The sequence below is a fragment of the Peromyscus leucopus genome, chromosome 4, assembly GCF_004664715.2.
Source record: "Peromyscus leucopus breed LL Stock chromosome 4, UCI_PerLeu_2.1, whole genome shotgun sequence".
Lineage (NCBI taxonomy): Eukaryota > Metazoa > Chordata > Mammalia > Rodentia > Cricetidae > Peromyscus > Peromyscus leucopus.
Genome location: NC_051066.1, coordinates 14,206,405 through 14,322,895, shown reverse-complemented (window position 1 = coordinate 14,322,895; position 116,491 = coordinate 14,206,405). Strand labels below are relative to the sequence as shown.

The following is a 116,491-nucleotide window of genomic DNA, read 5'->3' as shown; positions in this document are numbered from 1 at the left end:
TGGTGTGTGGGCTGACAGCGACCCTAGTGGACATGTAGCAGAGAGATGTGAATGCTGCACCCACGCAGGGGGCTCTGCGTAGATGCTCTCAGCAGCTTCATTCATGACCACGGCCTGCAACAGGTGACAGATGCAGCAAGTCGGGTCTCGGGTCAGCCTAAGAACAGTGGCAAAGCAGGAGCAAAGGGGGCAGGTGAGAGGAGGAAGTGTGGCTACGAGGGGCGGCAAGATGGTCCCAGCTGTGCTGAGCGGTCACCGAAGGGCAGAGGTGGTGGATACACAGCCCTACACAACTGATAAAACGCTCAGCATCACACACACACACACACACACACACGCACGCACACACGCACACACGCTCTCACAAGCACACACACTCACACATGCACATACACTCACACACACATGCACACACACTCACACACACTCTCACATGAACACACACTCACACATGCACATACACTCACACACACATGCACACATGCTCTCACATGCACACACGCTCTCACATGCACACACACTCACACATGCACACACACTCTCACATGCACACACGCTCTCACATGCACACACACTCACACATGCACACACACTCTCACATGCACACACACTCAATGCACACACTCACATACATACTCACACAGGCACACACACTCTCATATGTATACACACACACATGCATACACACTCACACACACACGAACGTGCACATGCTCATGTGCTCACACATACACTTGCTCACTCATATGCACATGTGTGCAATGCGTGCATATATACAGGATCACTCACATATACACACATATACATGCTCATATGCTCACATATGTATACTCACATACACATATGCCGGTATGCACATGTGCATACATACAGACACATGCACACATAGTCATACATATTCACACAGGCAAAAATGCTCATATATATGTACACACATGCTCACTCATGTATATACATACATGTGCACATGAACACACACAGTATACATACTCACTCACATGTGCACAACATGTTTGTGCATGCACACACATTCACATACTCTTACTCGTTGCACACACTCACCCCTCAGTCACAGGAAACAGGAAAAACCTCTCAGGGCAGGATTGACCGACCTGTGTCTTGTGGGACTTGATCTTGGTGTTGACAAGGGTTACCATAGGGGTGGCTGGGCAATCCTGGGAACCACTCCGATTTCCCCAATCCTCTCCAAATAAAAAGTTAAAACGAAAATATATTTGTCCTCTGACTCAACTAACATCCCCTCATCTGTGGTGCTCCTTAGCCTGGCTGCCCACCGCCTGGCCCAGACTTTATCATCAGCCTCAGTTTTGCCTCTTTGCTGGTAGCCCAGGCTCCTCCCAGGCCCCCAAGGCCCCCGGGGTCAAGGACCACACTTCATGGCACATTCTGCTGAATGAGCAGCAGGCTCCGGCCTCTCCCCAGCCCTGTCTGGTGTTAGCTTTCATGGTGCTCTGTGGCGTAGGACTGCCCTGGAGCCACACTGCTGAGTCCTCCACATTAGTGATTGCTGGGATAGGAGCCCCCAAGGCTACTTCAAGTTATAGCTTGGCCGTCAGTCTGTCCCTGGAGCACTCCAGCTGTGGGGCAGGCGGGCAGGCAGAGCTGGATGGCCTTCTGAAGGACTGCCAGCAGGCACAATGGCTCTGTGGGCTGAGTGGAAGGTACCTGGCACTCCCAGGCAGCCCAGCTTCCGGATCCTTCAGCGCAGCGTGCTGAACCACAGCTGGGACAGATGTGCAGGAAGCCACCCGCATGATCGGGGGCTGTTAAGGAGGAGAGCGGCCTTGGTGCCTTTGTTACTTTTCTCGTACCTGCAGCAAAATCAGCCGAAGAAAGGAAGGGTTGATCGAATCAGCCGAAGAAAGGAAGGGTTGATCGGGGCTCACAAGAGCATGGCTCCTTGTGGTGGGGAAGGAGTGACAGCGGGGACGTCCCTGTCACACTGCACCCACACTCAGGAAGCAGAGAGCTGTGAACTGGGGTGCTCGTCGCCCTTGCTCTTTTTTATTCGGTCTGGGACCCAGCCCATGGAACGGTGCCATGGATATGTAGGGTGAGTCTTCCATCTCAAGGAACTCAATCGAGAAACTCCCTCACAGGCATGTTCAAGTGCTGTTTCCCAGATTATAGATCCTGTAAATTGACAATATTGACCATGACAATTGGAGATCCGAATAATGGCTGTCCTGAAGAATGGTAGAAAGTAGAGGACTTGCAGACCACTGAGACACCTGTGTCCCCTCCTAGAGGGCAGCATGGAGGAGATGAGCCCATAGCCAAGTGTCTCCAGGTCCCCACGTTGTCTCTGCACATCCTAGGACTGCTCCTGCCCTATGGGTTCTCACCCCACAGCCTTCCAGTGGGTAAGGAAACAGAACAAGAATATCTCTGCATGCCCACACCACTGGCCTCCTAAGAAGGCCCTTGAATTTTAGTTGGATTTATTTCCCATCCTCTGATGAGCATATATGTTACCAACAAGTCCAAGTGGTTGCTACCTCCTGCTCACTTGGTCCAATCAGCATACATTGTCATCAATACAGGGGAACAATGTGATATTCTGTGGAAAAGACAGACCATCAAAATTCTTTCTAACTAAGTTATGTCACAGGGCTGGGGAGTCAATATATCCTTGAGGTAAAACTGTAAAGGTATACTACTGGCCTTGCTAACTGAAAGCAAATTGCTTCTGGTGGTCCTTATGGACTGGTACTGAGAAAAAGGCATTTGCTAGATCAATAGCTGCATACCATGTACCAGGAGATGTGTTAATTTGCTGAAGTAAGGACACCACATCTGGTACAGCAGCTGCAATTGGAGTCACTATTTGATTGAGTTTTCCATAGTCACCTGTCATTCTTCACGATCCATCTGTCCTCTGCACTGGCCAGATGGGAGAGTTAAAGGGAGATGTAGTGGGGACCACCACCCTGCATCTGTCAAGTCCTTGATGGTGGCACTAATTCTGCAGTTCCTCCAGGGATGTGATACTGTTTTTGATTCACTATTTTCCCTACAAGAGGCGACTCTAAAGGCTTCTATATAGTCTTTCTAACCATAACAGCCCTCACTCTACAGGTCAGGGAACCAATGTGAGAATTCTGCCAGCTTCTAAGTATATCTATCCCAGTTACACATTCCGGGACTAGAGAAATAACCACAGGATGAGTTTGGGGACCCACTGGAGCTACTGTGAGTTAGACTTCATCCAGAACTCCATTAGTCAATGACCTGGCCTCCATAAGCCCCCACTTTAACTTGAGGGCCACAGTGTTTCTTGGGATCTACTAGGGTCAGTGTCAATTCAGAACCAGTATCCAATAGACCCTGGAAAATCTGATTGTTTCCTTTCCTATAGTGTACAGTTACCCTTGTAAAGTCTGTAGGTCCCTCTGCGGAAGGACTGGGGAAAGGCTGACAGTAGGTGTTTTATCAAGGTCCTTCCTCAGGGGAACCTGGCTGACCCTTCACTCAAGGGGCTCTGGGTCTGCAAACTGGCTCAAGTCTGGAAATCGGTTTCACAGGCTGAGTTCTATCTTTTGCCATGATCTGAAGTGGTCTTTCTTTCATTTGTTTGAGAATTTTTCTGCTTAGATATATCAGATAAAAACACTGTAGGCTTCTTATCTGTTCCATGCCTGGAAACACCATGAGTGATTAGCCAGTACCAAAGGTCCCCATGAATCATGCCACCACAAAACTCACTTTGCCTGTGCTGCCCATTGTGGGTCAGGCCACTGTGGACATTGCTTTGTCTATGCTGCCCATCATGATAATCACCTTGCCTTTGGCAATTCGCCATTGCCACCTGGCCCCTGCGATTTCAAGGTCCAGCTAAACCCACTGCATTAATTCATCCACCTGAGCAGCAGCATCTCCGGCTCTGAGGTTGATGTAAGGAAAAGGAAGACAACAAAGCTCTTCCGGTATGTGGGTGCCTATCTCACCATTGTGCATCTTATCGGATTTGTGGTGGGCATGTCTTCCGGGCCTTCCCACTGTGGAGGATGTGGTTTTACACAGTGTACCCATCCAGCATTGCAGTATCTCTGAGTCTAAAACTCCTTCATCAACACTAAGCCAAAGGAGTATCAGGCATCTCCATCTCATTTTCAGTGGACCTTCTTTTGACAAATGCTTTAGACAACCATTCAAACAAACTTCTGACACTTTTGTGTTTTTTAACTGTGAGAGCTTCCACACTAAACCTAGACTCTCTACTCAGAGGGCCCATGTCAATAAACTCTGCCCAGTCCAGTTTATGTTCCTTCCACTGCGACACAGGCTGCAAGCTGACTATGGTGACTCCATTTTAGCACCTTGGACAAACTTTGTCTTGCTGAGTAAAGTGCCAGTAACTAACTGTAAGGGAGCACAAGAAAAACAATTCCGGGAAGGAAAACAACTCGGGGATGATGTGGGCTCCCTGCAACAGTCATCCTGACCTCATTATTTTTGCTAATCTCACACTTTGGCTTTTGTAACTATTTGCTCAGCTTGCAGCCGTGGAAAGGGAACCTTAGGGACTCTCCACCCAGGATATGATTTTTCTTGCTTTAAATATGGACCCTGAGGAAGGCTCACTACTGTACTTGGGTCCTGAGTATCCAGATGCAGTCACCAACTGGCTGGAATAAAGACTTTCTATAGGTTCATAAACTGTTTCTGAGCGATATTCTCTGTGGAGCCCTGCAACATCATCAGTATCCCACACCCTTAAAATCCATCCCCACACATATTCCCCAGACTTCTGCTGGAATGAATTAGCAAACCCATTAAGTTTAGTGCATTAAGTATAGTGCACCTCATGGACCACACTTCCCATCTCCCCTCCAGGAGCCTGCTTTGCCTTAAGTCTGGTATTAAGTCTGCAGGCAGACAAGGAAGGTTTAATTCCTTCAGTCAAAGGCAGAAAAGGCAAGGGTGTGGGAGTGAGTACATCTTCTACTGAGGGTGGAGGGATTACTTCCTCAGGTGAGATAAACCCTTGAGAATCTGAGGGTTCAAAGTTTTCAGCTTCCATAGGGTCCCCCACCCCACACACACATCCCCATCCCAAGGTACACGATGCCATTCTTTACCAATTAATGCCCTTCCTTTAACCGCTGACACCCTCTGAGGTGGGTCTTGAATTTTCACTGTCATCCAGACAACCTTATAATGAGGACGTCAGTTTGATTTTCCACAACTTGAGCTTTGTGGCTGCTGGAGAGAAGACTCCCTTTCCAGGCACACTTAGAAACCTTTAGATGCTTATGTGGATCTAGAGTCGGTCAGTTTTATCACTGAGCTCATTGTTATCTTTCACTGTAGTCTGAGATGTTAGAAGTTGGTCGGTTTTATCATGCTAGGAGCAACCAATCAGTGTCATCATTTTCCTTATTTTTCCACAAACTGTTTTATATCCAGGGTCATCAAATCCATTGTCCCTTCGAGCTCCGGGAATCCTGTTGAAGAGAGGGAAGAATTTGTATGAGCCGGGGTGGTAGTGGTGGTGGTGGTGGTGATGGTGATGGTGGTGGTGGTGGTGGTGGTAGGGGTGGTGGTGATGGTGGTGGTGGGGGTGGGGAGGTGATGGTCAAGGTCATCACAAGGGAACCCACAGAAACAACTAACCTGGGCTCACAGGAGCTCACAGACTCTGGACCAACAGTGAGAGAGCCTGCATGGGAGCGAGCTAGGCCCTCTACACACATGTGACAGTTGTGTAGCTTGATCTACTTGTGAGACTCCTTGCGGTGGAGTCCCTAATGCTTTGGTTGGCTTCCAGGAACCCATGCCTCATACTGGGCTGCCTTGCCCAACCTCAATACAAAGGGAGGTACAAGTCCTACCTCAACTTGATGTGCCATGCTTTGTTGACACCCATGGGAGGCCTGTCCCTTTCTGAACAGAAACAGAGGTGGAGTGGATGGGGGGGGGGCATGCAGAAGGAAAGCAGGTGGGGGGGACTGCGGTAGGGATGTAAAATAAAGGAAAAGATTTAATTAATAAAAAAAAAATCCAGTGTGCTCACAATTGGTGAGTCAGGATAATCAAATGCATTTATCTCCTTAAGTTTGTAAAACAGTTCCCACCAGGGGCTTTCCGTACTCTCCCAGCTTCCAGGAGAGGCTTCAGTGACTGTAGGTGTCCGGTTGGAAAGCCTAGTCCAGACACGTGAAAAATTTATCCGTATACTTCTGTTGCTCTAAAACCACGCCTAGTATCAGAATCTGCACTAGTCAGGGTTCTCTAGAGGAACGTGTATACAGAATTTATTAGAATGCCTCGCAGGCTGTGGTCCAGCTAGTTCAGTACTGGCTGTCTACCCAGTGCTCACTCAGTTCATGAGGCTGGATGTCACAGCTGGTCTTCAGTATATGCTGAAATCCCAAAGAAGCAGGTGCCAATGCCAGTGAAGGGATGGACTTTCGAGTGAGAGCAAGCAGACAGAGAGCAAGCTTCCTTCTTCCACGTCTTTTACACAGGCTGCCTGCAGAAGGTGGGGCCCAGATTAAAGGTGGATCTTCCCACTTCAAAAGAGCTGGACTGAAAATGGGTCTTCCCACCAGGTGGTGGTGGCGCCTGACTTTAACCCCAATACTCAGGAGAAAGAAGCAGGTGAGTTTCTGTGAGTTCAATACCAGCCTGGTTTACATAGCGAGTTCCAGGACAGCCAGGGCTACACAGAGAAACAGAAAGAAAAAAAAGTGGGTCTTCCCACTTCTAATGATCTAATTTGGAAAAAATCCCTCATAGGTGTTTTGGTTAATTCCAGATGTAGTCAAGTTGACGACCAAGAAAAGCCATCACAGGCAGCAGCCCGGGGTCAGTAAGCCCCAACTGTCTGCAGAACCAGGAACACTGATGATGCCTCCCCTTCTGCTGATGGTGGGCCTGGCATTGTTCCATGGCCACTGAGCAGAGGAAAGGCCCCCCAAGGAGCTGGAGATAGAGTGTCAGAAGCAAGAAGGCAGAGGGTTTAGCAGGGCTCCCAACGTCAGAAGGATGCAAAGCTAGGACCAGGGCTGGAAGGGCAGGTCCACCATCCCAGTGGCTTACCCAGTGATAATCATGACAGGACGGAAGTAAGGATGTAGGACACTTCGGTATTCTCAGCCCGCAGGTCCCCTGGGGTGGAGCTGTCTCAGCCAGGGGCTGTGGCAGCTGTGTACACTTATCTGGTTTATGTCCAGCAGGCAGGGATGAATCTCTGATTGGTATCATGATCTCTGGTTGGCCATGTTAGGTAGTGATAGACACCCCAGCTCCAGGCACCCCAGGCCAGGCCATAGGGCTTGAGCCGTGAACACAGTCTTCACATAGGCTGTAGGAGGAACTCCAAATGCAGCCAGCAGACATGGAGTGCAGCATTTGCTCTGTTCTTGGAAAGAACTGCATGCTCTTCATGATTAGTTACAAAGTTTGGTGACCTGTGCAATGGACTCAGGAGTGCTTGGGACTCAGATCCTATTTCCTCTCCTGTGTACTCACATTGGCCATCCAAGGGGCCAAGGATGGACAACCAGATTTTCAGCCAGTGAATAGCCCAGCCTGAAACCCAGGAACCACCAGTCTGCCAGCACCTTGGGTGCCCCTGGTCACAGTCTAGGCAGCATCGGAAGCCAGATGGGTATAGGAAGAGACTTGGAGCAGGGCTTGACCCGCAGCTCTGGGAGCTGCCACAAGGTGGCACTGGCCTCCAACAGGAGGAGATGTGGAGCAGGGCTTGACCTGCAGCTCTGGGAGCTGCCACAAGGTGGCACTGGCCTCCAACAGCTTACTTAGCCTCACCAGGCCTAGTGGACACTTCTGAGTTTTGTCTAGTCCATTGAGTGCGAAGCCTGGCAACCTGCTTCCGTGTGGCCTGAGTCCACTGTGAGGAGCTATGTGCTCAGGGTTAGCAGAGAATCTGGGTAGCCCAACCCATGCCCCATCATCTCTCAGCCACACCGTCCCCTGTGCAGTTACTGTAGCTGGCCCCACCGGGCTGAGGAGCTACACCCAGGAGGTGAGGGCATAAAAACCTGTGAATTCAGCACTGGTGGGATCTATCTTGACTTTGAGTTCGAGGAACTTCCCCCTCTCCCCCCATGAGCCAAGGCCAAAGCCAGGCCAGAAGAGATCTGAATAACCAGTGATCAGATAAACTCAAATCCCAAATTCCAAGAGCATTTAAAAAGAGCAGGGACATGGGAAGCATCTTTATGTGACTCTCCTCCCTGCAATGGCCTGAGAGATGGAAGTCAGGAGGGTTGTCCAGATGACAGGAACCCAGATGGATGAAGGAGGCAGGTGTCGGCACAACAGGCGGACCACCCCAGCAGGCACGGGCTCACATACCGAGACAGGCTCCGTCTGAGAGGTTCACCCAGTTAGAGCCAGTATGGTATTCCTCGTCTCCGAGTAGTTAACTGGGTGGGAGGGCCTCCTATGGGTCCCTTGAGAGGACCTGGCAGATGCCATTGAAAGGACAGCTGAGCCCAGGTCCAGGACGGACAGATGACTGACCAGCCATAGGCACCCTCAGGTCTCACTGAGTCTTGTGTCTATATGCCCATCTACCAATGACAGCACTCTCCCTTCTTGGATGCTGACACCATGGTCCTCTGAGGAACTTTTCTTGCAGCCCACCACCCACCCAAGACCCCAGCAATGCTCTATGGGGCAGGCAAGAGGAACAGAGGAGTCCTCTGCCTCTGTTCCCAACACTGGTATCAGGCACGGGCCAGGGCTGCCAGCTCAAGTACCACAGTGGCCGCAATGGTGTTCCCGGCCTTCAGAGAGCAAAGATCACTGGATTTGGTATCTTTGACAAGCCTAGCCTAGCAAGCCAGTACAGGGATTGGAACACCAGCTGTGATTCCCTGAGGGGAATCCACTTGCTGGCGGTACTGGGGAGCCTGCAGGATGCTGGACCTGACCTGAAATTGTGGAGACCCTGGTAAGTTGCAGGGTTAAAAGGTGCTGCTGGATAGGCCAAGGAGAAGGCTAGCTGCTTCCTCCACACAAAGGGCCTGGCAGAGAGACTCCCAGGAATGGAGGTGTGCAACTATGACACCCTCCTCATCTCAAGATCCTACACTGTCATATTTTCCACACTCCTCTACCATGTAAGAGTTTTCACAGGCTCCAGGGTCTAAGATGTGGGTATCTGTGGGGGTCATTACCAGCTGGCCACATTAGGCAAAATGGTAAGAAGTGGGGCAGCCATGAAAACAGCCTTTCAGACAGGACTTGCCAAGGTGGACAGGCCTGATGGAAGTCAGAGACGTTGCCACCGTGTGTGCCTTTAAATGAGCGTCAGGTGGAGAAGAAACCAATGGTCCCAAGAGAGGACCAGAGCAGTTCACCGTTACTCCAAGACTAACCTCTCTCTTGGTAAATGCCTTCTCATCTTGGTTAAAGTTGTTCCTCATCATTTCTGCTGCTGTTGTCTCTTATGTTCTAACTTCTGTTTGGGGTTCTATTTTCTGTTAGTGCTCAGTGAGTTCCGAGTGTTGTATGTCTGCAGTGGTCCTCTCCTAGTCAGCTTCAGCAGTTCCCTTGACCAGAGTTATATGAGGGAGTCTCAGGCTGGCCTCAATCAGATGGGCCTGTAGGACGACTGTGGGTCATTTTCTTGATTGCTAATTGATGTAGGAGGGCACAGCTTACTGTGGACAGTGACATCTCTGGACAGGTGGACCTGGGTTGTATACAAATGCTGGCTAAGCAGGAGTCACCATGAGCCAGTGTGCAGTGTTCCTCCACGGTTTCTGCTTCAAGCTCATGTGCTGAATTCCTGACTTCCCTCAGCGATGGACAATGATGTTGCAGGCACTGGAGAGATGCTGGGACACATGCTCGCTCTCAGTTGGGCTGGGACAGCAAATGACCGCAAACAGGCATCTGAAAACAATGGTAATGTGTTCTAGCGCAGCTCTAGAGGGGCACCCTGGTCAGTCACCCTGGGGAAATTCAGGTGTAGGCAAGGCTGCCTTCCTCTGCCAGTTCCTGCAGACTAGGCATCCCTTGGGTGGTAGCTGCATCATGTCCCAAGCCTTTAAGACAAGATGTCTAACTCTGTCAGAACACGTCCCCAGAGCTGCTTCTCTGGATGCCAAATCTCCTCTGCCCCCAACTGTGGAGACAGGGAAAGATGTGGTTGCCATGGGCTGGGGAGAGGGAGGGACAAACAAGCGGACCACAGGTGACCTCTGCAGCAGTAACACTGCCCTACCTGATACCAGAGTGGCAGGCATGTCATCATTACATTATATCATTACATCATCACATCATCACAGACCTACAGGGGGTTCCGGACTGACAGCAGCCATGGGCGACAAGGACATGTCAGTGTGGGCTCATAGACTGTCACAAATGGGCCATCCTAGAGGGGTGTTGATAGCAGAGGAGGCTTCCAAGGTGGCTCTCTGCACATGCTCCTCAGTCTTACTATGAGCCTCCGATGCTGGAAATTAACACACACACACACACACACACACACACACACGCACACGCACACGCACACGCACACCTCCTCCTGCCTCTTCCTGCAAGCACTCCTCAGATCACATCTAGGACCCATCCAGGCCATCCGAGGTCATCTCAAGGCCCTGATTTAATCAACTTCAGATGTTTTTTGCATACAAAGTCACATTTTTTTTTTCAGAGTACTATCCATCAAGACTTGGTGTCTTCAGCTCCATTATTTAGACAATTATAGAGTGATTAGCTAAAAAGTCAGTAAATGTAACATGAACATTTAATGTGCAGGAGCTCCACACGTCTAAACCCATCCAGCTGAGAGAGAACACACACCCTGGGCAGCTCCCAGAATCCCATTCAGACCTGGAGTACTCCACAGATCTCTGTGGCCACCTGAGAGCGAGCATGCATCCCAGCATCTCTCCAGTGTAACCCTTGTCAGACATGATTTGCAAATAGTCTCTCCTATTCTGTGGGTTGTCTTTTAATTAGTTAACATGTGTGCGTGCGTGCGTGCGTGCGTGCGTGCTCACGCAGATGTCTGTGACACCCACATGTAGAGGTCAGAAGAACTCATAGAAGCTGGTTCTCTCTTTCCGCTCATGGGTCCCAGGGATGGAACTCAAGTCGTCAGGCTTGGCAGCAGCTCCTTTACCCACTGAGCCATCTGTGGCTCCAGCCTCCTTACTCGGTCTTCGGGATCCTTTGAGAAGCTCTCAGTTGTGTGACATCCAATTTGTCTTTCCTGTTGCCTGTGCTTTTGATGTCCATTCGAAACCTCTTACAAACCCAGCATCACAAGCTTTCCCTCCGTTGTTGTCTAAGGATTTGATAGTGTTGGCTTTTGTGTTTAGGCCTGACTCATTCTGAGTTTGGGGTGAGGTGGGGAAAAGTGTCCCCTTCATGCCTATGTAATGGGGTTTGGGTTCCCCTAGTGTTTGTAGATTTACCAGTTGGCTTATCTCAGCACCTGTGTTGGTTTATTCTGTGTGGAAGGCCAGCTCCACCTCTTACAGGGTTCCTATGAGAAGAGAGGCATAAGGAATTTGTAGATAGAAAGACAGCAGAGAGGAGACAGACAGAAACACAGGATAGCTTCCAGAGGACCCAGATCAAAATCTACCAGCCCCTTCTGGCTCTTCAAAAGGGCTTTTTTTTTTTTTATAACAATTCCAAGGGATGGTGCAAAAGACCTCCCCCTTGCTAGATCAAAGCACACCGCACAGCCAAATGCAGACCCTTCCAAACACCTGGTAACCATGCCTGTGGTCAAGTCATCCCCTTATGCAGCCCTGCTGGGTAAAGCAAGCTAAGATCTCATTAGGAAACCCCTGTGGGCCCCCACAATTCTGGGCTCGCGGCTCTGTTCCAAGGGTCCAGGCATTTGTCTCACCAGCACCATACTGTTTTGATCACTGTAGCTTTGTAATATGCTCTGTTTACATGGTTTTTGGTTTTTGTTTTGAGACAGGGTCTCTGTACCAGACTGGCTTGGAACTCACAGAGGTGTGTCTGCCTCTACCCACATGGCAGCTCACTACCACCCCTAACTCCAGTTCCAGGAGATCTGTCCCCTTCTTCTGGCCTCTGTGGCCACTGCATGCATGTGGTGCACAGGCATACATACACACATGCAAAACACTCATACACATATAGTAAAATAAATAAATCTAAAAAACAAAACACACAATTCTGACACATGCTTCAACATAAAAAGCCCAAAGACATTACTACACCAATCACAAAACACAAATTCAGAAAAAGTAAAAGTTAAAAGTGTGGGTTGGACCAAGTGGTGGTGGTGGCGGTGGCGGCGGCGGCGGCGGCGGCGGCGGCGGCGGCGGCGGCGGCGACAGAGGCCGCACACGCCTTTAATCCCAGCACTCAGGGGGCAAAGGTCAGTGAATTTGAGGCCAGCCTGGTCTACAGGGCAAGTTCTAGGACAGCCAGGACACACAGAAATTTTTGTCTCTGAGAAAAAAAAAAAAAAAAAGCAAAGAGTGTGGCTTAGCCGGGGATATAGCTCAGTTGGCAAACTGCTCAATTAGCATTCTCGAGGCCCTGGTTTGATCCCCAGTATTGCACAGACTGGGTGTGGTGCAGGTACCTATAAGCTCAGCACTGGAGAGAAGGGTGCAGAAAGGTCAGCAAAGGTCACCCTCAGCTACAGAGTGAGCGTGAGGTCACCCGAGGATAATAACATACTCTCAAAAAGAAAAAAAACAAGCATGCAGGCAAAAGGAAGAGAAAAGGAGGGTGGGAGGGAGGGAGGGAGGGAGGGAGGGGGAATCTGACAAACAAGAAAATGCACTGGAAACCTGGTGTCAGAATTTGCCCTATATGATGTTTATATAAACTCCAAAACCAGAACAAAAGTAAAGCGTTATGTAAATTATGTAAAATTGTAAGGAGCAGCGAGGTGACTTTTACAGGGGTTCCGCTGGGGAAGAGGGGTGTGATCAGGAGGGTGGAAGAAACTGCTGGGCTGCACTTGGCAGCAGACAGCTTCAGCAAGTGCCCAGTGAGTGGCCGAGCTGTGGATGCTGAGGGCCTGGGCAAGCGGAAGTCTCTGCCCTTGTATAGCAGCTGCGATGTCAAGTGATGTGACCACCAGGCACTCCGCGGCAGGTCACACTGCTCTCTGTTGAGCAGTTGTCTAGGACACATGCACCAGAGTGACACACACACACACACACACACACACACACACACACACGGGAGGGAGGGAGGGGCAGAGAGAGGGAGAATACTCCTGGAGTTATTCAGAATAAAACAAGAGCCACCCGCAGGCCCAAGTCAGTCCAGAAGACGGTCTCACAGGTAATATGAGGCTGACACTCCTGCTTCTGATCAGAGTGTGCTGCAGGGTGGCACGAGCCGAGGTCATGTCCAGAAGAGCCCAGGTTGGAGCCTGGGGGCCTCAGCTTTAAGGCGAGACTGCAGGGCCATTGGAACAATCACTTGCCTTGAGTATGAGCTAGTGAGGAAGTGGACTAGACTCCAGCTGACCTCCTGCCTCAGGTGTGGGTGGCCATAGCTGACCACCTACCTCAGTGGCACACACCCATGGATGACCTCCTGCTTCAGGAGCGGGTACCCCTGGCTGACCAGGTGCCTCAGGGGCGGGTACCCCTGGCTGACCACCTGCCTCAGGGGCGGGTACCCCTGGCTGACCACCTGCCTCAGGGGCGGGTACCCCTGGCTGACCACCTGCCTCAGGGGCGGGTACCCCCTGCTGACCACCTGCCTCTAGCAACCACCTGCTATGGTCAGGCACTCCCTAACTGTGGCAAAATCAAGTTTGCCATCCTGAAAGCTCCTGAGGCCTGACATCCTGTCTCCTGCCCTTTGATTTCCACAAAGCATGGGGGTGAGTGAAATGAAGTAAACCCTGCGTGGGCGGCCAAGCACAATGGTCCACACACTGGGGCTCTCAAGGTGCTGGCCGGCTAGTTCTAGACAGACTGTCCACCCCAGCAGCGGTTACAGTCTGTTCCTGGGAGCTGGAGGTACAGAAACTTCTTTTGGTAGGTGCCAGGGTGCTAATTACTGTCATCCATGGTGGGTGGTGGCAGTCATGCTGAGGGAGGGGACCTTCTCAGGTGCAGCCCTTGCCAGAGAGTTGCTGACGAGATGACCACGGAGAGATCAGGGCCTGTGGCATCGGTCAGGATAAAGCATCAGCCCCTGCCTCCCCTTAGACTGTGGTCATTCACCATCCAGAGCCCGACTGAAGAGTCCTGCATGGAGGAGGCAGGCCAGCTGGGCTCCAGGGCATCGCTGTCACTGCCAACATAGAGCCGCCTCCCTTGGCTGAGAGGGCTAAACCAGGGCCACATATCAGGAAAGGGCCAAAAGAATACAGGGGCAACAGGCAGCGATGTGGAGAGCCCAGCCCGTCAAGGCAAAAGCTTCCAAAGAACCACAGACTTCCTGGTGGCTGGCCACATCACCTGACTACCACATCTGTAAAAACCAGAAAGAACCCAGGGAGCTACCACCCTGGAAGCCACACTGCAGCCACTCTGGAGTGTCATTCCCTGAGCCTCTGTGACCACTGACCACTGGAGGCCATCCTGCAGCCAAGACTGCCACTGGAGCCCCCTGGAAAGTGCTGGGAATGCCACAGGCCCACAGACCATTGTTCAAGCAACCTCAGGGACCCATCTGCTGGCTCAAGGCTGTGGGAAGATCTGCAAACAGAGCAGGGGCCACTGGGGCAAGGACACTGGAGGATGACCCCCAGGGGTGACCTGAAGGCAGGGACAGCTGGGGCCCAGGAACCAGGATGCAGCATTTAGCTCCATCTGTGGTACCAGATGCTTGCATCCAATACAGCATCCAAGAGAAGAGGACCTACATGAAGGGAAAGCATTGCTCAGAATGCACACATGCACACACACATGCATACATACACGGTGTGCCCCACAACAGACACATACACATGCCTCCACAATGCACACACATTTCTGTACACTCACTCCTGCCAAAGGACACACCCCGAGCCTCCAAAGGTTCAGATGTCTGTTCCTGTGGGGATCTCCCAATTGCGTGAGGAACATAGGCAAACCAGGGTCTTACCTCACCCCTCCTTTCTGAGCTCCAGAAATGTATGCACAAGGAGGACGTGGGCCTCACAAAAGCAGGGGTGTATAGTTTCAAAGAACTGTGTGAAGCTGTCGGAGAGGTATGGAGATGAGACACACTTCTAAGTGCCCTAAATCCCCTTCCCACAACCAGCCTTGAAGCCCATGACTGCCAAGACCCTACACAGAAGGTCCTCAGATACTCTGAGTGCTGTCACATGACCCAGCTCCCCTCATCTGACACAAAGCACACAGGCTCTCTTCAAAACAGTTTTGAGGCCCCATGGACAGAGAAGTGCCAGCCCCTCCCCAGGCCTCTGTCATGGAGTCTCTAGGCATTAATAAGTTCACCCAAATAGACTGAAAACACACACAGGCTCTGCTGTTCAAACCACAGCCTGAGCACTGGGGGTTCCAAAAGAATCCAGCAGCTTGAAAGGTTTGAAAAAGTCTCATGCGGGGTCTGAGGGTGATCATAACCAGCACCTGCTGATGACACCTGGCTCCCCTGTGAAGTATGATTCTAGTGCTGGCCCCCTGCCCACCCCAGGATTCCCACTGAGACATCACTCTGAGGAAAACCCAGAGTAGGCAGCCCTGCTGTGTGTCCTTCATGCCACCAGACTGCACGCCCCCAACCTTTAGGGGCGCCGTAGTTGCAGGGCATTGGGAGATAATGGTGGTAGGAGTGAACCCGGGCTGTAATGCACCAGAATCCAGCTTTCAGGCAGGTGGGCCCTTTGCCCCAGGCAAGGCGGTCATTGCACAGAGCGGGGGCACTGGGGCCTGGGATGCTCTGAGCAAGAGTTGCAGGGTCTCTGCAGGAGGAAATGGAGCAGTGTTGGAGCAGCCTACGTGGGCTGGGGCCCAGAACCACCAGCAAAAGTTCTGGGGTGGCTGTTCACAGCCTCCTAAAACCAGCTGGATGGGGACCTACTGCAATCTCCGCTAGCCAGAGCAATAATTTGGACCAAAAAAAAAAAAAAAAAAAGATGAGGTGCGGCTGCACAGGGAACCACACCTGCACCCACAGAGCCTTGCAGGAGTAGACACCATGGCCAGGCCCCGAGCCAGGCAGCCCTTTTCCTATGCTGTGTGGGGTGAGATCTGATGTCCTCAACTCTCCTGGATTGAAGTACTACTGAGAGAAGACTGCCCTCAGTCCCAGGACCCTGCAGTCCCAAGCCCTGTGGTCTCCCACCACCTGAGCAGGGGCTGTGTCCTGTTACTGTTCTTGCCCACAAGCCAGGCTGGGCCTCGGGCTCATTCTTAGCACTGGTTCAGAAGAGACCACCTCTCTCTCAGGTGCCACGGGTAAGGCCACACACCTGACCACAGTGGCACCCAGGGTTTGAGGTCCAAGAGAGGATTGGCTGTAGAGACGGCTGAACACATCCAGTCTATCTACTGGGAGGGGGCGAGTAGGACCCAGACAGCTAATTCTTCCATGACCTTCCTTGAGGCTGACAAAATCACAAAGAGCAGCAGGTCAGAAGCCTGGCCCAGTCTAAGGCCACATGCTTGTGATTGGTGGGCCAGGTCCAAGGACAGGGGAGCAGTCGCACAGCAGGGCAGACATGGACCTTGAGCCTCCAAAGACTTTCATCCCACGGCTGCGATGTGCACACATTGTGTCCCATACATGGGCATACGCATACATGCATATCCTAACAAATGCAAACACACATACCAACATTCATGGACGCGCGCGCGCGCACACACACACACACACACATGCCACAGACACAAATGCATACACACCTATATAGGCACACACACACACACGCCTGTCTGCCTTAGCATACACAGTATGCACACAAGCACACCCATGGAGACACACACATACAGATGACATGTGAATTCAGACACTTGGAGTTGACTGATAAGCTCAAACAGTAGACAACCAAAGCGAGGCCACAATCCCTGTGCTTGAGAGACCTGATGTGGTTTTGGCACACTGGCAGCCAGGAACCTGGAAGTCACTCTTTTCTGACCAAGGCCTTCAGCCCTGTAAACCATGGGAGCTGGTGGAGGCGAGGTCCTGGGGGTGGCGGTGGACAGCTCTGCTCAGCACCCACCTGGACCACAGTGGTGCGGCACTCAGGCCCTCCTGGACTACCACGTGCCCCTGAGCTCCTGGGATGTGTGATGATCTCAGCGCTCACAGTCCCCAACCCACGCCACCTGCTCCTGAGCTTTTGTCTGCAGTGACTCATGACAATGAATGGAACATTCCACTGACTGTGGGGGCAGCCTGGTGGGAGCTCTCATCTCACTCTCGAGGTTCTTGGAAGAATCAGGCTGGGCTGTTCTGGCCCCAGAACAGGGACTGAGAAGGGGGAGGGAGTCCCCGGGCCCTGGGAGCTGTCTCCAGATGCAGAGAGCTGGACAAGCCCCTAGCCTGAGCAGAACAGGAGACCGGTGCTCGTTTCCAGTCTACCCAGAGCAGCCCAGTGTGCGGGGTGTGGGCAGACAAGGAGGGTCCCCAAGAGCCCATGTACAGTGGTGACCGGCAGTAAAGGGGGACCAGCCCTTCCCCCAGGACATGGTGCACTGGGAGAAAAGACACCAGGGTCCCCTTGAAAGGCCCCACCCAATCCAAACACCCGACCCCGAGGAGGAGGAGGAGGAGGAGGAGGAGGAGGAGGAGGAGGAGGAGGAGGAGGAGGAGGAGGAGGAGGAGAATGGCACCTAGTTTCTAGCACAGAACTAGGTTATTTAGGGATCCCACCAAGCTGAGAATCTCTCAGGCAGCTGCCTATGCTCTGAATGGAGTGGGGGCAATATGCCCAATGAATTGGATTAATTACTCAAAAGCCAGAGAAATTCTGCTTCTGCCAGGAAAACCACTTTCCTCTTTAATACAACTCACAGCCCTCCCTGCCAGCCTCCCTCAAATTAGACCGCAGCTGCAAACGAAACCCAAAATACAACACCCAGGCAAGGGACAGGGGCACAGTCCTGCCCCTGTGCTGCCCTGTTCCCCCACCAAGCTGACAACTAAACTCTCAGGGGAAAAAGTCAGGGAAGAGGCTGTCTGCTTCATCCTGCACAGCCAGGCCAGGGCTGCCAAAATCCAAGCCCCACAGCTCTAGGGGGCCAGGCTGGAGCTCCGGGGAGATGGGCTCAGGGTCCCCCATGAAGCTTGACTCTGCCCTGTCCATAGGGCTGCTCGTGGCCAGGGCTGGACCTCCTCTGCCCTCCACCGACCCTGGAAGAAAAGGGAACGTCAGAACGGCAGGCATGCACCCCACACACTAGCAGCAGGCTGGTCCCGGCACAGGGGCTCCCAGGCTGCCACCACCTGGTCCGTTCTGCAAGCCCTCTGCCCTCTGTGAGAAGGGAGTGTGAGCCTGTCTCTCCTCTCAGGGAGGTGGGATGAGCCCAACCCTGGTGATCCTACTCTCACGGCTTAGGAGATCTACTCATGGCAGAACCACTCAAGGCTGTGTTCCCTCAACACTGGACCCTAAAGGCAGTGAGGACATATAACATGTGCCTTGTCTACCAGATAGACGTCCTGGTGGCCCAGTGAAGCTGACCTAGGAACATTCCTGAAAACATCCAGGACTCCACACAGCCATTTCCACATGTGCGCATGCAGTCACACATGTCACACTTTACCTCTGCCCCTGCCAGTCATCCTGACCAGCACCAGACAAGGAGGGGGAGACGACCTGGGGACCTTGAGTCAGAGAGCAAGCTGGGTCTGGGCACAGCCTCCCTGGTCCTGCCAGGTTGGACACAGGCCCCAGAGCCAGGACTGGTGTGGGGAAAGGCAGCCTGGGCTCAGAGCCCCACTCACCCAGCCACCAGTCAGGATTGGTGGTCAGCAGAAAGGATGTTCCATCCACCACGTCGGACCCTGGCCCTGTGGTGTACCTGGAGATGAGAAGAGCCCTTAGTGGCCACAAGTGCACCCAGGCAACAGAACCTCAACAGACACCAATCCCAGTCTTGCAAAGGCACCTGAGACTCACGGAGGCTCAGCCCGCCCGGACCAAGTGTAGAAATCAGCTTCAGGGTGCAGGCCCTAGCCACAGGGCTCTGCTGAACAGAGATCTGTGCTGGCTTCTCCAGCCACGGCCTCATCCCTCCTCCCTCTGCCTCCCACACCCCAGCTGGTGTGTGCTCCCCACACACAAATTTATTTCACCATCAGCCCAAACAAAAGACAATTAGGAGACAAAAATGTTTTCGAAACACATTATCAGAAAGCCACATGGCGAGTCTGGCTTGGGCCTGTTGCCTGGGCCTCCTCTCCATGTGGGGTAGAAGTCAGGACCAGAATTTTCCAGAAGTGGAGAAAGGCACAGACTAGTGCTGGGCTGAAGGCGGGCAAGTGACGGCTGCCACAGACAGACACACAGACATAGACAGACAGACAGACAGACACACGCAAGCACCCACCTGGCATCAGGCACAGATGTCAGGACCAAGTTGGCCTCCTCAGCCAGCATGCCCGGAGATTCAGTGTCCCTGGCCAGGGATCCCACGGGGTGCAACCCACCAGAAATGATGTCGCTCGTCTGGGGGGTGGCTAACTGCCATGAGTGAGGAAGCCAGGGGGAGAGCCCGGGACTCAAGCTGGAAGGCTCTGAATGGAAAGAAGAAAGGTTAGCGCTCACGGTTTAGGCCAGGCTACTGGCGTACGGTGTGTACATGTGAAAGCCAGAAGCATTAACAACAGGGACTCAAGCAAGGAGTGTCCAAAACCAGGTGTCCAACCCCAGGTCAGGGAGAGAAGGCAGTCCCCAGGCCTTGGGTCTCTCACATGGACTCAAATCAGGAGTTCCCCTCAGCACTGCCTCCGGGACCCAGAGCTCCTCCCCCAGACTAGCTGCCTGTCCCCATGACCCCTCCATATGTGGCTGCTTAGAAGTCCTGCCCAGCCACGAGACTTCTAGACAGGGCAAATATCCATGATGGGAGACAAGAGAGCCAGGAAGGGCAAGTGCAAACTGTCTTCAGAGGCACCACACACACACACACACACACCGGTGACTCACTGGTACATACTGACCAGGGCTTGGCATCGGGGAACAAAGCCCCATGCACTGGAGGTACAGTGGAAAAGGCTGAGGGCCTCAGAGTCACCCCAATTCCACACAGACAGAGGCCAGACAGCCCAGCTCTTGCTCGACTCTGGGCACAGGAAACCCCTTCAGCAACAGTGCCAACCATTTCAGGGTCAGAGGTCACCTGGCCCAACCGTGACAATGTGCTCTGGGGTTTACCAAGCGGGGAGGAGGGTCTCTCCAGCAGTTCTGACACTCTCCCCAGGGCTTGGCTCTGGTCCATACCCAGCATCTCACAGCGTGGGGCGTCCTGCACTCTGAAAGAGTAAAAGACGTTAAGAAGGAGCTCAGAGCCCCACAGAGCAGAAGAATCGAGTAACCCCCATTCTTCCCAGTGTCGAGAGTCTGCTGACCCGATCACCCTGTGCAAGACTGTCCCAGCAGACTCTCAAGGGCCCATCGTAAAGACACTCTGAGCATGAACCGTGACGTCAAAGGTGTGTGAGGGGCGAAGTACTATTACGAAGCTGAGTACTACTGTTCAGACGTAGCTCAGAGCCCACGGGCGGGCCGCGGGGACACTAACCGAGCCGCACTGGATGCTTTTGCTATCCCGGAGTCCGGCGGCTTGCTGTCTGCACTCTGATCCGCCAGGGTCACCTGCACGACATCCCCCTGCCACAGGTGCCACATCTCCTGGGAAGGCTGAGGAACCTGAAGTTTAAATACACACAAACCAGTCAGAAGCTCGGGGGGACGCGGTGATGAAGCTGTTGCCCTCAGCCCAGCCTCCCCATCACACACCCAGGGATGCCCAGGGAGCCCCTGAGTCTGGCCTGGGCCCAGAACAGGGAAAGGAGGTACAGGGACTGAGCTTCACTTCTCAGACACCTCCCAGCTCTTGAGTCAGGCTGTATCCACCCGGGGGCTTGGCCACAGCGCCTCACGTCATCAGAACAGGCGTGACAAATGGACATGGGATGAGAATCAGGCAGCAGTCATGGGGTCAAAGGGGAGAAGTCGAAGTTAAGTGTTCTTGGCCAGAACTGGGCATCTGGAGACCCTGAAACGCTCAACACTGGCATCACATATGGGCAACTAATGAATCAACAGTATTGGGAAGAGACGGGGGACACTTGCCCCCTCAGGAGAATACTAGCTGGTACGGTTTGAATGTATCCTGGGGGTGTAGCATGTGTGCCCACTTTGGGCTGAAGGACGGACCGACAGAGGCAAGGAGAATGTGGCCCCTGAACAAGGACACCACGTCGTAGACACACTGACAAGGCTCACCTGCTTACAACTCACGGAGAGCTGCTCCCAGCCAGGAGCCATACTGTGGGCAAGCTGGAGGAAGTACACAGTCATCTCCAGGACAGAGGCCATGTCCTCCCGCCGGCCATCAAACTGAGGCAGCAGAGCCCGCAGGCGCTCACAGCTCAAGGAGATCCGCCTCCTGCTTCCAGACAAGCAGAAAAGGTCTAGCCTTCACCAGAAGGGGAAAAGAGCCTCTGGAAGTTATCACTGAGCAGCCCTCCCCAGGCCTCCTGAGCAGCAGGGTCAGCCCTCCAGCAGCCTGAGCCTTTGGGACTGTGACACGCACTGAGGGCACAGTCCTGAGGCAGCTCTGTTCTGGAATGTGCAGGGGTGAATGCAAGCCAGGAGTCCAGCCTCTAGAGGAACCTGAGTACACTAGTCTGTGGAGCACCAGAGCTTCAGACCCAAGTTGCTGTAGTGACGCCCCTGCCCTCCTTCCACGAGGCTGAGTTTACCTGGGGATCGGGTGTTAATCCCGGTTGGTCCAGATGGGTAGCACTTGGTTAAACCACAGCCCTAAACCTGGAGACCCCTTTCTCTGAAGCCCCGTCCATCCCGGGGCTGCCCTCACCTGCGTTCTCTCTCGCTGATCACATTCCTCCGAAGGCAGGAGCCACAATTTGCCGCAGCCACAGGACCTGGGCGAGGGCCTGAGCCCTGTGAGGGCGTCGGTAAGCTGTCCCGGGTCTCAGGCTGAGGAGTCTTGCTACAGAGAACAGAGCCAAGACCACCGGTGAACCCCACAAAAGCCGCCGGCGCCCCACATGCAGAACCAAGGCAGCTGGGGTGGACGTCCGGAAGGAAGAGGCGGCCAAGCCGGGGTCATCAGGGAACACCACCTGGCCAGCTCACGACCCCTCCCCGGCCTCCACGCCAAGGTGGGGCGCTCTGGCCGGCTGTGCCAGGCAGGGTGAAGACAGCAAGCAGCCCCTGGGCAAAGCCAGGCCTTGGGGCTCCACTCTCTCCGAGCCCGTCTGGCCACGCTTTACCTGCATCCCGTGATGCCGGAGACGCCACAATCCTCAGAGGCCCGCTCCTGGCCGCTGGACGCCATTGGCACGAAGTTGGAGGGAAGGAGGCGACACCCGGGAAGCCACAGAGAGCCCCAGCTCTGCCCGCCAGCTCCCCCCCACCCCCGCGCCCACACTCTGCCCACCCTCAGGAGCGCCGCCTGCACCCAGCACCCGGAGACCCACGCTCACGCAAGCAAGCGGCTCGCCACCCCCACGCCTCACGCCTGCCCACCTCGTGCCGGCCTCGCCCCGCCCCTCCTCGTGCTGGACTCTCTGCTTCCCGTGCTGGCCTTCGGCCCACATGACCTGACGGCGGGCCACGTGATGGGTGGCAGCCCGGGCTCGGGGCCCCTTGGCCAGAAAGTAGCAAAATGGTTCCACCCTCAGGGTTCTAGTGGATTCCTAGGGGCGTGGCCTGCCAGGCGCGCAGGGCTCCTCTTGCGCTTTTTGCCAAGCGTCGTCGGCTCCTTCCCACTCGAGGTAAGTCTGTGCCCACAGCTCTTGGGCGTGGCCTCCAGGCCTATGTGGAGGCCAGCCCCGCCTTCGGGAAGCTCACAACCTGGTTGGGAGAGGGAGGTTGATCCACTGTGTAGGTGCCACCGATGGGATCCGGGCCAGTTTCAGGAGGTCTACAGGCTCTCCAGGCATGCCCTCCCAGATGGTTCCTTCGAGCAGGTGTTCTTCCCAGGTGCACAGTTATCACCCATGCTACAGGATCACCAGAACCAGGCAGCACCTGGTCAGGGGACTCCTCTGGCCTGCCCACCCCCTCCCTACCTAAAGGGACTGGCTCTACTTACCAGAGCTGCCATCATTTAGGCTACATGAACCCCAGGTCCTGCCTCGGCAGCCAGATGTGCCAGCCACCTGCGTTCTTGGTCTGGGCCAGTACCAAGGTTTGGAGACCCCCCATCTGGCACTGGTCGTCAAAAGCTCCATCCTAGCCTGCGAGAGTCCCTCGACAAATACTCCTTGGGTGGCTGGAGGACGGGAGGGATGGGAAAGCCTGAGGTGATGGGTACTGGTAAGAGGTGGGTGCTGGGGATGCGGGCATCCCAGCGGGACTTCTCCTGGGGATGGTTGATGCAGATCACTGCACCTCTCCTAGGGACCTGCAAAGAATAGACAGAACCACAGAGGAAAGGACGTCGCCACACAGTGGGACCTCTTGCCTCTGCTTCCAGCTGGGGTCCTGGGTGGAGCCGTGGGGGAAGGGGATGGGGGTCAGCTGGAGAAAGGTGTCCCTAGAAAGATGTAGGAGGCACAGTCTTGCTCCTCTCCTCATCCTCGCTCTGCCCAGGCACCAGAACAACAACATTGGTTGGCCCGGCCAGGGCTGCAGGATGGCGGGCGAGGAGGGCAGGGGCACTGCTGACGTGAGCTCGTGAGCTCAGGCCACCTTGGTAGAGAGGCAAAGCCTTGGACTAAGAAAGTTACTGATTCTGGGGTGAGGAGTGGAGCCAGAGCGAGGGACTTACTCTTTGTACTGGAGGCTCAGGACTTAAACCTCTGAGGCTGTAAGCCAGCCCCAGTTAAATGCTTTCTCTTCTGAGAGCTGCCTTGGCCACGGCATCCCTTCCTAGCAATAGAACACTGACTGAAACAGGACCTTCGGAGAGATTTGAAGGGTGTAAGGTCAGTGACCAGCACACTGTGGACCCTCCAGTGTACTGACTGGGCCCCCAGTAAGAGACTGGGTTAGTGGCCCAGGCCTGGAGAAAAGGTGAATGGAAGCTGGCGTAACCCCTACCCATCCTCTAGTACTGTTTCATCTCTCCTGCCCCCGGTCCTCATCGCCACAATGTTGGTTTGGTGAGGGCGATTAAAAACACTGGACAGCAAAGGCCCATATTCAAGGTTTCAGGGTGTCTTGTGAGTGCTCCACCTACCAGAGTGTTGTCCTGCATCACTGGGCTGTGGCACCTGAGGGTGGTACTGCCCCCACTCCACTACTTGTTGAAAGATGCCCAGGTGACGGAGGGCTGGGCAGAAGTCACTGTGTTACCCGGAGTCTGGCAGCTTCCTGGCAGTGGTGCCCTAGCTAGGGCACAGGGGCTGTGGGTACAGGCCTCTACCCAACTGGGCACTGTTGGAAGAGGAGGAAGAGGGGAAAGCTGGCAGGACACAGTAGCGGCGTGGTACCATCGATGCTCGCCCACTTTAAATGCAGAGGCCTTTTTCCTTCTCAGAGTCCCACATAAGCCTGGGTCACCCAAGTTAGGGCACATGGCCCTGGGGCACGATTAGGGTTTCCAGATGTTAAGGGTTTTCTTTCTGGCTTTCGGGGTAAGGAGGCTTTCCAAATCCAGTGATGAAATGAGCGGGCCCCAGCAAAGATGTACATGGGACCTAGAGTCAAGACAGATGCTTGACACCCTTTCAGTTTGGACCAGACACTGACGCCGTAGGGTGCGATCAGCAGGGGGCGCGCGCGCGCACGCGCGGACAAGCGGCTGAACCAAGACTACCAGATTTGTTGTTGTTGCTCTGCCCCCCCCCACTACACACACACACACACACACACACACACACACACACACACACACACACACTATCTTGGAAGAAAAAAGACTAAGTGTTTCGGGGCAAAGCAAAGAAAGGCGATTGTGGTTTCTGACTCGTTCTGTCTCACCGCCGGTCCCATGCCATTTGACGACGGGCGCGCAGCCGGGGAAGCATCTGCAGAGAGGCATGCAGTGAGGGCTTCACCCACCCGACCTTCTTTGACAACGCTGATAAGCCCCCAGGTACGGACTGCTGCACTCCGCCCCGCGGGGGTGCTAACTGCACTCCGCCCCGCGGGAGTTAGCACCCTCCCGTGGGGATTCCCCGGGTCCCCTGGGAAATTCATCCTCCGGGACTCCACCTCCTATCGCCTTGTGCCAGGCCTCTCTTCCTCGGCGGGATCCTCCGTAGCAGCCCTTGGGGAGGAGCGTTTGTTTGGACCGGCCTGCTGGCGCCACGGGGGTGCGCTGGATGCAATAATGGCCTGAACACAGCCATCTCTAAGTCCAGAACTCAGACTGTACAGGCATGGGGGTGGGGAGGGTCGGGGGAGGGGAAAATGTGAGGTTCAGAGAGCGCTCAGTTGCAGACATGGGAAGGGATGCGATGCATCCCACAAGATGCTTCGCCTGAGAGTAGCAGCACTAGGACCAGAAGTATACCACACAGAAGAGGATTCTCCAGGGCAGCCCCTTCCAGGCAGAGCCCCTGGGAAGAGGGTGAGCATGAGCTGTCAGAAGAAATCAGTGGTAGTTCTCTGCTGGCCACTTCTTTGCAGTTGATCCCTGTGAGGAAGGGTTTCCAGCAACCCGGGAGCCAGCCCTTCTAGACAGCAGGAACACATAGCCCCCACCTACCCAAGTGACCACGTGCACACAGCACTGGTAGATGGGGCACAGGGTCAACAACAGCACATTGATGACATTGACCCTGGTCCTGGTCCTCCCTGCTCCCTTCCCTCCCCGTTCCCCTGGGTACAGCTTAGTCTCTGCTTTTCTGAGGCCAAGCACACCGAAAGGCAGACAGGAGATGCCCACTGCTGATGGGGGACCCAGTTTCCCCTGTGTAAAATGAGAGGTGGAACAGCTGGCCTTGGAGGACCATTTTGGGTGAAGTCCAGGTCTTCAGCTGGGGCTTCCAGGGCCAGGGACACTCCTAGAAGTACTGGGGGAGACAATGTGTGGCTGGGAGCACATGCACTGAAAGCAGCCAGTGTCCTTGGGAAGCAGACAACACCTGGCCCTCCCCTGGCTTCTCTGGGGTCAATCAAGTAGGGCCTGTCAGGTAGAGTCACCCCAGGAGGGCTCTCGGTGACCTTGCTGTTCTGGGACCTTCTGCCACTTACCTCGATGACGTGGTGTCACCCTCCCTAGGCATTCAACCTGTCACACTTCACGGCCTGATCCAGTCCAAGCACAAACACTGTGTCCTTGAGGTCTGGGCTTCAGCTCCAGGACTAGTGGCATCTTCCACCTGGCACTGTCCACAACGCCTCTGTCCCACCCCCATCTGAGTCTGGCCTCAGTCCTGGCGGAGATTTGCTCTCAAACCTGCAGGTGAAGCTGCTGCCAGGACTGGAGGGCTGGTGATAGGCAGGCACGCAGCATGAGGTAGGAAAGGAGAGGTGAGCCTGGGTGATGCCGAGGCAGGCAGTCAACAGTGGCCTCAGCAGAGGCCCAGGGGCGGGAGATCTGTGGGCAGATTCCTGTACCAGGACTCACAGGCAGGGAGAGTGGAGCGGCCCTGCCTTGGATGTGTCTCTGTTTTATTGGTGCTGGGAAATGTGAGCCCCGGTGCTATTGTCAAGGGAGTCGGAGCCTTGAGACATCCACCCCCAGTATCTGTCAGCGCCGGTCTACCAGCCCTGTGCCAATGCTGCTCAGACACCAGACTCCGTAGCTAAAAAGTAGGGGTCCAGAGAGGAGCTCTTGGCCCTCTTGATGGCAGGCAGCTCTATACCTGAGCACCATAGTCCCTGACCCTTTCTTCCTGTTGCCTCTCTGCCTCATCTCAAGGCCTTGGCCATGTGGCCCAGGTCCCAGTGACCTCAGGGTCACTAGACATTGTCCTCTTCTGGCACACCCCTTTTGTGATTCAGGATTCTTCTGCCCTAGGTGACCGATACTATGGCAGAGGGAGGGGCCCCGACATCGCTGCCTTTCCTGCCCCCTTTGGTTTTTCGAGATAGGGGATTTCTTTCTCTGTGTAGTCCTGGAACTCGCACTGTAGACCTGGCTGGTCTTGAACTCACAGAGATCCACCTTCCTCTGCCTTCTGAGTGCTGGGACTAAAGGTGTGCACTGCCGTCACCCAGCCAGTCTTAGAGCCGGAGAGCTCCTCTCTGCCATCCCAGTGCACCTCCCAAGAGCTGGGACCTTTCCTGGAACTGTGTGTTCTGAACAGCCTGGATCCCAGCCAAACTGGGACCCCCTGGGCCCTGAGGACTCGAGGCGCAGGACCTGATTCTGGCCTCCAGCCAGTGTACGTGCCTGGCTAGCCCTCTGGGTCTGTAATTAGGAAGCGGTGCCTCCAGGGCAGCAGGAAGTGGCCCAGGCTCCGTGGGAAAGATTCGCAAGGGCCCACATGCAGCTCTGGCTGGCAAGAGGGGCGGCCAGACCACTCTGCAGTTGGAGCTGTGGGGAGCTCAGGACGCCACAGGCATTGGGGCTTCAGCAGCAACTCCGGAGGGCAGAGTGGGAGCGGAGGACAGAATGGTCCCCAGGAGTCCGGTGCCAACTGCAATGTAGCCTAGGTCCTTCCTCAGCGTGCCTGACAGTGTTAGCTTCGGCCGCCAGTGATGCTGCTTGGACAGTCCTGGTGTAACAGAGTTCTGTTCTATTGGCATGACTCATCTCCTCAGAGGGGATCTTGGTGTGTTCACCCGCGAGGTTTCTTGACCTGGTTTCCAGAGCTAGGGAGAGATTTTCAGATCTTGTTGCGGGGCTACCAACCTGCAACCTTAGGCAGGCAGGCGACAGGAGGGTAGGGAGGGCAAGGAGAGATGAGCCTGGGTGATGCCGAAGCTGGCAGTTAACAGTGGTCTCAGCGGAGGCCCAGGGGCAGGAGATCTGTGGGCAGATTCCTGTACCCAGACTCACAGGCCGGGAGAGTGGAGCAGCCCTGCCTTGGATGTGTCTCTGAAGGTGACTCCTCCGTCCCGGTAAACTATTCTGGGTTTCTCTGAAATGGGATGGTCCGCACGGATGAGGGGTGCTGACTGATTAAGAGTGGCCTCCCTGGCCCCAAACAACACACACTGAGCCTAAGTGACCTCGCACACTTATGTGTGTCAAGTGCCTGGTATACACCCGGTGTGGCTGTGTGTAAGAGCCAGAAGCGACCAGGAGCAGCCAGCCCACCAGCTAGCTCTAACTGTGCGTGTGGGAAGCAGTGGGGATGGGGAGGACAGGCGTTGCCCAGGGCTGAGCTTGAGAGCTGGGCTGGCTCAGTGAATGGAGACAGTGTTCACGTTAACAGTCTGAGAAGACAGAGGGCCTAGAGAGAAGGCTTCATGGCTAAAAGCACTTGCTGCTCTCCCAGAAACAAACAAAACTGTGTTTGATCCCCAGCATCCACGTGGTGGCTCACAACCATCTGTAACTCCAGTCCCGTGGACCTGACATCCTCTTCTGGCCTCCACAAGTACCAGACACACACATGGGACATAGACATGCAGGTAAAAGACACACATAAAAAGAAAATGGAAGAAGAGGGATGAGGAAGGAGAGGAGGAGGGTGAGGCAGGAGGATTGTTTGAGCCCATAGGTTGGAGACTAGCTTTGCAACATAATGAGACCCTGTCTCAAAGGAAGAGGACACAATATGGCTGAACATTATTGAGGGCCTGAGTCAATGGTACCACCAGTAGACATGCTTTCCCAGAAGGGGGAGATCTCATGCCCTCACCCCCAGGACAGGACTACAGACAACTAAGAGATGCTGAGGAAGGGGAAATTAGTCTTCCCCAGGGATGAGCACGCTAATTGGTCATCCATAGCAAGTGGTCAGCCCTGAAGTCATATGCATACAAGCAATACCAAACAGTCCCAGCATGCCATATTTATATATTTATCATTTATGTGTATGTTAACAATAACAAATTAAAGAGGTTATGAATTTGAAAGAGTGGGGGTGTATGAAAAGGATGAGAGGGAATAAAAGGAGGAAATGATGTGACTATTTTAATTTTAAAAACAATGAGTATTGTTTTTTTAAAGAAAGGAGCTGAAGTGGTCAAGGGAGGAGCTCCCTGGGCCCCAGGGCGGGTCCTCCTCAAGAGGGGCTGGACTCGGGGTGGGTCCTCCTCAAGAGGGGCTGTAGCTGCTCCTAGAACAGAAAAGGGGGAGATGGGTCAGGAGGAGGGCTTCATGGAAACAAAGGTGGCATTAGAGGGTCCTGGTTTTAGGATGGGACCCCTTGGGTATCACCAGGAGCAGGGAGAGCAGAGGGACCTGGAGGACTCTGGGAGCTGCAGCCAGCTCGTCCTTCACCAGTCTCAGAAACTGTGAGCCCTGAAAATCACATCGGCATGTGGGGCTGGAGTGACCATACAGGTCAGCAGTGGTCACAGGGCTGTGCCAACGCCTCCTCATTCCTCCTGGCATCTGGGCAGTGTTATTGTCAACAGCTCTGTGGGAAAACATCTAGGTCACATCTGTCTACTTACTTCCACGACATGGATTTTTAAGAGTGGAATTGTCAGTCAGAAAGATTCAAACATCATTAAGGCTTTTGCCATGTAGATCCCTGGAGGTGGGACCAGCTTCTTCCTACCAGAGCCCAGGGCACAGTGGCCTGGACACCAAACTCAGGTGTAGAAGCAGCTGGCTCCTGGGTAAGAAGACTTGACCCACACAGCCCTCCCCACATCTTCTGACTTCATGAGCTTTACCAGTTGTAGAGGGGACAGGACCATCAAAAACTAGTTTAGAAACCACACAGTAGTCCACGCCTTTAATCCCAGCACCAGGGAGGTGGAGGCAGGTGGATCTCTGTGAGTTCCAGGCCAGCCTGGTCTACATAGTGAGTTCTAGGACAGCCAGAGATACATAGACCCTGTCTCAAAAAAAAAAAATACCCCCCTAGTTTAGGTTTTTATTTGATGGAGTTAGAACATATGAGTTTGCTGTCTTTTGCAGCTGCTCCATCAGGTAGTCTTGATCTCTCTAGACAAGTAAGGCCACATTCCCCAGGGCGGCAGCTTCCCAGGCACAGCCAGACCCAGTGAGAACAAGGAAGAGCCTGTTTACGGTTAATCAGACCCCCGTGTTGGGCCTTGCTCTCTGTGGCCCCCTTAGCTTTGAACCTGCTTTGGGGCCTGGTGAGATGGCGTCTGTCACCAAGCCCAATGTCTTAGTTAGGGTTTCTATTGCTGTGATAAAACAGTGAAAAAAGCAACCTGAGGTGGAAGGTCTTCGTTTCATTTTATACATCCAGGTAGCAGTACATCACTGAGGGAAGTCGGGGCACGAACTCAAGAAGGCCAAGAACTTGGAGGCAAGAACTGAAGCAGATGCTATGGAGGAGGGCTGCTTATTGGCTTGCTCCTTGTGGCTTGCTCAGCCTGCTTTCTCATATCATCCAAGGGTGGCCCTCCCACAGTGACCTGGGCCTTCCTACATCAATCATCAATCAAGAAAATGCCACCACAGGCTTGCCCAGAGGCCTATTTAGTGAGGGCATTTTCACGATTGAGAGTCCCTCGTCCCAAATGACTAACATGTCAAGTGGACATAAAACTTAACCAGGACACCCACCAACCCGAGTTCAGTCCCCAGAACCCACATGGCAGAAAGAGAGAAAGGCTCCACAAAGATGTCCCCTGACCTCTACACGTCTGCCATGGCATGTGCACACCCCTCCAAATAAATAATAAATGTCACGAGCCTCCGCGAGACTTCTGCCTTCCCCATACCCTTGCTGCGGGGACGGGGGTAACGGCGGTTCCTAGGCCCACATAAGGCCTGTGTCTCCCTGCCGCTGCCAGGCCTTCTGTCTTCCCTCGGGTTGGATGATGCAGAAAGCTGCCTCCACATGTCCCTTCAGATGACTCTCCAGTCCCAGTGCAGCCCACCTGAGGACTCTGAGCTTTCACTTTAGGGTGAGATTGTGTGCCTCAGGAGATGTCAGGGAGCAGCCATGGCTGACGTGGACACCAAGCCCCCTCCTCTAGGGACAGCTGCCTACTCAGCAGCCTTGCAGCTCCAACCGCTCTCTGGCATTTTAACCGTGCACAGGAAGCAACTAGACTTTCTGCCATGGTCAGCAGAGAACGTCTGCTGCTTCCTACTCACTGGGCACTAAGCCCAGCCCTCAGCTGTCCCCACCACAGTGACACTGCAGAGTTGCTTTCAGGACTCTCTCAGATGCTTGGTGGGAATGCCCAGGAGCATGCAGGCATGTGTGCATAAACACACAAGCATGCATGTCTGGCTTCGCATATGCATATGCCCACACAAGTATAAACTACCCATGTGCAATACACATGTGGAAATGCACACAAAAATGTACACATTCACATGCTACATACCTGAATGTGTATGCATGTACCCATGTGTGTGCACCTGTGCATATTGCACATCCAAGAGCATGCATGCATGTTTCATATACACCTCTATGCACATGCATGCATATGTCTCTGTATATATACAGATGTATCCTTCTCAGCTTCTCTGTCATTCACCGGTCTGCGAGCTCCTTGAATGTGATGCCAGTGTGAACAGTGAAGGAATGAATCCCAGCAGAGGAAACACTCTGCCCACAGATGATGGTCCCGTTCAAGCTCTTGGGATAGTTTGAGCACTGAGCACTTTAGGTTCTTAAAAGGGATCTTGCAGGGAGAACATTTCCCCCTGGCTTCGAGTGCTAGTCCTGCGGCACTTGCCAGAGAGGCACCAGGAACTGCTGCTCTGGCTGGTGGGGTGGGGAGAAGTGTTCATCAGTGAGCTCAGGCACTGCCGATGACCCTGCCGTGGTTCGCGGAACTGAAACTGTGATCTCCAGACATGGGGATAGTTTCTGCATTGCCTTCAAACTGAGAATCCAAAGAAATTCCCTTCTCTCGAGGGTCTTCAAAAAGCAGATGTGGCTAGCTTTTGTTTTTGTCATTGAGACAGGGTCTCACTATGTAATTCTGGTTGGTTTGGAACTTACTCTGTAGACCAGGCTGGCCTCGAACTCACAGATACCTGCCTGCCTCTGCCTCCCGAGTGCTGGGACTAAAGGTGTGCGCTGTCACACTCAGCAAGAGTTACATTTATGTATCTGTGTGTCGAGGAGGAGGCTGTCCGACTTGGTGACAAGTGCCCTTCCCTTCTGAACCATCTCTCCTGTGCCTGGGGGTTTGTTTTTTAATGGCCTCCCATTAAGAGACCTGTGTCTTGCAGCAACGTGTCCTTGCAGGCTCATGGGGACTCCTAGAGAGCTGTGGGTTCAGAGTGGCCTGGGGCAAAGCTGCTACTGAATTATTCTATCCTAATCTCTGCAGCATTAGCCCTCACAAATAAAGCTGTGATGAAAAAAACATGCCCAGGCCTCCTCTGGAATGGCGGGAGGATGTCTCCATGATACTCCAGGGTAAAAGGGACCCCCTGACACACCATGATGCACGGCTCGTGGTGGTGATGATGATGATGACGACACCAGTGTGTCCACAAACCCATGCTTCCCACCATGCCGTCTGCCAGCTGTGTCTTGCTCTCCTGCGATTTTCCCATCACTAAGGAGGCAGAATGTCTCTTCATTTCATTTCCTTATTGAATTCTTTGCTCATCTTTGGACAGCCACCCACTCGGCCTGCCTGTCACTCTCTGCCGGCTTTGCTTCTCATTCTCTGTGGCTGTGCGGTCAGCCAGGTGTTTTATGTCAGTCAGTTGTCCTTTCTTTTGAGGACAGAGTCATCCCAGTGCAGACGAGGTTGGGAGTTCGATCCTCTATGCCTTGGGGTGCAGAAGGGGGTTGTATATTAGATAAAAGGCTTTCTCTGAATTGTCTTCCAATCTTTTCCTTGGCTCGAGGCTGTGAGGGAGGTCTGATTTGATTCCATCCTATCCAATGGCAGGCGTGCGGCTTTAGGAGCACAGGCTCCGGAGCCAAGAATCTGAACTCAGCCGCTGACCCTGCCAAGGGCAAGGGAACAGCCGCCAGACAAAACAAGTACGGGGCTGAGTAAACAGTGAGGCTCAGTAAATTACCTGCGCCCTCAGCACCTGGGCCCCCATCTGCAAGATCATCACCACCTGGCCAGTGCTGTGGTCACCACCCACCTTGGCCCTCAGGATGGGTCCAGGGGTGTCACCCACTGCAGGCTCACTGGTCCCCGCCCCCTGCTCACTCCTTAATACTAACACAGAAGTCGCTCGGTCAAGGGTGCTCTGCTGTGTCTGTCTTTTGGGGGTGCCAGCCTCTGAGGGCTACCACCACAGTTGTAAGTCTGTGCTGATTGTGAGCACCACGAATCCCTACTCCATCTTTCCTCATGACTCTCGAGGCCATTCCTGAGCATATTTTCTTCGGTATGAATTTTTGAAACAGTCTTGTCAGATTCTTGGAAAATAATGTGCCCTTGGAGTTGATGAATGTACCCATTTGTTGGAGAATGGGCTTGGGACCTGGAGCATCTGACGCTGCCTCCCATTAGGAGCAGCTCCCAAGCCTCCCATTAGGAACAGCTCCCAAGCCACCTGCAGGAAACTGTGCGGGTGGGGGAGGGGCATGTGGAGCCCTGGTTCGGTTGGTTTTGGCTGCTCTTGGAAGGCTGTTTCCAGCACCAGTCTCTGGCTCCTTGCTGATCTTGCTTCTGGTTTGCGGGTACCCTGAGGCTTGGCTCCTTTTAGGTGGTGGTCCTGATTTATTCTAATTAATTTCCCTTAGATTCCTCTTGGGTTTTGTGCGTAAGTGGTTAGAGCTATTGTGGACACAGCTTCTAAATATCTCCCTTTCCAGTCCATACTCTTTCATCATGATGCCTGGGCAAGGTGTCCAACAGTGGGCAGCTTCCTATGTGTCTCATTCAGAGATTACTGAGTGCCTGGTGCCTATGAAGCCCCCTCTCCCCCGTGTGTGTGTGTGTGTGTGTGTGTGTGTGTGTGTGTGTGTGTGTGTGTTCATCTCATTTGACAAAGACAAGTCCATCTTAGCCATGATAAAAATTACACTTGGATGCCCAGGGGCCATGCAGCAGTAAGTTAGGGGTTGTGTGTTCATTAATATCGTCAATGTGACAGGATCTAGAGTCACCTAGGAAACAATGATAGTAATCAGCGCTGGTGGTGGCGGTGGCGCTGGTTACAGGTGGAAAAGTCATGGGCCACAGCCACGCTACCAGGGTTGCAAAGAGCTTTATTAGAAAGAAGGAGAGGACAGGAAGGGGGAGAGCCAGGCCTGGAGAGAAAGAAAGATGTTGGGAGCAGATCAGAGAGCAGGGAGCAGGGAGAGAACACGGGGGGGGGGGGTCCCCGCATCTGGCTTTTTAAAGCGCAGATTGCGTGACCACATAGTCACCAGCGCCTGCTGATGACGTAAGATGTAAGATACAAGACCCTGAGCTGCGCAAGTACAGGATCCTAACCAACACAGCTCTGGGTGTGTCTGTGAAAGATTTATCTATATTGTGTCAGTTGAAATAAAGAGTCACCCTAAATATGAGCAGAACCATTCCCTTGGCTGGTGTTCTGGACTGAACAAAAGGGGGAAAACATTTAATTGGGCCTGGCTTGCAGTTCAGAGGTTTTGTCCATTATTGTCAGGAGGTAAGCATGGCGGCATGCAGGCAGACATGGTGCCGGAGAGGAGCTGAGAGTTCTACATCTGGATCCGCAGGCAGCCGGAAGAGAGAGTGACACTGGGCTGGCTTGACCTCCAACAAGACCACACCTCCAAGAATGCCTCTCCCTGTGAGTCTATGGGGGCCATTTTTATTCAAACCACCACAGTCAGCAATCAGTACTTACCTCTCAGTTTCCTGATTACAGATACATTGGGGCCCCTGCTCCTGATGCTATCTACGCCTTCTGTACCCTTCAGCTATATGCCCAAATCATCCCCAAATAAACTTTCGTAAGTTACTGTTGTCAGGGATTTTGATCCAGCAGCAAGAAAAATAATACCAGGGCACTGGTACCTAGGAATGGACCTGCTGCTCTGGCCTTGTGCTTGGCAGGAGGAATGTGGGAGAGTTTGGACTTGAGGCTAGAAAAGCTCTAGAATACTGTAAGCAGAGGCCACCATTCTGGTAGAAGAGAAGAATGCCCAGAGAAATGCAGAAAGTGGAGTTATGAAGTTTCGGAGGGAAACGGGGTCTCTGCCGTGAACCGGACTAGGGACTGTTCATGCCGTATTCTGACAAAGAATGTGACTTCATTCTGCCACGTCCTGAGAACTTGAACAGGGTGGAATTCAAAGTAGTAGACTAATTTGGGGGAGGAAATCTCAACCCAGGCCGCATCATGGTTAGTGCTCACTGCTCGTGTCCAAGTCTACAAGTAGAGAAAGCAACAAGTGGTGTGCAAAGCTGGAAAATGTCCCCCTTAGAGGGGAAGGGGGACATTTAAAGTTGCAAGCAAGGCAAGTGCTCTCAGGTGAGACTGTTAGAGAGGTTAGCACCCTCACAGAGAACCCTTCTGCTCCACCCTGGGACAATAGGGAATGTGCTGAGGGCAAGGCCTTCCCACCGAGACTCCATCTTGTGGAGATACAATGAGAGAACCTAAGCTTCGAATGCCACTGAGCAGTTCTCTGCCCAAAATCAACCACCTGAACATACAAAGGAACCACCACTGTGGTTCATGGGGGCCAGGCTACACCTCAGGCTGGCGATAGGACTTGGCACTATGGTCTATGGCCATACCCTGAATGGTTCTGATCTTATCTCATCTTGGGAGTTAGTCAGGGCCTGGCCTGGTTAGTGCTTGGATAGGAAAACTTGGCATTATTATCCAGGTGGTACTGGTTTTGTAGTAAGGAAGGATGTGAGACTGAAGATCACAGAGGCTTGCGCCAAGGTTCCAGAAGGCTGCTGAGGTCAGGCGGTGTGTGCTAAGGTAGAACTCACTTGCAAGAAAGTCCTGAGAGTCTTAGTTATGATTTCTATTGCTGTGAAGAGACACCATGATCACGGCAACTCTTATCAGGAAAACATTTAATTGGGGTTGGTTTACAGTTTCAGAGGTTTAGTTCATTGCAATCATGGCAGGAAGCAAGGCAGCTTGGAGGCAGACATGGTGCTGGAAAGGTGGCTGAGAGTTCTACATGGTGATCTGCAGACAAGAGGAAGTGAACTGTCCCCCACAATTGGTGTAGCTTGAGCATATTAGACCTCAAAGCCCGCCCCCACAGTGACACACTTCCTCCAACAAGGCCACATTTCCTAGTAGTGCCACTCTCAGGTCAACCAATGACTGGTCCAGCTTGAGACCCATACCATGAGAGGGAGTCCACCCCTGACACTGCCTGGAGGGCCAGGACCCAGAGGCTGGACATCCCAGAGACCTAGGATAGAACCAAACATGACTGGCAAAACAAAAAAATCAATGAAATGATTCCTAACGATATTCTGCTATACTCATAGATTGCTGCCTAGCCCAGTTGTTATCAGAGATGCTTCACCCAACAACTGATGGAAACATGCAGAGATCTACAGCCAAACATTAGGTAGATGTTGGGTAATCCTGTGGAAGGGGGAAGGGGAGAAAATTGTAGGAGCCAGAGGGGCCAAGGACACAAGAAGAAAACCCACAGAATCAACAAATCTGGGCTCACAGGGGCTCACAGAGACTGAACCACCAACCAGGGAGCCTGCATGGGATGACCTGGGCCCTCTGCATATGTGTGACAGTTGTGTAGTTGGCCTTCTTGTGGGACTCCTGGTGGTGGAGATAGGGGCTGTCTCTGCCCCTGGTGCCTGCTTTTGAAACCTTTTCCTCCTACTGGATTGCCTTGTTCAGTCTTGATGGGAGAGAAGATGCCTAGTTTTAATGCAACTTGATACACCATGGTTGGCTACTAAAATGGGTGGCCTGATCTTTTCTGAAGAGAAGGGAGGAGTGGATTGGGGGGAAAGAAGGGAGGTTGGGGGAGGGATGGGAGGAGAAGAGGGAGGGAGAGGAAAGTAAATGTGCTGGAAAAATTAATTAAAAAAATAGTGCCACTCCTTATAGACCATACATTTAAACACACGAGTCTATGGGGTCTATACCTATTCAAACCACTACATTCCACTCCCTTATCCCCATAGGCTTGTAGTCATATCATAATGAAAAATGCATTTAGTCCAACTTCAAAGTTACCATAATCTATTGAATCTCAACAATATTTACAAGTCCAAAGTTCAGAGTCTCTTCTGAGATTCATGAAGTCTCTTAACTAAAATCCCCTATAAAGTCAAAATCAAAAAAACAGATCACATACTTCCAACATGTAATGGCAAAGGATATATGTTACCATTCTAAAATAGATGAAAGGGAGAATAGTGAGGAAATACTGAACCAAAGCAAGACCAAAAACCAGCTAGGAAAACTTCAAACTGCAGCTCCATGTCTGATGTCAAAATGATCTTCAGATCTCCAACTCCTTTCGGCTTTGTTGACTATAACACACTTCTTTCTCTTGGGCTGGTTCTACTCCCTGTTAGCAGCTTTCCTTGATAGGTTTCTCATAACTTTGACATCTCCACTATCTTGGGGTCACCAAGGCAATCCAGGCTTCACCTTCATAGCTTCACACAATGGCTTCTCTGGGCCTCCATGCAGGGACACCCTGGCTACACACCTGGCTTCAGCAGCTTTCCTTAGTCATGGAGGGAGATTCCATAACCCCTTTCTTCTATCCTTGACCCTAAAGCCAGAATCATGTGGCTAAAGTTGCCAAGTTATGCTGCTTGCTGGGGTTGGAACATGGCCTCCTCATTCAATTGCATCTTCACCAGCTTTCTGTTTTTGATGGTTTCCTTCATTGCTCAAGCTTGGTTGTCCTGAAACTGGATCTGTAGATCAGGCTGGCCAGAAACTCAAGATCTCCCTGCCTCTGCCTCTGGAGTGCTGGGATTAAAGATGTGGACCACCACACTCAGCTCTAAGCTTTCCCTTAATTCCTTTTCATAAGCTGGGTGGGGTCTTGCCCTAAGGGCACCACTCCCTTTATTCCATTTAGCATCAGGCTTTTCTTCAATCTGTTCATCTCCTTGAATACAGGACTTAACTCCATTCCACTTTCTGGTGCCCTTTTCTCCTCAAATTGTACATTTTTAAACTTTCCTTGCTCAGCTTGTGCCTTTTCATTATAGATCTTTATAAGCATGAACACTAATAATCACCTGACAGAATCAACACCAGCCTGTTTTAAGATTTCCTCTGCCAACAGAATTAATCCAAATCTCTTCACTTTAGCCTCAATCACATTCTTCAGACAAGGGCAAAACACAGCCACATTCTTCACCAAAATATCACAAGAATGATCTCTAGGCAAAATACTAAAATTCTTCTCCTCTGAAATTGCTTGATCCAGGTACTCACAGTTCAGATCACCCTCAAGCACCACAGCCTTCCATGCTCCTACTAGTATGGCCCATTAAGCAGCACTTAAAGCATTCCACTGCTTTCTTAACCCAAAGTTCCAAAAATATGGTCAAACCTGTCACAGTAAAGCTGACTTCTGGCACCATCTTCTGTCTTAGGGTTTTTAGTACTGTGAAGAGACATCATGACCACAGCGACTCTTATAAAGGAAAATATTTAATTGGGGCTGGCTTACAGCTTACAGTTTCAAAGATTTAGTCTATTATCATCATGGCAGGAAGCAGGGCAGCCTGCAGGCAGGCATGGTACTGAACAGGTAACTGAGAGTTCTATATGTTGATCTGCAGGCAACAGGAAGTGAACTGTCCCCCACACTGGGTGTAGCATATGAGACCTCAAAGCCCACTCCCACAGTGACACACTTCCTCCAACAAGGCCACACCTACTCCAACAAGGACACACCTCCTAATAATGCCAACTCTCTATAGGCCAAGCATTCAAACACATGAGTTCATTGTGTAAATGAGACCATTTTGTAAAACTGTGAAGGTGAAATCTGAGCTGCAGTGGAGACCCTAGGATGTTGGCAATGCCAAGACCATAGGATATTAGCTGAGGGGAGCTGAAAGCTTGGAGTGGAGTTGGCCCACAAGAGAGACTATGTGTACTCTCAAGGCTGCTGACCTGAGTTCCGGCCCTGAACCCATGAAAAAAAAAATGAATGCAGTAGCACATCTGTAATCCAAGCTCTCCTACCACAAGATAGAGGCAGCAGAGCTGGAAGTGGGTGGCTATCTTTGGACTGCAACTGATACTATCATGAGCCTCAGATGCCCAACATGGAGCTACAGGGTTTGGTGTTTCCCCCACTGGCTTTCAGACTCATTTCAGTCTGATTGTTCCTTGGTATGCTCCCATTCCTCCCTTTTGGAGGGGGAGTGTTTACTGCATGCCACTATATATTGCAAGCATCTCTCTCTCTCTCTCTCTCTCTCTCTCTCTCTCTCTCTCTCTCTCTGTTTTGTAGGAGCTCACAGTTAAGAGTTTGCCTTGAGTCTCAGATAAGACTTAAGCTGGAATAAATATATTTTACATTATTAAACAGTTTTAAGCCTTTAGGGATAAGAGGAGAAAAGTTTATAACTTAAAAGTGATATGTCTAGATGTCAAGCTGACAAGGAGTAGATGTGTGATGGTTAATATTGATGGTTAACTCAACAGCATCTAGAGTCACCTAGAGACAACTTTCTGGGTGTGTCTGAAAGAGTTCCTAGGTTAAGTTAACTGAGGTATGAAGACCCACCCTAAGTGTGGGCAGCGTGATTCTGTGGGCTGGGGACCCAGACTGAATAAAAAAGGAGAAAGTGAACTCAGCACTAACATGTATCTCTCTCTACTTCCTGACTGGATGTCATGTGACCGGCGGCCTCACCTTCCTGCAGCCATGTCTTCTCTACCATGGTGGACTGTACCCTTCGACTGTGAGCCATAATGAATCTTTTGTTCCTTAGGTTGCTTTTACCAGGCACTTTGTTACTGATAGGATGGTTGTAGCATCAACACTCCCAGGGCTCTGCCCTGGAGCATCCTTGAGCTTCTGACACTTCTGAATCCGTATGCCCTCACCTTGTACAAGGGCTGGTAACAGTCCTGCTTAGGGATGTTCTCATCATTCTGTGCTACCATGTGGCTCCTGGAGGAGCCTAGCACTGAACAGCTACTGAGAAGGCTTCAGAGTCAGGCCGTAATTTCATGCACTCCGGTGAGTACCCGTGCTGTCGTGAATGCTGGGCTGTGTCCTCTTTGCCCTCTCTGGATGGATCACCTAGACTGGTGACCTAAGACTAAGCCCTCCAAACGGTCTTCCAGATGACCTGGACAGGTTGGCCCTGAGGCCCAACTTGAGCTCTGTCCCAAACTAGGAATTGTTAAGATTCAATAGTGCTGCACAGAGCAACTCATGCTTACCATCCTGTTACTATTCTGCTATTCTACAATGGCCCTGTGAGGACAAACAACATGGATACATTCATTTCCAGATGAGGAAACCAAGATTCAGGTGAAGGGACTTGCTTAAGGCTACCTACCCAGGCAGTTAGAACCCTTGACCATCACTGGGCCCCTGAGAGGAACAGGTAGCTCTCAGCCAGAGCTGACAGACTTTCTTGGGAGAGCAATACTATGCCTTGCTGGCTCTGCCTTTGACTTGAGGTGGGGGTGGGGTGGGCTGTGAGTCTCATAAGCTGAACTCCATACCTTGTCCTAAGGGTGGGCTGAGGGCCTGAGATGTGAACAACTTCTTTGAGTCACAAAACATCAAATTCTTATAGAAACAAGCATTCACTGGCACAGCCATCTCACAGAAGATAGATAGTAAAGATCAACTCTGGATCCTAGCTGCCTCCTGGGCTCTCCCAGGGTCACTAGGGAAGGAATGGAAAGCAGATCAGGAAGTGTTCTTGCTTCCACCTTTACAGAATCCCCTAGTTGCCCTGCCCTGCATGCCCCCAAATTCTTCCCAACACATCTGAGTCCCCACACTGTCCCCAATGCCCAGACTGTGCAGTGAGCAGAATTTCAACCACATCTCCCCTACCATGGGCACTCTTCTAAGAGGCTCTGGGGCCCCTGGCCTGCACAACAGTCATGTTCAAGTTCATAGGGTATGGAAGGGGTAGGCACTGCCCAGGGAACATGAAGGGAAATGGTGCCAGGAGGTCTGTGGGATGCCTGCTCACATTGCCTGCTCACTCGTGTGTTACAGCAGCACTCCAAGGCTGCAAGGACAGCCTGCCCTTGTCACTCATCCCAAACCACAGCTGGGTGGGGGTGGGGCCAGGCCTCTGGACTCCAGGTGCATTTCCTTCCCCTGGGGCCCCCTGAAGTAAGCAGAGGTTCTCCCCCCACACACACCCCTACTAGAGCTTAAGGCCAGGAGAGAAAGCTCAGAAGTGCCCAGAAGGTCAGAACAGCAGAGAGAGGAGCTCCTAGGGACGGGGTGGTCCCTGGAGGCTTGCCAAAGGAAATATAGCCCTGCCCCCTGGCCACATGCTTTCCCACCTCCCAGTACCTCCCCAGGCCCAGCCAGCTTGTGACTAAGAAAAAACAAGCAACTCCACGGATGCAATTAGGAAAATGTTATTTTTCAAGGGCTGCCAGATCCTGGAGATTGAATCTGTGACCTGAGAAACACGTGAGTGTTGTCACTGGCAGCCATGGCCTGAGACAGCCACTGAGCATCCCCCCCCTCCAGAGGGAGGGAGTACCCATACTTACCTGCCTGCTGATAGTCTGGGGGTGGGGGAAGCCCAGGGAGCCCATACACTCTTCCCAACTTGAGAATGAGAGAGTTCAACCCCTGCCTGAAGCAAATGCTCCCTTCTTCTTCTGCCCTCATGCCAGCCAGCCACACAGCCTGTGACCTACTTTGGACAAACACAGGACAAACCCCTTGCCCTCAGTCCTTATTTAGAGAAGCTTCAACAGGCCCAGGAGGCTAGTGCTGAGTATGTGAGTGTGAAGACTGGCTGCCTTCTTGGGCTCTTTGCTTTTGGCTGAGCCAAGCTGGGGCACTGCTCAGTCTGAGAGTCGGGCATTAGGAGTTCCACCTCCTGCATCCTACCATGGGCCGCTGGAAGCATAGACTGAGACTGGCCTGGGGCTGAAGCTCCCCAAGAAGCTCTGCCATGCCAGGGCACAGGAAGCACAGGACTCTGGTTAGGTCAGGAGCCCAGTGGACTACAGTGCCCCACTTGGGCCAAGGCCCGCAGCTCCATCGCTTCGTGGGTACCGTGGGTCTGAGCCTGTGCTCTCCTGGTATATGTAAGTTGCTTACTGGGTCCAATGCTGTAAGTCGGGGTTTCTACAGATAGTTAGGGATTCTTGGGCTTCAGGATAGGTATGTCCAGCTTGTTGCCCCAGGAGGCAGAGAACTGGAGTCTGGGAGACTCTGCCAGCCCCGCTCCAGATGCTGTGTATAGTGAGTGCAGCTGAATATTGGAGGAAGAGGAAGACGGGAAGGCAAAGGGTCGGAGGACTGCTGGCCGCTGGGGAGGAGACCTTCCTGGTGTACATAGGCTGCCCCACCCCCAAGCTCTACATACATGTCATTACGCCGGACTCCCATGATTGGGTAAGAGTCTGTGGAAGCCCAGAGTCGTGGCTCTCATTTCTTCCAATTTGTTGACCCTAAAGGGTCTCAAACTGTCTCTTGCCATTCAGTAGTGAGAGAGGCTGAGAGGAGGCCTTGAGGATGGAGACACCGGGCTCCAGAACCTGAAGAAAGCTGAGCAAATGGTCTTGGAGCTGGACTGTGGAGGCTGGGAGGCTTGCCTGGCCCAGGTCCAGGGAAGAAAAGGGCTCCCATGCCAACCCAAAGAAGACCAGGGACCTTCGTAAAGGCTGTTCTAGAGTTAGCCATGACCACTCCCATCTCCACACATCCTGGGGTGGCAGGAAAAGAGCCTCATACAGGGCCCAGAGGACCCGGAAGGCGCCCCGCCCCTGCCTAGCCCCTCCCTCAGTCCCGCCCCCTGCAGGTGCTTGCCCCGCCCCCGGGGGGGTCGCAGAGGTCCAGAAGCTGCTGGCCGGGGGTCTGCGCGGAGTCCAGCGAGGGCGCGGGCGGTGAGGGGGCGCTGCCGTGTGCAGCAGGCGGCCCTGCGCGGGGAAAGTCGGCCGCGGGGACGTGCTCCTGGACGCCGCCAGTCTCAACAATGAACGACCGGGACACGGAGGTGCTGCCCTTGCCGCCGCGGTACCGATTCCGTGACCTGCTTCTGGGCGACCAGCCTTTCCCGAACGATGATAGGTAAGTGACGGAGCTGTCCGAGGTGCTGAGCCCCGTATGCACCCCCACCCACCCACCCCCACAGCCGCATCGCCCTTCAACTTTCCGGGCTTCAGGCTTCCCTGGCGAGAAGTTTTGGATGGGTTGGGATTGGGGTGCATCTCCCTGAAGGGGTTTGGAGCCGGACTCGGACCCCGGTGCTAGCAGGCTCTGAGACTGAGCTGCTCGGAGTTGGGGGGGGGGGGAGGGAGTAGGGAGCTAGCTCTGTCTCCCGGGGAGCACTCTCTCTTAGTCCCAAACCCAGCGCACCATTGATTTGGGGACCAGCCAGAACTCAACGCAATAGGGCCACGGAGCCCCGCAGCCCCGAGCAGGAAGTCACCAGGGGTCAGCGTCCTTCAGGCTCATTTTCAGCGTGGTCACATTTTCAGAGTGAAGGTGTTATGACGTTCCCTTGCCTCAAATTCTCCTCTGTGCTTTAAGCAGGGATCAACAAAATGAGCCCATGGGAATAACTCCTAAGTGGAGAGGCTCAGCAAGAAGCTGGAAAGAAAGATCTCTTTCTGCCTTTTCCCCAAATAACTGTCTTGGGTAAACATTACTGTTCTCGCTGTCAGCCTCAGGGGAGGCGCTTTCACACCAGCAAGGAAAGATGGTGAAGGACTCTGGCAGACTGTGAAGGCTGGTTGGAGAGGAGAAGGCTTATGATCAGGAACCTCCACTTCTCTGCGTCACCTTCCCAAGGCTAGGTCCCCCCCCCCCAACCCTGGACTGGGATGTAGTTCTCCCCAAACAATGCAATTACTTGAGTTAGAACAGAAAGCACACGAGCCTGCAAATTGTCAGGACACACACTGGGCACTTAAGAAACCAACTGCTGGAATCACACTGGAAAAGAAATCATTTCTGTGAGTAGGTCAGTGTGTGGGGACTATGTGTACAGAGCTGGAGTGCATGCGAAGAATTATCTTGACAGTCAGTTGCTTTGTCCTCTGGAAACTATATCCTACCAGATCTCCCTTGGTGTTGAGAACCATCAATCACACAGAGCAGGGCGAAGGTGTGTGTGTGTGTGTGTGTGTGTGTGTGTGTGTGTGTGTGTGTGTGTGTGCCAAGTCTTCACTGATTAGAACCAAGAAGGGAGTCTGGGTACTGTGCAGGTGTGTTTATTCATTTGTCTTTTGCTATATAATTGGGACTTGCTTTGATTCACTATCCTCCTGCCTCAGCTCCTCAAGTGCAGTTGTGTGCCACTGCTGGTGTAGAGGTGCTTTTAAATTTTTGTGCTTTCTTGTCTTTTGAGTCAAGGGCTGCTGTAACAGACAAACCTGTCCAAGAAGGATGTCCTGGCGGTGGTCTAGTTAGCAATGTCTTCTCAGACATGGAGAGATGGTAGTCTTGGCCCTGCCATCTGTAGGTGGGGATTCTTTTGTCCTCCTGGGACCCTCACAGGCCAGGGCTGGGCCTTCGGTGGGTCCAATATCCTGTGCCTGACATCCTAAGTCAGTGCCCCCTTCTTCCTGGGTGCCCGTTCCACTGGGATTTGATGAATTCCAGGAAATAGCAGCTGCAGAAGATTCTCCCAGTGCTGGGTAAGAAACAGCATCCTTCTCCCTGAAGTGCCTGGTGCCTGACTAGACAGATGCCAGTGACTGTGGTTGATGTAACTGAAAGACTATGCCTCCCCTTCTAGCCATGGATAGTGAAGGTTTCTGTTGTCAGCCATACGGTGGCAGTCACAGTCTGCCTGGCAACAATTGTCTTCTGCCCCAGTGGGGTAAAAAACTGCTATCAGGTCCATGACACTTTGTTCAGTACTTTTGATTGTGAAATATATGAAACATAAATTTTAAAACAGTAAAACTGAAAATAACCAGAGCTGGCACAGCCCTCAACTCTGAGAAACCCAGAGCATCATCCTGAAAGATCTCCCTCCTCTTCCAAGTCACTCCCTTATCTGTAACCCTCTCCCCCATCTCTCTCAGGGGCTGCTTTCATATCAGCTGCAGAGAGTGAGTGGCTCTGGCCCCTCTCAGTCCCCAGGTCCTCATCACGGGCAGAAAACTGTGGGCTGAGATCTGTCCTGGAACACCTGAGCCCTGTTGTACATAGACCCGGCTCTGAGCAGACTTCAACCTAAGGGCAGGGAGGACAGGTGTTGGATGGTCCCTCCTGCTGCTTGGGACCTGGCCCGATGGCCCTGCCGTCACTCCCACTTGAGGAGCCTTGTCCCTTTCCTCCTCATCCCCCAGGCCTTTCCCTTCTTCCTTCTGCACCATCACTGGTTCTCAAAGTGAAGGGTGGGACTGGGGGCACTTTCCCAAGTATGATGATGAACCAGGCAGCTGTGCCATGTGTCTAGGCGTGCTTAGTCTGGGATAGAAAGGAAGGACAGGCTCCATCTGTCCCACCCACTCTTAGGAGTTCTGTGGAGTAGCAGGTTGGGGTCCTGGGATGGGGTCTTAGGATGCCAATGATGGGCTTTTGTGACCGGATAGTGCAGCATAGAACCTCCAGGACCCAGGGCAGTGGTCTCAGTGAGGGGGGATCTGGGGTAAGTGTGAGCTGCTCCAGCAAAGCATGGGTGCAGACTAGAGGTTTAGCCTCACCCCACTCTCCCCACCCCCAGTTTTGCCCTATAGCTAGCTCTGCAGGGCCAAAGTGGGGTGAGCTGCACCCCAACTCTTGGCAGGCTGTAAGCTGGCAGGAAGGGCCGTGTGGGTTTTCTGTTCTCCAGAGAAATAAAGCCACTGGTGGTGAGTCACCACAGCCTCAGAGGCCTTGACAGGGAGGTGCTCAGCCACCCACGTGGACAAATGAGGCTGCACTGCCAGCCTGGCCACTCTTGAGGATACTGCGTACTGCACACAGCCCATGAGGGGCAGAGTTGAGATCTCACCCACATTAGGAGCCCATGTAGCCCTGGGTAAACTCTCACCTTTTGGGCTGAGTCTGAGTCCTGGGGTCTTCTGGGAAGCAGCAGTCAGAGGGAGCTCAGTGCATCCTGTCACATCCAAGGTTCTAGGTCCTCTGCATGGCATCTTACTGTTCCAGCTCCAGGGTCTGGGGCATCTTAACAAGGTTGGGTGCCCTCTCAACATGGAACCACCCTTCCAGGTCTGGGGGACACAGACTCAGATCCTCTCTCTGAATGAGTAAAGACCCCTGGGAGGATGGCACGAGAAGCCTCAGGCTGAGGTCTTGTAGGCGTGTCTTAATTTCAGAGTCCTGTCCTTGGCCTGTAAGAGGAAACCCGGGTTTCTGCACCACCACTGGGGCTTTGTCTGCAAGATGTACAGGCCAATACCCGGCTGCTCAGAATAGCCAACCACGGGGACATGGGACCTAGCGGGTGACCACTGGCTGGGCTCCAGGCAGGTGGGAGCAGGTTTGACCCTGGATTAGCCTCCTCAGTTCAAGCCTTGGAGCGGGGAGGACTCTTCAGGAGTCCAAGGTGCTGCTGCAGATGGCAAGCCAGAGCAGGCCTCATTTGTGCTGTCCCTAGCTCTCAGACAGTGGAATGGACCTTGGCTCATTTCTCTGAGGCAACAGCATTGAGTATTTTATGACATAACCAGAAAAATGGGGCGACAGGCATTGCCCTTATTACCAGGGCAGAGGGGCACCCCCAATTGAGGACAGAGGCATGGAGTACAGAGACTATGGTGCCCCCTTTCCCAGCCTGCCAGGAACTGAAGAGGGTCAATTGCTCTTTGGGAACTGGGCTGGATCCTTCTCAGGAGATGCAGGCCCTCCACCCAGGTCTCCAAGCAGAGAGATACAGGAAGGGTGCCTCCAGGGACATTCTTGCACTCAGAACCTCTCACTGCAGTTGTTAATGAGGGTAGAGTTGGGCTGGGCAGTGCTGCTGATGGTGTGGAGCTGAGCTGGGTGTGGAGAACTCCACCAGGATCATCAGGACTGTCTGACAAGTGCCTCCGATAGCTGGGTGCCCACTAAGTGCCCTCCCCATCCACTCTTGAGTGTGCTTGCCCTCGGGGCCAGAGCCTGGCTCCACATCCCAACCACCGCCACACCTTCCCACACCCTTTCCTCATCGTACTTCCACTCCTTCTACTGTGTATCACCACTCTGGAACAGAACCCCCAGGCTCTGCCTCTGCTGGGCAGTCCTACATGCACCCCACTCTCCGGACATCCCTTCCAGGACAAGTAGCCCACTATCTGCATCTTGAGCCAGCATCAGGTGCCCGGGGGCACTGGGACCAGAATTTGTGCATGAAGCCCTCAAGGGAAGCTCTAGGGTGGGAGGAGGGACTAGGAGCACCACTGGTCCTCCTTTGGGGTTCCTTGTGGCTCCCAGGTTAACCCACAGAAGAGGAACAGGCATCAGGTATCTGAAAGGGGAAGGGAGCTGGCAGGATGGAGGGTGTGGCCTGGCTTGAGCCAAAGTAATGGTGGGTGGAATGTGGAGGTCATGCCTGGCCAAGAGTCCAGGAGGACAGAAAGGGTTCAAGAAGGATCCACTGGTGATGAGGACGGAGGCAACAGTCCTCATCAGGACAGGAAGGGATGGAGCATGGGATCTGACTGAAACTGTATCCTTCTGGGCTGGGAACCCCCTGAAAGGCCACCATGCTCTGGACTTGAGCTACCTAGTCAGCTGGAGCCTCACGGCTGCTGAGAGCAGGCTTCGAGGGAACTGATGGGGCAGGAGATGGGAGCTGTCACGGCAGAGGACAGAACAGGGGATGACGGTAGCCCTGCCAGGTGGGATCAGATGGCAGGGACAGAGTGGCCCTGGAGCAAGCTGAGCGCTTCAACTGGCTGGCACTGGTTTCTACCCTTTGTTCCTGCCCAAGGCTTCTGAGCCCAGGGAATCACCAGGTGGGGCTGCCTCCCATGGGGACTTACATTTAAAATGCCATCTGGGTGCTTCCCAGGCTCTGCACAGGCTTGACTGATGAGCAGGGGAGGCCTAGTCCTGCTGCTCTGACTTTCTCTGCACCCTCCTCTGGGCTGGGGTGCTCAGGTGAGGTGAGTGGGTCATCCGAATCAGAAGGGCCAGCTCTGTGGGCTCCTGTGACATCCATAACCCTGGATGTCAGTGTGCTCTCCATCCTTCAGTGCCCCAGGATACCCTCTTATGTCTCCTATACGATTGAATCAAGTCCTGGTTTGAACAAGAAGAATTAGGATGGGGTCTGAAAGGTTCTGGAATGTTCCAGGTACTCTCAGGTGTCCTGAGCGAGATGCAGGTTGAGACTTTTCTGGGACCAGGTTTCCTCATGTCTCCACACTTAGCTATACAGGGGCTCACCTGATATGTCCCCCTGCTCTCTCCTGGGATCCATAACAAGGAACAGAGCCTGGGAGGCGAGTCCTGGGGCAGAGTAAAGGGCAGAGAAGCCAGGTGACCCCTTGATATAGAGTTGTAGCCCCAGGGTTAGCTATACCTCCGTCTTTCTGGTATCCCTGGCCTGGTCATGGACTCTGGGACTTGGGCTGCCACCCCAGAGCTTGGGCCCTGGGAAGATAAAAACAAGGACCAACAGATAGAATAGAATAAAGGGACTAGAACACAGTGACCGTGAGAGGTGTCAGTACAGAGTACGTTTGTGAGCTAAGAGAGTATGGTCATGACCTTGTGGGTCTGTGGATGAGAAGGAGCACCCATCCCGTTCATGTGGGACAGCTTTTCTCACCACCTGAGTCATCCACCATAACTAGTCTAGTCTAGTTCTTCCATGTCCTGTCTGTGATGCCCAGAGACTCCCTGAGATGATGAATCTGGCATCTCCAGGGGCTGAATGCCTCACATCATCCTGAGTCAACACAGCTGGGCACCTTGCTTGGCCCTTCTAAGCCCATGTTCTGTGCCCACATCCTAGTGACTCGATCGTGTGACTCAAAATTAGATCCCTCCTGAATTAGCATAAAACAGAACCCAGAGGGCTAGTGTGGGGGTAGGGAGTGGGGAGGATGGTCCTCTGTGGAGTCACCCAGAGACTATGATTAGTTGGGAGAGGGACATTGTCATTCCTGGGGATCCCCGATACACCTCCGATAGCCTGCTGTATGAGCCACTCTGAGCTCCTCCATTTGAGTGCGAACAGGAGGTATCTTGTGTTTGCTCTTCATCTTTGTCAGCTGTGGATTGTCATGAGCAGTCACTGAATAACCCTCAGAGGCAGCTTCCAGTACAGACAGTTATTCTCATAGACTTGGGGGCCAGAAGTGTCAGTCAGATTCCTGGGGGCCAGAAGTGTCCAACAGGTGCTGGTAGGTAGAGTGTTGACTGTTGAAAAGAGTTTCCTCGGGCTTCTTTCCCTACAAGAGCACTAATCCTGTGGTGAGGCTCATCTTAAGATCTCATTCAACCCGATCGCTCCTACACCATCCTACACCTTCCCAGTGGAGTGGAGGCTTCAGCAGAGGAAATCGGGAAGACATGGGTCAGTCCCTGGTAGGTCTGGCTGCTGCAGAAAGACTCACGGGACTAGACAGGGCTGTGGCTTCAGAGTCATCGAACTTGGACGTTTGTGCGGGGTTCCCTTAATCCCTAGAGAGAGCCTCTGCCTGTATTCCCTCCCCCACTGTAGCACATCAGGTGCCCCAATGCGGACCCTATCCTAGCCTCTAATCAGCCACACACATCTGTAAGGCTGAGATGGCTCAGTTGGTAAAGTGCCCCTCTTGCAAGTGTGAGGACCTGAGATCAATGCTTAGAAACCACATAAAAAAGCCAGGTGTGGTGGCTGGTTCTTGTAGTCTCGATACTGGGAGGCAGAAACGGGGATTCTCTGGCCAGACAGTCTAGCATAATTTGTGAACTCCAAGCCAGTGAGTGACCCTGTCACAAAGGTGGAACAGGGGAGTGTTCCTGAGTATGGCACCAAAGGGTGTCCTCTGGCTCTACACACATGTGCATGCACATGCACACAACACAACATACACACGTGGGAGGGGTTGTAAACACTCATGTGGGCAGCAGCCTCTCAGGCTTAAGGGAATAGACAACATTGTCACTAGTGAGGGACAGGCTCTTCGAAGTGCACCTTGCTGAGGCCACATAGCTATGGTCTGCAGAGCTAACCTGGCATGGACCAGCCAGCCCCAACTCTGGACATCTGTCCTCCTCACAGACCCGAGAACTGAGAGCTCGTCAGGTACTGTGACTTCAAGACACTCAGTTACAGTGGCCCAAGAACACCAATACCACCATCAGAGGGTGCAGGTGTCATAAGAGGCCAGAGCCAAGAAGCTGGCAGTCACTAATGGGGAGAATGCTATGCCAGTCCCCATGGTACCAGCTCTGAAGATGGCACCTGACAATACAGCCTCATCTGGGCACTAGGCTGCTTTCCTAGGAGAACCTCAGTAGCCTGGAAGTACACTGGAAAGTGGAAATGACATGAGAAGTCCAACTCATACCGGATGAGGTGGAATGCAGTAGGAACCTCCTGATAAGTCAGCCACCTCACAGAAACAATAAGGGCCAGCTTGCCAGCTGATTCTGAATATTCGGACTAGTGGTGGAGACTGCATCCTTACAACCTTGACTTCCCTGAGAGCCTAAGAAAAAGACCCTTTGCAGCCAAGAGGAGTCCCCATCTCTTCTAGGGGAGAGATGGCCTGTAGTGGGGGGGTAGCAGTAAGAAGTAGGAAGGAGGGGGTCCTGACCAGGCTGAACTGAGGAGGGTGGTGAAGGTGCCTCAGGGCAGGCTGAGGACTTATGTGGGAGTCTTCATCACTCTGTGCTGGGCAGGAAAGCCACCAACCAGCAAGGCCAGGCAGATCCTCGCTCTGTAGGGTCCAGGGTACTGTCCCTGGGTCTCAAGCCCCATGAAGTGCTTGGACACCCAGAGATAGAGAGCTCCCTGGGAGCAGAGTCAGTCCGGGCAACTATACGGTGAAGTTCTGAGCCCAGAAGTTCCCCTATCCATCTTCTGTTGCTTGGATGTGGGCAGAGCCACACCTTCAGGGTCTGGCCCATGAGGGCTCCTGTCTTGCTCCACCTCTCCACCCACACCCCCCTTCCACCCTCCAGAAGCTCTTCAGCAAGTGCCACCCGGCTACCCCAGGAAGATGGGGCTCTCTTGCCCCTCAAGGCCCTGACAGACTTGGCCCAAGGCCTCAGTCTACCCCACTGTCAACTTGATTAATTTGTGTAGGCCTGGAAGGGGAAGGGGAGCTTGATCTATGTCTCACCTGGAGGAGACCCTCTTGAGCCTGGCAGGGGCTGTAATGTCCTCAGAGGAAGATATGGCATTGGCCTAGGCAGTCCCCCCACCACTACCACATGCCAAAGTTGTTTCTGCCCTCCCAGGCTCCAGACCAACAACTGAGAGGTCCTGCCCCCTTCCCTGCAGTACCACTGTGACCCCCGGCTTGCCTCACATCCACCTGCATCCTTTTGGCAGGAGATGGGGGCCTCTGGAGAGTCAAGGACCACCCATATAGCTAACGGGTCTGCCAGAGACCCTTTCCCAGGTCACTGAACAAAAACCTTCAAAACATGTCCATGGCCGGTTCCTGAGCCCAGAGACTAAGACCATACGTTACCTTGAAGGTGTGGGTTCTGTGGGGGATTTGGGAGAGCAGAGTGATTCTGAAATGCAGTCACAAGTGTCCTCTAAGAGAGGGGCAAAGGGCTGGGCTGCAGTTCAGTGAGGCAGCATTTGCCTGGGATGCAGATTATGGGTGTTGGACTTGGGGTGGGGGAAAGAATTCAAAACATAAGCCGGAGAGATTTAACATAGAGATGATGGAGGGCCTGAGGCCTGTAGACATGGATGGGGTCTCTCTGTAGCACCCAAGGTCTCCTCCTGCACTCGGCTTGTTGTGGGACATAGCCTCCATCATCCACCAGTTCCCCAACAAACCCTCTCCTGTGGCTGTGCACTGTTCGTGTTCTGTTGGTTCTACCCTCCTGGGACCCCTGACTGTCATGGAAGCAGGGTTTGTCCCCAAACCCCCTAGGAGAACTCAGCCTGCTGACATTTGGACTCAAGGTTCATGAGACCCTGAATTGGCCGTACCTGGCTCTGAACCGCAGAACAAGTGTGTGCTGCTCCCAGCTGTGAGCACAGTAGTTCAATGGCAGCCTCTGGCCAAGTGTGACCTTTCTGGCTGCAAGTATCTGGTGACCTCTTCATGGGGGGTCATATCCTCCTCTAACTGCATGTCCTTTGTAAGCTGGACTCTGGGTCTGAGGCCTACTGGACCAAACTTGCCTGATGTTGGGACCATTGTGATTTATGTGTTGCCTCCAGGCTTGGGTATCCCCATTAGAGTTGGCCAGACGGCAGTTAGTTAAACATCCCTTTTATCACTACAAGATCACAGTAAGATCCAGCTCCTCCTCCTCTGTGCACCTAAGGACTTTGGGCCCCTTGTAAACATCTGTTCCCACCCATCCTGACATTCCCCCCAGGAGCTGGGCTATATGCCTTCTTCCTTCTTTCCTTCCTTCCTTCCTTCCTTCCTTCCTTCCTTCCTTCCTCCCTCCCTCCCTCCCTTCCTCCCTCTTCCCTCCCTCCCTTCCTTCCCTCCTTCCCTCCTTCCCTCCTTTCTTTCTTTCTTTCTTTCTTTCTTTCTTCTATTGCTTTCTTTTTTGAGACAGGGTTTTTCTGTGTAACTGCTCTGGCTGTCCTGGAACTCACTCTGTAGACCAGGCTGGCCTCGAACTCAGATCTGCCTGCCTCTGCCTCCCAAGTGCTAGGATTAAAGGTGTGATCCACTACCACCCTGTACCTTCTTATTTCTTGTTTTACCCACTTCAGTCTCAATCTGAAAGTGGTACTTGATCACCAGGGAGGGCTATTGTGCACCCAGAAATATAATTCCTTCTGAAGACACCCTCCACTCTTTAATTACTAGCTGTACTGGCTGGTTTTGTGTGTCAGCTTGATACAAGGTGGAGTCATCAGAAAGGAAGGAGCCTCAGCTGAGAAAATGCCTCTATGAGATCCAGCTGTAAGGCGTTTTCTCAATTAGTGATCAATAGGGGAGGGTCCAGCCCATGGTGGGTGGCGCCATCCCTCTGCTGGTGGTCCTGGGTTCTATAAGAAAGCAGGCTGAGCAAGTCATGTGGAGCAAGTCAGTAAGCAACACCCCTCCATGGCTTCTGCATCAGCTCCTGCTTCCAGGTTCCTGCCCTGTTTGAGATCTTCTCCTGACTTCCTTCAATGATGAACAGCAATATAATGAGACAAATAAACCCTTTCTTCCCCAACTTCCTTTTTGGTCTTAGTGTTTTGTTATAGCAATAGAAACCCTAAGACACTAGCTCTCAAAGTAATGAAGTTTAATGGCGATCCCACAATGACAGAGATAGCTCCTGTATTCCTCTCTGAGAATCATGTACTAACTCTGCAGTTATGTTGACTTGTCATGTGTGACATCTTGTGTTAATATCACTGTGCTGATCCTGGAGTCTTGTGATCATATAGGACAGAAGACACTTTGCGAGTGGGATTAAGAGCTTGTGGTGAGAGAGTATTTAGGATTCTCTAGGTGGTCTGGTACCATCTAGGGTCTCCTAGTGGAGAGACAAGCAGACCAGATTAGAGTCAGAGGTTAATGTGATAATGGAGATAAGGGAACCAGAGACCCCACACTGAGAAATGCACATGGTCACTAGAAGCTGGAAGAGGCAAGAGTTGCTATGGGACTCCTCAACCCAGAGCTGTGAGATGCATACATGTTTTCAGCCAATAAGCTTCTAGTACTAGAAGCCAGCAGAAGCCTGTGTAACCTGTATCAGTGACTGTCCCCTCTGATGCTCAGGTGTCCTGACTCTTGACCCTTCCAGTTGGCCTCTGTTCAGTCTGTGACTTCCTCGCCCTGTGGCAATGCCTTAAGAACACCCCTGCCTGAGGATGTCCCCAGGGACTGTCCTTCCAGTGAGGATGGACATAGTCCATAGTCCCAGGTCAGAGCATCTTTATTTTGAATCACAGCACCATGCACACTCCCAATGTTTGCTAATTATATTATTCTCTTTACTCGACAAGCTTTAATATTGTTACAATCTGTTCTGTAACCAGATTTTGTACAATTATCTGTCACTTGCTGTAATCCATTTACATCAGCTCCTACTGACCACAGGCGTCCATTGTGGAGCTTCCATTATGGAGCACTTCAGTTTGGTATTTCTTGGAACTGTCTGCTAATATCCTTGGAAGTTGTCCACCCCCACCACAAAGAAAGGTATTTGTGCCTGCGCCATGTTCTTGTGTTCTGCTCTGCAATTGAGACATCTCTATGTATCTGGGATCTGGGTGATATTTTAGCAGGGTGTAATAGTTGTCTGTCTCTCTTTTTCTCCCACTAGATCTTCCTGTAACTATCATTCCCTCATACTTTGTTCCTTGTAGAAAACTGAAAGCCAGCTCCTTCTGCCCTTGATAGGTACCCTTCCCCATCTTGTGTCCACAGATTCCTTTGTTTGTCCTTCAAGTTCAGTAGGTTGAAGAGGATGAGTATCTGAGTGTGTTGTGTCCTTTAGCTTATTTTCTTGGAATTCAGTGCATAGCTCTTCCCTCCTTGTATAGTGTGTTTCTAAATGCTAAGTATATTTAAACACTTGAGGCCAATTGGGGACTCTGCCCAGGGGTTCAAAGACAGTGTTCTCCACTCTCAGATGCCTAGAGCCTTGTCTGCCTCTGCCATGTGATCAGGACCATCTGCCTAGTCAGTAACTCCATTTCCATCCATCTCTTTGGATTCAATGTGATTACTCTATAATATTGGGATGATGCCTGGGCCCTCGGGGAGCCTGAGTTGTAAAATCTCTCTCTACCCCAGTGTGTGGAGATAAGCATACTTATCTGGTCTCTCAGAGCTCCTTTTATTGAACCTTGTGCTCAATAAGCTAAACAGTGCTTCTAGCTCTGATGGCCAGTTTCCTTGTGGCCTGGGGTTAGGTTTTGCTGGCAGCTAGACTCTCTGTCTTTGGAGTCCTTTCTCTCTCACTTGGTACAGTACCCAGAGTCACACTGCTGTACAGCTGCCAGCATTGTCCATCCCCACTAACACTGCCTCCTTAGCCCCAGTCCCTGACATCCACCTTCTACTGCCTGTCTCTATGGAGCCAAGGACTCTGGGCACATCATATAAATAGAGTGCCACAGGGCCTATGCTTTTCTGAGTGGCTTATTTCTCAGTACAACATCCGTCACTGTGGTAGCATGTGGCAGACTTCCTCCCTGCTGAGACTGAGTGGTGTTCTCTCTAATGGTTTGTTCCTTATTGTGCATAGACACTGGGACTCTCTCACTCTTGGCTGTTACGCAGCCATTTTTGTTCTTTCTCTTCACTGTGCATATGACCACACTGCCTTTCTGGAACCCCAGAGGTAGAAAGGGCTATATGTGCCCAGCTCTGGACCTACCCCAATTCTGGACCTTGCCTGAGGCATCCAGGGCATCCAGCTGTGTATGCCCTAGGGCCCCATACTCTGTCTATGGTAACAGTCTGAGGGGGAATGACCTTATTAAGAGGTTCTGATATCTCCCCAGCTAGACAACAATGCAAGTTAGGGCAGCTAGTTGCTGCCACCCATCCACCACCAGGGACATGTGGGAAGAATTCTCAGGATTTACGGTTGTCCTAGTTTAGCCTAAAATGGTAACCAGGATGAAAGGACCTTCAAGGTTATTTTTCTCTCAAGCATGGAGTCTGCATGCATGCCTTGTTCTTGTACACTGCTCTGACTTGAGATTTCTCCTGTAGACTTGGGTGACATCTTAGCTGGGTATAGTAGTCTCTGGCTCCCTTTTCTTTTCTTTGGTACTTGAACTCTCTGGGATTGTTGTCTCTTGTTCTTAGTACCCTGCTTCTGACACTATTTTGTGGATATTTGTAATGCTGGTGTGCTCTGTCCTGGCTAGGGCCTCAGGAACTGGATTCTATCCTTTTCTATATTCATTTATCTACCCTGGGTCTGGAAGGCTGCCCTCCAATGCCCTCCATTACATCACCTGCCCCTGCAGATTTCACCCACAGGGGACAACTCCAGTTGGCTTTGATCTACACATTTCTCCCTGTAAGGCCACTTGAAATGTCATCTGTAGCCTGGTATTCTTTTGTTTGTTCATTTGTTTTTGTTTTTTAAGATTTATTTTATTTATCATGTACAGTGTTCTGTCTGCATTATCCCTGCAGGCCAGAAGAGGGCACCAGATCTCATTATAGATGGTTGTGAGCCACCATGTGGTTGCTGCAAATTGAACTCAGGACCTCTGGAAGAGCAGCCAGTGTTGTTAACCTCTGAGCCATCTCTCCAGCCCCCTGCAGCCTAGTATTCTTAAAAGGAGATCATTTATTCCTTGGTTTCTATGTCATTCGTCCCACGGAGACTTGGGGCTCCAGACTGTCCAAGCCTGGCACATGGTACCCATCTTTCCTTCTTCGACTCACTCCATACCAGGCTCCCTGACAACTGGACACTCTCCACTGTGCCCAGGTGCCAAGGAATGTGGGTCTGCTACTCTTCCCACACAGGAAATAGCACTAGACTCTGGAACCAGAGGTGATAGTTGTGCTTAAAAATATATCTGTCTGATCCATGTGATTTAGCAACAAGAAGAGCAGGTCCTGCCTACCTGCCTCAGATTCCCAACTATCACCAAGATCTTCACATAGATCAGCTCCAAGTCACGTCAGGTGAGATGTCGGCCTCACCCTCTTGTCTGTTATCAGACTCTAATCCGGGAATTTGCATGGACACATGAAGACCCATGGTACTCTGAGCGCCCACTACAGAGGTGCCACACAAGCTGGAGCAAGCAGCTAGGTCTCTGTCCCACTGTGCTCTTCAGATATGGCATCTGAGCAACCCACACGTGGCTTACTGCCATGGCTCAGCGATGCGAATGTGTTCTCTCTGAACATGGAGCCCTGCATCCCTGACATTCTTGCAGCCCCTTACCCTTGCTCCTGCGTGGCTGTAAGTGCCTGAAGTCCTTCCAGCACTTTCTGTTCGCTGCAGTCTATCCTGGTTACACTGTGCCCTAATGTGTCTTAATTTGATCCCCACATGTCACTGTGGGTCATCCCACAACATGCCCTTGGGGCGTTTCATGGTCCTTTCTTGGGTCTCTGGGAAGGGTGAAGGGGCTTCCTTCCACCTGCAGGGGCACTTGGATACATTGGATACAAATGCCTCATTCCTCTAGGACTAGCAAGAGCTGTGATGATGTGTAGTCAGGGGATGCTCACATGAATATTTGCTCAGACACTGAGGGCTGGTTTTATGAGGACTTGGAGCTGGGGCAGATAATTGGAATTGCCAGCAAGGCAATCTTTTTTTTTTTTTTTTTTTTTTAAACACAAAACAATTTCGTTCGAATTTAAAGGGAAAACTGCCGGGCAGGCAAGCTGCAAAAATCTTCAGCTGTTGTTAGAGGAAGAAAATGGAAGAGAGAAGGGAAAAGTCATGCCATTTAAGCTGGCATGGGGTTCAGACACATGGCTGGCAAGCAATCATGTGGTGAGGATAGAGACCTTAGTGAAAGAGTAAGGATGCCCAAAATATTGGGGGAGGGGATAGTCCAAAGTGACAAGGAAAGCATGCTTAGAAGAGAGAGAGAGAGAGAGAGAGAGAGAGAGAGAGAGAGAGAGAGAGAGAGAGAGAGAGAGAGAGAGAGAGAATCACATTTTTCTGGATAATCTAGAATAGCAAGCTGATTTATGGCCCCACAAGGCTGCTGATCCCAAGCTTCTGTGGTAGCTGCGGGCAGGATACTGGGAAGAAAAAGTACAGTATCTCATTAAAGAACTAATTATTCCACCTATCTCTTTATGGCTTAAGATGAGCTCATCTTCATAGGGGGGTCCCTTAGCAGTCATTTCTCAAGCACAGTAGAGGATCCATGAAGGAGGTCATAAACTACGCCTTGGTTTCCCTCAGCGGCCCAGTCCACCGGCCCTGATGGCTTCTCTCTACCAGAGGCAGATGGTACAGCCATGCCCCTGCAAAGGGCCCAGTCCCCTGAGTTGTTGTCTTGTTTTGCCAGGGTACATGGAGGTCCAGCAAGGCCAAGGATGGATGGTCCATCCAATGGTGAAGGAATTCCGGAAAAGGAGAATAGTGAGCTCCTATTTTGTGAGGTCTGTGATGTAAGTTTGTTGTGGACCAGGAGACCCTGCAGCTGTGGCAGCCGGTCAGGACTAGTGTGCACCAGAGAGACTCCTGTACCCAGCCAGAAGTCAGATAGCCAGGCTTCCCAGCATAGACACCTGTCTGCTACGACCCACCTGTTACCTGGCTGAGTCACCTGCAGCCTCCGCTGGGAAATGAATGGGCTGGGCTAGAAAAACCCTATCCTGTGGCTGCAGAGGTATCTAGTCCTCCGACAAATCCCTGCTCTGCTCCTCATGCTTCAGTTCAGTGGGGGAGGCCACTTCATCCCTCAGCGCCTCAGTCTCCCCGCTGTGCGCTGCTGGGGCTGTTCTGGTTTGGTCTGGTTTAGTGGGGAGGGGAGTGTGCAGATGGATGTGTCTGTTCACGTGAGTGTGAGCCGATGTGTGTCGTGCTCGTGTCTGTGGAAGTCAACCTCGGTGCCTTCCCCAGTCACGTTCTCCCTTGGTTTTGTTTGCTCGTTTGTTTCTGTATTTTGAGACAAGATCTCTTTAGTGGGGCCTGGGGCGCACCAATTTGGTGAGGCTAGCTGGTCAGCAACCTTCAGGAGTTTGTCTGTGTCTGCTTCTCCAGCTCTCTGATCTTAAGTGTGTGCTGTCACCATGTCTGACTTTGTTTTTTTTTTAAATGTATGTGCTGGGAATTGAACACAAGTCCTCAAGTTTGTGTGGCGAGGACTTTAATCACTCCCAGCCACCTCCCCATCTTCTGCTCAGGTTATGAGGGGACACTGCGCAGGTCCCCGGGTACCTGGCACAGACAAATACCCTGTATCTGGAGTTGCCACCCACAAGATGGGGATCCGGTGCACTGGCATCAGTAACTGCCCTTTGTGGGCAGGATTGGAGGGTGAGGACCCTGAGCATCTACAGGAAGGAGGACAGGCACACACTTATCATTTCCCATCTGACCAGTGGGCTCACTTCACTTGGCCAGGTCTGAGGGAGGGATTAGAAGATGGGTGGGGATCTGGGCTTCCTGCCATGCTGAATAATAGATAATGGTTCCCAGGACACACAGGAGTACCCTGTGACGTGGGTACATGCCCAGCAGAAATGACTATCTCATCTCTCCACCAAACTTCCTCTGGAAGTGAGCTGCCAGGGCCACATGAGCTGTCTCCTCCGCTACCCTTCCTGCATTCCCTCCCTTCAGTGCAGTGGCCGCTATCACCGTCACTATTACTTCTGGTAGGAGGCAGGTAGGACAGCTGTCTACTGGAACTGCGTCCTCCTTGAGGCATCCAGGTTGGGATAAGAGCCTGGGGCCGACCTTGGTGCATGGGGAGCCAAGACGACGCCCTCCCCACCCCGGACCATTCCACTGTGCTGCGCATTGAGGGTGAGGAGCGAGCGCGCGGTGGTTGCGCCCGGCGCCGCCCCCGCCACAGCCACCCGCGCCAAGCGCTCCCGCAGGATGGCGCGGGCCAAGCTGCCGCGCTCGCCGTCCGAGGGCAAGGCGGGCCCGGGGGACACCCCAGCCGGCGCTGCAGCCCCCGAGGAGCCGCATGGGCTCAGCCCTCTGCTGCCGGCCCGTGGAGGGGGCTCCGTAGGCAGCGACGTGGGCCAGAGGTAGGGACGCTTGCTGGGGGACCAGGACCCCGCGGGAGGGGCTTCGCATCGCTTGCATTTTGTTTAGCATGGGCTCTGCTCCCCCCACGCCTGGTATTGCCTGTAGCCTGGGAAGAGGACGCCCTGGCGCCCCGCCATCCCTTGTCTTCAGCCTGGCCTGGGGAGACTTAGACCCTGGCCCCCTGCTTAGAGGCTGAACCTAGGGCCCAGCAAGTATGACCTGGGCTCTGGGTCAGGTGGCCCTTGCCCACACTGTTCCAGGAAGCCCCTCGCGGGTGGGTTCAGTGAGGGACACTGTGGAGAGGTAGGCACTTCAGAGGTGAGCAGCTGAGGCCCAGGCTGGCTACATAGCAAACTGGCTGGGGGGGGGGGGGGGGTGACCAGTAAAGGCATGAACAGGCTGAGCACCAGCATGGTTGGGCAGCCAGGATGCAGGAGGCTTTCGCAGAAGGGAGCCCACCCTTTTCATCCTCCTGCAAGCTCCAGGCAGGATGTGGCACCCCATTTCATGGATGAAGACACTGAGGTCTCTGCAGCAGCGAATCCCTAGCCATCACCTGCCTGTGCCAAGAACCCTGCTGGCTGCTGCGGGGGGGAATGAAATGAATCAGACCTGGCCTTGTGTGGGCACATCGTGGGCTCGAAGCCTGTTCCGGTAGCGGTTGGGTCAGGACTGGATGGGACCAGGCCAGGCAACTTCCTGGGCACTGGCTTTTAAGGATGAACAAGAGTTGGCAGGGCCTTCTGGACAGAGGGATGGTGAAAACCCTGGGTGGGGTGCCGGTGCTGGGTCAAGCCTGATGGGTTGGCAGTGGCTGGTCCCAGCAGATGGCTGGACTAAGGTGATCAGAGCACCCCCTTCCTCTCTTGCCTCCCCCTTTTGCACCAGTTTCCTGCTTCTCACATGGGAAGGCTGATGCCACCCTGTTCCCACTTGCCAGAAGTAGCTCTTGAGGGGCCTCCCACAGCTGATGGGCAGCTCGGGGCAAGAGGGTAGTCAGTGCAGCTCAAGGCCCTAGGGACCCTTCTTGGCCTCTCCCCTCTGTTAGTGGACACTGTGGGCCGGTGATCCCGGAAGCTCCCTTCCCAGCCTACCTGGCCCTATGAGAGGTGATCTGCAGGGATGGCAGTTCTACCCAGCCTGCGTCTTAGCCCAGAGTGCAACACTTCTGTGGTCGCCTCTTCCAGGAAGCCCTCCCCATTTGCACTTCTGCACGCGGCTGCCTTTGACCCTGTAGCCCACAAGCTAAGCTGCTGGCCCTTTAACAAGGATGGCTGTCTCCCTGATTTGCAGGGTCCTTGCCAGCTTACTTCTGCAGAGCAGAGAGAAGGGAGCTGTCTACCCAGCTGGGCCCAGGTGCCACCTGGGCCTCTAGCTGGCATCTGAACACCTGCTATGATGAGCAGTTGGGAGCCAAGGCAGATCCCAGCTGAGGAGGATGGGGTAGAGGGACAGATTAGGAACTGGGTTTACTGAAGTTTCCAGGCAAGATCGTGGGCTGTGACTTGCCCTTGTCCCTGTCCTATGTCTGGGCTGCTGTCCAGGAAGTTAGAGCCTGGTGCCTCCCCACCACTGGGAAGGCAGGGAGGCAGAGAGAGGAGAAAAGTATCTTCACGGCCCGCATGCATGTCCACACTGGTGGTGTGACTCTGCCCACATAGTACCTGAAGCACTGCACTTTCTCATAGATACAGCAGGCCTGGTGTCTGTTCCTCTCACCCACGCAACCTGGCCCTTCTTCCTCTGCCTCCCCCCGAGGTTTAGAATGGTTAGGAAATGTGTGCTGGGCAGAGGGGGGCGCTATTCCAAAGCTTTGGGACCCAGGAAGGGCTGGGTCATTAGTGAACCTCTCAGTGGGTCAGGTGCTGGAACTCCGTCTACACCCTTGGATTCACTGGACTTGAGGCCACCATTGAGCCCTCCCACCTGTCTTCTCTGTGGGCTCCCCCTCAGCCCCATCTGCTTCCTGGGGACTGGCTGAGGCAGTGGGGGAGTAAGGAGGGGCACACCCCAGGAGCAGTTGCTGGAAGGCCAGGGGGTGGGGCGGAGCCTCTGCACAGGCAGGTTAGAGGCCACACCTGAGCTGCGCCCATGGGGCCGGGATTGCAGGACAACTGGAGGGGCCAGAAGGCAGAGATGGTCCTGGAAATTGTCCCTAGTGGCATATGTTGGGAGTCTCTGGAGGCGCCAAGTGACAGGTAGGTCACCAGTGTATTTCATAGTAGGTAGCGGGACCGAGAGAGCGGGTGTCCTGGTGTGATGTGGCTGTGTTGTGGGTAGAGGCTACAAAAAGGTCTAGGAGGTGAGCCCAGGGAACAGAGTTTTGGCAACCTTGGGGCCTCCATATCCCAGGAAGAGGAAGGGGTTTAAGATTCCCACAGACACTGCCGTGGGGAGTTTCAGGGCCCAGAATCGTCTACCCTTTGACATCCCTGGGGTCTCAATGTAAAGGTGTAGAGCGGGGAGAGTCAACGGTGCTGGAATGGAGTTGGGGCAGGGCCTGATGGATGGTGCAGAAGCTTGGTCAAGGCCTGCTTTCCATCCCTGAAGCCCCAGAGAATAGCCTCTTGCACTTGCGCATTCCACCCCCCACCCGCCCCACCCCCTGCGCATGTCTTCACTGGGGCCACCCCTTTGAGCCTACACTGTAGAGAAGCTCTCAGTCCACTGAGGGCAGACGCCAGGACGAGGGACCTCCCATCAGGGCATAGCCTAGGAGTAGAGGCTGGGACAAGGGTGCCAGGAATCCCCCTTCTCACTGGCACCCCAGCCTGCTTCTAAGCTGACCGTCTAGGATCAACTGTCCACTTTACTTCTGAGCTGAGATTGCCCCATACTTGCACACCCCTCACAACCGCCCCAAAGCCAAGTGTTCTGAGGACTAAGGCCCCTACCTTACGGCTTTGTGACCTACCCCCAGGACATTCCAGTCCCTGAGTCTTCAACCTTCTTCCCAGGCAGCACATGTCTGCTGTGAACCTGCACTCTAAGACCCGTCTTGACACCTCCTGACACCACCTGCTTCCTTACCACTCACTACCTCAGTAGGGACATGGCTACACACCGTGATATCAAGTCTCTCAATAGCCAGCCAGACTCCAGGTCCACTCCATTCCCAGGCTCCATCCCTGACCATCATATGTCAGTGACCCCCCCCCCCTCCAAAGGCTAAGGCCTTCACAAGGCAGCTTCTCAGGCTCAAACATTGCCTTGATGTTCTCCCGAGAGGTCCCCGTCTGCCAGTCCAGCCGCAGGGACCAGAGTCTCTCCCCGTCCCAGCTTCATTCACCCTAGTGTTCTGGGGCTCAGGAGGCGACTCCTTGGATCTTCCTTGTCGGGATGTCCTTGTCCTCCATGTCCAGAACTCATGGGCCCACAACCCTAAGTGGCTCTACTGAATGGCCTTCATTCAGCACCCCAACCCTTTCTAGGCTCCCAAGTGCTTCATCCCCTACTCTGACAGCTGGACACACTCCAGCTTTACACACTGCCCCCCAAGACCCCTTGGGGCTTGCCTCAGTTGATACCCTATTGTTCTGCTCTCTCCCCCTCCCTGGTATGCCAATCTGGACAATGGTTTATCCTCTTATAATATACATGGATACCAGGCTCAGCTATGGGGTGCACTCCTTCCTGGACCCTCGAGTGGACACAGATTTTTTTAAGTGTGTTGAGTTGGGGGGGCAGCTGTCGTAGACTGGGGTGTGGAAACCATATAACTTGATTTTCTCATGGATTTGGGAGTGGATGTGGGCGGGCTGCTCCAAGGCCTCTCCCACATTCAGGCCATCCTCCCATGCAGTCACACAGTTTTTCCTCTCTGTCCCTCTCTGTGGCTTGAGTCTTGAACTCTCCCTTCCAGTATACTAGCTGGTCTGCATGGGGTCCCCCAGTAGGACCCCATTTCAACTTAGTTTCTGCAATTTTCCCCCAATATCGTTAAGTTATACCCTGAGCTTCCAGGGGTTGTGGCTATAGCCTGTGAATCTGGGGATACAACCCAGTGAAGAATAAGTGGGCCCTTGTTTGCTTATAGGAACCTCCCTGACATGAAATTAATTCTCTGAATGCCCAAAAGCATCCCCTGAGATTCAGGGTTCATGGGGTACAGAGAGAAGTGGACCCCCCCCCAAATACCCTGACCTCCCATCAGCCAAGAGGACTCGTAAGAAGGTGCCTAGCTGAACTTGACCCTTTATGGTTCAAGTCAGGTATGCCTGTGTCTACCCAAAGGCACCTGTGGGGAGCCCCAGGTTCTGAAGAAAGCAACAGGCTATGGGTACAGAGAGGAACCCAGATTGTAGCCCTCATTTATCCTGTGTCCAAGCTCCTTAGGGCTGTCGTGCTGGTAAGGGAGGCAGAGTGGGACCTAGGCCACTAGTCGCTGGCAGAGATGCTACCAAGCCATCTTGGATCTGGATGTTGCAGGCGAACCTGCCTTCGTTCCCACCACTCCCTGCCCTCTGCGGCCCCCCTGGCAGGTAGCTCAGGTGACCAACCTCGTATTCCCTGGCACCAGTCGCTGGCAGAGTTTGCATCAGCCAGTGATGCCCTGCCCCTTACACACAGGGGAGATGTGAACACTGCAGAGGTGGGAATTGCCCAGACAGTGGGGATGTAGCCCTCTCAGAATACAGTGGAGTCACCTCGTCCTAGCCTCAGGTACTCCGCACATACAGCATGGCTCAGGAGTCCACATGGTGCCCATGCAGATGGGAGTTGGTCTGACCTAGGGAGCAGATCTGGGTTGTAAGCATCAGGTCTGGCCCTCCATGCTAGGTACGACATGATCCTATTCCCATCACAGGAAGCCACAACTCTGCCAGGCTCTTCAGACCCTTATCTTAGATGTTAGGGCAGATCTGGGGCGAGAAAGAGAATCTCAGTTACACAAACAGGCAGGGAATCTGGAAGCTCCCAGGAACCCCCAAACTTCACACCCCGTTAAACCTGGGCTCCCTGTACTGTGCAGAGCTGTCCACCCATTGCCATACCAGTGGGGACCTTGACTCTGCCACGAGTACATTCATCCTCCACCTTGTCCACCCAAGGACCAGGATGGGCCACATATTGGAAAGTGAAGAAGGATCCTCATCTCACAGAGGTCCCAAAACAGGTTGTACTGGATGCTGCCTGAGGTCTGCAGTGATCTTCACTGCATCTTTATCACCTGGAAAGCAGTTGTTTTAAAAATTGAGAGTGGCCCCTCTGAAGTCCTTGGTTGGAGGGGCTGGCCCTGAACAGAATGCTGTCAGCACCCAACACAAGCCGGTACTTCAGAGCTGCTGACCTCTATCATCCTGACCCTGAGCCCCTTCTCCATGGCAGGATAGTCTAGGGAAACTCAAGGTCAGGTTGTCTAGAGCTGGCCAGGTAGTGGAGTGCACCTCAGTCACCCAAGAAACACCAGCTCCCAGTCCCGGCCTGCCCAGCAACAGGAAACCAAGAGACAGGCCATCCACGGTTTCCTGTGCCCAACTGTGATCCTGTATAGGGACTAAATTGTCTTCAGTTTCCTTGGTGCTACCGGAAGGGTTCCTGCTGGACACAGGGTCACATAGAGGCCTGAGACAGGCTTAACACTGACTGGGAGAGGGGCAGACCTTTGTCTCTTGGCTAAAGGTAGGGCCCTGTCGTCATTGTGGTTGTCACTGTGGTCAGAGTGCAGAGTGGCCTGCATGTGCAAGCACCTACCGACTCGGCTGCTTTCTCCATTTCCAAGGGGTAGGCCTGGCTTCTACCGCCTTGCATGCTAGGCTGCCTGTCCTGACACTACCTGTCCTGCCTGGGGCTCCAGAGGTCACAGGGATGGGTGCTTCTGGCATACCCTATTGCTCTGGGATACTGCCTGGCGTCCTAATGTGGTCCTGGGGCCTCATCCACCTTCTGTGTTGATGTGTCCACTCTGTCTCCAGGCTTCATGTGGAAGATTTCAGCCTGGACTCTTCCCTGTCTCAGTAAGTGCTTCACAGGGGAGGGACTGTCTCAGGGACAGATGCATCCCGATACCCCTGAGAACCAGGCCCCGTGGGAAAGGCTACTCTTGCTCAGGACCAAGGGCCAACAACTAAGCAGAAATATGACCGTGTTGGTTAGCCCTTCCCAGGACCAGCAGTTGCTTCTGGTCCTGGGGACTGGGGCTGAAGATGCATGATTAATGGTCCCCTTGGGAAGAATCTGCAGACAGGAAATGGGCTCCCCAGAGGTGGATACTTGTATTAGTTCCTTTTCTATTGCTGTGAAGAGACACCATGACCAAGGCAACTTATAGAAAAAAGAGTTGTTTGGGGCTTACAGTTTCGGAGGGTGAGTCCATGTCCATCATGGTGGGGAAGAAGCAGTAGCTGGGAGCTTACATCTGATCCAGAAGCATGAAGCAGAGAGAGCTAACTGGGAATGGTGTGAGCTTTTGAAACTTCAAAGCCCACCCCCAGTGACAGACCTCCTCCAACAAGGCCACACCCCCTAATTCTTCCCAAACTGTTCCACCAAGTGGGACCAAGCATTCAAGTATCAGTGAGCCTATGGGGGCCATTCTCATTCACACCATCACAGTGCCCCAGACCAGTGGTGTCCAGATCTCCAGCAGCAGCCAGATGACAGGACACAGGCCTGCCACGGTGCCTGTATGGTTAGTTAGTGTTCATGTAACCCCAGAGCCTACAACCTTAGCTCCTCTCTGCTTCCCGTGTGGGTTAAAGTCTCCAAGGGCCAAGGGCTCTGCTGGGTGCCTCTCTGTCTTCAGCTTGGAGTTAGGTCAAGCGACAAAGGCTTTGAGATTGGGACAGGCAGGGCCCCTCAAGGAAGTCTGTTAATGGAATGCTCCTGGGACCCAGATCCCCTATTGTCAATGTGGTCTCCAAGTGGAGCCTTGTCTGTCATTTCCATTGATTAATGGTCAGAATTGATAACCACCCTTTGCTCGGTGTTCCCAGCTGCTGGCCATATGGGGTGCTTCCCTGCTACTGTGGTTCAGCCTGTTCTGACCCCACAGCTGTAGGCTGGGTAGCTGGGGCCACAGCCTATACCTCCATCTCCTAGCTTAGGGCCCTGTGGTGCAGTAGATAACAGACATGGCACAGAGGTGCCCACCTCATGCTCACTCTCCTCCTCCCCAGGCACCTGAGGGGCGGGGCCTCAGACCTGGCCGTGGTGGGGGAGCAGGAACCTGTCTGTGACTGCCCAAGGGCTGAGGCTGTGTCCATGCTGCCCCAAAGCCAGCACCAATCAGAGTAGATGTCCTAGGCTCTTCAGAGAGCCCCTGAGTCCCAAGAAAGCTCCCTTGCCAGGGGAGTTAGTTTGAGAAGCCTGTGCCCAGGCCAATTGGATCCCTTCTCTCAGTTTCCCAGGTGGAGTTTAAAGAGCCATACCTGGGCAGCCTGACTTCACTGCCTGCCCCCAGGCTCTATGGGGCTGAGGCCTGGAGCATTGTAAAGGGGGCCTTCCTGGGGAGCTCTTCTAGGACAGCAGTGAGAAGCTAGGAGAGCTGTGAGCCCCACCTGGTCCTTCAAAAAAGATCCAGAGCCACAGGAGGGTGTCACAAATGGGGTTCTACTGACTCCCCTGGGGATTATGAAAGCTTGGGGTTGGGGGGCATCAGATCCCTTCCCACGTGACTGGCCCTTTGCAGGTGCAGGGAGGAGCAGGTTTGAGTTGCTCCTGGCAGCCTGCTCTGGGTCCTTCTTACCCACTCACCCAAGGAGCCAATACTGTGGCTACACCTTCTAGCTCCACCCTAAGGTGGATCGTGTGTTTTGCTCTGGCTCAGACTGGTTGGGCCTGTGCTCTATCCGGTGTTTGTGGGCATGGCTGGTGTGTATGTAGCCAGGCTGTGAGTTTGCACTGTGACACACTGAACATTCTAGACCTGAGATGGCTTTCTGGCTGCATGAACTTTGACACACACACACACACACACACACACACACACACACACACACACATGCCAGCACCATGAGCTCCTGGGCCCCATACCATTATCTCTCACTGTATCCTCTCTCTGAGCTCATTCCCAAGGGACACAATGGGACACGTCTTAACTCCACCCTTGATAAAGCACTTACATCTTCTGGGTACCGTGTGATAGTATGGGAGTGTTTACTCCATCACTGTTCCCATTCCCAGTGAGGAAGCTAAGCCAAGGGCAGGTGAGAGGCAGAGTGGCTCTCAGGCTTAGACTCTGCCTGCTGGGCCAGCACAGTGTCTGTGGTTCCTGGGAGCTTCATATAGACCCAAAGGTGCCTGCGAGCAGGAGCTATAGGAGGTGTACCTTATTCACAAACTCCCTGTGCTCCTATAAGACCGTGCTCTGTGTCCATCTTTCCTCAGGGCAGATCGCTCATGCTGTCTTAAACACAGATTGGAGTAAAATGGATAGTTTCAATCCCTGTTTGGTGTGGCGCTAGAGGAAGTGAGTGGCCACAGTTTATTAAAAATTTAAAAGTAAAGGAAGACGCATTGATTTCTCTGGCATTGGAGAGCTCTGACTTCAAGGGAGCCAAGCAGGCCTTACTGCTCTTCCAGGAGAACACCTTCAGCCATAAGTGGGCACTGCCTGCAATACACCTGGGCCCATCAAATGGGTGCTGGCAGCCTAATGGGCAGCCCTCTGGGAGGTGGCTGTGTTCTGCTTATGGGGTGTCATTAGTCAGGGGTACACCAGTTCAGGGAGGATGTCATTAGTCAGATCAGTTTTCCAGGGCTGGGGGGAGATGTCCGCAAGGGGCAGGGCTGAGTGTCCCAGGTTCCCGGTTGTTCACTGAGCAGTACAGTGCCATGGTGGCTTCTTGGTCTTCACAGGTGGCAGAGTTTTCTGATATCAAGATGCTCCTGGGAAGATGATGAGAAGGGTCCTTGAGGGTCCAGGACCCTGGAGAGTGGAGCTGGAAGTGGTCATGGGCATGGGGTGGAGGGCTGGGTGCTCAGGGGACCTGGGGGCGGTGGCCAGACACAGTTGGGAAGCAGCAGGGGATGTCCAACAGGAATGTGCCACGAGAATGTCTAGTGAGATGGGGCGGCAGGGACAGGGGGAGGGTCAGGGCTCTGTCCTTCCCCAGGTGGGGTCCCTGGGAGGACTTGGAGCCTGTGGTTAGAGCTCTGGCTGCAAGAAGGGCACACAAGTGCTTCTCCAGTGTGTGCTGGGGCATTTGTTTCTAATGAGAGGGGAGAGGCAGCATTGGTGTCTCTGCAGTGGATAACTCTGCCCAAGGGGAGTGTGACAGTCCATAGGCTGGCTGAGTGACAGAGGAGGAGCTTACGCAGCTCAGGGTCAGATGTCAAGGGCCCACATCTGGTGATACTCATTTTGCAGGCAGAGGTCTGAGGTGGTCCCAGGCATCCTACATGGCAGGAGCACACATGACTTATGTCTCCCTTGCCTACAAAGCCACCAGGACTGACTGTGGGTTCTTCCCTGGTGATCTTACCTAATCCTAACCCCCTATCAGTACACACACACACACACACACACACACACACATACACACACCCCACAGCTGTATTTAGTTCCTATCTTCTTCCTGCCTCTTAGGGATTAAACTCTTAACACATGCCACCTTATGAACGGTTCATCATGTCTATACCGACACAAACAGCAAAGGGCAGTGAATAGACATCCCAGCCACTGGGGGCACACCATGGCAGGTGAATTTAGTGCCTTGATCTGGCAGGTTGCAGAAGCCTCCTGGCACCATCCTTGAGGCCCCTACATTTAGGGGTGGCATGGGAGCAGAGCCAAAGATAGGGGCAGGAACCACAGTGGATCAGAAAGGCTGTGTTCTGTGCTCTAAGGGAGATGGAGAGAGACTGACCAAAGGTCTTGGTCACCTGCCGAAGGCCCTGTTTTGAGAGGGGCGGGATTGAGCGTGTGGGAAGACTGGTGTGGGATGGCTACCCACCAACCCCACAGTTCCCCAGAGTTTTCTTGAGTATGAGCAGTAGGAAATATTAGGTAGAAGGATTTAGATTGTGGAGATAAACAGAAATACAGAATATTTAGAAAATACAGATAAATAGAAAATACAGGATAGCCTAAAGAGGGCCTGGAACCTATTTCATCAGCCCGGACTGTCTCTGCCCCAGGTTATTTATAGAAATGCCAAGGGGTGGAGCAAAAGACCTCCTCCCCCAGCACAGCCAAGTGTAGACCATCTCAGACACCTGGTACTCAGGCCCGTGGTGCAATCATCCTCTCTATTCAGACCTGCTGGGTAAAGCCACTAGGAACCTGAAAATGGGCTCCCACAGACTGGGAAGACCCTTCCCTGAGGTCTTTGTTGTAGAGGAGGTGGGTGGCCAGGAGAGTGATTCGTGAGCTACATAGATGCTTTTAAGATACAGGTGGTCCCTCACGCCACCTGATAACTTCCCTGCCCCGCCCCCACCCCTGTGCAGCCTGTCCACCTAGCCTCAGGCTCCTTCCAAGAGAAAGGGGCACAAGTGACTCTTCAGTCACTCACCTACAGTGTCCTTTCCTGCCTGGCACCCTATAAAAACCCTGGGCTGCCACGCAGCAGGGTACGGTTTTGCACTGGACACAGTGCGGTACACCAGGGCACTGTAGGGACACGGTGGGGGTGTTATGGCTAAAGTGGGGTGCAGAGGTGTCTTGTAGCATAGTGGGTATGCGGAATGATGTGGGGCGTGGAGCTGGCTGGTGTACAGTGTAGTATGTGGGGCATTGCAGACGACGTATACTGGGACAGCAAGGTGTACTGAGGTACAGTGGGGGATGCCGGGTAAAGTGAAACTCAGAAGTATAGTGGGATATGCCAGGGTACACCAGCCATTAGCACTGGTTGGGCCCTACTCGCCTATGGGAAGCTTGGCTCGCTATGCAGTCCAGGGTGGACCCCAATAGTGCCCTGGTCCAAGTGAGATGACCAGGCCCTTAGGCCCTCGGGGAACTCTGACAAGCAGACAACTGTGACCCACTCCCTCAGCCCATGGACAGGATGCATGGCAAAGCTGCTGTGCACACAGCGGTTTGAACTCACCAGGCTTCGGGGGATGGTGATTTGATTTTAAAATATGGTTTTTTTTTTTTAAGATTTATTTATTATGTATACAGTGTTCTGCCTGCATGTATGCCTGCAGACCAGAAGAGGGCACCAGATCTCATTACAGATGGCTGTGAGCCACCATGTGGTTGCTGGGAATTGAACTCAGGACCTCTGGAAGAACAGCCAGTGCTCTTAACCACTGAGCCATCTCTCCAGCCCTAAAATATGTTTTTATTACCTGTATTTATTTATGTATTTGGTGTGTGTGCTTATTGGAGTATGCGTGTACCACAGCAGGCATGTGAAAGTTGGTGGATAACTTGCAGTGCTCAGTTCCCTCCTCCCACCACGTGGGACCTGGGGATCCAACTCAGGTCTTCGGGCTTGGTGGCAAGTGCTGCCACCCACGAAGCCATCGCACTGGCCTGATAGCGACTATTTAAAACACTTTGGGAGCTGCAGGAATGGTCAGCCCCAGCCAGACACTGACATCCAACTCTCCAACTGTCTGGACAGAGCCAGTACCTGATCAGAGGGCAGAGGTGCCGCCTTCCCTGGTAGACAGGAGCAGTGATGGGGAAAGGGTAGAAACAGGGAGTGAAGCTCATGTTTGTCTCCTTTGCCCATAGAGAGGCAGCAACCTTCTCCATGGCCTGCAAGATCCTTCCAGGCAGCAAGACAAGCCTGCAGGACACACTGTCCCTCTGCCCTTCTGAGTTGTGCCCCTATACCATGCTGTGGTCCCTGGTGCTGTGTCCCACCTCATTCCTTCCTGGGGGAGTTCCAACCTGGTTTTTTTTTTTGGAGGGGGGTGCTGAAGTTGTGCTGGTAGGAGCCACATGTGCAGGGAGCCCTGTGTCCATCACAGTGAGCCATGGGCCACTCTAGGGCACGTGATTGCCCTAGTTCACGGAGGAAAACGCTGCAAGCTGACTACACCTGCTCAGGAGTCCAGGCTCCAAACTCGGACTCCCATCATCCTTCCTATGTCAACAGCGGCCTTTTCATCTCCTGCTCCTGAATGGGATGGGCAGGGCCTAGGATTATGTCCGAGGCTTGGGGATTCAGCACAGCGGCTTGTCTTCCCTTAGCCAGAGTTATTCTCAGTGAACACATGGCTCTTCCTGGTGTGGCAATGGGGCATAAATGAGTAGTCAGATGCTCACTCGCTGTTTACTCTGGGTGATCTTAGGACCCCTGGGAACATAAGTGTGGCCACGCCTCAGAGACCAGCCTCTGTGTGCAGTGCCATGGGAGGGGATGGATGGAGGTCAGGTCCACAGGATGAATTGAGGGGCAGCTCACGGATGACTACTTCCTGCTGGCCCTTCTGACCATCCCCGAGATTATAATGAATATAGGCCTCACAATACAAACCTTGAAGGCCACCAGACATAATGACTGTCAGCTCCTGAACATTTTACTAGGTTTGAGTACCCAATGCCCAAAGCTCCATGGGTGCTATGGCCCTGATCTCCTTGGGGCCTGCGGGGCTCTGGATGCTGAGCAGATGGTACACCAGTGGACGCAGGTGTAGCAAGGGGAGGCTTTGGGAGGACCAATGGCTACTTCAGACACAGACCTTGATGGGCCAAAGTAGGGACATTTGTCTTCTCCCAAGTTCCTCTCTGCTCCTGTGGTTTGAAAGAACCCAGCTGGGCTTGGGGCTCTGGCTCTGGCTTGAGCCTGAACCCCCTGAGCCCACGCCTCAGCCTCCTCTCCGCCCTCAGGGTCCAGGTGGAATTCTATGTCAACGAGAACACCTGCAAAGAGCGACTCAAGCTGTTCTTCATCAAAAACCAAAGATCCAGTGAGTCAGGGGCCTGGAGAGCTCTGGGTGGAGAGGGATGGGCAGGGTTGGGAGCCTGAGGAGCTGTGCCAGCTATATGGGCAGAGGGCAAAGGTCACCTTGGCTTCCCATTTCTTGACCTGTGGAGACATGCCCGCCCCCCCCCACATACTGGCCACTGGGTTGAACGGGGCTAGGCTGCCCACAGGAGCCAGCTGGGTCACCTCCCCTGTGCCACTCCAGCCCACAACCTGGGCTCCCCACCTCCACGCTTCCCCTTCTCCTTCCCAACTTTAAGCTTGGCCACTCTGGACCTACCCAGGATGCAAGAAGGGGCTTGGAGGTCAGGCTGTGGCGCCAAGTGTCCTAAATCTGTTCCCATGAGGGAAGTGCCCTCAGGGAATCCCCTGTACCCTAAGCCCCTACCCCCCAATGCCCCTACCCCCAATGCCCCTGCACCCAAAGCCCTGCACCCCAAAGTCCCTGCACCCCAAAGTCCCTGTATCCCAAAGCCCTGCACCCCAAAGTCCCTGCACCAAGCCTCAGTGTCTCATCTATTCAATGGCCAGAGGAGTCCAGGGGTGTGTGTGGTGCAGACGCATCTGTCCTCTGCATCTGGAATGCGAGTGTGAGATGGAGGTCCATGCAGGGCCACTTCAGGAGGGAGCTGTTGAGAGACCCCAGCGGGGTGGGTGGGCCTGCTCCTTGGAGCTTGACAGCCCTGATGTCACCCCCCCCCTCCCCACAGGCCTGAGGATCCGGCTGTTCAACTTCTCCCTCAAGCTCCTCACCTGCCTGCTGTATATCGTCCGTGTCCTGCTCGACAACCCAGACCAGGGCATCGGATGGTGGGTAACCTGTGGGGCTGGGGCCGGGGTCCTGAGGCTGAGCCTTTCCATTAAACCCCACTGGCATTATGGGCGTCTGTGTGGGAGACCTAGGACCAGCACCTCACCAGACTCCCAAGAAGCCCAGTCACCAGAGCCTTGGGAGTCTTTTCTTACCCCAACGTAGAGTCATGCCTAGAACGGGGACTGGGTCAGCGAGAAGAGGGGGCCCCCCAGTGTGGCGCTGTGCGTGCAGTCACAGTGTATGTGTTCCAACCACCTCGAGGAAGAAGGCCTGTTCTCCAGTGTCCTTGAGGAGGCCAGCAGATGAGGCTGGGAATTCCTCCTCTGACGTCTTCTCAGTAGTTAGTCCTCCCACTGCCTGGCTGCTTTGAGACACCAGTGCTGTTTCCCAGCCCAGATCCTTGCAGGGTGCCTAGGGAGGCCTCCGCATGCTTCTGGTTCATCTCTGGGCTGGTCCAGAGGCCCTCGGTGCCAGGATTGTCTTGAATTGTGTCCTGTGGGGTTCGGAAGCTGGGCCTTGGGCCACCTGCAGGCTTGTCACCCCTACCTCCTCCTCTGCTTCTTCCATTCTCTCAGTTCTGAGGTGACGCTCCTCCCCCAGGTCTGAGTTCCTGCATGTCATTTCCTGCTTTCCCACGTCCCTCTGAGGACGCTGTGCCTGCCCCTTCTCTTTGTTAGTTACTTCTGCTGGGACCATTTCTTTTGAACTCTGTTGGCCTCTAATTTGCACATCAGTGGGCTGGACAAGTGGACTCAGATGCCACAGGACTCCTTAGCCAGAGCCTGGGGTGTGAATACCACTACTGGGCCCTCTGTGAACCCTGCCAACATTGAGTTACCTTTGGGCTACTCGGAGCAGGCTCCTCTTGAACTGCAGGGGTCCTGTAAATCTCCAGACAGGAGGCCAGACCCAGGAGCCTGTGTGCAAAGTTTTACTGAATTCCTTATTTCCATCTGTTGCCCACTTTCAGGAAAACTAGACTTCCCGGAACAGAAACCCTCACATGCTATTGAGAACAAACCTTTCATCACTACACGGGTCAGAGGAGGGAAGAACCCTTTGTGGTTGTTTGAGGAGAAAAAGAGGCTATAACTGACTCAAACACTGTTTTCTGGGTCTGTTTCACCTTTCTCAAGTCCCAGAGGCTTCAGGACTTCTGCTCCCACCTCCCTAGAGGACCCAAGTCTGTTGTCTTCATCACCATCACTAACAGGGATAATGGGCTGGAGGGTGGGTAGATGATGGATATTTGGGTGATGGATGAATGGGTGGATGATGGCTAGTAGTACACTGGATGGGTGGATGGTTGAATGGATAGATGCAAGGGTAGCTGGATAGATAGAAGATGAGATGCTAAGTAGATGTTGGAGAAGAGGATGCATTAGTAGATGGATACATGAATTACGGATCAGGTGATGATGGATGCATGGAGCAAAGATGAGATTATACATAGATAGACATATGGATGGATGTTGATGAGAGATGAATGGATAGTTGTTGGATAGAAGGATGGGCACAGGTCACAGATCAGATGATGATGGATAATAGATAGGTGGATGCACGGACCATAGGGAGGTAAAGGATGGATAGGCGAGTGGTTGCTGATGAAAGATGAGTAGATAGATGTTAGATAAGAGGATGAGAGAGAGGGTGGGTGGATGATTCAGAAACTTCTTTAGATACTGAGTGCAACAACCCCCAATAAAGCTCAAGTGAGAAGAGAAGAGGGTAGGAGCTACCCCTTTCTGGGTTCTATGTGCAGTGAGGTCCCTGTGGTAGCTGACCTTGGTGCTGGTTATGGCCTGGAGCAGAGCTAGCCTGTTGGCTGTGCCATGCTATCTCTCATCAGCTGGTTCCAAGGTGCTTGGATATGCTTATCTTCAAGTGGCTTGGGGATGAGGGTCATTGATGCATCTCCTTGAGGTAGGAATGTTCTTTCTGACTCCTGTTCAGGCCGCTCTGACCTCCAGGGGGCGTAAGTGTCCACACTGGGCCACACTGAGCTTATCATCAGCACAGGCTGAGTCCTCACTTTCTCCTGAGCAGCATCTCACCACAGGGACCAGCTCTCCAGACGGGGATGTGTTTTCTATGCTTCTTGTTTAGAGAGCCTTCCTACATGGTCCCTGCGGGCCAGGGAGGCTCCTCATGCATTAGAGCATCAGCTCCGGTCGGGATATATGGTGGGCCCTGAGGGAGCAAGTGGGTGTCCTTTCCATTTACCCCGAGCCCATGGCAGCTCTGGAAAGGAGCCTTGGCGTTGGCCCTGGAGGTCTGTGGCTGGGCCAGTGCTTTTGTCTCTCCACAGCTGGGGCTGCCCGAAGTATAACTACACTTTCAATGGCTCATCTTCCGAGTTCCACTGGTGAGTCTGCTCCTGCCTCCCACTCGCCAGGCCACACTGGGCCGGGCCAGGGGCGGGGACTGGGCCGGACCAGGGGTGCGGGGAGGGGGGGGGCAGACAGGTGTGATCAGTGGGAGTTTAACTGTCTGGCTCCGTGGAGCCTTAACCTGAGGCCCATTAAATTCCCCGGGACGTGTTCAGCCACACCCTTGCACCCTGGCTGAAGTCAGTGCCAAGGCTCTCCCCCATCAGAGAGGAGTCACTTAATGAAGCATGTCAGTTCCAACACTCACCCCCCACATCTGGCCACTGGGCCCTCACTTGTCAGAAGAACGTCACCTTAGTAACATTCTTCTGGAGCCTGAAGAGGAAGTGCCCTGGCAGATGTGACCCTGTTCCGGCCTCACCGCCCTTCTCTTCCTAGGGCACCCATCCTGTGGGTGGAGAGGAAGATGGCTCTGTGGGTGATCCAGGTGAGTCTGAGCCTACCTCTCCTCCCTGTGCAGCGGAGGCTGCTTGTGTGGACGCGGTAAGGAGAGGGTGAAGTATGAGAGCAGAAGTCCCATGTTCAGCAAGCAAGGGACTCAGGTTCACTAAGTAGGCAGGGGACTTAGGCTGAGGAGGCAGAGACCCAGGTCTAGCAACTCTTACTATAGTTTTCCCAGAGACCACTGAGGGCATGCTTTCCTCCGTAATCCCTTTCTCGGTGAGAAAAGAGACCCACCCTATCCTTACTGTCTTCCTAGAAAGTAGAAGTAGGGGTCAGTAACTCCGGCCAGCTTTTGAGGGGGTCTTCCCCTACCATGTCCCAGAGGCCTGGGTCCCTAGCCTGGAGGATCCCATAGGATTCTATGGGACTCACAGATGCGGGAGGGGAGGCTCCATCCCCACCCAGGGCCCAAGGAGTACTGCCAACTGAGCCTCGTCCCCTCACTGTCACCTCTGCCTCCTAGGGTGGCTGTAGTGATGCTCTTGGGGTTCCCCCACCCCTCCTGCTTCACATGCCCTGATTGCCCACAGGGTGCCCCAGCAGGGCGGAGTCTGGACTGCCCTCTATCTGCCCTAAGGCCTAGAGTAGCTGCCTGCAAGTCTTTCCAATCAAGACCGTCTTACTTCAGCAGCAAGGGTGCAGGCAACCCTGTAGACACGCACGCACACACGCACGCACGCACGCACGCACGCACGCACGCACGCACGCACGCACGCGCTCGCTCCCGAATACCCAGCTTTGTTAGGACGCTGCCTGCTGAGTCTCTCATAGGTCAGGCCCTGTCCCTAGATCTGCTGCAAGCCCTTCTGCTCTCTTCACATAGGTCATTGTGGCCACAATAAGCTTCTTAGAGACATGGCTCCTCATTTACCTCAGCTACAAAGTGAGTTCCTCCCTGGCCTACCCTGCCCTGGTCCCCCACCGTGCCCTTTGTCCACAGCCCCTCCCCTAGCACCATGACCCCTAACTCGAAGACTGCCCACTTGCAACCTTTACCTCTCCCTGTCTCCCAATCTCCCAGTTCCCTTCCCTGCCCCCGATCGCCCTGTGGCCCTGTTCCTGCCCCTTGCTGGCTCTGAAGTACCCTCTGGCCCCCAGGGCAACATCTGGGAGCAGATCTTCCACGTTTCTTTCGTCCTGGAGATGATCAACACGCTGCCCTTCATCATCACGGTGGGTGAGCCCTCGCCCCACGCTTGGCTCCCCAGGCCCCACCTGACCTCTCCCCCACACACCACAGGTCTTCTGGCCGCCCCTTCGGAACCTGTTCATCCCCGTGTTTCTCAACTGCTGGCTGGCCAAGCACGCGCTGGAGAACATGATCGTAAGTGAGACCCAGCTCCAGAGCAGTTTCCCCGCCTGCTGCTGGGGCCAGGCCGCGGCGGAGCCTGCAGGCCACAGGGGTGCATTCCAGTCCAACCTTGAGCTTCCTCTTTCTGGGAAGACACCTTTTCCCGGGGCTGAGGAGGTGGGATAGGGTGTGCAGATGTGAGCGAGCACAACCAGAACTGGGCCACAAAACCAGGGCCAGAAGAATGGAGGCTCCAGCTACCCCCATGGGCAGCCTCTGCTGGAATGTATCCATCTCCTCCTGTAACTGAAAGCCAGGATGGCAGCTGTCTCCCTGGCAGCCTGCCCCCTCCTGGCCGGTCCCCTTGACTCAGCCCTGTGCCAGTTGAAGCTAAAGGTGCTCGCACCTCTCTGCCCTCCGGCATATTTTGCCATCACCCGGGGCATGGCTCATCATCCTGAGACCAAGCTGAGGTCTGGGTGACCAGCACAGGGCAGCGTTGCCTGTAGCCCTCCCCTGGGTTGGAAGTGGGACCGACCGGATGTTGCTTGTTATGCATGGGAGCGTCTGTGAGCCCTGCCCTTCTGATGGCCGCATTCCCTGCAGAATGACTTCCACCGTGCCATCCTGCGCACGCAGTCCGCCATGTTCAACCAGGTGCTCATCCTCTTCTGTACCCTGCTATGCCTCGTCTTCACGGGGTGAGTGCCCTAGACATCTCACAGTCCGTCCCATCAGGTGGCCGTGGCTAGCCCACCCCTCGGGCAGACCTCTGGCCTAGAAGATATGACAAGAGGCATTGAGAGAAGGAGCACAAAGCTGTAGAACTTAGCTCCAAACTCTTGTGTCCAGAGAGCAGGGATACAACGGCACATCTGGCCTGCAGGTGCCCGCCCAACGGACTGTGTTTGCAACTCTGAGGGGAACCGGCCCCTGGACGGAGTGGGGGCCCTTTGGTTTGACTTCCATCTGAGAACAGAGTCTAGAAGCAGCCAGGGTCTCTGGGAGGGTCACCTAGAGTGGGAAGCTTCTGGTCACATGGGCAGACCTGCCAACTTCCTGCATCTGCCATAGAGCGGCCCTGCTCCATGTCCTCAAGAGGCCCAGTCACCACCTGCTGTACCCCAGGCAAGGATGAGCTGCCTGGGCGTGGCTGCAGGGCCTGGAGTGCAGGTTGGCAGGGCTTGGGGCAGCCCCACACCTCACCATTGCAGCCCCACCTCCTCACCACTGATTAGAATGAGCAGCTTTCCCAGTCTCGGACTTAAACTCAGTGCCAGGGGGCCAAGGTCCACCTGCGGGCGATGGGCATCCGGGCCTAGCTCTCCAACCTCACTCGGTATCCCAGTGATCAGGGATGCATCACTTAGGTCGTCCTATGTGACAGGGTCCCCAGGACTGGTAGAGCCTTACCCCTCAGGGAGGGGGGAAGGCCCGGTCTCCCTGTCCACAGCAGCTACCTCAGGTTGCAGCCTTGTCTCTTGCCATTCAGCTCCTCCCATGCACCGCTGCAGCCTCTCCCCCACGGCTGCAGCCCTGTTCTTTGGATGTCTAGGACCTGCGGGATCCAGCACCTGGAGCGGGCAGGTGGGAACTTGAACCTGCGAACCTCCTTCTACTTCTGCATCGTCACTTTCTCAACTGTGGGCTTTGGTGATGTGACGCCCAAGATCTGGCCCTCCCAGCTCCTGGTGGTCATCCTGATCTGCGTGACCCTTGTGGTGCTCCCACTGCAGGTGAGTCACCATGCTCAACACGGGGACAGTCAGGAGGCCACTCCCTGAGGAGTGGCGAAGGACAGGAGGGACCCAGGGAGATTGTGAACACGTTGGAAGGTCGTTCCCAGGAGAGCGCTGGGGGAGAGCACCGGGAAGGTGTTCCCTGCTCTGTGGTGGGTCATCGCCCAGGTTCTCCCTTGACTGGTGAGCAGCGAATTGGTGTTCTGCCCAAGAGCAGCCAGGGGGCACAGGCTTCTCCTTCCAGAGGGTCTTAGGTGCCCAAGTGACCCCCGTAAGAACCTATGCAGAGACACATTGTGAGGGTGAACTTCACCCTCTTTCCCACCCACAGCTAAGCAACTTTTAGGGCTACAAGGGGCAACTGAGGTGTCATTGCTGACCCTAAGCTCTGACCTTGGGCTTGTCCCATCTCTGGCCTTGCAGCACTGAGCCCCAAGCCCAGCAGGCACCCCCTTACTTCTCCCAGAAGGAGCTGCCTGCCCCTCCACTGCCCCTGTCCTGAGTAAACTGCTCTGAAAGCCTACAGTGTGCTGATCCTTTCAGGCATCACTGTCCTTCCGGGCACCACCACCACCTGTTAGCTTCCCTGTGCCCAGACGCCAGTCCTGGAGCATTCTGCTTCTAGCTGCTGGTCTGTGAACTCGTTCCTTGCCTTGGTCAAGGGTCCTGTCCTTCTACAGGCTGTTGGGGTTTTAACAAGGTCTAATACGTTAACATTGACGTCTCTTAACATTTTCCTCTCTTACCTAAAAGGTTCATTCCCTCCCCCAATTGTAAGTCTGTTTTCTTGTAAAAGTTTAAGATTCGCTCCTCACGTGGAGGGCCGGGCCCACCCAGAACAGAGCGTGTATGGCAGCATGGGGATGGGCCCGCCTCAGCCCAGTGCACATCCCTCTATCCCTCCAACAGCGCCTCCATTCCTGACGCTCTGCATAGAATACTCTGGAAGGTGTCTCCAACCCTCCCTCCTCCAGTTCAGAAGCCTCTTGGATCCTTGCTAGTCTGCATAAGATTTCTAATTCCCAGGCCAGGCCTCTGGTAGTACCCACCTGTGGCCTCAGCCTTAAGCAAGTTCAAGACCAACTCCCCATGTGAGGATTTTTATGAGAATCCTATAGACACACGTGGCAAGAACCAGGTTGTGGCTTATGAGGCCTTCGGCATTTCCTAGCAAGTCTCTGACATTCCTGGAGTGTTGCAAAGCTCGATCTTCCTTTCTTTTCTTTTCTTTTCTTTTCTTTTCTTTTCTTTTCTTTTCTTTTCTTTTCTTTTCTTCCTTCCTTCCTTCCTTTCTTTTGTTAAGTGAGGGTTTGAAACAGCATCTCTCTAAGTAGTCCTAGAGCTTGCTATGTAAATCAGGTTGTCCTCAAACTCACAGACATCCTCCTGCCTCAGGAATGTTGAGACGAAAGGCATGCGCCACCACACCTTGCTCAGAAACCTCACACTTTTGTTGTTTGGTTTGGTTTTATGCAGGGCACAAAGCTCTTGTTAAGTTTCCTCAGGTCCTGCTGTAGTTCTGTCCTGTATAAACACTGCGTTTCTGCTTCTGAGCTCTGCTAGTGCCCATGTGTGGAGTGTATCTCTAGCAAGCTATGCTGGTCACTGGTCAGCTTCCACGGACCGTCCCTGAAGAGGGACAGTCCACACTTCCTCTCCAAACCTTAAGCCTCTGAGCTCTCATTCTGATGGCCCTCTGGCAACCTGCATAGACCTTCCTTTTCATCCCAGTTTGTGGAGACCAATTTTTATGATTTATTTACTTATTTATTCCATGTGCACTGGTATTTTACCCAAATATATGTCTGTGTGAGAGTGTCAGATCCCCCTGGAACTGGAATTACAGACATTTGTGAGCTGCCATGTGGGTGCTGGGAATTGAACCCAGATCCTTGGAAGAGCAGCCAATGCTCTTAACCACTAAGCCATCTATCCAGTCCATAGATTTTGTTTTTGTTTTTGTTTTTTGTTTTTTGTTTTTTGTTTCTTGAGACAGGGTTTCTCTGTATAAGTCCTGGCTGTCCTAGAACTCGCTTTGTAGACCAGGCTGGCCTCAAACTCACTGAGATCTACCTGCCTCTGCCTCCCAAGTGCTGGGATTAAAGGTGTGCACCACCACCACCCAGCCCATAGAATTTTTTTAATTAAATGCTTGATCAGTCCAATTGAGTGTTTTCTCCTTAAATTGTTAGGGTCATAAGTTTTATATATACAGCTCTTTTTTGACACATTTAAAATGTATACAGTTGTCTAACATTAACCAGCCTTGAATTCCTGAAACACGGCCTGTGACGCTTCATAGTGTCATGCTGGCGTCTGTTGAATTTTGTCAGGTTCTGTTAGCTAACCTTGTGTCTAAGCCTGCACTGGACTTCCCTTCATGGGTCTTCACACCCAAGATGGCTCTGCTTTGGCCCCTCTATGCTCAGAGTCCCTGGGCTGGAGTGTGCGGGTGTCTCTGGAAACTGCTGAAAGGTGGCCACACACTGTGGACTTAGGAACAACACCTGTCCTCCATAGTTATGAAGGTCATAGGTCCAAAATCTGGTGTCAGTGACATGGTTCTCAGAGGACTCTAAAGGCATGGAGTTAGCCCTGCCTCAGCTACCGGCCCTCGGTGTCTCTTGGCTTATAGATGAATCATTCCAAACTGTCTGCCCTGCACATGGCCTTTCCTCTGTGGCTCGCCCCCCCCACCCCCGCCATCTCATTTCTTCTTGCTGGACTTGGCACCCATGTCAACTTCTCCAGTGTGGGCTTTGATGTTACGATACCCAAGATTTAACTGTCACAGCTCCTGGTGGTCATCCTGATCAAGATCACACCAGGTTCCTCACCTAAAGGCTACACCCTGATCTCTACAAAAGCCCCCTTTTACTTTTCCAAATGAAGTCACATTCCTAGGTTCCAGGAGCACGTATCTTTTGGGGGCCCCCTTCATCCACTATAGGTCCTGTTCTCACTACGCTGCCCTATCCCCATTCCCTCTGCAAAGCGTCAGAATCCCGTCCTGCCTTCTCATCTTGTAGCCCACCAGCTCTTCAGTGATTCATCCACGATACCCTGACCCAGCAGAAGTTGAAGACAGTGCCAAAGATGGACAGGCAACCCCAATCCAGCCATGTGGCTCTCAGCCTCCATTTTCTATCTGGACTCCCTCTGGATAACCCAGTCCCTTTTCCAAGTGAGGATGAGCCCCTGCCCCTGCCCAGTAACCCCAGAGTCACTATGAAATGGAACAGGACGGGAACTCTTCTTTGCCTTCTCGGAGACTCTGAGACCCCGAGGCTCAGTCTCCTCCATGGGGGCCTAGGGTTGAGTGTTTAAGATTCAGTGTCCAAACATTTAGATAACAGGTGTTCTGGAGGCCGGGTCAGAACGAAGCTGCGGTGGGGCTGGTACTTGGGGAGCACCGGGAGTACCTGGGGCCCATTGTCTGGTAGTTCCCATGGTTGTGGTGGCCTCCTGAGCACATCCTCCACCTTACGCCCATCTCCATATGACCTTGTGGCCCTTGTTCCACCTACAAGGACCCCATGGGTATTGGATTTAGGAGTCACCATAATCCAAGATAACCTCAGGTCAACAAATTACAGCCATACCCCCCCTTCCAAATCAGCTCCCATCTTGAGACTCTGAGCAGTCGTACACTTTAGGAATCACTGTTAACCCTTCATTAGCTCTCTTACCCCCTCATCATAGCGTGCAAGACAGGCACTATTCTTTCTTTTTTAATTTTTATTTTTTTAATTTATTTTTTAAATTACACTCATGATATTCATTAATTACACTCATGATATTAATCACATTTGTGGTATTCATAGATTACATTCGCAGTATTCATTCAATTATATATATATATATGTATATATATACATATATTTAGTTTTAAATGTCGAATGTCATTTCTTGAAGGGGGTAGGAGGTCTTAAATACAGGCTTACAGCACAATGGGAGGACCCCGGAGGGCAGAAATTCACTACTGATGTTTTACAATCTTGCATCTAAGCTGTTAACGCCCCACTATTCGGGATACACAGACAAGGAACTTCCCTTAAGCATTCAGGAGGGTGGAACCTGGCAGGGAATTAGCATAGGGAGGATATCAAGGTCAAGGTCCGCAAGCAAGGCAACAGTTACCCAAAAGGGGGCCAGGACCCTACAGGACCCTAATAAAAGGGGGCTTTTATTAAAAAATGAGCCTCTGACTTGGGTTGCTTGAGACGTCAGTAGGTCACCTTACCTGTCATGGAGACACCTGCCCAGGCCACACAGGTGCTCTGTCTTAGGTTGGTGAGTGCCCTCCAGGCATTACCCGTCTCTGAATAATCATTATCATACCGGCTCAATCATGTGTGAGCTGCATAGTTAATTGCTGAAGACAGGCACTATTCTTATACTTTCCAAGTAAGGAAACAGGCCTGAGAGAGGTTGGAAGCAAGCCTGGGCCTTCCAGCAGCAGTGCCCTACCATGGACCACCTGCAGGGGGGCCCTGTGTTCCCCAACCCCAGGGTCTTGAAGAAGCCGGCCACAGGTCTCCTGGTGAGGACCCATGGAAGTGGGATGAAGACCGTGAGGGTGGACACAGCAGTCAGGGCCTACAGCCACAGTCCATTCAGAAATGGGCTAAAGCCACGTGTGGTCCTGATGCTCAAGATGGAACAGGCAGTGGACATCTGACCTCAGAGCCACATGCTCTGTGAGGCCTTGGGCAGAGCCAGTGCTGAGCAGCTCACATGACCCAGGCAGATGTGAACCTGGCAGTCCTCAGAACTCTTCCCACCCAGTCCGAGAGGACTCCACTGGCAAGGACTGAATGCATGACTTCCACATCAGGAACCTGATGCCTGATCTGGTCACTGTTGTTAGAGAGAAATCCCTAACTTCAATGCTAAGGATTTCCTAATACTGTCAGGAAAGCTGATGGGCGGGGCCAGGACTCTCATGTCTGTCCAGATGTCCAGAGTACAGGCTCTGGCACCCACTACTGGTCAGGTAGCTTCTGAGGCCACGAGCTGGACTTCCCATGACCTGGGTCACACACCACAGTTTCTGACACCGATTTACACATGCCATCTCCAAACCCTGCTCTGGTCTCTGCTAAGGTTACTGTCCCCATCCCTCCCCCTTCCTGCCAGCCAAGCAGGCCGGCTCTTCCTCTCTGTTCTCATCAGCTGGCATTTCCACCCTGGACAGCCCCCCCCCATTCCACTGCTGCTCCGCAGCCTGCCCCCACACTTTGTCCCCCACTGGATGCCTGTGCCCATTGCTCCCTCTCCACAGTTTGAAGAGCTTGTCTACCTCTGGATGGAGAGACAGAAGTCAGGGGGTAACTACAGCCGCCACCGAGCACAGACAGAAAAGCACGTGGTCCTGTGTGTGAGCTCCCTCAAGATTGACCTCCTCATGGATTTCCTCAATGAGTTCTATGCCCACCCCCGGCTCCAGGTGAGGCTATGGGCACCCCTGGGGAGTCTCAGATTTCTTCCGGGCTCCCAGAGTAGTCACCTCCCCGCCACCCCACCCCCACCCCACCCCACCCCACCCCCACCCCCCACCCCCACCCACCCCCCACCCCCGCTGCACAAGACTGCCACATGCTTGGGCAAGGTTCCTGAGCATTCCAGACCCTGGTTATCATATCCGGTGTGTGTGTTGGGGGTGAGGGGGCGGCGGTCTGTGGTGGTCCCATAAGGCCCTGGGAATGACACCATCCAGGAAACAATACAGGCTGGGGGGACAGGACCCTGCTCAGAGGCACTGACATAGAGCCTGACCAGCAGGACTACTACGTGGTCATCCTGTGTCCCTCCGAAATGGATGTCCAGGTGCGCAGGGTACTGCAGATTCCCCTGTGGTCCCAGCGAGTCATCTACCTCCAGGGCTCTGCCCTCAAGGACCAGGACCTCATGCGAGCCAAGTGAGTGCCAGCCAGGACAGCGCAGTCAGACCTAGGCCTGAGGCCACGGGGAGTCCCCACGAGAGGTAGGGCCATGACAGGCTAGCTTGGCACAGGGCCTGAGGCCTGGTGGAGGCAGGGCCAGGGTGGGTGAAATGGTCAGGGTCGAGGCCCAGGTGAGTGGGACCCTAGCTCCATCCCGACATGCTAGCCCCTGCTAGACAGCCTAACAGACACGCCTGGTCCAGCCGTGCCCTCCTCTGCTGTGGGTCTTGCCTCGGGGCGACTTTCCCTCTCTTGCTCTGAGTCTGGGGATTTTCTCTGTCAGGTTTCAGGGAGCTTAAAAATAGACTGGGGGTGGAAAAAAACCGGCTGCTGAGAGTCAATGGCGAAGACACAGGGCTGAGGGTGGCTCTTGATGTGAAGACAAGTTGACAGAGTGACTCAAGGTGACAGGGGTGTGCTGTTAACGTGGAACTGGAATGTGCTATTGCACCATCTGGGATTCTTCCCCCAAAGCCTCTCATGCCACGTTTCCATTCCGGGAGGCTCCTGTACCCTTGGTTGTGTGGTACAGGTGAGGCAGGGCCCAGGGCAAACGGGACAACGGCCCAGGTCCCTCATCCTGAACCCTGAGCTGGGTGGGGCTCCCATGGATGCAATCTTTTGGGGGCTCCTGCCCAATTCACATGAGACCGTACTTGCCTGTGTCCCGCTCTGGGCTGGCAGACAGGAAAAAGGAAGTGGCTGCCAGGCAGGGAGGCACCCACAGCTTTTGTGGAGCAGGCACGAGGCTTTACTGCCTGTGAGGTGAAGGTTTCTCCAGCTGGCTCTCAGCAGGGCTGAGCTGTTTCTGTAGCCAGTCTCCTGGGAACCCGGAAGGAGCTAGAAATGACCACCCAAGTCCAGGCTGCTGAGTGGTCAGGCAGAAGAGGGGACAGGCTCTGTAGCCCAACACAGGGTGGATGGGAGCCCAGGAGACCAGCCCCAGATGCTCGCCGGTGCCCATGTAAGGTCTACTGCCCTAGAACCTAGGTCATCAGCACCAGTGAGACAAGGTCTCAAGAGGACCCACTCCTTCCAATCCTAAGCCTCTGACAGCAGCAAGCAGAGCCCAGGGTGTGGATGGATGTGGCAGAGTGTGGCTCAGAGTCCCCTCTCAGCCGCCATCATGTCACAGCTTGGAAACCCTGAATAGTCCCCACTGGTCAGTTGGTACTCCAGGGCAGGCTTGGCTCATGAGCCTTGTTCAGCATCTGAGCTTGGACTCTGCTGTGGGTGTCCAGGCATCCTGACCTGCCCAGAATGTTCCAGGAGAATCTGGGGAGGCTGGGAGGCCTGGGATGCACTGCAGGATTTGATGCCACGCCGGGCCGGGCCTGACTACCATAGCGAGGCCCTCTGCTGGGCCATCCTCCCTCACTCCACACACCCGGCCCCTCCCGACGTGACCTCCTCCGGGGGAGGCCCGCTGGGTCTGCAGCCTCGCTCAGCGGCTGGTGCTCTGCAGGATGGACAACGGCGAGGCCTGCTTTATCCTCAGCAGCAGGAATGAGGTGGACCGTACTGCTGCGGTGAGTTCGGGCACACACCCCCCAGCCTGCACTGCCTGCCCACTGTTAGCAGGGGGCCCCCCAACACCAACCACACCTCCCCCGCAGGACCACCAGACCATCCTTCGAGCCTGGGCTGTGAAGGACTTTGCCCCCAACTGTCCCCTCTACGTCCAGATTCTCAAGCCCGAAAACAAGTTTCACGTCAAATTTGCTGGTGTGTTTGGGGGCCCTGTGACGTCATGGGCGTGCAGGCTGCCAGGGAGGGGAGGGTGGGGGTGAAGTACTCCTCTCATAGGCTCAAGGAGGGTTCGCCGATGGGATAAGATGCCCTCCGGATCTCTGCCTCAGAGAATGGGGAGCTACCACAGTGTAGCCTTGGCAGATGATCTGGCCTCCGCCTGGGGCCGAGGTCAGTGGAGTGGGCGGGAGTAGAGGTGGTGTGGGAGACAAGAGCAGTGTCTGGTCAGAACCTCTATGGACAGGACCCATGACGGGCACCTGGGGGACAGGTAAGGGCCACCTGGGTAGAGCTGGGGTGACCCCAGAAGTGCAGGTGCTCCTTTGGGACTCAACGTGCAGCTCACAGAGGTGCTGAACCCGTAACGAGCGGGCTCTTCAGGCTGGGCTTCCAGGGGCCCTGAGCGGGAGTGTCTCCACACGATCAGAAGATCAGAACGACCTGGGTGCTGCGGGGAGGGGCCGGGACAGCGGGGGTGGCGGGCCCTGACCCTGCAGTCCCCACAGACCACGTGGTATGCGAGGAGGAGTGCAAGTACGCCATGCTGGCCCTGAACTGCATCTGCCCGGCCACCTCCACCCTCATCACCCTGCTGGTGCACACATCCCGTGGCCAGTGAGTGCCCTGTGCCAGACCGACTACCACGCCCTGGCCGTCCCGATCAACCCCACAAGGCAGGGCGGGCTCCCTGGAGGAGGAGGGCATGTAGTGGGCAGAGGTCTGGCACAGGAAGGGGTCCAGGGTGATGCAGGGTGCATTTAACCAACTGGGTAGGAGGGGCAGCCCTGGCTGAAGGTGACGGCCCCCTTACCCTGCTGCTCTGGTAGGGAAGGACAGGAGTCTCCGGAACAGTGGCAGCGTATGTACGGGCGCTGCTCGGGCAACGAAGTGTACCACATCCGCATGGGTGACAGCAAATTCTTCCGGGAGTATGAGGGCAAGAGCTTCACCTACGCGGCCTTCCACGCACACAAGAAGTACGTGGGACTTAGGGGTTGGAGCCTGCTGTTCCCACCACCACTAGGCTGCCCATCCCTCCCCTCCCAGGACCAGGTCGGCCTGGGTGGGGCCCTGGGGCAGGAGGCTGCAGAGTCTCAGCCAAGGACAGCGCAGCCCGGCTCTGCCCACCTGGTGAGGCTGGGCAAGTCGGGACATCCCCGAACAAGGCTTCATGTGAGAACCTGCCACATAGCCACTGCCCTCTGAAGCGTCTCCTGAGGCTGGTCCTCAAGTCCCCAGTGCCCGAGGGGAGGGCTTGTCCAAAAGGTCCCAGTGGGGTCCCTGGAAGGAGAATGAGTGGTTCAGGAGGGCAGCCTGAGCCGCGGGGTGCCAAGAGTGGCCCCGAGCTCCAGGCCGTGTCTGCTCAGGTATGGTGTGTGCCTCATTGGGCTGAAGCGTGAGGAGAACAAGAGCATCCTGCTGAACCCGGGGCCACGGCACATCCTGGGCGCCTCCGACACCTGCTTCTACATCAACATCACCAAGGAGGAGAACTCAGCCTTCATCTTCAAGCAGGAGGAGAAGCAGAAGAGGCGAGGTCTTGCAGGGCAGGCGCTGTACGAGGGACCATCCCGGCTGCCAGTGCACAGCATCATCGCCTCTATGGGTGAGCAGCTGAGGAGGCAGGAGGTCGATGCGTGGTTTCCAAGGGTGTGTTCCACACCCCACCTGCCACTGGACAGGAGACCCCAGAGACTCAGCTCTTTCCAGGACAGTGTGAGCTTCTCTGGGCCTCACGTTGTGGATCTGTCCAATTGGGGTCCCCCCTCACCTGCCAGCGTTTTAGTGAGCATCAGTAACCTGGGTAACCAAGAGCCTGTGGGGTACTGTGGTAGATATACTATAACCAGAGGCCCGTGTAGTTCTATCAGCCCAGGGCATCCCTTGAATGGATGAAGGCCCAGCATCCACCAGGTGTAGATTGTCTGAAGTTAGCAACAGCTTAGCTTCAGGGCTCTTCCCAGGGACTGCAGTCTTCCCAGAACTGGTTCAAGTGACCTCCTGATCAGGGCTGGTCCAAGACTCAGAAGGTGGTCCCTGTTGCATGTGTCATCCCCTATCAGCCCTCCAGGGGACAGTGGGGAACAGGAACAGGTCATTGAGCCCTCTCAGGCCACAGACCCCCAGGTTATCCAGGGCAATAACCTGGTGTGGTGCTAGGCCCAAGCTGTGACTCACAAAACAAGTGAACACTGTATGCCCAGCCTGAGTGGTCTCTAGGGACCCTGTGCTTTGACTCTGTGGTACAGGTTCCCTGCCAAGTGTGACATGTGCCAGCAGCTGCCTGCCAGACTCTAAAGTTGTCACTCCTGTGATAATAGCTTACCCTGGTGGTCACGTCTAAGAAAGAGCTCGGGATCGGGGTTGCTGCTGCCCAGCCCAACCTCCATCCATTGCTTGATATTTGCTCACCCCCATGCCTGAGACAGAGTGTCTCGGGAAGCCCTCCCACCACCCCTCAGTTCTGGCCCACAGAGGCTATGAGCCGCATCCTTGAGCCAGCCACCGACACAACCTGGCAGCCCTGGGCTGAGGTGGGGGCGACAGAGACCAGCAGGTGCACAATGGCCTCCCTGATCTTGTGTTACTGTGTGGCCACCCTCCCTAGCCCTGTCCTTAAAGCAGATCAACCAGTTTCCCATCAGCCCCAAGGGCCCCCACCCTCAGGAGGTCAGAATCAGCCACAGCAACCAGTTTGGATGGGGCCCTGGATGGGGGCCCGTGGGGTCTACTCAACATCACCACCACTCAGGGGTCCCCCTTGTCCGGACGTGGAAACTGACTCGGGGATGTGCTGAAGTTCCGAAGGCCGCACAGCTGGCCTAGAGAGGGGGGTGGAAAGGGCTGCTGGTCAGGGTCCACCCCTCTGTCCAGGGACAGTGGCCATGGACCTGCAGAACACGGATTGCCGGCCCTCCCAGGGTGGGAGTGGTGGTGGTGGTGGCGGCGGCGGCGGCGGCGGCAAGCTGGCTCTGCCCACGGAGAACGGCTCTGGCAGTCGGCGCCCCAGCATCGCCCCCGTCCTGGAGGTGGCAGACGGCTCAGCCCTGTTGCCCTGCGACCTGCTGAGTGACCAGTCAGAGGATGAGGTGACGCCCTCGGATGACGAGGGCCTCTCTGTGGTTGAGTGAGTGCTGAATGGAACTCCGCTCTCAGGGGGAGGGGAAGGTCCCCAGTGCTGGGAACAGTGGCAATCCCCGCTTCACAAATGGGGTCCTTTGGGGGCCCCAACACACAGGGAATCAGAGCAGAGGTCCTTTACTTCACCCCAAGCCTAGTCCTGGGAAGCACTCGAGAGCGTGCTGGCAGGGATGTACTAGGCTGGTACCCTCCCCTTGACCTTGGCTGGCGTCAGAGATAAGGAGACTCACAGCCCCACACAGTGGCATGCAGAAGCAGGGTGGGTGATGGGGCAGCAGAGCCCCATACCTGCTCAGTCGCTGAGCTGTCTGCCCTGGGTTACTCCATGAATCTGTATAGAGCCAGGCAGTGACCCACAGACATTCCTGAGCTGGTCATAGCTGGGTCAGCTTCTCTTGGTACTGTGGGGTATGGCCCACCTCATTTCAGGCAGGTATTCTCGGGGCAGGGTCGGTAGAAGTCACCGGCAGGTGATTTGGCAAGACCTTGTCCAGAACCAGAGACCACAAGCCTACCTCAAGTGGCCAGCCTGGCTGGGGTCTGAGGTCAAACCTTCCTGGTTGAGACCAAGAGGGACATTAGTAAGTCCTCAACAGTTTAGCTACCTGGACCTCGTCAGGGCATCCTCCTGGTGGGAGCTGCTGTAAGGTTGAGGGGTCAGTGGTGGAGCCCCCAGATCCTGCAGACAGAAAGTACGTGGGTCCCTGTGGCTGTGTCCTTAAGGCACATGGAAACAGAACTAGAGGGTTGTGGCCAGGGCCCAGTGTCAGAGTACGGCCATGTGGTGTGTAGTGGACACTGTAGGGTTGGGAGAGGGGAGGCAGCCTTCTGAGAGGCTAGTCTGGAAGCACAGGCTCGAGTTCCTGTCTTGACCTGTGGTGCCATGGGCATCACTCAGGAGACTGGTGATTACAGCCCTGGTGTTCTCAGTTTCCAGGTCCCGGGGAGAGGGAGGTAGGGAGAGAGAGAGAGAGAGAAAATATGAATGTGTGTGTGTGTGTGTGTGTGTGTGTGTGTGTGTGATGTGTATGTACATGTGTGGAAGTGGCTGGGTATTGCTTGTGTGTGCATGTGTTTGTGCGCATGTACATGTATACAAGTGCACGCACGTGTGTATGTGTGTATGTGTCTAAATGTATGCACTGAGTATACTGTGTGTGGAATTTCCCCCCAGGGACATAAGGGTCCCATGGAGTACGAGCTGCTCTCCTGCCCCCCACCTGAGTAGCTGAGGGCTGATCGTTGGGAGGCTTCCTCATGGGCAGTGACACTCGCAGCCCTCCTTGGGTCCTGCAGAGGGGAGTAGCAACAAGTGGCCCCTCTGCACCCCACCTCAGCCTGAGCCACTCTAGGACCTTGGTGTATCTGTCCCATCCCTAGCCTGGGAAGCAGGAACAGATCCCTGAGGTCTCAGCTCATGTGGCTGCCCTAGGCAGATATGGGGATCAGGAGTTGGGAGACAGTAAGCCAGCCATCTCTGCTAGTACCAGGAGACTCCATGAATATTCTAGGTGAAGGATAGCTTTGAAGTGGCCAGGCCACCATGCCATGGTGCCATGCTGTGTTCCCTGTCTTCATCCAGGTACGTGAAGGGCTACCCCCCCAACTCGCCCTACATTGGCAGCTCCCCGACCTTATGCCACCTCCTGCCTGTGAAAGCTCCCTTCTGCTGCCTGAGGCTGGACAAGGTAAGGCTGAGGCTCCGCAGCTGGACTCCGCTGTGGCCACCGCTGTCTGCTTTGGTGGCCATGTATTTTGGTGGTGCCGCAAAATTGAGCAGGAGCAGACGCCTCCCTACCTCACCCCACCCGCCCGCTCTCTGCCTCCCTGCTCTGATCTCACAGCAGCCTTTTCCGAACAGGCTGAAAGCAGATTAGGACCACCGAGCACCGAGCCCCCCAACACCTTGTGTGTTTCCAGATGAGGAGGACTCGTTCTCTCCTCGTATAACCTGTCACCAGAGTCAGGCAGAGCCAGGATCTCCTGTCAGGTGGAACCCAAGGCTCCAAAGGCCTTGTCACTCTTTAAACCAGCACATGCCTGTCACTCCCCCGTTCTGCCTTCCTTCGGATCCCTTGTTGACCCTTGAAGAGTGTAATCCAGTGGTTAGTGTGACTGAACTTAATCCATGATAGAACCAGCCCATGCATCTGGGCTGAGCACTTGGAGGCCACATCTCTGGCCATGCTGTCCCGCTGTGAAAGTGAATGTTTCTATGTTCAGTCACTGCAGAGATAAGGGCAGGATAGCTTCTAACCTGACCCACCCTGAATCAGCTTTCTTACTTCTAGATCCTTCCAATAGTTCTTAGCGTGTTGCCAAGAGGAAAGCATCCTTGGCACTCACGTGCTGGAGGCATATGGCCTCTTGTTTTACTCAGGACCCACACTCTGTTCCACATTGTTTGGGGATCTGAACCCTTTGATGCTCAGCAGCCTCTCACGCTTCCTCACTATGCATGGCCAGCTACGGGCTGGGACCAGGCACCTCCAACAGAGGTCTGACTCAATTTAGGGAAAGGGGCTTTAGGAAACAGGATCAGATGCTGCTTGTGGCCTTGATTCTGGGCTCTGTGGTGGTCAGAGCTAGGCAATGCACTGTGTGAACATGTATCATGCGTGCACGCACGCGCACATGACTTGGACCCTGTATTTCTGTAGCTAAATGCTGCATTGGCTGGCTTCCACCAAGCTCTGTGAGCCCCTGACTTCAGTGGCGGCCGGCGGGATGAGCCCTGGTGGCTGGTGGCCCCCTATCTCCCCGGGGCTCCCACGGGCTATACGTTGCCCGTCCCTGCGACTGTGGCCCAGCGGCTTCTCCCACAGCCAGGGTGGTGCCCAGCCCGGTCCCCCACGTCCCCAGGGCTGCAAACACAACAGCTACGAAGATGCCAAGGCCTACGGGTTCAAGAACAAGCTGATCATCGTCTCCGCCGAGACGGCAGGCAACGGGCTCTACAACTTCATCGTGCCTCTGCGCGCCTACTACCGGTCCCGCCGGGAGCTCAACCCCATCGTGCTGCTGCTTGACAACAAGTGAGACAGCGTGCCGTCCCCGTGATGCCTCGCTTCCCACGCGGGAGGACTGCTGGCCAGCTCCCGGCCGTCTTCTATGCCGGCAGGACCACGGGGATTCCCAAAACATCAGCTCCTTTCATCCAGGGTCTCCGGAAGCATGGCAGCCAGAGCCCCCAAGGTCCAGCCGTGGCTGTATAACCTCAGCCAGTCCAGGACCTCAGTTTCCCCTGAGTTGAATAAGTGGCAGACCATTCGGTCTTAAATCCCCTTCAGTCCCATGTTTTTGGGGCCCCAAGAGTGTGGGGAGGGTAAACCACAGAGCGGGTGACACCTCCAGGCCCTGCTGTCCCCACAGGCCCGACCACCACTTCCTGGAGGCCATCTGCTGCTTCCCCATGGTCTACTACATGGAGGGCTCTGTGGACAAGTAAGATGAGAACAGCCTCGGCCAGAGTGCCTGCTGTCCCTCCACCCCAGAGCGGGAAAGAGGGGGGTTGAGAGGGTCTTAGTGGGGGGATCCTATGGCCGTACCCCCTGCCCCGTGCAGCCTGGACAGCCTGTTGCAGTGCGGCATCATCTATGCTGACAACCTGGTGGTGGTGGACAAGGAGAGCACCATGAGTGCTGAGGAGGACTACATGGCAGACGCCAAGACCATTGTCAACGTGCAGACCATGTTCCGGTGAGCACCTGACCCACGGGAGCCAGGCTTCATGGCGAGCCAGGCTCCACAGAAATGGATAAGGAGCCACTGTGAGAACCTGTAGCCCCAACCAAAGGACCCACCCAAGTCCACAGACCTGACCATGGGACCCAGCACAGACCCCACAGCCCTAACCGTGGGACCTACAAGACACCCCACAGCCATGACCGTAGGACCCACCATGGACTCCAGAGCTATGACCATAGGACCCATCAGAGTTCACAGACCTCCTCATAGGACCCACAAGAGACCACACTTCTATGACTACAAGACCCAACACAGATCCCACAGCCCTGACCACAAGATCTACCAGAGACCAGCACCCACAGCTTGTAACAATGAGACCCACAAGAGGCCACCCAGTCATGACCACAGGACCCACCATAGACAGACTCCACAGCACAGACTCCCACAGCCATAAAACCCACCACAGACCCTCAGCCCTGGGACCCCCTCAGACCCTCAGCCCTGACTGGAGGACAACTCCTCTGATCATCCCTCCCACAGGCTCTTCCCCAGCCTCAGCATCACCACAGAGCTCACCCACCCTTCCAACATGCGGTTCATGCAGTTCCGTGCCAAGGACAGCTACTCGCTGGCTCTTTCCAAACTGGAAAAGGTAAGTGGACCTTTCCCGGTGGGCCGTCCTTTGCCAAAAGGCCCAAAGAGACCAAGGGCAAGGGGAGGGAGCAAGGCTGTGGGAGCATGGGCTTAACCTGCAGGAGCTAAGGAGATAGGCTCAGCTGAGGCAAGGCTCTCCTTTTGGGGCTACTTCTCTGAGCACCTTCGAGTCGGTCGTGATCCCCTCTGGGATCAGCCAGAACTGGTAACAGATGCCTACAACCCACCAAGTACCAGATGCCGCCTCCATCCCAGACACTGAGGATTAGAGAGGGGGAAAAACCTCTTGCACTTCTGACCTTGGGGTTCCATGAGGGGTGTCAGATCCATGGAGGGTATCATCAGCTGGGCCAGGTGTGGAACCCAGGGACACAGGGACTCAGTAAGGCATTAGAGACACACTAAGGACCCAGGAACCCACTAGGAATATGGGCAACTACTATATGGGGACAGGCCATTGTCCGTGTTGCTCTGATGTATGGTGGCTGTGACCCTCCCTGCTAGCCACACAGGGGATGACGAGGCACTGGGGTAAGGGCAGTGGAAGCCGTGTATTGATAAGGACAGCAGAGGCCAAGTGTGGATGAGGAAGCCACAGCTGCCAGTGCTTGCTGTTCTGTGTGAGTCCCAAGTTCAGCCTGAGCCAGTGGCCTTGGGGAGAGCTGCTGGAGCCCAGCATGGCTGACTGTCTGGGCCAGGCCTGACTCCAGACATCAGGCAGAACAGACAAGCTTTAGGGTTCTTACTGCACATGATGAGCTCAATGCTGACCTGAAGCTAGATCAAAGGGGAAGTGGCCCATAGGAGCCTGGGGTCTGGCTGAGCCAGAGAAGCATGAGCGAGCCAGGTGGGCAGAGCCCGGGACAACAGTGTGGCTCCTGCTGTCCAGCCTACTCACGCCTTTGGATTCTGTCCTGCCCAGCATCTGGGTCCACGCTGGGAAGGGTCAAGGCTGCCTAAACAGTCAAAGGTGCTAGGATCATGTGAGTGGGCACTCAGACCACTGCCCCACATCTCAGGGGGGTCCTCACAGTGTGACTGAGAGTAGATCAGGCATGGAGTCATCGTGGAGCCTGTGTCCTTATATACAGTCACACCTGGAGCCAAACCCGCTCCTCACGGGCAGCCTGTAAATGGTGAAGGCAGCGTACACAGACTGTAACTGGCTCGCTCACAGCCAGGCCCTCTATGGCCAGTGTCAGCAGTGGAAGGTGGGGCTTTCATCCACGCCCTGTAGCATGGACCCAGTGGCTGGCCCCTCTCACCATCCTGGACTTGCAAGCTGTTGCCCATCTCAAGGCTGTGAATGATCCTGGGCCCGTCACGTGACTTTGTGACAGCAGAGATGACAAGGACACGCTGAAGGAGTCAGGACACCGTGGTAGTGAATTCATGGATGCTGACGGGTTGGGATCCACACTGGACGATGTCCTGGGCCCTGGGCAGACAAGATAAGGAAGAAGAAGAGGCAGGCTGCTGGTGCCACGGCTTCCTGGGGATGGTAGAATCCCCTGTCACACCCGCTGTTAAGGCCTGTGTATCATGAGCACCAAGCTTTGTAGGATTGTCCACGCAGAAGAGAAACGTACACTCCCTGTCTGAAATAGAAGGGAACGTTCTGGAAAGACACTGACATTTGAAACCCTCCCTTTCCTTCCAATCTCTTGGAACCTGAAGTGTGGTCACTTCCTGTTGAGTGCCGTTCTTAGGAAAGCCAGGGGAATGCTTGAGTTACCACAGTGGCGAATCTTCACAAGGTGCACGCCATAGTGGGAAGGCAGGGGCCATGACTGCAGGATTGTCACGTGGTACAACCACGCCTTGTAGCTCAGGCATACTTGGTTCTTCATGGGCCAGTAAAGCTCACACATCCTAGCCCCATCCTTCCTCTCTCTGACCCGGCACTTTCCACGACACTTGCCCTCTTCTGTTACTGGCCTGCGGAAAGACAAAACCAGAGGCACGATCACCACTTGTCCCGTGTGCTTCTTTCTGTCGCCGGGAAGATGTGACCGGTAGAGGGTTCACTGCTGGAAAGGTCAACCTGTAACTACTGCTGTTTCCTACGGCCTCTGGGACTGGGTGCCCTGAAGCAAACTCCTTATGCTGGGGGAAGTATCCTCAGATGCCAGTGCGGGCTGATTGGGTCTGCACTCACCTGAGCTCCTTTGTGGATGCTTCCTGGAAGAGTAGCCTGGAAGAAAGCTTGCCTTCTTTCCCAAGCCTATGAACAGTCCCTTCCAGGCACAGGGACTTGGCAGATGGGACCATGCTAAGGAACTTGAGATGGGAAGTGGTTCTCCATGCCCACGTTGGCCCCACATAATCGCAAGAGGACATGACAGGCAGTGCATCAGAGACAGGAAGAGGCTCCACTGCTGGCTTTGAGAATAAAGGGAGAAGCCACAGGCTATGGACTCTGGACATCCCCAGGAGCTGGGTAAGGTGGGGAAAGGGTCCTGCAGAGCCTCCCGAGGGCTCAAGGCCCAGCTGGCCCTGACTTCAGCCACTGGAAGCCCACCTTAGACTTCCGACCTCAGAGCCTTGAAATGAAGTTCTGAGCCACTAAGTCTGTGGCCATGTGCCCCAAAAAGCTCATACTGTGGATCACCAGCTCCAGTGCCTGGAACTTTGTGGACCCTGTGAAGAGCAGTCACACGCACAGCGTACCCCTCCTGCTGACATGCCCCTGTGTCCCTGACATCACAAAATGTGATTCAAGATCAAATTGTTAAGAGTATTGAGAATCTCATGCTAGGGGTGTGGCTTAGCATAGCATGCCTGCCCAGTGTGTGCAAGGCCCTGGGTTCCAAACACAGGACATATCTCACGGGTCTGGGAGCCCCGCTTTCTTCTCAGAGCTCTAAACTCTCCCTAGGCTCTGGCCCTGAGTATGTCTGGGGAGATGCAGCTGGATAGTCAAGCCTGCTGGCCAGAAGTCTGTTGGTGTGTGCACAGACACACATCCATGTACACATACCATGCACATACTACACATATGCACATGCATATATACCATACACACATGCTCATACCATACATGCATACAAAGTGCATGCATGCACATATCACACATACATATACATACCACACATGGACACATCCTATGTACATATCTTTACTCTGACGGCCATCCATAATTCTACGGCCACCTGCAATCCTATGCACCCTCTGAGGACCCCTTTCTTGCAGCGAGAACGAGAGAATGGCTCCAACCTGGCCTTCATGTTCCGCCTCCCATTTGCTGCTGGCCGAGTGTTTAGTATCAGCATGTTGGATACGCTTCTCTACCAGGTCAGCTGGGATGTGGAGGGAAGTTGGCAGGGTCCCACGATCCTTGGACCAGAGCCCACAGTTGCCCTCTGTCTAAGATCTGGTCCCATTGCTCTGGACAGCCCTCCCCAGGTCCTCTGAGACTTGTTCCCGCTGGAGCAGCAGGTCTCACTGTCCTCAGGGGTCCCCTGGTACCACTCTAGGGATTTTGGGTCCTGGTCCTTTTTAGACTTCATGTGCTGGGCTGGCAGGCAGGTGGCTCCTGAGTGTGCTGAGGCTGGAGCATCTGCCTTACGTGGCCCTGCTGCCCCACAGTCCTTCGTGAAGGACTACATGATCACCATCACCAGGCTGCTGTTGGGCCTTGACACTACTCCAGGCTCCGGCTACCTCTGTGCCGTAAGTGCAGGCCGGGTATACAGTGCCATACGACACAGGCCTGGCACCATCCTTGGGACACTGTGGTCCTGGCTCTGGGCACTGCCTGCAGCCTCTCAGTGTAGGACTTCCCTCTCATTGCAGATGAAGATAACTGAGGATGACCTGTGGATCCGTACTTATGGCCGCCTCTTCCAGAAACTCTGCTCCTCCAGTGCTGAGATCCCCATTGGCATCTACAGGACTGAGTGCCACGTCTTCTCCTCTGAGGTACTGTATAATTCTTACAGTCCAGCTCTGGGGACCTGTGTGTGACTGTTTGCCGTCTAGGCAGGTTCAGTGTCCAAAACACGTGCCTCCCGTGAGGGCAACTGCCACTCTGGGAAGAATGGTGACCTTGGGAAGTATCCCAGACCTCCAGGGGAATGGGTGGGGTGTCAGGGGAGGTCTGGTGCAGCTAGTCTACCCATGTGGGCAGCATGCCCCTACCATCCTGCCCCCTCTGTATGGACTTTGAGGGTAAGGGCAAACCCACCCACAGGTCCCACACAGTCCTTGCTTTCCTTTACAGCCCCATGACCTCAGAGCCCAGGTGAGCACTCCCGGACCCCATGTGGAGTTTCCGCTTCCCCTGTGCCTCATGGATTCTTCCTTACCTTGATCAGGCCCCTGGGAAACAGGCAGGAAATGAAAATGTATTGACCACTGGGTTGTTCAGGGTAGGGCTGGGGGGCTCTCAGCAATTACCATCCTCCTATACGATGGGGAAATCGAGGCGGGGGAAGTCACATGGGTTTACCCACATCCAGTGTACCCCTCACCCCAGCCCAGCTGCATGCACCATCAACAGGTTCCACCACAGCCTTCAGAGCGGCAGGTACCCCTATGGGCTGGTCTGACCCCCACACCCTCATTATCCCTCTCAGTCTCTCTAAGGTACTGCCTAATGGGGTCCCCACATTTTCCCCAGCACCTCACATGCCCACTCAGTCATGCACAGCCTACCACACCCTGTCTGTTTGCACGGACTCCCAAGGATGTGTTTGATGGGGATCCCTGTACCACCTGCATATGGGGAAACTGTGGTGTAGATAGGGACCCCTATGCTAGGGCAAAGCCAGGATAAGCCAGGCCAGAGGGACCAGCCAGACCCGTAGATGTGATGGCTTGGATAGACTAGGGATCCTCTTCCCTGGGAACAGGCTGGTTCCATCCTGGATCAGACTTTGAGCAAGGCCAGGAGGCCGGGCAGATTAGGGTACAGGTGGGAACACAGGACCCCACAGTCTTTCTGGCCCGGAGAAGGCCGGTGTTCACACCGTGGGTCCAGAGCCCATCTCCTCCCTGGTACCTCAAAGCACAAGGGGCCCATAGCCCTCCTGCCTGCCCAGTCCCAGATCTCGGTGAACATGGAGGACTGCGAGGATACTCGGGAGACCAAGGGGTCCTGGGGCACACGGGCTGCCTCTGGCAGTGGCAGCACCCATGGCCGCCACGGGGGCAGTGCTGACCCAGCAGAGCACCCACTACTGCGCCGTAAGAGCCTGCAGTGGGCCCGCAAGCTGAGTCGCAAGAGCAGCAAGCAGGCGGGCAAGGCGCCTGCGGCCACAGAGTGGATCACCCAGCAGCGGCTCAGCCTCTACCGACGCTCGGAGCGCCAGGAGCTCTCGGAACTGGTCAAGAACCGGATGAAACACCTGGGGCTGCCCACCACTGGCTATGGTGAGGGCAGGCGACAAGGCGGGGCAGGTTGGGCCATAGCAGAGCAGCGGATGGGCATCTCCCATCGGCCTGACCCCTTCAGCAGGCATGGCTCCAGATCCACTGGTCACTGGGGCCTGCCCAGTGAAGGGCAGAGGAGTGTCTGTACCCACCCAGGATGGAGAAGGTGCAGAGTGACCCACACTGGCTCACTTCTACCACTCTGGAGCCTCAGTTTCCCCCACCAGAAAGTAAGGGGCTGGACCCAGAAAGGAAGAGAGTGGCAAGCCAAGCCAGCTCCCCAAAAGCTCATGGCCTTCATTAGGTATACAAGTCCAGTCTTCCCGTTTCATGAGAGACTTGAAAGGCAAGGAGTTGGTGGGACCCTGGCCAGGGATAGGGCAGGGGATAGTCAGTAGAATGACCCACATATTCCTCTGTCCATCCCACTGTCCTCCCCAAGGCAGTCATCACATTTCTGTTGCTTTAGAGCTCCTCAGGGAACAACATGCAGAACAGACTTCTGTAACCTCCTTCTCTCTGTGCCATTTTTGGGTAACATCTTTGTGACTTTGACAAGGCTGCCTCTGCTGATGAGGTCAAAGGAGGCCCAAGATCTCTATTCTGGCCTGTGCCTCCCCGGACTCTCGGTGTCTTAACACTCAGTCATTGACGAGGCCTGCCCAGCATTGTGATGTCTAGCATCACTTGAGATGGGGCCCTAGAGATTCCTTCAAGTAGAGGGAGCTGCCCAGGGGTCACGGCCATGTGCTGGCCGTGCATATTGAGCATTCTGGGCATATTCACAAGGCGGGGCTAGACTTCCCTAAGGGGGAGGCCTGGGGGAGACAGACCAGGGTTTTGGGAACAGTGTGACCACCCCAGAGCCTTTCCCAGCCATGTGTACATAGTGTGGAGTGTCCCTCCAATGCCCTAGATCTAGTGACCTCCTCAGTACCCCAGCCTGGGTAACCCATTGTTCCGGGGAACTGGCCACCGAGGCTCAGGAGATTCCAGCATTCATGAGCTATGGCAAGGACTAGGAGATACAAAGTCCAGCCCACGTGGCCAAGCTCAGCACTGGCACCTGCCCTGTGTGCCTCTTAGCCTCTGCAGACCCCCGTACATGCCAGTGCTTGGCAGAGAAGGACCAGATGCCCTTTGGCGATTGACTTGCTTCGGAGGTGGCTGGTGCTGGCCACCGCAGTCCCGGTGTGGACGGTGTCTGCGTGTAGCTGGCCACTGCCCTGCATTCTGCTGTGCCAGCGTGCCCACCCCGCCATTGCTTGCTGACCTGTCTCTCTCTCTCTCTCTGTCTGTGCCTCTCTTGTGTGTTCCATAGAGGACGTAGCAAATTTAACAGCCAGTGATGTGATGAATCGGGTAAACCTGGGATATTTGCAAGGTAATTCTGCTCCAGTGGATACCGGCCACCACACAGGGGATGTGCCAACCCTTTGCCACCTTGGCTGGGCTAGACAGTGACCAGGAGAGAATGGAGGGATTTGTGTGTCCACAGTGGGTTCTCAGACCTTCTGTCTTCCTCCTTGGTTTGTTCTGGCTGAGAGCCATGGGAGCCCCCAGATGATGGTATCCACCCTGGCCCCAGGGGTAACCCCAAATACTTTACCTAGCTCTGTTGTTAGGATGTGCCATGTCATCTAGCTTTGCCCTGCCTAGGCAGCAGGCCATTTCAGCAACAGCTGGCCTCTCTGGCTAGTCCCACAAGATGCCCAAAGTCCCTGGGTGTCTTAGTGAGCCTCTTGTCAGACATGAGGATAGAAACTAGCATTGCACTCTGTGCCAAGGCATAGGCAGGCTTGAACTACCCAAGCCAGGTAGGTAGACTTGGGCTTCAGGAGAAGACTCTTTCTGTCTGCTTGAGACAGAGCTGATCTACTCACGTCTCATCTGCATGCTTTAATGCTGCTGAGCACCTTCTCCAAGGAGCTATCCTACACCGGAGGCCGCCCGGTCAGAGCCCAGAGCAAAGGCTAAGCCACCGCCTTCGGCGCCTCCCCTCCACACAGGTTTTCTGGGAGCTTTAGGGGTGTCTAGGCCCAAGTAGATGTCAGTTTAGCTGGGTCCTTATTTGCGAGGATGGCTGTGGGCAGCCACAGAAGCGAAGTGTTGGCATCTCCAGGGTGTGGTTTTCCTCCTCCTTCCACCCTGCAGCATTCATGGAAACCGGGCCCTCTGCTGGCCACTTGGGATTCTGAGCTGGGCCTGGTGACTTCCATGAACCATGCATACCCTGCACCCAGCTACATCTGCTTCCTGTGTGGCTCCCAGGCAAAGGCAGGCAGGCGAGGGCTTGGGCAGCTCCTGCAGGATCATAGGACGCTCTTGAGTGTTCACTGAGCATCACCTGTGTGCTCACTGGGGAAAACGTGCTAGAACTTGGCAACGGGGACTCACAGTACCCTATGTGCGGCATGGTGTGGTGTCAGGATCTGAGGCCAGAGTGTCACAACCTGCTCATCGAGGACAACATCCAGTGTGGGATTGTGCCCAGGAGCTCTGTGTGTATGGGAGGCAGGAGAAAGAGCACAGCCCTGAAGTGATTCTGGTTCTGAGATGAGCAAGCTGAGGCTCAGGTTAGAAAGCTCTGGCTATATAGGGAAATGGGTATAGATGCTCAGGGCTTGGGTCTGGGAGGTACTCATCTGGGGCGGTGGGGAGAAGGTGAGGGGAAGCAGAGCTGTTGCCGAGGCCTAACCTGTTGAGAGTTTCCATTCTGGAAGCACATTCAAGCCAGGCCATGTCCCCGCCTTACCTACCCCTGCACCTGCTGTCTATCTTTACCAGCATGTGGATGCTGAGTCTACCTCAGGGCTGTTGCCTTGCTCTCCCAGGCCAAGCAGTTGGATTCACAAGACTGACCACAGCCCCACATTGGCATACCTGGGATTTGGCACGGCCCCCTCAGCTCAGCACCACAGAAGCACAAAGCCAGACCTAGTCCTGCCCCCCGCCACGCGCTTTGCAAGTCTCAGACATTCCCAGATCTGCCCCTGGTTGGAGGAGAATGGTAGCCTAGGGCCCAGGCCTAAAGAGAGGATCCAGTAGCTTCCTCTCACAGCCAGGGCTTCCGGCCCCACCTGCAGGATGACCGTCTGGTGGCCCTGATAGACACGCATCAGTGGCTACGGTCTGGAGTGTTGCGAGCATGACTGAATGGATACATACCCCTGTTCCTCTGCACCCCCTGCTGTCCCTGCACTGCCTACCCCAGAGCTGCAGGAGGGACTTGGTCCCAGGATAACACACCTCCCACTTGGCTCCCAGCATAAGCCACAACATGGGGGGCCTTAACTGTAGGATTGGGGGCGGGGAGCAGGAACTGATGCTCATGGGACAGAACAGCACTCCATATATGGAGAGTGGCCACCAGGCTGTCCTACCCTGAAGAAGTAGACAGAGATGTTGGCTTCATTTGAACTACCCAGGCACAGACTGTTTGAGGTATAGGCACCCCCACTTTACAAAAGCATTCTGTGCCATATTCCCTCATCTTGGGCCTGCAGCTCTGAGAGGCGAGGCATGCCCTACCCTAGCCCAGTTGGCTACTTGGCAGCTTCCTTAATTTCATAGAGGGGTCAGCTACACCTCGCAGGACGAAGGATAAAGAAAAATGGAAGGGGCCAGGCAGAAGATGCCCTGTCCCAGGTCACCTTCATTTTGTATGTCCTTGGAGTCCAGAGGTACCTTTAAACATGAAGTGGGTAAACTGAGACCAGCAAGCTCAAGGCCATTGCCAGCACTGGATGTGGCCATGGTGCCCTGCTGGCCAAGCACAGACATCAATGATGTAACTGGCTGCTGCTCCAGAACCACCCACATTCCTAGGGGTCGCATTCCATGGTCACCCTGGGGCTGTCGCCTGGTCTCTGTCCCTGGAGGAGGAACAGCAGCAGAGCCACACACAGGAGGGGAGGGCCCTGTTCCCTGGTCAGTGAGACCAGAGTATAGGGAGTAGAGGTGACCCGCCCAGTCCCAGGGACGGTGGCACCTGCCGAGCACTTCAGGAGGGTGATAGGAAGGCCTGGGCAGCTTCTGGAAGGGCATGCAGATATAAAGGTGTGCAGATGGTGTGTGTATGTTAGCGGTTGTACAGCTGTGCATGTGGGTATTACAGGAATGTGGGTGTGTCATATGTGCAAGTGATCAGTAGTGTTTATGCATACATACAGGTCTATGTGCAGGTATATGTATGTAGGGGTATGCACAGGTGCTTGCAAGTGTGGAGATGATATATATAGGTATACATAGGTATGTGTAAGTGTACACAGTTATATATGCAGGTGAAGGCATGCACAGTTGTGCACAAGTGCACTCAGGTGTTGTGTGGGTATGTGTACATGTGTACATGTGTGTACATGTGGGCACATGCACCTGCCCATCCAGCTTTGTAGGAAGCAGGCATGTGCAGGTGTGCTCAGTGCCTCTGCTCAGTCAGCACCCACCTCCTCCATCGGTGAGATGTCATCTCAGGTTGGCTGTTAGCCGAGCCAGCTGCCTGGGAGAGTGGGAGCCAGTGCTCTGCCGTTCCTCTTGGCTGAGCCCTGCCCAGTGCAGGCAGGAGCCGAGGACAGGGGTCAGGGAGGATCAGTCAGTATATGGCCAGAAAGGCTAGGTGGAGAACTAGCTCCTCTGGCTCCCCAGGGCCCAGCAGGGCCGTGCTGGATGGGGTTGGGTGATGCCTGGGCTATGTCCTTTGCAGACGAGATGAACGACCATCACCAGAACACTCTTTCCTACGTACTCATCAATCCCCCGCCAGACACGAGGCTGGAGCCCAACGACATTGTGTGAGTACAAAGTACTGGCCCTCCCAGCATCAGGCATAGGGCTCCGGGTCCCACAGTTGGCACAGGTCTGGTGTGGCTGGTTGCCTGACTTGCCATTCCGGGGCCTTCCTTGGTATCTTCTGCAGGTACCTCATCCGCTCCGATCCCCTGGCCCACGTGGGCAGCAGCTCCCAGAGTCGGAAGAGCAGCTGCAGCAACAAGATGTCATCCTGTAACCCTGCGACCCGGGATGAGACACAGCTCTGAGCAGCCAAGAAACCCACGCTGGGACCCATAGGCAGACACAGAAGAACACAGAGGGGAAATCGTCACGCGCTGGCGTGGCCCAAGCAGGCTGCACTATGACTGACTATACGGTGGCTCTAAGACTTGCCCCCAGAAAGGAAATCCTCTCAGTGTGGCCAGTCATGAGACCACTGGGCCCCCTGGAAGCTGGCAGGAGGCACTTTTTAACCTATTTTTTTACAAATATGTATGATTTGCATCTCTTTACATAGCTGTACCACAACTCGTGACTTGGGTCTGGCCAGGTGTGAGGCTGGCAGCAGAGAAGTGACAGAGCAGGGACTGGACACTGCCCCAGGTCCCACCGTCTGTGTGGCTTCACTCAGTCATCTCTGAGGGGGCGCTGGGGTGTGTGGGAGGAGCAGAGACCTGGGCCTGGGGAGTCCCCCTGCATGGAGGCCAGCTGTGTTCTCTAGCCAGCCAGCACGCTGTTCTGATCAGAGCTTCTGCATGGCTCTGAGACCACACCAGGGCCCATGAGCTGCCTCTCCCCAGAACCAGGCAAAGGGCCAACCAGCGAAGGCACCGTGCCCTTTAAGAGGAGAACAGAGGAGGGGCTTGTCAGGAGGCCCCAGCCTGAGCCTGAGCTCTGCAGCCCCCTGCATGGAGTGGGGAAGGGGCCACCAGTGTATCCTCAAGGAGTCCTGCAGTCGGCTGTGGCTATGGAGGGAGCCCTGCGGCCGTGGCTACGGAGCCCTGCGGCCGTGGCTATGGAGCCCTGTGGCGTGGCTATGGAGCCCTGTAGCTGTGGCTACGGAGCCCTGTAGCCGTGGCTATGGAGCCCTGTGGCCGTGGCTATGGAGCCCTGTGGCCGTGGCTACGGAGCCCTGTAGCCGTGGCTATGGAGCCCTGTGGCCGTGGCTACGGAGCCCTGTGGCCGTGGCTATGGAGCCCTACAGCCGTGGCCTACGGAGGGAGTCCTGCGGCTGTGGCCTACGGAGGGAGTCCTGCGGCCGTGGCTACGGAAGCCGTGGCCTACAGAGGGAGTCCTGCGGCCGTGGCCTACAGAGGGAGTCCTGTGGCTGTGGCTACGGAAGCCGTGGCCTACAGAGGGAGTCCTGCGGCCGTGGCTACGGAGGTTGAGTGATGTCTCCAGCTATCACACTTGAACTTCCCCAGCCGCGGCGTTTGGGGACACAGGACTGGTAAACGATGCGTCTCCATGGACCATTTCACACACTCAAAGCAGTCTTGTCTCTAAACACCTGATCTGAGAAGCACAATTAGCTCTGGGCTCTGGCCATGCCTCAAGGCTCCAGGGACTGCTCCAGGCAGCTGACTTCATTCTTGTTTGTGGTTTGTATGGTCAGAACTGGAACCTTCTACTAAAATGGATATATCCTGCAGGCATGCATGGAACAAGGCAACCCATCAAGGCTCCAGGACACTGGGTCTGGGAGACATCGGAGGCTCACCTGTTTTAGGGTTAGAATTGCCTCATGTATTTCCCTTTCCAGACTTCACAGACTAGCCCCCAACCTCTGGCATGGCCAGCATGGCCTTCTCAAAACAGTAATAAATCCTCTGTGGCTATGGGTGGCTGGGACTGGACAGCTGCCCCAGGGTGTGTGTGTGTGTGTGTGTGTGTGTGTGTGTGTGTGTGTGTGTGTGATTTCCAGAGGACCCCCTGGCAAGCTGACAATCAGCCTCCTCCTGTGGTCCAGCATGCCCCCTAGGTAGAAACAGCTCACCTAAGGTCCCAAACTCCTAGAAATCTCTCTTTACCCCACCCTGGGGAGGAAGGTGCTCTTGATATGACTATGTGAACCTCCCCTGTGTGCTTTTGGGTGTCCTGAAAGGCTGAGGGGAAGAGATTGACCAAAGGGCCAGGCTCTCCCAGTCAGAGCAGGTGGGCAGGCGGTAGGGCAAGGCAGTTGCTGTAACCTGCCTGATAAGGTGCCTAGGACCACGCCTCCCCTTCCTGTGGCCAGCCTGCAAACCCAGCCTTCCTACCCCACCCACTCTTGGCCTGTCTGGGACCCACTTGCTCAGAAAGTATACATGAGCCCTGGTGAGGTGTTATGGAATGGAGTTAGCTGTAAGGACTCAGGGAAGAAGTTCTGGGGCCTAGGTAGAGAAGCAGGTGGTTTACCCTGGGCTAGGGTGGCCAGACTCACATAGGGTCTATCAGTGGCCATCACTCTGTAGCAGGAGGGGTCTGAGCCTGTACCCACATTCCATCTCTCTGCTCAGCCACCTACCTGGCTGCTGAGCCCAGAGAAACAGGAGAGACAAGCTGGTCTTCATCTAGATGGGGCTACAGCCTTCAAGCCCATGCTTCAGCCCAGAGCTGCCACCTCTGGGGCGCCCTGGGGAAAGCCACCTGACCCATATTTGGGTTGGGGTATTTACTCTCTTGTGCATCTACAGCATGGAAATACATTTTCAGTCTCTCAGTGTGTGTATGTTGGGGGGGGGTCCCCCACAGGTATAGGCAGATACTTCAGCCCAGCCTTTTGCTAGCATCTAAAGATGCCAGGCCCTGAGACTGGTACTTGGCTCAGGAGGATTTGTGTGCTGTGAGATATCATCAATAAAAGCCACCTGCACCCCTGGAACCTCCATAGCTTCCACTGCTTCATCTCCAGGCCTGGCGGACTGTGGGAGCCTGTTTTCAGGTTCTTCATGGCTTTACTGAGGAGATCTGCATAGAGAGGATGATTGGACCATGGGCCTGAGTGCAGGTGTCTGAGATGGTCTGCATTTGGCTGTGCTGGGGTTGGGGGGTCTTTTGCTCCACCCCTTGGCGTCTCTATAAATACCCTGGGGCAAAGACCATTAAATAGGTTCCAGGCCCTCTGGAGGCTATCCTGTATTTTCTGTTTATCTCCACAATCTAAATCCTTCTAATATTTCCTGCTGCTCGCACTCAAGAAAACTCTGGGGAACTGTGGGGTTGGTGGGTAAATGCTCTGTAGTGGACATCCTGTCTTTTCAGGATCCCTGTCCCCAGCCACCCTTGGACCCCATCAACTCTCCCAGCCCTCATACCCTGCTGGCCTTAAGGGCTTTCATGAAACACTTGTTCCAAGTGGAGAGGGTCTGTCCCAGCCCAAGAGGATCTAGAATTTAAGCACTGCAACAGAATTTTCAAAGTATACAAGACTAGCAAGAAGCCTTTTATTTTTCTTGTTCCTAACTAATCTTACCAAAATCTGCTCAGAATAGTACCAAGCGCCTCGGGTGCTGCAGCCTGTGGCTAAGTGAAGCGCAGTGACAGCAGTGTGAGGAGCAGCCGGGACTGGCAGTGGTTCTGGGTGAGGAGCCGAGAGCTGGGAGCCTGTGCGGTGCCTCGGTGTTTGCTGCAGGTTCTAGGCTGTCTCGGTGGCATCTATTTAAAGCTGTGCGGTGACAGGCAGGGGAAGCGCTATGTAAGTGCCTAAGCGCTTAGTGCAGAAGAGGAGCAAGAGCAGAGAGAGACCAAGGCAAAGGATAAAACAGTTGCACGTGGGGGTGACATCAGTCCAACTATACATCCGACACCCTGACGGAGGGGGCCTCAGCTGGCCAATGGCAAGTCAGACCCACAACGGACAGAAAGCAAGACGGACATGAAGGAAGCATGACATGACCCATCTCTCAGGTCCCTCTTACTCTACCCACCCCATGTACCTCACGCTGTGAGGCATCTCAAGACAGATTCCTGAAGTGTGTGACTTCCGTCTCTCTGCCAGAACACCCAGGCCATGTTCAGCCCCATCATGCTCTCCCCTGTCGTTCTGACCCCTCATCGGACAGGCACCATGGAGTCACATCTTAATGACCTCAAAGGGTTTGGTTGTTTTTTTTTTTCCTGAGTCACAATTTTTTTTTTGTGGCGGGGGGTCAGGGTTGGGAGGTGTTCTTTGTGTAGCCCTGGCCATCCTGGAACTCACTCTGTAGACCACGCTGACCTCGAACTTGTAGAGATCTGCCTGCCTCTGCCTCCTGAGTGCACCACCATGCCCAGTGAGTCATGAGTCTTCCACTTGCACATCTTCAAAGAGTCCCGGGACTTTTCAAATGGCTGGGCGGGTGAGAACGGGGTGGTTCTGAGGGCAGTGTTCCAGAAGGAGCTGAGCAATGGCAGGTGTGGTAGGGAAGCCAACAGTGCTACAGGTTGAGCTCACATTGAAGTCCAAGGCCTCGGCCCCCAGCCTCACCACATCACTTAGGACCTGGGGTCTGGGGGGCTCAGTTAGAATCCCTGGGGTGGGAACAACAAAACAAACACCCTTGGGTGTTGGCCACATCCATTGTGACATTAGAAGTTTAACAGCCCTGGGCTTGGAGGTTCTAAGCAGAGATCGCTTATATCCCAGAGCAAACCTTCCAGCCTGGGCCTCTGTCTGCAGAAGAGGGTGCCTGTCTGCCCCAAGGCCCTGTAACATAGCTTCCCAAAGCAACTGCATCTCACATAGGGAACCCACAATGATCTAGCCTTGAGCTGGGGAGTAACATCTGCCTATCTAGACAAACAGCCTCAACCCTGGCCTAGAGCCCTAGGGGGAGTCACTGTCCATGCCCATGGAGGTCTGTATGGGCAACTCCGGGTATCCCTAAAAAGTGCCTGCCAGGGGTGGGCAGTTTGTATACACAGCAAGCCCCACCCCTATACTTTGCAATACATCTTAGTGTTTCCCTGGCCTAGGGCCTGCCTTTCCTCCAAGTGGGAGCATCCAGCTCTACTGTTCACATGGATTGACAGAGATGTCCTAAACAGCTGGCAGTGGTCCAGGAGACGGCAGGCACTGGAGCTACGATTCATCCCCAGCCTCTGCCTGAAGCACACATTTGCTAACTGGGATGCAAAACAGGACCATGGCCTTGACTTTGCATGGTTGAAGGCACTCCTCCCTCACAGACTCAGGGATGTTCTCAAAGACTGTAGGGCAAGTGAGTTCTCCCTTGACCAGGGAAACTGAGCCACAGGCCCATGTTAAGAGCTCAGAGCAGCAAGGCACAAGCCTGGACTTTGAAATTAAACTTCTTAGGACCTCCATCATCCCATCAGGTTAGACTGCTGTGGTAGCGATACCTTTGGGTGGTACTTACACTGACTCTCCATCTTGAGGTCCCAAGGAAGCCACAAAGGGCAACCAGCAAACGGTGAGGCTGCATTGCTGACCTGCAGAGGCTGGCTCAGCAGTCCTCAGGAAGCCCTAGTTGGAGGCACTGCCCTAGCTCCCTGCTAACACTTCACCTGAAAAACATTTAGGTTTCCAAGTCATGTGAGAAGAAGAAATCTCACCCACTACGGGACAACGAAGACATTGTGGTGGCATAAACCTTTGACCCCAGGAGTCAAGAAGCAGAGGTCAGCCTGGTATACATAGCAAGTACCAAGCCAGCCAGGGCTACATTAGACCCTGTAAAAGAAAAAAAAGCGGGGGAGGGGGGGAGGGTTGCCTGAAGAGATGACCCAGTGGTTAAGGGCAATTGCTGCTCTTCTAGACGACCCAAGTTTGGTTTCTAGCACCCACCTAGGAGGTCACATCCATCTGTAACTCTAGTTCCAGGAGATTCAATGCTTTCTTTGACCTCTGCAGGTATGTGTTGCAATCTACACATGCAGTACAAACATTCATATACATAAACCAAACCCTACAGAAGTCCTCACCATAGCATATGCTGGTGATAGAGCATGGGGAGCCATGCCGGAGCAGTCAGGACTGTCGAGCTTGCTCCAGTCCCTACAGGATAGACTTCAGCAATTTGGCCCAGTGAGTCCTGTTAGCCCAGTGTCTAGACATCAAATGAGGGCTGCCTTCCAATAGCCCTGCAACTGAGGACTGCATCCTCCCTGACTGTTTGAACCTAGAGAATTCTGATTCCTGTTGTCCTCTGCAATTAGTAAATCCACTTCACTTATCTCATCCCGACGCTCCATCTTAGCAGACCCAGACCAGTCGGTAACTGGAACATTCAACCGGCTTTGTGATCCCTGTTACAGGTGAACCTCTGAGGTACAACGGGGCCATCACCAACCCAGGTAGCAGTCAGTGTAGACCAAGCTCTTTGTCCCTATAGGAGCCACCATCTTGTCCATCACCTGCTCTGCCCACGACCACTGAGACCTTCCTGGTTGTTCACCTGTACACCTCAGGGTCTCACGATATAACCCAGGTTGGCTGTGAGTTTATGATCCCCCTGCCTCAGTCCCCAGAGTGCTCAGTTTAGGAAGTTGTGTTTCATATCTAACACATACTACTGTGCTCTTTGGGTAGTCTCCAGTATTTCACCACAGAAAAATGGGAGGAAAATCATGTGAGGTCAGCTCTCCAAGGAGAAGCCTTGCTGAGATGACATTTGCCATGGCAAAGTATACCCCAAATTCCTATGTTCAGGCCCTAAGCCCCAGAACCTTAGAATATGGCTGGGTTTGGTGTAAGGTTTTGAAAGAAGAGAACCAAGGAGATGAGGTCATGGGGGATTCCATCTTACTGGTGTTCTTCTAAGTGGTCAAGACAGATACAGAAGGACACAGGGTAGAAACTGTCCACAAGCTGAGGAAAGTGGCCAAAGGAGCCTGTCCTGACACCCCTTACTTACCTCAGGCCTCTAGCCTCCAGGACTGTGCAAGTCCAATGCTCCTGGAGCTACAGTTACAGAACTCGGTTTTCTCTCATCATAAACATTACAAAATGTCAGCAAAACATTCTGATGATGTGTAGAAAGGATAGAGCTGGGTTCACTCATGCCACAAAAACAGATTTGTCTAAACACCAGGAAGAAGTAACAGTAAGAAAAGACTCACCATCATTTCAGTGGGATAAAATTTATCCTATAAAACCTGACCTAATGCTGGCACACTAAGAGAAGGAACCTACAAACAGGAACACCATAGTAGGACCAGGAGGATGCCCAGCATGTGGGTAGGAGCTGCACCATGACAAGGAGGCAGGAAGACAACCAGAGCCCTAAGGACTGTAGAGCAGAGACAAAACAAACAACAACAACAACTTCTCTTCACCGAATGTTGAGAGTTCAAGTGCATCTATCAACTGTAGGAATTAGTTGAGTCGAGCAAGACTGCTCAGGACAAGGTAGACAGGAAAGTCTTTTGCATGTGTGTGCTGCCTGCATTGGGTGCCATTAGCAGGAGAGTGGAGTTACAGACAAGCTCCCAGCACTCTCAGGGCAAGCCCAGCTGGAGGCACCGGCCCTGGCAGGGCTCACCTGGAAGACCCAGGCACCAGCATCCCAGTCTTCTCAAGAGCTTTGTTATCTGTGGTCTCAATTCCTCTGCCCGTATGGAACATAACTCTCTGGGTTATGGTGGCCTTCACCCCACCTACCCACAGACCAAGGGCCACAAGGAAGAGGTACAAAGTCACAGAGTAGCAAACCCAGACTCTTACACCATCCCCAGCCCAAAGCCAACCCCAGGTGTATGATAGGCAGGAAACCAACAAGCCTGAACCAACAAGGCTTAGAGGGTACTTTAGAGGTCTTCACGACCCCACAGAGAGGGGATTTTTCAACACTAATAATAAAAGGTTGATAACGTAGCTCTAGAGATCTTAAGAAATATTTATCACAAGACAACATGAAAAAGGAAAAGCCAAGTCAATTAGCCAAAGATAATGAAATAGGCAAAAACTTGTACAGCCCAGTTTACAAGACAAAAAGTACAACCAACATGAAGAGATGGAAATATGGTCAACTTCACGTGGTCAGAAATGCAAGACAGTGCATACCTCAAACAACAAACAGGATAGTTTGGGGTGGCTCAGTGAATGAAAGCATTTGCTGTGTGAGCATGGTGACCAGAGTTTGATCCACAGGACGCTCATAAAGGTGGAACTCACTTTGTAGGCTGGCCTCAAACTCACAGAGATCCGCTTGATTGTGCCTCCTGAGTGCTGGGATTAAAGGTGTGCGCCACCACTGCCCAGCTCACACAATACATGTGGTGGTGTATGCCTTTAACCCCAGCAGCACCCAAAAGACAGCTTTGTTCATTTGAAGCCATCTGGTGTACACAGTGAGTTTCAGGTCAGGCAGGGCTTTTTTAGTGAGACCTTATCTAAAAGTTTCTAGAAAGCTACAGCTTGACCTATCTGCTGTGCACACAATGGAAGGCTCCTGCCTCTGTTCTCTGAAGAACTCCTTTGAGTTCATAAGAAAGAACTACCCAATAAAAACTGAGTGAAAATGGGCCAAGGAAACTGGAGTCTCACAGGAGAGGAGCTCAGCCGTGATGAACACATGGCTGATCAAATGACAATCTTTGTTGCTCCAAAGCCTGGACCCTCCAGGACTCCCATGAGCCCACTGTGGGCCAGGACCGCCAGCGAGGCCCACAGGCCCATGCAGCAGGAGGAGGACCTGTGGTGCCCTCCTGTGAAATCCTCCCGACTTCTCTCACCAGGAAGCCAGAGGGCAATGGCTCCTCCCTTCCTGCTTGCCCAGCAGCCTCCGGGGTCTGAGATGTACCCTCTCTTCTACCACCTGAATGACTGCACATCAGGCCTCCAAGCCCGCTGCCTGCTTTATGTGCTGGCTGCATTTCCTTCTCAGGGGGCAGGGAGCCTCAAGTCTCACAAGCATTTCCTCATGGGGTAGCCACCCTATACCTCCATCCTACCCACAGGCGAAGCTTGGCTGTGAAGAGCCAGCTTAGTGCTGGTGCATAGTGGCACAGGCTTGCTCACATGGCATCCTGAGTAGCATCAGACACAGTCCAAGGAAAAATACCCACCACCTGGCAGCAGAGGAAGGCAGAGATGGGGGGTTCAGCTTGCACCTACATGCTCTGGCTTGTGCCTATTGAATACCTTCAAGGAATGCCATTTCTTAAAGCAAGCACAAGGGGCCGGTGAGATGGCTAAGAGGTTGCTGGTCTTCCCAAGAACCCGAGTTTGCTTCCAACACTCATGCCACTACTGGGCTGGTTCTTCAATGGTTGGAGCTGCGATCTGGGGCAAGGAAAACCACTCCAAAGGAGAAATGTCCTGCAGTGTTTGTGGCAGGGTGGCACTCTTGGGAACAGGTGGGCCTGGATGGCACCAAGACCACCTGATTTAAGATACCCAGAGGTGGAGACCCTATCTACTTCTGTAGCTCTAGGCAAAAGATGTCAGGCACATAAGACTGCAGCTGTGAGGGAGGAGACATAAGCCTGGGTAGAGGGCAGACGATCCTGGAAGGGCTCCAGTCCTCCCCCACACACACACACACTGTGACAACTACCAGCCCACTAGTGCCTCTGGGAGTCTACAGAAGGGTTTCTTTCTACAGACTGACAGTCTCATAGAGCAGACCTACCATCCCAGAGAGAGCCCCAGACCCATGTCCACATTCACAGCAGGTCCACAAATAGCACTAGTAAAGTGGTTGCTCTGTGACTTCACTGTCCCCAGCAGGCCTGGTATTTGAAGCTGCGAGGGCATGCTCCCTGCTCTACCAGGAGCTACTTGATGTTAAAACCTACTGCCTTCCTGAAGGACCCCTGTTCCCAGGTACAGGGAGGGGCAAGCAGCTGCTTCCCTGAGCTCACCTAACAGAAGTTTAACTACTTTTTATTGACCATCCACCCATTACTGCCAAGTGACACAGGGGGATGTCTCTGTACCCAGTGGTCATTACCCAGCCCCACAGAGATTCCTGGAACTAAACATGAACAATCCCAGAGCAATAGCAAATGACACTCTCCTCTGATGCCAAGTAGAACCACAAGTCCCAGAGTAGGGACAGGATCCATTGTTAACCAGCAGTGGTTACGTCTCCCCCAGAACACTGTTCCTGCCTGGGTGTGCTCTCCTGGGGCAAAAAAAAAAAAAAAAAAAGGAAACAGACGTGCTTGTGAGCCGAACAATCACTTGACTTGAAACACACAGGGAAAAAAAAGGCTTAGCCAGGCGGTGGTGGTACACGCCTTTAATCCCAGCACTCAGGAGACAGAGACAGGCATATCTCTGTGAGTTCAAGGCCAGCCTGGGCTACAGAGTGAGTTCCAAGACAGACACCAAAACTACACAGAGAAACCCTGTCTTGAAACGCTGCCCCCCCCCAAAAAAAAAGGCTTAAATGTCACTGAAGCAGCAGCACCCTCCATTCCCATCACCACATACTCTGATCACAACCTCAAACCTGCAACAATGACAGGAAGGGGAGCGGTGTGAGTGGGCAGTTAGGCACTTAAGCCTGGGTAAAACCTTTGCTACTGAATATAGCCCAGGAGTCAGGTACACGGGGGAGCCCCTGAGGACAAAGGAGTGCAGCAAGCACCTCGCGAGAATGCACACAGCACCGCCAGGGCGCTCCATTCCCTTTAGAAGGTCGACCTTGAAGTGCAGGCCCAGCGTAGAGCCGACGCCAAGCTGCCTTCTGAAAACAAGACCAGTGTCAGCTCAGCTGAAAATAACCACAGAAGCCCAGGCTCGAGATCCCAGAGTCTGGCCGTTCCCTGACCCCCACACGACATCAAGCGCAGGGCCACCCCCTCAGGTCACCCAGCTTTGTGGCCTTCTAGAACTAGCGGCAGGGGCTGCACAGGACTCCCACAGGCCCGCATCATTAAACATGCAAGAAACCTCCACAAACACACGGGCCTGACCTCCTGCCTATGCGTGATGGTTTCTTTCTCTCTATGCCAGAAAACAGACAGGATCATTTCCAGCCAGGAGGACACAAACCTGGGATACCCTGCATCTTGTCTTGGTGTGTGGAAGCTCTCTGAAGCTTGCATGGGAACACCAGCCAGGGCCTTTCCTCAGACAACAGCTTTCAGAACAAGGCTGACTTGGGCCTCCCTTCTCATGGGAAAGCTGCTACCACAGGGCTAGGTGTGTACTACTCCCCTTGACCGTGAAGAAACACTACTGTGCTGGGAACGACATCCATGGAGCACAGCCTGGGCTCAGACACTCATCTCTGTCCCTCGGGTTTTGCTATGGTTCCTCTTACTACTCAGGGAATGATTAGCGAAAGCAAACAACACTCAGAGACCTTGGATGGGTGAGGACACTGATTACTATTGCCAATACTGTCCCAGGTCACAACCCTGGCAAACAGTATGAGGGCTGAGGCAACTAAGGGAGGAACCTATCATCTGTACACTAAGATACATTACAGAGCCCAAGTTTTTGGTGAGGGAAGCTTCCGTCACAGCTCTAAAAGTCCTAACCATGCCCATAGCACAGGCCTTCAAATGGGACACATAGTGGCACCAGAATACACTCTCACACCTTTCACAGTTTTGTAGGTTGTCATAGTTTCTGTCAATGCAAACCAAAACTATCTGGGAGGAGAAAACTCCCCATGAGGAACTGCCTCCATCAGACCGGCCTGTGGACATGTCTGTGTGGCATCTTCCTGATTGCTAAGGTAGGAGGGCCCAGACTGTGTAAGAAAGGCAGCAGAACAAGCCAGGAGGAAGCAAGCTAGTAAGTAGCATTACCCCATCGTCTCGGCTTGGCGTCCCTCAATGGTGGACTGTAATCTGTAAACCAAATAAACCCTTTCTTTCCCAAGTTGCATCTGGTCATGG

The 116,491-nt window shown here is 53.9% G+C and overlaps 2 protein-coding genes across 10 annotated transcripts; one reads left to right on the top strand and one right to left on the bottom strand.

The window, feature by feature from the left end:
- Nucleotides 1-17,885: 17,885 nt before the first annotated feature.
- On the bottom strand, nt 17,886-22,500 carry Sohlh1 (spermatogenesis and oogenesis specific basic helix-loop-helix 1). The gene is made up of 8 exons (XM_028868874.2): nt 22,384-22,500; nt 21,966-22,100; nt 21,371-21,533; nt 20,664-20,791; nt 20,297-20,394; nt 19,470-19,656; nt 18,865-18,941; nt 17,886-18,270 (listed from the first exon to the last, which is right to left on the bottom strand). The coding sequence occupies exons 1-8, from the start codon at nt 22,446-22,448 to the stop codon at nt 18,068-18,070; spliced, it is 1,056 nt and encodes a 351-aa protein (XP_028724707.1). The 5' UTR covers nt 22,449-22,500; the 3' UTR covers nt 17,886-18,067.
- Nucleotides 22,501-42,999: 20,499 nt separating this feature from the next.
- Kcnt1 (potassium sodium-activated channel subfamily T member 1) lies at nt 43,000-106,554 on the top strand. 9 transcript variants are annotated; one of them, XM_028868793.2, is made up of 32 exons: nt 43,000-43,230; nt 65,805-65,846; nt 72,620-72,699; nt 73,427-73,526; nt 75,839-75,895; nt 76,299-76,347; nt 77,188-77,247; nt 77,463-77,537; nt 77,605-77,688; nt 78,262-78,356; nt 79,211-79,391; nt 84,679-84,843; nt 85,179-85,315; nt 86,805-86,868; nt 86,956-87,064; nt 87,595-87,703; nt 87,916-88,065; nt 88,456-88,694; nt 89,963-90,215; nt 91,812-91,917; nt 93,092-93,264; nt 93,602-93,673; nt 93,794-93,928; nt 94,457-94,568; nt 97,763-97,864; nt 98,159-98,242; nt 98,366-98,491; nt 98,793-98,813; nt 99,613-99,943; nt 101,265-101,327; nt 104,646-104,733; nt 104,859-106,554. In XM_028868793.2, exons 1-32 carry the CDS (start codon nt 43,136-43,138, stop codon nt 104,977-104,979), a joined length of 3,678 nt encoding a protein of 1,225 aa, XP_028724626.1. In that variant the 5' UTR covers nt 43,000-43,135; the 3' UTR covers nt 104,980-106,554. The 9 variants fall into 9 exon arrangements, with proteins under 9 accessions (XP_028724626.1, XP_028724622.1, XP_028724623.1 ...); XM_028868785.2 differs by lacking the exon at nt 43,000-43,230 and adding an exon at nt 59,693-59,888 and having other exon boundaries at nt 89,969-90,215; XM_028868784.2 differs by lacking the exon at nt 43,000-43,230 and adding an exon at nt 59,693-59,888.
- The last annotated feature ends 9,937 nt before the right edge of the window (nt 106,555-116,491 follow it).

Coding starts and splice junctions, on each gene's coding strand:
- Sohlh1 (XM_028868874.2), bottom strand. CDS start 22,448: ATGGCGTCCAGCGGCCAGGAGCGGGCCTCTGAGGATTGTGGCGTCTCC. Junction 22,101..22,383: donor TCCGGCATCACGGGATGCAG/GTAAAGCGTGGC, acceptor TGTTCTCTGTAG/CAAGACTCCTCAGCCTGAGA. Junction 18,942..19,469: donor ACATCTGTGCCTGATGCCAG/GTGGGTGCTTGC, acceptor TCTCATCTCCAG/GTACACCACAGGGCCAGGGT.
- Kcnt1 (XM_028868784.2), top strand. CDS start 59,734: ATGGCGCGGGCCAAGCTGCCGCGCTCGCCGTCCGAGGGCAAGGCGGGC. Junction 59,889..65,804: donor GGCAGCGACGTGGGCCAGAG/GTAGGGACGCTT, acceptor CTCTGTCTCCAG/GCTTCATGTGGAAGATTTCA. Junction 90,216..91,811: donor GAGGGCCTCTCTGTGGTTGA/GTGAGTGCTGAA, acceptor GTCTTCATCCAG/GTACGTGAAGGGCTACCCCC.